We start from the raw sequence: 114,223 nt of genomic DNA, 5'->3' as shown, positions 1-114,223 counted from the left end.
CAACACGTTCAACTAAAACTAATATGCTGTTTCATCCTGTCTCCAACTGTATATATATATATATATATATATATATATATATATATATATATATATATATATATATATATATATATATATATATATATTTGAATTAAATTGAATTTATTGTGTCATAAAACAGTCCATAGTATACCAGCAAGTTATAACACAGGGTTGTCAGAAAACAAAAACCAAAAACACAGCACTATTCTTAAAAAGAATGAAAGAAAAAAATAGAAACATACCAGATGATAACAGCGTTATATTAAATGTAGTTACATGAGGAATTCATACACTAGATATGTTATACAAATTTAAAACTGAAATTTTTTTAAATTTTTAAATTAAAAAAAAGAATGATTGAATAATGAGTCTAATCCAGTTACTTTAACTTTATATTTTTGCTGGTCAAGACACCTTCATTAAAAATATCGTTAAGTGATCCATGATTATTATAATTATTTTTATTATTATTGGGTGAATGTTTATGGAAAAAGACTCAACTGATATTCTAAGAAATATTTGATAGAGGTTTCGATAATTTGTTTGAATAAGAATAATGACATAATATAAAACACCCAATTATTAACCATTGTGCTATATTAAAAATATTTTTGGCAGAATTTTACAGTTGTATAGACTTTCTCATTTAGTTATTTCTTTGAAGTTCCGCATGTTTTGATAGTTCAGAAAACCACGACTTGCTATCTCTTTTAAGATCATGTGGAGCGCCAAATTCTACGATTTTCCCTTGAGAGAGAACCAACACCCTGAAAATAAATTCATATATAATTAAAAGTTTAAAATATAAATGGAGTATATCAATATGTTTTAAAAGCCGAGTAGACTGGCTTAAGCCTTCCGTATTTTCTTAACCCTTTTTAAACAGAGAACTTAGTGGTTTCGGGTTTTGGAATCATATGTTTTTTGCCCAACTTTACCTCCAACAGACGGTAAAAACTGAATATTTTCAAAAAGAAAAGCGGCAGTTAGTTTAAATATTATATTTTAATTGTCAAAATGCAAGATTCAACTGTAAAATGAATTTCTAACAATTAAATAGTCAGATATTAAAACAAAATAACCCGTTGATTTTGGTTTGTAATTGTAATTGATATTGGCCTACGATTCACGGAGGAGGTCTGTGAAATGATTTCACTTGGAAATATCATGTAACCTCTATAGCCGAACAACCACCCATTTTGTATTTTATTATTTATTATTTTGGCCTTTAATTAGTGAAAACAATTCTTAAACGAGTTTGATTTCCAAACTTTGTCGATGTCTTTTGCAGTTCATGTGATTAATATGTTTGAATGGGTTATTTTCCAGATAATGGAGCCACAGTCTAAAATCTTAAAATTTCCTGTCTCAAAAAATGCGGCTAAACTGTAGTTTTTGTAAATACAGTATATCCTTTCTCAAACCACCAGAGGATCTTCGCCCTGGTATCAGTATTGCCAGCACCAGAAACATTGGATTGGGCGGTGCTTTGCTGGAGCCGCTTGACCACTGCGTGCATTCCTCGAATCAATATCAGCATATAGGTGCTAGGTGACTTAGTCGAAGGGTAGCACCTTGGGTAGTAGCAAAGCTAAATATTTTATTATTATTAGTTAGGAAGTTGGTTTGGCGATATGATAATTTTAATTTCATCTTATTGGCGGACAAATAACTCGTTGTTATGAAACATTATTTGGCTAATTGGGGAGCCTTGCTCCTTATCCCCGTTCACTCTCAGGAGATGCTGTGAAATCCCTTTTGTCTTGGTTTTAAGTATATTCAAAGAATATATCAATTGCGTGTATTTTTACCTGTCGTAGTCCATGATAGTGTTTATTCTATGCGCAATGGTGATTATTGTGCAAGATTGAAATTGGTCCCGAATTGTGGCTTGAATGAGATCGTCCGTTTCCATGTCCACAGAAGCCGTCGCTTCATCCATCACCAAAATCTTCGTCTTTCTGATAAGCGCTCTTGCCAAACAGACCAGTTGGCGCTGACCAACGCTAAACAAAAAATCTTTCCTTATTATTAATTTATATTTCGTTGTTTCCAATAAAGCTAAAACAATCAATCCCGCAAGTAATAACTATTTCATGGCGTTATCCACCAAGTGACAAATTAATTCATTACATGAGAGACAGAAGAGTGTTTTCTTTATTTTATTAATATAAATTTTAAAACAACTGTGTATCACCATGGACCATAGACGACTTAAGGCAAAGCTACACCAACTAAATTCAAATTATATTTTTATAATTCTATTAAAAGTAGGATAAAATAAGTATATGAGTGTTGGGTAAAAACTCTGCATTTAATATAAAATAGTTCGAATAAAGTAAAGTATTTTAAATCACATAATATTTACTTTTGTAAATTAATAATAATTGGGATGTTAATATTAAGTTCGCAAACACCAACTTTGCATATTCTGTACATTGTGGTTTCGAGGACGAAACAAAGAATAAAAAGAATTAAATAGAAAAATATTACACAAATTAGATCCAAAAACAAAAATTAATTTGGTTCATAGGTGAAACTATTAAGTTCTTTTAGCCTTGCCCAACCTGTTAAAATGTGAAAGGAAAACCACGTGTGATCGCTACTCTACGCACATTTTTGACACGAGTAGTTCTCTGAAGGAAAAATGTACACGCGACGAAACTAACATAATCACCGTATTTTACAGAAATACCTATTCACGAGTGAACGACGTCAATAAGTCACGTGAGTCCCTTTTTTCATTCCACACCGCCTTTATACACTCTTCTACGAAGTCGGCCATTTCATTACAGGCCTAAATTAAAATAGTACAGACAAGGGCGCCTGCACGTGCACTTCAGCTCTAGACGTCGCGTGCACTTGACCGCGTGAAGCGGCCTTGCATGCACTATTTAAATCAGACCTGTAATAAAATAGCAGCTCTCACAAATAAGGATATAAAAGAGTGTATAGTTTCGCCTATTGATCCAGGTTCAGGCACTTTTAAAGAAAAATGAATTTTAAAAGGCGAAACATCCGGTAAACTTTAGTTAGCATGTCGCGCAGGTCTGCCGGGTACCTAATTGAAACGTTTGCCTTGAAAAATTTTATAAGCGTTAAAAGATTACTATCAAATAGTATGGGGCTAAAGATGAAGATATTAAAAATGTTTGCCACGCGGAATATTAGCAAATAAATAAATCTGCTCAAAAATATTTCTGGTAAAAACTGGTGAAACTTCACTGTATGAGTAACTTCTAACACCGTAATATCCTTTTTTTAATAGGACTCCAAAAATCGTTTCGAAATAGGTATTAACACAGTTTAAAAATTATAATAAAATCGGACCTTAAATTCTGTCCACCTTCCGCCATTTCGTGATTTAAGCCATTTTTGTACGTCTTCACGAGAGTTTTTAAATGAGCTAATTCTAGAGCTGTCCAGAGCTCGTCGTCACTGTTTAAGTTGAAAGGGTCCAAGTTGAATCTCAGGGTTCCGGAGTAGAGAACAGGATCCTGAGGAATTATGGTTATTCTGGATCTCAGATCGTGTAGACCCAGTTTGCTGATGTCTTGTCCGTCGATTATGATTTCTCCGTTTGCTGGCTCAATCATCCGAAACAGAGCCAATGCCAAAGAAGATTTTCCAGCGCCTGTTCTTCCTACCACACCAACCTATTTAGTTAAAATAGAAATTGCTTGACTATCTTGAAAATGCTTACAATCTTTGCAATTTTCATAACAAAGGCCACAACAAAGTAAAAAACAAATGTGAAATGATATAACAAAATCAACCATTTATATTTCAATATTATTTTGGGTTAACTATTATTTTATATTTTTAATTGTGTTTAGTTATTATTTATCAACAACTTAAAAAAGGGAACCAAGACAATTATTTTTTAATGTGCTTAGAAGGTTGACGGAAATTGCAAAGTTTTTCTTTCAATAAAAATTAATTCCAAAATTTCCAGCTTTTAGTGGTTTTGTAGACCCTGAATCTTAATTTTTAATAATATTTTTAAAACTTAAAAATTTCTTACTTTTTCCATTGGATTTACAACGAAAGATATGTTATTTAAAACCAGGTCCAATCCTTCCCGGTAGCGAGTTGAATAATTCCGAAATATAATTTGACCTCTCTCGGGCCATTGCTTCGGTAGATGCGCTTCTGGTCTATTCCAATCTGCCTGTTTGGGAGGAAAACTTTCATGAAATGATAAAAGCATTAATACACTTGGTGACGCTTGTGCACATGGCTAATTGTTTGTAGAGTACTAAACTTATGGTTTTCTAACATAAACACTTTTCCTTAAAAATCACGCGCATTTCAAACTTTACTGATGAATCATTTAAATGTGCCATTTATTTTATTTACTAGTACGACATTTTTTCTAGACGTTTCAATTGTTTTAAATAGAACTAAACATTCAAGTAAACCAATTCGAAATAGAATACCCTTATTAGTTTTCGTATGAAATATCAAAAGAAATGGAGTGCTCATTCCTTAAGTATTTTGTCCACTCTTCAAGAGTTCGGTTACCTTATCCAAAGATGAACACTTTGTACCTTTTTTAAATTTAGAGACAAAGTATGCGGATTAATTATACAGCATTGTGCTTTATTCGGATAAGAGTCAATTACAATTCCAAATAATATAGGGAAAATTCTGGATTAAAATGTATCTAGTCTGTATTAATTTAATACAATTAAAATAAATGTACGCAATTGCTATATTAAATCAGTTGGCAAATTAAGTTAAATAACAATTACATACCCTAGTCTTAATTTAGAATCATTACAGACCATAGTCTTCATTCGGTATTGTTGTCCGTTCTATTCATTATCTAGCACCATTTCAAGCACGAGACATCTCATTGAACTTGTTCTCGGGCTCTAGACATGCCGTATAATTTTGATAGGGACGCTGAATAATAATGAGCCTAGCAAAGGGCCATTCAAATCGTTCCGGACCCTTGCCATCATCTAATTCTGTTATCATCAAATCATCTTATTGCTCTGGACAACATCTAAATGGGAACGTCGCGGGTGTCTAAGCCATCGTGAAGTCTACTTTCTGATACTTGTTCGTCACAACATGGACACTGTATCTCTAACAGTGTCCATGGTCACAAGGTAATCAAAATTTTTTAAGCCCATCAAAAGAACGAATCGTTCGATTTTTTCACGGTACGGGCAGTAATAAAGGTTTGCCTTGAAGTAAAGTCTCTTTTCTGGAAAGTGAATTAATTTGAAATTAATAAGATTGAATGTTTTAATGAAACACAACCTCCTTAATTTATATAGTACACGTGTTTTTTCAAAAACATTAGACGACAGAGGCTAATTCATTTAATGATTAACTTCGACTCTCGTAACTTAAACTTTTTCACATTTGAAAAATATTTTAGCCGCATAGCTTAATTTACCGCTATGTTCAGACACTACTTAATTTGGAGATATTTGTTCAGAGTGGTGGATTTTTATTCGAACATTTTTAAAATATAAATAATCGAGCTAAATTTGTATATTGAAATATGTACACTCTGTTCAAAAAGTCTTTGCCCGTGGGAGATTTCGAACATTTTCGCCCGTAATTTCTTGTAAAGTTGCATCAAGTCGAAGCGGACATCGGTAATAGATTAATAAAATGTTTCGCTACAAATTGGCCAAAATCATTTTCTGGATAGACTTATAATTTGGCCTATTTTGGCCTAAAAGAGGGGGTGTCAACTTTTTTATTTTTGATCTCAGGTCATTTTAAACCCCATTTTCGTGTTCTCCGGGGTTGATTTATATTTAGAAAGTGTTAAAATTATTCAAATCGACACATTGGTTCAAAAGATATTCACCAAAAACGTTTTCACAGAAATTGAGAAATATCTAAACATCTCACCAAGCCATTTAAAATAATAATTGTTGTCGGGTTTGGTCGCCATCTATAGTTCCTAGAAGTAATCGTTTTTGTTTAATTCTAAATATGTAACAAATTGAAGGTTAACATAAATATTTTCATGTGCTCATTTGAAAAACGAACAGGGGCGACGCCAGATAATATTTATGTTAACCTTCAATTTGTTACATATTTAGAATTAAACAAAAACGATTACTCCAAGGAACTATAGATGGAGACAAAACCCGTTAACATTTATTATTTTAAATGGCTTGGTGAGATGTTTAGATATTTCTCAATTTCTGTGAAAACTTTTTTGGTGAATATCTTTTGAACCAATGCGTCGATTTGAATAATTTTAACACTTTCTAAATATAAATCAACCCCAGAGAACACGAAAATGGGGTTTAAAATGACCTGAGATCAAAAATAAAAAGGTTGACACCCCCTCTTTTAGGCCAAAATAGGCCAAATTATAAGTCTATCCAGAAAATGATTTTGGCCAATTTGTAGCGAAACATTTTATTAATCTATTACCGATGTCCGCTTCGACTTGATGCAACTATACAAGAAATGACGTTCGAAAATGTTCGAAATCTCCCACGGGCAAAGACTTTTTGAACAGAGTGTACATAAACAGCTAATGGTACAAAAATAACATAGCATCAAATAAACTTTAAATAATTCACTCACGAAGAGATTCATATAACATTCGTTTAAGTAAAGAAACACAAAATAACTTAAAAGCCTTGGACAAGAATGAAAATTGGGTCGATATAAATTTAGCTCACTTCAGGATTTAGATTGAAGTATTCAAATATCCTCTCCAGACTCACGAAAGAAGCCTCAATAGCTGATCCGTTGTATAATATCATCCACACAATAGGTGCCATCTGCAAAGGTTGGAAAATTGATCGATGAACGATTACAATAGAAACACTGGGAGCTCTACATTAATAGTGATTAGAAACTTAAATTACAGGATGATCGATATCAAACTCAAGATAAACGCACAATGGCGCAGAAAAAACAGATAATTAAATTCGTGATATTTAATAAGAAACGTAATATTTAATATTTATAATTCATTATAATTGTGGTATTTTGAATAGCACTTTTAATTTTTTAAAGAAATTGAATAGTGCAAGTATAAATCTATTTAGTACATCTATTTCAGAATTGCTAACCGAAAAATTTATCAAACAGCTACAAAACCTTTGTGAGAAAAAGTTTGTTAACTATATAATGACAAGTCGGCCCAATCAAAATATTAGTTCCACATAAGCAAAATGTATTGGCCCCCAAGGGGTGCAATGGACATCGCTATCGAGAAAATGTTTTACATCATGAATGAAAAAATCATTTACACATGTGGTGTCAAAAGGGTAGCGCGATCGAGACACAGTTTAATTACCCATAAATGAATAAAATCTTGCGCAAAATATTATATTTTTGCAAACTATGATATCTGAGGTAAATAGAATTGAAATTATCAATACCTGATACAATTTTGCAAAAATCTTGCGCAGATTAGTATCTGATTTGCAAACTATTGGCTATTTCTGAAAATATCAAAACTTGCGTAAAGTTTGCAAAAAGAGTTTGCACGCGAAAATTAGTATCGGCCTTTTAACCCTATGCATCGTTGATATTTGTCCCCTCCATGGTCGCTGAGCATTGGACGGCAAAAAAATGTTTGCAATATTGTCGGCAGGGACGATAGTTTTCGTACTTCTGGCAACGCTGCCTTCTTTAGGGGTTTCCAACGGAGATAAGAAGAGAACCAAAGACCAGAGGGAGTTACAAAACTAATAAACAATCTATCTGTGGCCGTGAGAGTTAGCTTTTCGTCTCGCCCGCGGAGGGGTTGAAGTCCAGCTTAAGCTAAAACTATATTCATCTCTAAAGCCGGTGCGGCTTAAGTATACCATTACGACTACATTTTGGTCAAAGCAATAGTGCCACTCAATATATAAATATATTTTGATTTGGAATTAAAAACTGACGTATTTTGAATAAATGGCTTAAAATAAATTGTATTATGCAGAAAATGAGTGTTATCCCGGCAAGACGAAGGTAGAACTAAACTAGGCAACCTGCAAACCAAATATCTACAAACGTGAATCTGCATGATGCAAAACCCAAACTCGAGCGGGCAAATCAATGGCTGCCCTGTGTTTCTCTTCCATATAGTCTGAGGCTGGCGAATTAGTTAGCACTTTCGCCTCGCAGAAAGATTAGCCGGCTTCGATCCCAGCTTGTGGCACTGGATGAAAAGCTTGAAACAACTCCTTGCAAGATCTCTCCTTACTGGTTTAAGGGGTTTTCCCCGGAGTACTTCGGTTTCCCCTTTCCATAAAAACTTGTAGAGGTTAGTTAGTGTAGAGAGGGAGCTCGCATGGCATGAAGGTCCTGACACCATCCTCCTACACATTGTAACCCGGCCCCCTGTTTAAGGCATTGAAAGTCGCTAGATGACCGGGGCCTAAGGTGGTGCTTTGGGTATTAGCCTAGCTGTTTATTATGTTATTATAGTTTTATAAGGAAAAATTAATTTAGGTTGGTGCTTATTTTATTTGGGAAATCTTACTATTTAAATTTGTTTCAATGTAGAGAAACAAAGCTGTTGTAAATCAGATAAATTTATATAAAAGATGACCGGGGCCTAGGAAGCTGCTTTGGAGGAGGGGTTTTACAATCACCGTGTCTGTCGGTCTGTCTGTCTAGGCTTCGAACGCGCACGCATTTTTGGGACAAAGTGTAATCACTGCGTACGCAGTTTCTTGAAATCAACGCGTTCGCAGATTCAGCTCTCTTTTTGTCATTGGGTGTAGTATTATTTTCGTTTGCGAATTTCGATTGTACGTGATGAATTTACGACTTATGGGACGGACTGAGTGCTGAGGGCTACGGTTATCGCCTCAACGTCCAAATAGCAGGGTTGCCACCAAATGTTCACGGTTTACGTCTCTTAACCAATTTGCCCTTGTATCAGGCGGGTTTCGAACTCGAGTCCACCTGCGTAACAGGCGGGTTATCTAATACAGAACCACCGGTGCTCACTACCGTACTCAGTTATTAAGTTATTTAACTGTAACGAACGTGAATGTTACGCAACGCGTTATTATTAAATATTTTGAATATTTAAATTTGCGATAGTATCGAGCGGGTTCCGATCGCGAGCCCTTCCGTACGATAGGAGAGCGTTCAACCGCAGAACCATCGACACTTATTATGCTTCATTGAAAATTTAAAATTAAGTTAAAACGAAAGCGTATATAAATTTCACTTTTTTGTAGGATCCGTTTTTGGTTTTAGATCAAGCTTTTGTTTTGTTAAAAAAAATTTAATTATTCGGGAATGAAACCGGGAGCATGGTTTTAGGACTTTTATATTCTGCCGCTGAGTCATTGATCCCTGTTACGCTGTATAATAAATCTGTGATTTATTAATCAATGACGTTTACGTAACTCTTATTTCATCAGTTGGCAAATTTTTGGCGGATACGGAATTTTGTTTAATATAATAAGTCGCTTAATTCCAGGCAAAGGAAGGGTCTTATGGTACTTTTGTTGAGATATTTTTATCTTTTATTTTTCTAATTGTATTTACTTCTTCCGCGAAATTGTTCATTTTTGAAGGAACGTTTGAGTCGTTTGTTTTTTATCTATCACATTTTTAAGCGTATTTACTTCTTTCGCGAAATTGGTCATTTTCGGTGGAACCTTTAAATTGTATGGGTCGTGTTCTGTAGCTTATCCGGTTTGATTATAAATACCTCGAAAGTTCGAAATTTAGTTTACGGGTTTTCTTATAGACTTAAAATGTGTTATATATGCGGTGGCGTTGGTTAGACGTTCATTGATATTTTCAGTCAAGTGGTGTTTTTGTGCTTTGTTAATGGTAAGGTGTGTTTCGCTTCTTAATGCTATTACATTTTATATTGGTGTTAGTGTAGTGATTGACTTTTGCTTGATTTCCAAATATCTGTATTAATTTGTTGCCTGATTGCGTTATTATATTTTTCTATTGCTTATTTTTACTATTCGTAGTTTTGCCCTGAAGCCTGATCGATTATGTATTTTTCTATTTGTTATTTTGCCTCTAAAGTTTGATCGATTGGGGTTTTTTTTTAATATTTTAATTTATTGATTGTGTTGAGCATTTGGGTGTTGAAATTCTCCTTCTTCTTGAGAAATGGTTTAAAGTGGGTTTGTATTCGCCACCGAAAACTACAGCTGCGCCACCTAGTCACACTGCCTAGAACTATATTTGGGTGATACGGGTAATGGCGTTATGCGAAAATGCGCGTTTTATAACATCAATTAAAACATTTTACTAACGATTTTAGCATATTTTTAAAGCGTGTTCGAATGTTTTGTATTAACAAAGGTGTATATACGACATTTATTTATTAATTTTGAACTGTCAATAGGTATTGAATTCGTAAATATAAGTATAAATATTCGAGTTTAATAACACTATGAGTAGGCCTTGGAGAATTCATACACGGGATCAGTTTGAAAGTTTTAAAGGTATGTAGGAAATTTATTATTATCTTCACATTAGAACAAGCCCAGATTGTTCTAATTTCATAGACTAGTAGCTTCAGCATTTTGTATAATGTATAATGTATTTTAAATAATTTTATTTGGTATATGAAGCATTTTTTAAGTATATTGGAGAGTAGTCTACTCTTGATCCATAGAATAAGGTGTGCGGATGCTTAAAACAAAAGTTAAAATTTTAAGTTGGTGATGGAAAACACAGCATTGAAAGTGTCCATTGTTCATGAAATAGTGGGTAAATATATTTTTTATTAAAACCCAATTCTTTAATGTAACCTGTTTTACTTATTATTCTAGAAATTCAGGCTTTTGCAAACATGCAGTAAATTGCTGGTCTATTTTATATATAAAGATACTGAGAGCTATCCCAACTTTCTGACTTTAGAAGTGGGGTAAAATGAAGGAAAAGAACTAACTGTGCCTTCGGTATTGTACGGTAATAAAATGGTTAGAGTTGCGAGGGTTAAATTTGGCTGGCTCAAAAAGGTTTATGTACTCTTATTTGGTCACTTAGTTAGTCTCAAAAATGTATTTCTAGCTTTTAGTCGGGATGAAATATTTGTGGAGAGTCCATTTGTAGCGAAGATAATATCAATTGAAGAGGCAGTGCCACAAAATAACTAAGTTGGAAAGGAAGGAATCTACTGGCTAACGACTGTAGAGGCTACTATGGAAAAATTCAGCTAGGCCTTTTCATTTTTTTGTCTATTCTCTCAAGGACTATTTTTAATTGATATTAAGAGAGACTGACAATATTTGAAGAAAAACGTTGTCCAAATGTATAATTTTTATTTTAGATTTTAGTTAAAGAAAAGTTAAAATTAAATTTACACTTCTAGTCAAGGAAAGTTTTATTTTTAATATGTTAAAATAGTTCCTATTTTAAATTTTGGCCAATTAGATAACAAATGAACTGAACTATTTATGTTATGAATTTTCTACTCAAAGCCATGTTAACTAAAAAGGCAAAAACAAATGTATTATAGAATTAATTCAAAGTTAAAAGCAATTAAATTCATTGAAGAAACCACTTAATTAGAAATTACAATAGAAGTGAATAAAATGTTAAGATATGCAAATAAGTATTAAAAATAAAAACCATTTGAATTTACAGTATTATTTTTAATCATATTGGGATCTGCGGCAATAGCTCGAAATGTTATTAATCAACTCGAAAACTCATACCGAACCATCAGGGTGGCAAAGATAGGAAAATTGGGGTCCAATACCAAATAGAAAAATATGCCCTTTTAACGCATAATTTTGTGGGCCTCAATGTAATATTTTCCAGCGATAATGACAATCGAACGGCTTGACCTAAAATTAATTTAATTCATTAGCATTTCCTTATTTTGCAGTATATAATAAAACAGATCACCTTTAAAACGATTGACAAAATGTAGGGTCCTCTCTTTTTATTTAGTTACATTGGATTTGTAATAAGTCTACATGGTAAATTATTGCTCGGAATGGCACTGCATTTCATGCGTCTCTTGAATTATCTTCATCTAAATGACAGTTATTATGATATATATTTAATAATATTAACTTTAAAATCAGTAATAACCAGTAAAATTTGTGTCTCACCATTTCTTTCTAAAAAGTCTTTATCTTTAAAATGGGCGCTGCAAATCTGTGCCCACTAACTAATCTTCCCTGATTTTATATTAGTTAACCACACATTAAAAAGATTTTTGCATTTCGGAAAATTGTGAAACGATAACTCCAACGTTCTATTCTCACCATTTACTCGAATTGTAATATTTTTAAAGGCAGTATTACTACAAAAAGGCAATTTATGCCACCTCTGCGCCTACAATCCGCCATATTAATCGTTTGTTTTGATCAACAAAGTACGCAGACAAACCAAGCTGCAGGGGTAGCGACTGTGGCGCCGCCTATACCCGTTTCGCTAGCGAATTGTAATTATCTTGAACAGTCCATTTTTCTCAAAAACTATTTCAATTAGAATTTTGAAATTTTCAGGGAAAGTGTAGTCGAAAGTGAATACGTTAATTGCGAAATTTCAGAAAAATCATTTTTCACGGTTTGGAAAAAATTATTTTTCACCGGTTGAAATTTCTAACTAAATCTGTGAGGCGAAATTGGGTTTTTAAGGAACATCGCTGAGATATAATTAATATAGTTTAACTATTAGAACAAAATTGTCAATAAATTTAGAATGGTTTAATTTTTAATTAATCTTTACACTATCACTGTTGTAATTAATAATTGTTTAAATAAGTATTTGGGTAGAATTTAAGTCAATATGAAAACCTGGTCTAAAGAAGAATAAACTATTTTCTTTTGTGTTTTCTATATTACCACCCTCACAAATAGTTTTGGCAATCTCGAACCAAATAAATTTTTGATGTAGCGGCAACGGTAATAAAGTATCGTAAATGTATCGTGGGAGTCTTGGTGAAATATATAAACTTTAAATTCAATTTATAAATTTTAGGCCCGTTTTCTTTATTTTTTATAAAAAAAATGAATCGCCCTTATAACAGTTTTGAATAAGCGTAGTTATAGTGTTGTGAGCCGACGCGTGAGGAATGAACTAAATCCCCTCCGAGGAGAGATGATATTACAGGCTTGACCGACTTGTTACTTTTGTTTTTAACTAACTCGCAAAATATAAAATACTTTAAATGACCTAGTTCTAATGCAAAAATATGGGGAATTTTCTAGATCATTTCGTTATCTCTAAATTTGTTCAATTCACCCCAAAATTTCTGATGAATTGTGTTTTCATACATTGAAACCAAATGAAAGGGTATGACATCAATATTTAACAAATAATTAAATAAGGACCACTTTAATAAATATAATCTAGTTTTGGACTTGTTTTAACATATTGATTGACTTCAAATATCGGACTTTGTCGTGTACACGCAGTATCCACTGAACCCGTAGTACAAATTACCTTAGAAACCTCAAAAACCTAACCTAGATTTTTACTACTCCCCATTACACCTTGCTGTTACTTAATTAAAACCACTATTGTACTTTTGCCGAACAATGCGTGTAGCAACTTAAAAGCGATTACTTGGGGAACACTGCTCCAAAAATATATGGTAATTTACAAAATGTTTAAGTATCCAGAAAATGTCAGAAAATTTTGGCCTTGTCAGAAATATTTATATAAAGTTCCAACATCCTTTCCTCTTTTGCAAAAATATAACTTTTGAAAATATTGCTTGGATAAATATAATTTTTTTCATATTTCTTAATTAACTATTTTTATTACTCAAGTTTTGTTCATATCTGTAATTGGTATGTCTGAACTAAACATTTTTGCGCGTAGGTGTTAAAGGTTCGACTATGTATTACGTTCAGATGAAGTCACAAAATGATTTTCATGTACTAAGGCATTTTCTATGTGGTCATGTTCATAAATGTGTTTAATACTTTTCAATTTAATAAGTGAAAAAAAAATAAAGGTGCCAGGTGAAAAATGAACTGGAATCATATTACTGATGTGATAATTAAATTACACAAACCGTGTTCAAGTTGTTAAGAATATATCCAACTATTCCAGGTGAGAGGAAATCTTTTGACAGTATTGCCCAGAGATAAGCAATGAGTAACAGCACAATTAGTAACAAATTTACGCGGAAGGACATCCATCTGGAAATAAAGTTATTGTAGTTTCGGAGCCGATATTAAACCGATTAATCATTATCTCTAAAACGAATGTCGGATACTTTTGGTAGTGTAGACGAAGATTTATGGAGAACGATTTTCTGTCCTACAAAAGTGGTGGCTTATCATATAGACTATTTTGGCCCTATTAATACGTTTGGTTTGAAAGATGAATTAATTAAAAAAAGCGATATTGCAAAATATAGGCCAACGGTAAAGATAAACTAAGGTTTATTAGGGAAAGTAACGAAACATCCAATTAATTTAATTGGAAATATGGATAGTTCGGACTTTTGCAATCATTAAACATTAACGGATTTTAATGCGAAATATATTTGAGGAATTAAAAAAACTAGTGATTCATTATTATTATAGCGAGGAAAAAGTTATTTGAAAGATCACATGTACGTCCACGCAATATCCTGGTACCGGATTTCAAAAACCATGACATTAAACTAATATCAACCTGGATATATTGTCTTGAAAACCATTTCCTAAATGTTTTCCTGTAGGTGTAAGTGTAGAACAATAGATATCAATATTAGCGGTATTGTTACAACAGAAATTGAATAACTAGAACTATTAATGAGCATGAGTGACTTCGCTGTGCATTACGCAAAACACGAAATTCATTTAAATAACACACTTAACTCTACTGTTGTCCGAATTTCAGTGCCAAAAAAATATTAAAAATATTCAATGCACCAAGATCATTTATAATAAAAAAACAGTAAAGAGGCTTAAACTTAAATATAATTGATATAAGTAAAAAAACATATTGTAAACTACACGCGATAACACTTGGTTTAATTAAATATATTAAAGTTTCTAACCTCGTACTCATTATCCATGAATAATATTTCGCTTCGTTATCCTCAATGAGTGAAAATGCTTTCTCGGTGAATATGTCGGTAGCTTTCAGAGATCTAATGACGCTGGCACCGGCCAAAGTATCAGAAAAATGAGTGAACAGAGGAGACTTTGAGTTGACGTAAAGGTTCTTCAACTGTTGATGAGCTTTCGTATAATACATCTAAAAATATTTAGTTTCTTCGAAGTTTAGTTTTACCATAAACTATATTTTAAAATAAGAATGCTTTGATAAGTTTCAGATGAAACACGGGTAATTTGTCTAAGCAAAATTCTTATTGATATTCTTTATATTTCTACAATGTATCAAGAATAAAATAATTATTAGCTAGGCTTAAACTCAAGGCAACACCTTAGTCCCAAGTCATCTAGCGACTTTAACTGCCTTTATTCCAGGTGGCCGGGAGTGTGGTGGAAACACATAAAATTTTAACGCACAGCTTAGCCTTGTGTTTCGTTTTTGATAATTTTGCTTTTTGAAATGTATCGACGATAGCACTTTATACGTTATGATTTTCAACATAGAAAAGCATGAAACTAGCCATTTTTGATTCAGGCTTTCAATACTTAAACTTGTAAAACATTTTCTTCTCGAAGTCCTATGGCTCCGAGTATTTCGTAAAAGTTATCATAACTTTAAATTTGTTATTGTTTAGCTTCTTTTGCCCCCTTTTAATTATAATCTTTTCTACCTTTTCGCGTAATTCAATTTTGATTTCATTTACCGCCTGAAAACCAAAATCAAGTAACTTGAACTTTTTTATGGCTTTAACATATAATTAAATTTCCAAAGAATTCAGATATCGGTTATCACAAATATTCAGAAAAATATAAATTTTCTATAATACAAGTGTCTAAACTATCCCATACTCTTTTAAAAATTTAAGAAAATATTTCTCAACATAACCGCAAAAACTTTTAAACGGTTTTAGTTCAAGTATAAAATGTTCTTATTCGCGTCACACCAGTTATTTTAATGATTTACTTAAATGTAAGTTTAGCACGTGGTTTTCAAATTCCGAAGAATCTCGTGATTGCAGCGCGTGCTCTCTACCTTCAAAAGCTACAGCTAAGTGACGTAGACCTAACATTGTCACATGATCTCCCGAATTGTATAAAAACACATTTTTTTAAAATTTGACGTTTGTATGACTGCAGTTCCTTGAAGAATTTTAAACTATACGGTATCATAATAAAATTAAATCTTTGGTTAGTAAACTGAAGGATAAATGACCTTTGGAGGTGGTCCAAAAAAGAAATTGACTCGTTTAACGCTTTAAATATTTCCAGAGGAGGCCCATCACGCTGGTTTAGAAAAACAAGTTTATTTTACACATGCAAGGTGTTTCAAAAGGTTATGCAATTTTTTTTAGGAATTGAGGGGGGTGAGTTGAGAAGTATGCCTATTTTTTCCCCATTTTCCTACGACGAGTTAAAAGAGCGCCAGAGAGTTTCAAAGTGGGGCCTACTAGCCCCTGGAAGTAGGCTTAAACCAAAGTAAACCAAGCAGCAGGGACTGTTTAAGTTAACTTGTTTTCGCTGGTTACCTCGATTTGTTTAGAGAGTCCTTTTTTACCTATCACATGAACCCCAACCTTAATGTTCGCATAACCCTGCTGCTTGGTATTTACTATTATGCAACTAGTACGGGTCCTACTGTTCGTGTAATCTTCATTGCAAACAACTACTCTTCTACGGAATGAAGGTCAAATGTTTTGAACTTATGAGAAATTAAATTGGTTCTTACTTTAATAAATATGAAAGGCACCAGACAAAGTACAATCGCCAACGCAAAGAACGGAATTTCAGCCATAACAGCTATTAATAAAGATACTGTCTGAAATACAAATGCGATACTCATCAGCAAACTAAAGTTCATTCCTTGATCGGCTTCCTGGGTGTCAGATGTAAAGCGATTGAGGATACGTCCAACTGGAGTGGTGTCGAAGAAGGCTAACGGTGATCGAAGAACTGACTCTAGTAGATTTTGATTCATTTTAACCGCGGCTTTTAACATTAAAATCAGTAAAACGATTCCTGATACTAAGGTCATACTAATATGCCCCAGATTAATTGCACCAAATATTGAGAGTCTCTTAATTTTGGACATGGTGGCATTGCTGTGATCCACATATGAAGACTGACTATCTGCAGTCCAAAGCACCAACCAGTAATTGGAAACCACAGATAAAGCATAAGTGCCAGAAAAACATAAGAAAATGGCCAAACAGCTCTTTAAACCAATTAGTTTGGAATATTGCCATGCCGCTGAAACAAATCCCTGAAAAACAAAGGGACAAATAGTTTATAACTGAAAACGTTGATATTTTTATGATTTTAAACGTAGGACACATTTGATATCTGTAAGATTCAAAGCCAAACTACTGTTGCACAGTTGCAAAATTTATTAACAACGCTACGGACGTTCAAAGCCTTGTTAATAACGATTTAACTTGCAACGGCGGTCTCACTTGTTTCTAATTTATGTTTATACAAAATCTTCGGCAAAATTATATTTATGGATATATTGAATTTTCTAAAAACATAATATATTTTTAATGGTTGTTAAACATTAATAATAATACAAAATGCGAGTATAGGAAAGGTTGAAGTATCTTGCGAGATTCAAAAACAAATGAATGAAATTTTGAAAGATCACTTAGTTTTTGCTAGGTGGATTTCCAAAGCAACTAACTTGGTACCTAAAACATCAATCATTTTCATTAAAAAAATGTGCAAACGCTAGTTTCAATGCGTTATTTACAACCCTAATACAATAAAATATATTCTTGCGCAATGTCGAACCTCATTTCATACAACTCATGTGTAGGATACGATACATTTTATTATGGAAATCGATGATCGTATCATTGATAGTTTAATTAATATTAGTAATTGATCATTTTTAACATATTTTTGAGTGAAATGGAACATTTCTTATAATCATGAACTTAGAAGTACTGCCAGAAAGACATTCACACCGTTTCAAGTCCATTGTTGATCCTGTGTTTCTAATTTATGTATCAGCCAAAAAACGTTTATTGGAATTACTTTAACCCCATTACCATACTCGCTAATAGAAATAAAAAACGTCCACATCTTTTCCTGCTTCTTTCGAGCATGAAAATATTTCTTTCAACTTGAAGTGTAGCAATGAATTTCGAATTTAGCGTGAATGCAGAGAGGAATCTGAAAATATTGGTTCAAAACCAATCCACAAAGAAAACAAGATCTTTTATCTTCGCAGAAATAAAAGATTGACGAATTGATCTGTACAATAAGAAGTCTTTAAAAAAATTGTTTCAAAAGAGGCTTAACGATTGTCTCCATGAAAAATGTCTAACAACTAACAGGATTGATTCGTCTGCATTAGACAAGGCATTTTTCCTCAAATATGTTTCAAGATAATATAAATGAAGCAGAGAAATAGACGATAGGTGAATAATGTTTACAAAATACTTACCCTACATTGAATATTTTTTTCCTCTGAAATTATCTTTTTTCCAACGATTTCATAACTATTTTTTTCAAAAATTTCTTCCCTGAATTTGCAAACAATTTATTTTAAATCAGATTAGTATAAAATAAATATAAATCCATTAAAATTATATGTCATAACGGACATCAGCGAGTTGCGGTTTACGGATCAATTGTCCTCTTTCTCACCCTACCATTTACCAATTGTTTTTATAGTTTCTTAGTAACAATGGCGACTTATAACCCAGTGTATGTGCACAAAAATTATCGATTTAGCGCTGTAAGAAAAACTAAGCAATTATCTGCAAATTGATTTACAAAGTTAGGATTGTGAGACCACAAAAATTAGGTATAGTTTTAACAGTATATGTTTTAAAATGTTTTATACTTTTAACTACAAATATATCGGTTATTTAATTTCTAGGATTTGTTTCTTGGTCTAACCGAATTATTTAAGCAAGATAAATTCAGTTTCAACATATTTAAATATAAAAAATCATTAACATTTCATTCGTTAGTGTTAATCTAATTAATTTAAAAAAAATTAGCTTTGGTTAGGACTGATCAGCTACCAATCAAATTATATCAAGTTTATATGCTTTATCTAGTTATATTTTAATTTGTAAGAAGTAAAAATCTTCTTACTCACTATCATTAAAGTGCTTTAACGAGGTTAAACACTTAACTGGAGTTTTTTTGCCAAAATGTAGTATTTCATATTCATTGATATAGGGAATGGGCGTTTTTTATCATCTTAGCTTTGTTCAGTGTTTGTAACGGCAAAAAAGCAAATAAATACTTAAAAAATAAATACTTGAAAAATAAATACTTGAAAAATGTAGCAGAACGCCTTCTTTAAAGGAAGTGGCTGGAAATCTTTGAATATAACCGTATTTTTTTTAATCACAGTAAAGAACATTGAAATTACCTTTTTGAAGTATATTTCGTTATGACTGCTTTCGATTTTTCTTTCTGAGCCATCCCTTTGTTGTTAATTCCTTCTTTGTTTAACTCGTTTAAGAGATCTTTGAAGGGGCCCTCTTTCTCCAGCAATTCTTCGTATGTCCCTTTGCCTTCAATTTTACCATTATCCATCACGTAAACAACATCGAAATGCGGAAGAAGAGACAAATTGTGGGTTACAATTATTCTCGTCTGAAACAAGTTTTAAAATTTAGGTATTCCATGTGTGTTAAGATCTAGTATTACAATTTTTCCGTCAGGTATATCCAGAATCAAAACTATTTCAATGCGTGAACGGTATCCGCAAAGCAAGCCTAAACGTAGCATAAAAAACTTACTTTATTTTTAAGCAGTCCATTAGGGCCAATCACCCTCTCGAATAAATGGTTCGCGGTGTGAGTGTCTACCGCGCCCAAAGGATCGTCCAACAAGTAGATATCTCGATCCAAGTAAACGGCTCTGGCTAAGCTCACTCGTTGCTTTTGCCCCCCACTGAGGTTGATTCCCTGCAGAAATATTTGAAGAGTAACAATATTTTAAAGTAATTTCTATAGAGATAAGCTATAAGGATTTGAACGTGGTTATTTTACAGATATTAACAAACTGCACATTCTTTAGATTAATGATATTCTGCCGAAAATCTTAGAACAGCTAATTTTATAATTGATTTTGATAAGCTACAAATTTTGCATTCAAATTGACAGAATATTTCCAAAGTCATACAAAATTCATATTTAATTTATTCAGCGATAAATTTGAAATGATTAGGCCGTCGCTGTGAATTAAAAGGTTCCTTTTAAAAGGTTCCTTTTAATGTTCATCTTAATAGATTCCTTTTTGTTTCAAAGATATTTATTTATACAAATAGGAATTTCATTTTAAACCCCCTCCTCCAAATTCACACCCTATAATGATTCAAATTCGCACATTTCATCTACCATATTAGGGAAAAATTTATTGATAACAGTGGTGTTAACGCCATATATTAAAATGGAGCACAAAAATATAATATATACAAATTCAAAGGCGGTGGTCAAAAATCATATTACACAGAAACAGTCAGATATAATTGAACGTTATTTCAACTTTGCAAAAAATTTTATTTCGGAATTTTCTCCTGTTCACTTTAGAGAATTCAGGGATCTCAACAACTAACTTAGAGCATTTTGTATTTTAGAAATTAATCCATAAATGTATAAAATTTGCTTAAACATAAATTAATCAAAATTAACCTTTTTAATGACAGAATATTTTAAATAAACTCTAAAATCTAAACCTTTATGATAGGGATTCTTTTATACCTCAAATTTTTCCAAAATATTTTAAGTCGTTATGCATAATAAATGAAGTTCTTATTTCTTATCACAATATTATGTACGGCATAAGAAAATCTTTATTATTTCACTATATTAATATTTTTGTTGTTAAATTACAACGCTCAATGCAATGTTGAAAAGGATTGTAAATAAACCCAAATGGTATTAAATTACTTTTTCGCCAATTTCTGTTTCGTCGAAAGCTGGAAGAATGTCAATGTCTTCTTTTAAAGCGCACGCCTCAAGAATTGTCTCGTACTTTTCTCTGTCCATTTCGCGGTGAAACAAAATGTTGTTCTTCAAAGATGCATTCTGAATCCAAGCTTGTTGAGGACAATAAGCCACAGTTCCCTTCGGTGAATAAATTTGAACCAGTAAATATACAATGGAAAGTAAAACCCAGTATAATCATAAATTTCCTTAATTTTAAAGCATTATGTACTGAAATTGAAAAAAATAGGTTGACAGGGAACTCTACGTGATGAGTTAAAACTGAATTAAAAGGTCCTATGGATTTGACATTTAACTGTTTCCGTTCGGGAGCTCCACGCAAAGTGGTTGAAATTATACAGCTCAATAACTAATCCTTAATTTGATTTTACTCGAGTTCGACTATATTTCATATTGCCAAGATTTAAATGGTTAAAGAGACATCAGGCATTGCTTTGCACGCAAAGACGACTAAATGTGCAAAACATAGCTACTGTACATGTAATATCATAACTATTATTATGTTATTAACTCGATGGTTGTGTTAATTACGGGTTTGCCACAGGTTTGTTGAAAGGATGCGTTTTAATCGACCAGGTTCATTTCATTAAGGATACAATGAATCACAACCGAAACCACATCTGTGGCCGATTATGGCAGAACCCCCACGCTACCACCAGTCTTATTATTAACAAAGCTTTTCCGTCAACGTTTTGGCAGTCTCGACGGAATCATACAATTCAGAACTCTTAAGCCGGTTGAAGGTGTGGAATTACCAAAAGAGAGTAGATTTTATTTTGACAAAATACGAAGGACCAACCGTTAAATTAAATAATTCTGAATAAAATCTAATGAGTTTGTTTGCCACGGTGCGACATTCAGTTTGGGAATGACCATGAAGTAAAAAAGGATCGAATTTCTTATCTTACGTTCACTCTGATCTCTCCGCGGCATTTTTCCGTTTCACCAAGAACAGACGACAACAGAGAGGATTTCCCAGATCCGACTTTTCCCACAACAGCAGCCAAAATTCCTCTTTCAAATTCCAGACTTATTCCTTGGACAACGGGCTCGTACGAAGAATCCCAAGTGAAATATCCGCCAATAAATTCGATTGCTTCAAAAGAAAACCGTAAATAGCGCATAAACAATTCATTTAAATGCAAGCATATTTCGGAATTTCACTTATTTTTGTATAAACCGTGAAAAATTAAATCTCTGTGGGATAAACAGAGTAAATTAGACGATAAATTCATAGGATTTTTTTTTTTGGTTTAGGCATATTTTCGTAAAGGACCATTTTATCATTTAGTTTCTTCTACTGAATCGCATCCTGAAGCAGTCTTTGTTTTGGATGAAGAAATCGATACTTTGGAGTTGGGCTTTCCTACCCTATTTTTGGAAAGTCACTCGCATAGGCAAACCAGGACCTAACGATATCCATTCCCGACTAATAAAAGAAAGTCTAGCCACACTTACTGCCCCCCTTCTAGATCTCAACAACCAATACTTTTTGCAGTGAATTATGACCAACATTTGGAAAACGGCCAATTTCGCCGTTTAATTATGTTTTTTTTTTACCAAAACAACCAAATAACCACGTTAGGTTTGACCAAGAACAAAATGGTGTTATGATTTTTGCTTTATTAACCACTTTCTGATTTAAAATTATTGTTTATTTTCAATAGAGCAATCTCTTTGCTCTTTCCAATATTATTAGAATTTATTTACATGTACGACTTTAATTACTTTAATCAACTAATTGACTAATTTAAACAAACCTCACATCCCAATCTGTAATTTTTGGCGTTTGTAAGATTTTATCACGTGGTAATAACATTTGTAACATTACATATTATCTCATTATTTTCTGTAACCACGACCGAATCTTTGGATAGAAAAGCAATTATTATTGGAAAAATAACAATTATTTTACCAGTGCTCTTTCTATGTTTTGAATGGCCAGTTTGAACGTATGATTTTATTTCACTGCCGTTCAGAATTCCGTTAATCCGTTTAAATGAAACCCTTAACTAAAAAGGAAAACAAATTAATATTTTAAACATAATAAAAAAAGTACTCTGAAATGAGGATTACCATTGATAGATCATTTATAAAATTTGGCAAAAGGAAAGAATTTGCAGCGATTACCCCTAAAATTTGCAAAGTTGTAAACGCAATTGAAGGTGACAAGACATTATCATCATCCAACAAAACGAACATCGTGAAAGATAGAAACGCTCCCTACAAAATAGGTTGTTTATAATTAGACGAAAATGTAATCTAGTAAATAGTTAAATCGTTTTCCCTTAATGTTACTTAGCTACCTCTATAAACATTTATTATTGACGTTTTAGCTTAAACATTCGATTGAAATTAAACTATAATACAAAATAAAAGCCTATACGGGGTTTTGTCTTAACACAAGCATGCTGTTTCAAATATTGATCGAAAAAACCAAAATTAACTTTTTCAACAAGGAACAAAGCTCACAAAATAAAATAATGTTGGTAATTCTTGGGGTTACGAATTTATAAACCGATGAAATCATTAGTTTTTGATAATACGGATTTATAGTACATTAAAAACTAACGTTAAGTTTTTATGTTTTTCAAATATTGTGTTATAATCTTAACTTAAATCGATATCGTTTTTTATACCTTATACATGTTTTCATTTAAGGATATATTTATTAATCTTATCGATATTAAGTGTTTGTTCCAGGTGGTTTAATTAATACCTATTTCGATGCCTCCATAGCTAAATGGTATTAAACTTTCACGGTCTATAATTTCTGGAATTGTGGCTAGACTCGAACACTTCTGAGTTATATTACATCTGGTAAAAAACCTTAAGCTTAAAATTCGCAATTTCCTCCGCATTAAAACAAAAAGGTGTCGTCCGCCCAATAGCTTCCTCTTAATGTTTTAGCCCATGAACGCAAGAAATCAAATTATGGGCAAGTTCTATACGAAACTGTCCATAAATGTTGTTGCTTGCATATCACGCTACTGGACATCAAATATGCTGGACCATGTGCGGTTGGTTTTTTAAATAATTCATATTTCCAATTTAATATCTCATATTTCAAATTTAATATCTCAATCTCATATTTCATATCTCATATTTCATGTCAAATTTCATATTTCATATGTCACATTTAATGGCAAATTTCATATGTCATATTGTATATAACAAATGTGCAAATTTGTAAGATCAAGTAAAAAGGTCCAATACGTTTTTCTTACTTTTTTAGAAAGCTTTTGACATACTTATATGTATGAAACAACAACATCAACTCATTGGTTTTTTAGATTTGAGCCAAAGCCGTTCTCGAAAGCGTGTAATTAATTGGATATGGGCTATAAAATCGTAGACGAAAAATGCTATTTTTAACTTTTTTCTCCAGTTAAATCATCGAAATGCGTCGTAAAAGTGTCTTTTAACAAGACGGCCCAGGCCGTAATATAAGTTCCACATCAGTGTATTCGAGTGGGCAAACCCATACACCCTTAGTAGACACAGGTAGGAAAACTAATACAAAAGCTGTTGAGGCTACGAGATTTCTTAACGTTTGATATATAAATTACCATCCTAAGTTAAAGAGTGGATGCCGCCCACCATCAGGAGACCCGGGTGGGAAAACTGATCTAAAAGCTGTTGAGCCCATGTGATTTCCTATTGTTTGATATATAATTTACCCTCCTATGTTAAAGAGTGGGCACCGCCAACCCTCAGGATACGCAGGTAGGCAAACCAATACAAAAGCTGTTGATGCCATGTGATTTCCTATCGTTAGAATAATAAAATACCATCCTAAGTTGAAGGGTTGAAACTTGGTCGCCACCCACTCTCAGGAGACCCGGGTGGGCAAAGCAATACAAAAGCTGTTGAGGCCATGTGATTTCCTATCGTTATATAGACGGAAAGTATCAAAGGTGAAATAGGTAAGCAAAGCACGACGAACATAATTCTTTTAAATTATTGAAATTAGTGGAAATATGATATAAAGAAATTTTTAAACTGGGAGTAAAATGGGTTTATTTTCGGAAATTTATATCAAACATTTGGGTAGTTTAGGCACAAAAAGTCATTTAAATTCGCAAATTCACAAAAAAATACCCATGAATTTATTAACTTGTTTTTTCGATCACTCTCCCTTTAATTGGGTTGGTCGGAGGGGGCGGAAATTAACGGCACCGCGTTCGCATCAAAGAGTTCTATCGAATGAGAGCAACTGTTTTTTCCGGTCACTCTCCATTTAAGGGGGTTGGTCGGAGGGGGCGGAAATTGACGAAACTGCGTGCGCGTCAAAGAGTTCTATTGAATGAGACCAACTGTTTTTTCCGGTCACTCTCCCTTTAAGGGGGTTGGTCGGAGGGGGCGGAAATTAACGGCACTGCGTGCGCGTCAAAGAGTTCTATCGAATGAGACCAACTGTTTTTCCGGTCACTCTCCCTTTAAGGGGGTTGGTCGGAGGGGGCGGAAATTAACGGCACTGCATGCGCGTCAAAGAGTTCTATCGAATGAGACCAACTGTTTTTTCCGGTCACTCTCCCTTTAAGGGGGTTGGTCGGAGGGGGTAGAAATGAACGGCACTGCATGCGCGTCAAAGAGTTCTATCGAATGAGACCGACTGTTTTTCCAGTCACTCTCCCTTTAAGGGGGTTGGTCGGAGGGGGCGGAAATTAACGGAACTGCGTGCGCGTCAAAGAGTTCTATCGAATGAGACCAACTGTTTTTTTTTCGGTCACTCTCCCTTTAAGGGGGTTGGTCGGAGGGGGCGGAAATTAACGGCACTGCATGCGCGTCAAAGAGTTCTATCGAATGAGACCAACTGTTTTTTCCGGTCACTCTCCCTTTAAGGGGGTTGGTCGGAGGGGGTAGAAATGAACGGCACTGCGTGCGCGTCAAAGAGTTCTATCGAATGAGACCAACTGTTTTTCCGGTCACTCTCCCTTTAAGGGGGTTGGTCGGAGGGGGCGGAAATTAACGGCACTGCATGCGCGTCAAAGAGTTCTATCGAATGAGACCAACTGTTTTTTCCGGTCACTCTCCCTTTAAGGGGGTTGGTCGGAGGGGGTAGAAATGAACGGCACTGCATGCGCGTCAAAGAGTTCTATCGAATGAGACCGACTGTTTTTCCAGTCACTCTCCCTTTAAGGGGGTTGGTCGGAGGGGGCGGAAATTAACGGAACTGCGTGCGCGTCAAAGAGTTCTATCGAATGAGACCAACTGTTTTTTTTTCGGTCACTCTCCCTTTAAGGGGGTTGGTCGGAGGGGGCGGAAATTAACGGCACTGCATGCGCGTCAAAGAGTTCTATCGAATGAGACCAACTGTTTTTTCCGGTCACTCTCCCTTTAAGGGGGTTGGTCGGAGGGGGTAGAAATGAACGGCACTGCATGCGCGTCAAAGAGTTCTATCGAATGAGACCGACTGTTTTTCCAGTCACTCTCCCTTTAAGGGGGTTGGTCGGAGGGGGCGGAAATTAACGGAACTGCGTGCGCGTCAAAGAGTTCTATCGAATGAGACCAACTGTTTTTTTTTCGGTCACTCTCCCTTTAAGGAAGTTGGTCGGAGGGGGCGGAAATTAACGGCACTGCCTGCGCGTCAATGAGTTCTTTCGAATGAGACCAACTTGTTTTTTTCGGTCACTCTCCCTTTAAGGGGGTTGGTCGAAGGGGGCGGAAATTAACGGCACTGCCTGCGCGTCAATGAGTTCTTTCGAATGAGACCAACTTGTTTTTTTCGGTCACTCTCCATTTAAGGGGGTTGTCGAAGGGGGCGGAAATTAACGGCATTGCGCGTTCTATCGTTTGATATAACAAGTTCGCAAGCCAAAATATACCTCTCCTCGGAAGAATTGTCCCTAGTGGTATTAATTTCTCGAGATGACCCTTTAAGATATCTCCGCAAATCAGAGTTATTTGTTAAAAATGTTATCCCAGTTCTATCCCACCCGGTATAAAATTTTAATTATAATTAAAATAATTGAGACGATACGACCAATTTTAATTTATTCAAAATATTATAAATTAAGTAGTTAGAACAGTGAGTTAGACGTACTATAACAATGCACAAATGAATTAAACCCTTTTTACAGTACAAGTTTATCAGTTGAATATAATATGAAGCTAATTTTAATGAAAGAAATATCTACAGAGGGTATTTGTATTTTTCTTGCTTACGAAATTCTATAGCCACACCTTTAACGCTCATTTTATTTCAACACTTGCCCTTGATGAAGATACCTTAGAATAGCTATTTTCGACATCTGTTAGTGGACGACTTGTAGACTTCCAGTTGACGTTGTGACACATACCGCATGAAAAAGACCAATGCCGTCCAATTTCCATTATCATATATTGGCTGGCAAACCCAGGAAACCAATGACTGTATTAGGAATCGTAGATATCCAAATATCCACACCAAATATATTTACAAGAAGCAAAAACCTTACCATTAACAAAGCACAAAGAGCCACTGGACTAAACGCAAGCTCGAATATCAATCAAAAGGGACGGTAGTCCCTATGCAAGGTCTGGGTATAGAGTAGAGCACCTACCCGAGCACTTGCTATATTATCTCGAGTCAGAATAAAGCCGATTTTACCCCCTCGTATCTCAAAAACTATAGGTCGTATCAAAACAAGTGATGAATCGTTTGAAAGGTTACAAGAACGCGACAAAAATATACGAATTCCATCGAACAGGGTTGAGGCGACTTTTCGTCGTAATGGGGTAAAGTAAGGCTTAATTTTTCTTCTTCTTCTTCTACTTCCATCTTCTCCTCGCAGACCACTCTACAGCAAACACTACTGAACCGATTTAAATGCAATTTCGTATACAGTTTCACATTAAGCTCCCATTGTGTCATCACAAAGGAGAAGTTCGTATCTTGAGCTACGGCGACAAATGTACATTTTTGCGAGTCGATAACGAAACCATGGAGTAATAAATACATAAGAAGTACTAAATCGGAGCGACCAGCGATTTAAAAAAATTAATGCAAAAGGTTTGAGGGTTGATTCTAGGTGAAAACGTGGCGCTGTGTTCGAAATAATAGTCTTAAAGGTTAAAATGCCCACTAAGACGGATATACTTGAAAACTATGTATGCAACATATTTAAAGGTGGATTGAAGGAAAAAAGGGGCGCTGCGTTCGACAACAATAGTCTTGCGAGTTTCAGGGTGGTGGTTGTCCGCCATAGGGCTTGTCGATAAATAATTCCAGTTTATGACTTTTATGGGAATAACATTACAGAAATAGATTAAACATTCGAATGCAACTTTTTTATAGGTTGTTTCTAAGTGAAAGAGGTGCAGTGAGTTCAAAGTGTCTCGCCAGTGTCAGGGTGGGCAGTAGTGATGCAACGGATAACCGGAACCGGAACCGGAACCGAAACCGAGAAGAACCGAGTAACTTCTAGGAACCGGAACCGAAACCGGAACCGATAATATAAAAATTTGATAACCGTATCCGGAACCGGAACCGATATTTATAAAAAAAATGATAACCGACACCGGAACTGGAACCGGAACCAAATTTTCCATAACTTTATTTACCAACATTTAGCGCATGTTGAAATTTATTAATTAAACTTCCTAATTTACTATTAGTTCTTCATATAAGCTCATCTTTATCATATCTCGGATAACTCTATGTGATAACTCGACGTATTCTCAATTGAAAATGGGCTCGTCCTCCAAATGTTTGCGTTAAAAACTGGCATAATCCGGAAATCCGCAATAGTTTGTTTTTTATTTTCGTTTTTCGGGCACTATCATTGTATCAAATAATATTAATGTAAATAGTTTCTTTTGTTTCGAGCGTTATCGTATCTTTTGTATCGCGTATCAGGGCCCAATAAGTGTACAGCTTTTTTATCCTAAATTAAAACATTATTATTATCTATAAACCCGAATTCCAACTTAGGCCTAACGTTTACAGCGTTAAAAATATTTCCTTATTACAGGCACCAAGCGACCACACATGACAAAGACAATACAAAACGGAATCTGTTAGTTAATGTTAATTCTCCTTGGCGAGTGCTGAACAGGTTTCATTGAAAGGCCTATTGCGACAACTTAACTAGCCAAATCGCTCCGCGTCTCTAAAAACGAGAAAGTTCCGAGAATAGCTTGAAGAGAACGGCGTAGCACGGTTGGTAATGGCGTCAGTTTATGGAGATTACGCGGCTAGCAGCTATCTGGGTTCGAATCTCGGTAGCGCCAATAATATAAATTATATTAATAAATTATTTTTCGCAGCTCCATCTACCGTGTCATTGCTTTCCACGCCAAACAAACAACAAAGAACACTTAACGACATTCCGTCTATAGCAATAGTCCCACTTCGATATACAGGGTGTAGCGGATAAGAGTACCGAAAATTTTTATATGCATTCTATGGGTCTCAATGAGTAAAAAATGTCTAATAATAATGGGTCCTAAAGTGCTTCGTTTCAGAGATGTGGGCTCCCAAAAGAGCGGACACAGCCTTAAATCTGGCAAACAATATTCTTCCTTGAACCACATTGTTTTCATTAAACTATCAATTGTTTTTTTATCCGTGAGGCAAGAAACTTTAATAACAAGTGGCAAAAGTTCATTAATGTCCTTTTAGAATTAAAATGAGTTTGAAGACAGAAAGTTTCGGTATTCTTATCCGTAACACCCTGCATATATCTCGATGTGGAACTAAAAAGTGAAGATTCATTGCATAATCAATGGCAAACTTTGAATTTTGGTGAAATTGTTTAACGGCTTGATAAATTGCTATAGAATTGCAAATGAACAGTTTGATTGAATTTAATTTGAGCGGAGATTTTGATAATGCATGTCTTGATGTAAAAAGTATTTATACCAATTGTTATGAAATAATAGTATTGTATTGATGTTAATCTCCATAAAATGTACATGTTATAATTAACCTTAGGTTAGAAAATATTGATCTTAGAACGCAATCAGTTTTTTTGTATTATCAAAATCTGAATTAACAAAGGATTTGGAAGCGCCATTGAGATTTAGTTCTGGGCTAAAATGTGTTATATTGACCCTGGTTATTATCAGAAAGAAATATGCCAATCTTGTTAACGGTATTAGTTATGTTAAGGAAATGTGGAATCGCGTGGAATTAATGGCTTGCCACAACCCTCCTACTCATCGTAACCCTGCCACCTTATTTAAATGCGATAACAGTCAATAGGTGTCTTGAGCCTAAGATGCTTCTTAAGGTATAAGCCTAGTTGATAATTGTTATCGTTAGGTCAAAATCTACTTACCAAGTAGGGAGTTATAGGAATAACGCGTAGACTTATAGCTTCTAAAATAGCTGCTTTTTTCATGAGAACCACTTCTTGATTCCTGAGTTCATGAACTTTCGCCTGAAACGATTTCTCCCAAGCGTACATCTTTAAAACACGAGCTCCGTTCAAAATTTCGCTCATCAGTTTTATTCGTTTGTCTTTGCAATTTATAACATGGCGCTAAATAAGGAAATAACAACGAATATTATTATCTTTATTTGTAATGTTCTTTTCTTAGCCATTCTAATAATTTTTATATTAGATATATGCTTATTTTGGGCCTTAATAACAGCTTATTTGTTCTCACTTCTCTCACAATAGCTCACTTATAGTTTTAATTCGTCTAACGAAGGTATAACAGTTCATAATACATAAAATAATTGTAAACATTTGGCCAATAAAACAAGTTAATTGGTAAACTTAGGAAGATTAACAGCAATTTCAATCGCTGATCTGAGATTTGTAGTGAAATACGAAGCACATTTGATTACCTGGTATTCTATGGAAGTATTCGCGAGAAGTTGAAGGAATGGCACAGATAAAATGACACTCATGATGCCAACTAACGCTGAGACTCCCAATAACGTCCACAGAAGATAGGTTGCGATTACAATTGTAACGGGAAAACAGATTATTAGATGGTAAGAAGCAGCCACAAAAGCAAATCGTACTGAGTCGACTGCCATGCAGTTAAGTATGGTACCACTGGCAAAATGACTGCGACTTTTATGAGAGAGTCGAAGACACTATAAACGAAAAATTATAATAAAATTTTAATTGCGCTCCATTTTATTTAAATTAAATTGAATAATACCAACGGTATTTAAATTATCCCAAAATCTGTTGATTACTTTCGTAGGCGTAGAGGCTTTATAAGTCATGTGATACTATTTTCCGATTTATAAAAATTTGCGTTGTTTAACATAGCATTCTAATAAAATTTAAACTTTTAAGTTTTATGCGGGAAATACTCTCCGCCGCCTAGTCGCCAAGTTGGGTTGCTCACTCATTATGCCTTCACTTGGCCCTCTTTTTCGCCCCGTGCAGTTGGGTTTTGGCACGCGCGGTGGGGCCGAAGCCGCAGCCCACGCTGCTTGGCGCTATGTCAACCACGCCCACACAGATGCCAAAATATTACTTAAAATAGATTTTCGCAACGCTTTTAACACTGTTCGTCGAGATCGCCTCCCCAAATGCATCTACAATGAGCTCCCAATACTTTATCCCTTTTTTACACCAATGTTATCGTTTTTCGACCCACCTAAACTTTGGCGAGTCCTTAATTTCGTCGGAAGTAGGTGTTCAGCAAGGGGATCCTCTAGGCCCCGCTCTTTTTTGCTTAATCGTTCAAAAAGTAGCTTTACAGATGAAATCCGAATTTAATGTTTGGTATCTTGATGATTCATCGCTGGGAGGCAATCCTGAGTTAGTACTGAATGACTTGGTTCTCCTGAAAGAGCTTTCCCTTGGCGTCGGTCTCGAGCTTAATCCATCGAAATGTGAGCTATTAATCCTCAATGCTGGCGGGGTCGAAGCGTCTCACTTCACGTCCATGTTTGAATCGGCGGCCCCTGGAATCTAAATTGTTGATCGCTCCAATTTTATTCTTTTGGGCTCTCCCCTCTCACAAGAAGCCATCTCGAAGTCCATGGAAACTAAATGCCAGTCTGTGTCCACCATGTCCGCGAACCTTCAGCACGTCTCGGCCCACCACGGCTTTTTCTTATTGAAAAACTCGTTGGCCATACCTAAGCTGCTTTTCCTCCTCCGCAGTGCTCCTGTTTGGCTCTTTAAAGACGGCCTGCGCTCTTTCGATAACACGCTCCGTTCGGCCCTTCAAAACGTTACCAATACTTTGATGGACGAGGGTCCCTGGGAGCAGGCCTCGCTCCCGGTAGCTCAAGGCGGTCTGGGAATCCGCCACGCTTCTAAACTTGCCTTGCCGGCTTACCTGTCATCTTGTCACAGTGTGATAGATTTGGTTAATGACATTCTCCCAAGCCACATTAAGACTTTGCCCAATGGGTTGGCTCTCGATGCCCTCGCTGAGTGGGAACTCACTTCAGCTTCAACCCCGCCTTCTCCGGATAAGCGGTGCCATCAACGCGAATGGGAAGGTCCAATTACCGCAAATACCTCGATTTTTTTGCTCGGTGACGCGTCTACTGACCGCGATAAGGCCCGCTTGCTTTCAGCCTCCTCAAAGGAATCGGGTGCTTGGTTGAACACTCTTCCGTCGCCATCTTTGGGCACTCATTTAGATGATGATTCTTTTAGAATCGCGGTCGGCCTTCGGTTGGGAGCCGAAATCTGCGTGCCTCATACGTGTATTTGCGGGAGTCATGTTGATTCCTTCGGCACCCACGGTTTAAGCTGTAAACGCAGTGCGGGTCGCTTGTCGCGTCATGGTGCCGTGAACGACATCTTGAAACGCGCCCTCGTATCGGCCGGAGTTCCCTCCGATCTCGAGCCGCGCGGCCTCTCTCGCGATGACGGTAAACGCCCGGACGGGATGACTAAGGTTCCATGGTCGGGTGGCAAATCGTTGGTGTGGGACTTCACCTGTACAAACCCGCTAGCGCCTTCTTATTTGGCCAATTCCTCTACAGCCCCTCTCTGGGCCGCCACCCAGGCTGAGAAGAGGAAAATGGCCAAATATTCGGGCCTCGAACACCGCTACCAATTCAAGGCCGTGGCTATCGAAACGCTGGGCACCTTCGGTCGCGACGCCTTGGCTCTCATCCACGCCATAGGGCGTAAAATTCGAGATGCCACATCCGAACCACGCTCCGTGGAATACCTCGTCCAACGTATTGCGATGGCCGTGCAACGGGGTAACGCTGCTTCCATTTTGAGCACGTTTCCTCCGGGAGCTTCGTTGGCGATCTATATAGATAATCTATTTTAATGTCATTTTCTTTTTTGCTAAATATTGTAAAACGGATAAATAAAGTACATTTTACTATAGCGAAAAAAGTTTTATGTTGCATAGTGTAATTGACTTAAGTCATTGTTGAAACAAATTAATATCGTTAATTGATTAGTAAGAGCTAAAACAACATAGCATTGTCTTAACAATAAATTTGATTTTTCATGTTACAAAAATGTCTCGATTTTTTCAGCACAAAAATGGTTTCAAAGATTTTTTAATCTGTAGGGTCTCATGCCACTTAATCAGGTCCGACGCATCTCCTGTTATGTTGACTGATGTGGTTTATTAAATTTAAAATAACTGAAATACTTTCTTCACACTGAAATCAATAAATAAACAAATGTTGAGTTTCATTGGTTAGCCGAAGAAAATTCAAACTGGGTGATAATGAAGTTCGAACTGATTATCGTTTCATTTTGTTACCTTCATAATTTTTTCCAATAAGAAATTGCTCAAGTTGAGAGGTAAGAAATTAGGGATAGTGATTACATCTACCCCGGGACATACACTAAAGTAGTGGATGGAATGGTATTCAATATTAAAAAAATTGATATTCTCTGGGCTTGGTTTGCAATTGGATATTCATAAAGATCGAATCTTAACCGTAAAATTTCGCCATTTCTATGGAGATAAAGCAAAGTTTTCGCATAAGAATCAACATGGTTTTTTTAATTTCTGATAGGTTTTCTTAGTGTCATGGAATTAAACTTCCTTTGATTTAATGCTTATGTCACTTGTGCCGTAGATATCCAATTTCATCTTGGTTTATATAATCTGCTAGATATTCTCAACAATTAACGTTGTGTTTAGACCAATATTTGGTAACATATAAAATAGCTTCATCTTTAAATCGATGTTTTAGCAAATTTCCAGAACCCGGTCTGTGAAAGCAAGACAGTTGAGATCCTCCATTTAGGCGCGTATCTGGGAAGTGCCTCTTTCTTTTCTGCCTCCCCCATTTGCTCCAGTGAATCGATGCTCTTGGCTGCAAGTTGTAGGTTGCGCTTACCTTTTTATATAAACAACTGACAGTTGAAGATCGTAATGCGGATGCTAATGTAAGAGCAAATTTAGTTCTATGATCGGAGATTATATTTCTAATAAAAGATGTAACAGTAAGAAGAATGACGAAGAGTATCCCATGCCACATTGGCGAATCAGATGAGGCGAATTCAATGAGCCACCTAGAACGTAAAACCGTCCTATTACTTTCTTAACATTTGCTATTAAAATATTTTGCATCAAAGCGTTGACGCCACCCATTTAAAAAAATACGACAACAAGCAAAATTGTATCATGTTAAGCAGAAAATTTATCTTGCACCTAGTTACGGCGAAGAAAACCATTTGCATAATCTCGATATTCATAATCAATTGTAGTTTTAATATTATTTTATTCCATTACGTTTTTTGAAATTATTTGTATATAACAATTGAATACCGAAATCAGTGGAAGATAAAATATTCCACATAAAATATCGGTCAACCTTTTTGCTCAGCGTCTGGAAATTATAACAGTAATGTAGGATAACGGTAGGCTTATGGAGCTTTGCAGCATAATAACAGCAAATATAATCACTTCTACTCTCACCTACGAGTCTCACAATATTGAACAGTAATGGTTGCGCGCAAGTGTTTACTTCGTAAATTCATTATTTTACTTTATTGAAAACTCTTTTCAATCTAAAATGTTTTATTAAGAGATTCTTAAATCGTGGCTCTTTCGCTCCGTTTGCAACCTCTTCGGTTTTCTTCTGACCCTTGTAGATATCACGTTCTTCAATTTCTACAAATTGGCTTAGAAATAAAATAAGATAATCTTTAAGTATTCAAAACCAAATTTGCAGTGTTTAAAAGAACTGTATTACCGTTTTTACCTCTCCGAGGGGACAAAGTCCCCTAGGAGGGGTTATACAACCACCGTGTCTGTCTGTGGGTCTGTAGGTCTGTGGGTCTGTCTGTCAGGCCTGCGAACGCGTTCGCATTTTCGGTGCAAAGTGTAATCACTGCGTACGCAGTTTCTCGGGATCTCTGCGTTCGCAGTTTCTCGAAGGGTTGGCAAACCCACCGTGTGACGGTGAGCGTTAACGGATTCATTTGCGGTTTGGTTTGGATGGTGTTTTTTCGCTTACCGTCGTGACGGTCTGGTGTTTTACGTTTTTGTAATGTTTATGCGTAGGTTGTGAGTGTTGAATTTGTTGAGTTTGTGTTCTGATGGTTGTGCATGTTGAGTCTGTTGTGTTTATATGGGCGTTTTCTCTCCAACTTCTTCTTAATGACTTTGGGACGGACCGAGTGCTGAGTGTAATGCTACCTCTCAACGTCCAATGGCAGGGTTTCCACCAGTGGTACACGGTATTCGTCTTAGTATCAATTTGCGATCGCATCGGGCGGGATTTGAACCCGAGACCTCCTGCTTGACAGGCGGACGTTCTACCACAGAACCACCGACACTTGTTACGCCTTATTGAAAATTAGACCTTCAGCTTTATCGGAAGCGTATTTAATAGAGTACGAAATTTAGGTTTAATTGAAATAGAATTGAAATTGAAATTATTGCATCGAAGAAATTCTAATATAGCGTTTCTCTATTGATTAAAAACAAATGCGCCACCCAAGTTTCGAACCCAGACCATTCGGCTTGGCAGTCGAGCGCTCTACCACAGAACCACCGATAGCTCCTTTGTTTCACTGAAATTAAGACACGCATCGTAAGCATAATAGGTAATAAAGTCTTTTTTTATTAATGAATTTATGAAGGCCTAATCTGGTTTTTTTAAAGGTTAAATCTTGTTTTAGCGCAGTCAGCCGAGATAAGAGGGTTAAAGGGTAGACCCTGTGGGTGGTCCACTTTGTTAGTTTTTTTGTTATTTATTTACGGGTATTATTAACGACCTATATATAGTTGTGTTAATTCAAAGGAGATTTGTTGCTCCTAGATTGTACTAACTAAAAATCCAACTTTCAGTTCAAAACAATTTATAATGAAATTGATTGTTACATGGTGATTGAATATTTATCGAACTACTATTATGTATGGGCTTTTGACATTCGAATATATACCCAGATTTTGAATAAAATCTAAAGCAATTAAAGTAACATTATAAATTGCATTGAAATGGTGCAACCTACAGGGTGGAAAAGATGAGACGAACACTTAATTCAACTTTAAATCTAAAATTGTGTATCTTAAAACTGCTGGCGGAATAAATCGGTATAAGAAAAATACAGACTTATGAAACTGGATTGAAAATTAGAAATAAGCGAGACGCTTTTTGACACTAGTAGTTCTTAAGTATTATCTAATTGGATAATGGTAAATAAGTGATAACACGAAAGTTGCATTAAAGGGACTACGCTTTAATGTGACCAAATTTTTGCGGCTCGGAAAGAAGGCTTTTGGTAAAAAACAACCTTCGGTGAGAGGAAACATCAGCTTAAATGCACTGTTCAAAACGACTTTATTTTTCTTTGCGTAGAGTTTGAAGCATTTGAGAAATTATTCTGGCAACATTGGTTCGAATTATGTCCTTCAAGTCATCTAAATGGATCAGTTCCGTTTCGTAAACCACGCCCTTCACATAGCCCCGTAAATTTAATCGAGTAAGGTAAGATCAGGAGACTTTGGCAGCTACGGGATTGGTCGGCTTCTACCGATACAGCACGTATTATATTGGTGGTTGAGTCGTTCACAAACATTGACAACTAGTCCCTGCTGTCTGTCGTTTGCACGTTCGTGAAATAATATAGCGGAAGGTGTCATTCTCTTTAGAAAACTCAGCTGAATCCGACTTTCAATAGTGGAAGTTCGTGAGACGCGTCTGAGGGGCGCTAGCCCACCTAAACGGTTAATTTTTTTAATTTTTAAATTAATTCATTTAAAGTCAAATTATTTTTAATGTGGCGATATTCGACAATTGGCTATACACTGTAAGTAAGAATAGAGACAAATTCGGTAGCCCTTAGTGGATTAAGTCCATCCCACCCACCCGAAAAGGAAATCTTGAATATATATTTTTTAAATACGGCTTATGAAGTATCAGATGAATGCTAATAACCTTCAGTGTCTGGTGACATTGTTTTTGAAAAAACAATTGGTACGCGCAATTTATTATTGAAGGAATATCCGCAGTTCGCTATAATAATTGGATGCACATAGTCGCTAAAGTGGATGTTTCGGTGTTTTCATAAATATGTCTAGTGTGCTAAAATAAGAAAACTGAAAACTAAGAAAATAATTGTGCAAAATCTCGAAGATCAATTGATAAGGAAAGTTTCTGAGTTCATCGCGGAGTTTGCGGTACTTAAAGAAGAAAAATGTCAAACAATTCTATGAATCTTAAATTATTTAAATGATCCTATCATCTCTCTTGCTACAAAAGGTTTACTCATAAATCTGATTAGCAAAGAGTTGTAAAACACTTTTAGAAATCCGTCGAAGATCAATCGTTTTTCAAAAGTGTCGTTCTAAAACCTTCGAACTCAGTCGCCAGTGCTTCATCAACTTTTACTAGAAGGAAAACTTTGAAGTACCTAAACACTAGAAACACGTGTTTTTTCTGGGACGAAATGGGTTTGAAAAATATCCCTTACATGCAATGTCATTTGATCCAAGTGGCGCGTCTCTGAAACAAGTAGTTTATTTGTGCATAAATGACATTGGCGGGTTCATCTTAGCGAATGTATCAGTGAATTTATTAACCTGATCGAAGAATGTCTCGTAGAGGAGAACGATAGTTGAGCTGAATAATGCTTATTTAAATATATGCATTTTGAATGGTTTGGACTCAAGTAAAGACGGCCTACTGTCTCGAAGGAAACTTAAATATTTCTTGAAAGAAGAGATTATAGGTATCGAATTTTCACAACCAAAAAAAACACCTGAATCAGTACTCGTTTCTTTAAAAACCACGAAAAATTTGGCATTTCTAAATAAGCTACACCATTTAAAAATGTCAGTGAAAATGAAAAGCTTTTCAAAGACCAATCAACGAAATACCCTACGTTTAGTATTCCTAAACAATACATAAATATGGTATTATCGTTTCCGACATATATTCGAGCCGTCCGTAGTGACGATTGGGAGCTTCGTTTCGAGTCTGTGGAAGATTTCACGAAGTATTTCTTTCCTCTAGACTTTAGAAATTACTCCTCATTGTGCGCTTGCATTTGGCTGAAATGAGGGCGCTTAAAGATGAAGACCCTGAGACGTGGGTTCTATTAAAGGCGGGAGATTTTTCACCAAACACAAATTTAACACCTTTCTGTAGTCAATAGGTGGGAACGAAGGCCTTGAACAAGAAAGTCGAAAGCTGAAGGTTCTTGACGGATTAGTTGGAATAACCCTTCGACCAAAGACTCTAACAAAAAAAATTTCACTTCACCCCAATTGGCGAAATAAGCAGAAAAAACCAAACTAATAGCGGTAACAAGCGTAAACACTAGTCAAAAAAATTTTAAACATCACGAAGATAAATCATCTCTTTCGTCCCACAAATTATAAATGTTTCGAAACTCATTTCTACGTTAAACACTTTTACAAATCCGTTTAAATACGAAGGAACAGACCTGATAAATTAAGTGCCTAAATCAGTAGCGCCAACGCTAGTAGAAAAAGATATCTGCGAAATGTACGAAAACTTTGTGGAAGAACGAATAGTTGAAAGTAAAGTAAACCTTTGGGATCCCCTTCACAATGTTAATCTTACATTGTTTAGTAAAAGTGCAAAAAAAGTGAAAGTTAAAACCAAAATTGGCAATTTAGAGTTGAAAGAAGATCGGAATGTTTTCGCGCGTCTTATGTAGATCTCAGCCAGACATGGATTTATATGACGTAATTAGAAATTACGAACTTACTGTCATACCGAGGGCTTTATTCAGTGCTAATGAATCACCAAATCACAGCGACTATAAAGCGAAACCTCTTCATCTACTTGTTGCACTATATCGAAGATTCTACCCGATCAGTAGCGCGACATGGCATTGATGTAGCTATATTTGATGGGATGGCTGAGGTACAGCCTAAAAATATAAATAACTTGAATACGTGCTCGGAACTAGCGAAATACTTCTGCGGTAAGTTATTTTCCAAATAAGTTCATGTTAAATCGAAAACTCCCTTAAAAACGCTACACGGCTTGGAAGGCAAAAAGGAAATTCGGCTATAATTTACAAAAAGTTACTCTCACATATTAACACAAAAGATAAGTAATTTTATGATAAAGGAAGCTTATCGAAGAAAATAAAGTTCGTGGTATCGTTCAGAGAAGAAGCTAGGGTGAGCCATTTTGATAGTTCTGAATTAGCGAGCATTCACGAAGAGGCAGACACTTAAATAATTATCTACTCTGTGCACGCTTCCCAAAGAGGAGCAACCAAATAATCAATTTTTTTCACCCGACACGGTTGTTCTAATCTTGGCAATCCGAAGATACCTTCAGCTACCGGCGCACTCTACATTCGTAAGAACTGGGTCGAAAACTTTGTGTAAAGAAAAAGAAATATTTTTGACGCTCTTGGACCGCTGAAGGCCCCCGCTTTGCCTGGTTTACACGCTATATCTGTTACCGACGTAACTGGTTGGTTTTCAGGTAAAGGTTAAACTACCTTTTGGAATAACTTTGTAGTCTCCGTAAACTCGAAGGCAATAAAAAAATATCCAGTCTTGGAGAACTTCACTGGTGGCTGTTTTCGAAGAAGAATTCTCCATCCATTGGAGCGCTTACGCAAGCTATTCGAACACTTCCAGAACACGGAGTGGTATAAAAACCACCTTCGCTACCCAAATTTGCCGCCAGCCACAGATTACGGGTCGAACTTGGAAAACTATTAGAGTTTCTAAACACCAATGTTAACAGCAAAGCCTACACTACACTAAACTGACGAAGTAGTAAGGAGTCATAATACATTAATTAAAATAACAAACGTTTATTAATTAAAACATATTAAGAGTGAATACAGTGCAAGATGGTTTGACAGAATATAATGTGACACTATAAACGCTGTTGAGCGGATATATATATATATTAGGTTAAAAAATAGTAAACAAGATTAGCAATAATTAAAAAGAATATCTTATTTACATTTAACATTTTAACCTGTTAAAAAATACGAAACGGGGAAAAGCCGATAACGTTTCTTATCTTCAACAAAAACAGTGTTTTTGAACCCGTACTTTGCGATTTGCCCTATGCTTCGGAGGAAGTAGTGCAGTTCGTGAAATGTAATTGTAGCTGGGGACGGTGTAGACCTCTTGCAAGTGTGCTTCTCCATTGCACAGAAATGTGTTTGTGCGGAGCTGACGAAAAAAACATTGATAACGCTTCTGTTGAAAATGAGAATGTGGCGAGTGATATCAGTGATGTAAGTGATGACGATATATTGCTAAAGAGTTAGAAGTAAGCCATTCAACTATTCTTACCAAGTTACATCGGCACCAATACCACCCTTACCACGTCCATCTCTGTTTGTTTATCAGCTTTAATAACACACGAGTTTCTTAAGATAGATCTTTATTCAAGAGCTGCTACAAACTATCTGCGTGCACGTCGAATCTGTCTCCCTCTTATCAGTTCGTACGTATCAACGGCCAACATGGCTTTTTATTAAATAGGCCTAATTGAGCACTACCCCAACAATCTCCATCGAGCATTAAACGATAAAGATTTCCTTAGACCGCGAGACTCTTGTCGTAACATACGCTATCATTTTGAAAACTATTACTTTTTTTAAGCCAGGTCCTTTTTTCTGACGAGGCTCCATTTCAAAGGGTTGGTACTGAAAACCGACATAACTAAAATACTTGTCCCAGTTCAATTCCTATTGGTAAAGACGTAATTACCATCCAATTAACCTGAACTTTCTGCATGACGCCTTTACTGACGCGATATAATAATTAACATTGGTAGTGGTTAAATATTGGTTTCCATCTACTTTGATGGAGGGATCGTTTTTCTTAAGATGACGTATGTTACGACAGAAGTCTTGCGGTCTAAGGAAATCTTTATCGTTTAATGCTTGACGGAGTTGGAATTGGTAGGGGTCTTAATGGTTCCGATGTAAATTGGTCAAAATAGTCGAATGGCTTACTTCCAACTCTTCTGCAACCGATCTATCGCTAGAGTGAGGATTGTTGGGAAAACGAAAATACACTTCCTCAGCTTCGTTCCCGACGATACGACCAATCAAACGTTCACAGACCTGTGCAACGAATGTATCCCCAGAAAGTAGGTTGGCTCTTTTGCCAGTACTTCAAAATAGTTGCCTTCTGTCTGGGAACCGTTTGGCATAAAGAGCTGCCACTTGTAGTTAACGTTCGTTAATGGCTTAACCACCAATATCCTTAGTGCTGGATCGGTAGTGGTCAACCAATTCCGTAGCTGCCAAGGTCTTCTGATCTTACCACACTCGATTTTTCCTACAGGGTAACGAGACGGAACTGATTCTTTGTGATTAATTGAATGCTTCAAACTGCACACCAGGAAATGGAAAGTTGTCTTGGACAGTGCCGACACGAAGATGGTAAACACATCAAGCATTTACGCTGATGTTTCCTCTAACCTAAGGTTGATTATTTAAATAAGGTCTACGTTCCGAGCCGCACAAATTTTGTTACATTTAAGCGTTGTCCCTTTATTGAAACTTTCGTCTTAACGCTTATTTCTCATTATCCAATTAGATGATACTTAATTACCATTTGTGAAATCAAAGGGCTTCTTGCTTTTTTCAAATATAACATTTGTTTCGTATACCGTTTTATTCCATCGCCAGTTTTGAGATACACAATTTTGAGATTTTTAGTCAGATTTTTTCCACTCTGTATAATGATAGTTAGATAATAAAATGGCATTCATTTTAATAAAACAAAAACCTACTTGATAATTAATGGTAAGATCAAAGAAAGAATGTCAGCGCCCATTTGTACCAAAGCGGAAAATATCAACGATGGCCAAAACGCCTTCAATAGAGCGCTTTCTATATTGAAAATTGATCTGTCATTTTTTAATTCTTCTCTTTCATCCGCACTGTTAATATAAAAAACATAATCAGTCAAGCGTTGCTATTCCATGTAAGCTTCTACTCTATTAAGCACGCTGAGACTTGGAAGCAGTTGCTGGTGTTGGGGAACTACTGCTTAGCTGTGGTAGGGAAAGCCCCAAACCTTCTACGCTGTTTCAATTCTCCTGTCCAGCTGTGAAGAAGGCCTCGTTGCTGTTGCAATTGCAGGTTTTAAAATATATTATTACGTTTCAATGTATAGGGTGCGAGCTCCTAATTCAGGACACTTTTTGTAAAACGTTTTTGGAAATAAATATTCAACATAAACGTAAAGAAAAACTCTTCATTGAGAAGTAAACGAAATTTCAAACAGCTCACATGAAAATTGAATTTATTAGAAGAGGAACAATAAGGAGGCGTACTTTCCTTCATTCAAAATGAACATATGGTTTTGGGAATGAGCTTTAGTTAAAATTTTATTCAGTTAACAAGTAAACTGGTATGCGGATACGAAAAAATAAATAATTTACTTTTAAAATAACATTTAAGGCGCCTATTATTGGTACAAATTTTCATCAATCTAATGGAAGTAGAAAAAACGGTATGCTGAGCCCAATTCGGGACGCCCTCTATCGCCGTTGCCTTTCGGTTGATGAATACCTAAAATTTTATATCACTGAAAAATTATTTATTATTATTTTTATTATTATTTATTTAAAATTAATATAGGGTAATAATCATTTTTTACCATCTTGACCACTCTCAACCCAAACTGACCATTTTGGACCATGTTTATCACTACTATCGCAAACTGACCATTTTTGACCATCTTAGCCACTCCCAACCCAAACTGAACATTGTGGACCTTATTGACCACTCCTACCCAAAATTTACCATTTTTGACCACTCATGCCCCTACTTGACCATTATGGACCTTCTTGAGCACTCCAACCCCAAATTGACCATTTTTGACCATCTTGACCACTCCTATCGCAAAATGATCATTTTTGACTATATTGACCACTCCCGGTTCAAACTGGCCAATTTTGTTCATTTGAACCAATTTTCACTTTGAAATACCGTTTTTACCTATGTTTCAAAATTTCATGATTTTGCAGAGGGGGGACCCTATGATGCCCATGAAATTACCGTAAGAAATTCCATAAGGAATATCTTAATTAGATCCGCTGTGTCCCGAATTAGGATCCTTTGTCCCGAATTGGGAACCACCCGCCCCGAATTAGGCTCCTTTGTCCCGAATTGGGAACCCCTACATGAGTTGTTAATTAAGCTCTCATTTTAAATTGTAATGTTTTTAAATAATTTAAACATTATTACACCAAGAAACATTTATCGTCAATCCTCAAAGTGTTAATTTACCAAAAACATCACGTGTTTAAATGAAAAAGGCCTTATTGTAAAAAGTGTCCTGAATTAGGAGCTCCCACCCTATTTTCATTTAACTGTGACCAGTTACCTTAAGGGAGAACTGTCACCAAAACCAAAATTTACGAGGTTTTTTAACAGAAAGATACAAAATATATTAATAATTATGTACCTGAAATTTTATACTTATTGGAAAAGTATTTAAAAATTTACGCTACTTTTTCCGCAACCTACGTCAAACGGCTTAAAAAATTTCAGAAATCGCGGTTGAACATACGTGCAGCGCCAAAACAATGAAGCGGCAAAAATTTGAGAAAGGGCGGCGTGTAAGGCATATTAAAAACACGATTAACTACAATCTACCAATATAACCGAAAAACGGTGAAACCGGGGAAAAAATATTTCGTTTACGATATGGCGCTGCAGGTAGGTTCAGCCAAGCGGTTCTGAGATTATCGAGTCGGGGGGATAAAACACGAAATTTGGTTGCATATAATAAATCAAATACTCGAAATATTAACATGAAATTTTTTGTATAACCATTTTCGGACGTCCTCTATCCATTTAAATGGTTTTTAACCACTTTTAGGGTGGTGACAGTTCTCCTTTAATATTAAACGCGTTATCATAATTAAGTTTTTCTATGTTCCTTAGAAATAGCAGCCAGAAGTTCTGCAATTGATTTATTTCCATTTAAGTGCGTCACAATAATCTGATTGCAACAGTGGTTAGATCAGACGAGACATAAACCCAGGAATAGGCATGGCGTCCAGCGAACGAAATACTTTTTTGCTATTCTTATACTTTTTTCATTTGGAATTTCAATTGGATGGGTAAATTATATTTAACCGTGTTAAGCTAGATTTAGTATACCCAGGGTTAATTTTTAATATGCTATTATAACTGTTTAGTTTCAAGTATTAATATTAACTAAATTCACGAATTTTATGGCCTTCATATGCATGCAAAAGCTGAACGCCTAAATTTATTGAATTTCCCAACAATTTCGGCCAAAGAAGTTGAAACAAGTATCAGTATCCTTTATGGGAGACAAACGCGTTCAATAAAAGTGCGTTTGTAAAAAGGCTTTATGTCAATGCTGAACATAAATCGCAACCAGATATTTCTGTCTAAGCAACACGCGAGAACGTCAATATTAACTTTTAGTCTGTAATAGGTATAGTTTCAAGAAAAAATGTGCTAGAGAAATAAAGAGAATTTTCGTCTCGAGAAATTGTAACATATTGTAAACTTCTGCTTAATGATTAGACAAGAAAAATTGAAGTTACGAACGTCACAAAATTAGATTTTTGTTAATCTTATAGAAAATTCTATTATCAATGCAAACCGTTACTGCAATACGATTAGTAGTCCAGTCGTAATCGTCCAAAAAGTATTAATCGCAGATGTGCATAAATATAAAGCATAAACAAGGAACACTTTTCCGCAGAAACATATTGGAAAATGACATTAGTTGCTCTTACTTTTTTGTTTCTTTGGAAATTAGCGAATTATTGGACAGATATTTCTCCAGTTGAAAATTTGTGTTCTTAACTTTTAGATTTCGTGGCAATTTGGGTATGTCGGAGCTTTGAATTTCTCCTCTATATCCGATGTTTATTAACCTAAATGGAAAATGATAATTTACTAATCAAAGGTTTCCCAAAGGGCAATAACTCTTTTTATTTCAAAAATGAAAATTTCGATTGATATGCGATAAAAACGTATTTCATGAATTTTGCCGAATTAATTATTTTATATGACATTTTATACAACAATTTGGAATCCAACACTAGCGATGAATTTAAAATTTGGCCCTGCTTATAATATCAGGTTTTCTTGCTTTTCGGAATGTATAGAACTTTATTTAAATTATCACTACCAGTGGTCATCTCAAGCTTCTAAGAGTAGGCTTAAGCCGGCTGTTAGTACAAGAAATCCTACTTTTTTGTTAATAATCAGCTAGGCTTATACCCAAGGCACTACCTTAGGCCTAAGTCATCAAGCGTTTTTAAAGCCATTAATCTAGGTGGCCGGGTTACAATGCGTAGGAGGGTGGTGGCAAGCCCTTCATGCCTTTTGGTCTCTGCTATAACTAAAAAACGGTACACGTACTTGTTCATCCATGAAAAAGACAACTGTGACATGAATGAAGCGTTCTCTTTGGCAGATTCCGTCTGTTCCAAATAAATGAACCATTTTTATGACAGTGCTTAATACAAATCATTAAAAATAGAAACAAAAGACCATTTTGTTACACAGAATAAAATCCGAAAATAGTGTTATCACGAAGGTTTGCTCGAACCAACTGTTTACCCAATAAAATAAAAGGCGTTCCTTATGGAAACTTATGCGTATCCGAAGTTTACGAAATTACTTTGACCGCTATATGGATCGAATTTCTAAAAGGATTCTCTGTTGCGATTTTGGACTCTGGAGGATTGGCCTACATCGGACGGCTTGTTTTAAGCATTCTGCTCAACTAAAAATTATTAATTGTAGGCAGAAAGTAAAATCAACACTAATCTGCTTTGAAGACGATAGACAAACAAATAACAATAGAGATAACTACATCTTCCATTTTGCATAATATATGTTTTCGTACAAGGGGTTTGAAACCAACTGCAGAGGCACGATGTGACTTTGTTCAGAAATGAAACAGAAGCTAGAATCACAGAGAAAATTTAAATGTACTCATCTTTACACAGCTTAAATGAGAGGCAACCTTATTTCAAAAAATGATATTTGAATTTTTCTACTAAAGATTTACCAAACGTATTTTTCGTACACCAACTAGTCTTAACTAAAAAAAAATATTCCATTTATATAAATGGGATGTGATGTGTATCTTATTACCGTAAGTAAACATTTAATTTTCTATGACGTTACTGTTAACGCTTACATAATTAAGACAAATGCCTAATAGGACACCAAATTGAATTCTGACCAGGGCCCACAAGGTCCAAAAGACAGCTCGTTGAGATTTACAATCAGAGAAACGCCACAATTTTAATTCGTTTTTAAAGTAAAACGATGGCAGGAATTGGTAAATGGAACCCAACATAATATAAATCTATAACGAAGATTATTATAACGTACCTCATGAGGAATAAAGTCGGTGTTTGGTGGTTTTTCGTATTGAGGTTTTGCATCTAACAATGCAGACAGAAAAAGTAGCAACGCCACTGAAGAAAATTCAGCAATAAATAATGAAAATGTAATAACATTTTCTATATGCCCCTAAAAATGAACAAAATTCAATATTAGTTAAGGGTGTATAATACTTAAAATATTTAAATATCTTTTAATCAAACAAAAGAAATTTAATTACAGTAATATTTCTGCTCGCTCTTTTAAGTAAGTTAAAAATATTTAAAACCCCTATTTTTGGGTAATATTATTAGATTTAGCAATATTTAATGATTGATGAAATATATCCAAATTAAAAAGTATAAAAGGGCTGTTTTAGTATTTCTGAGTTAGGTTAAAATAATATCAGTAAAAATATTCAACTAAGCTTAAACTTGAGGACACACAACAGTTGAGAGACGAAAATGTATCGTTAAATAACGAGAAAATGGCGGGGGAGTTCCTTCGAGCTAATGTGGTGGATCAAGGTGTAAACAATATCGAAACCGATATCCCGCTGAAAATAATAATACTATGAATTCACTTAAAAATAAAGATTTTTGGCACTACTAATCTAACATTTACTCGAAACTGCGTATTTTGTGCAACAAATGGGAATGGCCAACTCCTGAATTGAAAAGTGCCTCTTAGATTCTGATACACAGGTTAGAATTCCTGTAGAATTATTATAACATATTAAAAAACAAAAAGAAGAATGAAAAAAGAACGATCTTTTCGATTTGATATATTTGAAATGTCACTTTTGGAGCAATTGCAGTTTAGTTCCTATTGTTTCAAAATGTAATGTAGGTTTAACAATTCAAATTTTATAAATAAATGAAGAACAGTTTGAAGTATCTTCTTCTCTATTGCTGTAGTATCAATGTGATTGTCAACACCTGCTTTACAGAGTTTGACCAATTAGTTTTACCACCCTAACCGCCAGTGGTGTCCGCTCATTTTAAGTGACTGAACCAACCCAAGTCCTCTTTTAGACCTAATAATGCCTTGAGCTTTCTTCTTCACTACACTTTTGAAGTCGGACTATTTGGTTCTTGGTTGACGACCAGTTCTTATCGCACCAATTCCGACTGCCGAAACTTGCAAAGGAATTTCGTCCGAAGCTTTCGTTAAGTCTTCGTAGCTATTATATTTTTTCTCTATCCCTTTTCCTGTTAAATAACCCCAATCTGCTAGTCCTCCTACAAGAGATCAAGAGCTTCTTTTTCTCTACCACTGAATTGCCTATGCCTTTGCTCACATTTTTGCCCAGCTTTTTTTTTATTTTTCACCATTGTTAATAAATCAATGTAAAAATCTATAACTATAAGTCTTAAAGTTTGTCCTTTTATTTATTTATTAAATTGTATGTCATGTTCCTAAAAACTCGAGAACGGTTAGCTCTAGAGCTTTGAAATTTAAACTAAATGTCCTGGGCCTGATTTCCAACTAAACGCGCCTAATTCCAAATACCTGACATGGTTATAAATCTAATTAAGTTGTATTATTTTACTCATTTTATTTTACTCGACTTTGGACTTTCGCCTCTTTGCTTCCCTTATCTAATAGTATAATAATCAGATAGGGTATTAGCCTAGCTGATTATTATTAACTTCCTTCTACGAATTTCACACTAACCCGTTAAAACAGATTAAAGGTCGGGACGGGCGCAAGGAACTCAAGAGAGGAAAACAAACCAGGCGACGTTTTAGTAATAGATAATAGAAGCAAAGGGGTGGAAGTCGAGGCAAACAAGGCGGCCCAGGCCGTAATATTAGTTCCACATCGGTTTTTTCGGGTGGGCAAACCCATACACCCTTGGTAGACACAGATAGGCAAACTAATACAAAAGCTGCTGAGGCTACGTGATTTCTTATCATTTGATACATAAATTGCCATCCTAAGTTAAAGAGTGGATGCCGCCCACCATCAGTGGAGTGGCGGAGTGGTTAGCACTTTGGCCTCGCAGCAAGAGGAGCCGGGTTCGATCCCAGCTTGTGGCACTGGGTGAAAACTCGGAACAACTCCATCTGCGTTGAGTTTGCAAGTTCTTTCCCCACTGGTTTAAGGGGTTTTCACCTAAGCTCTTCGGTTTCCCCTTCCATAAAAAGTTGTTGAGGTTAACGGTAATAGTTAGTGTAGGGAGCTGTTGGCTCGCGTGACATGGAGGGCTTGCCACCAACCTCCTACGCATTGTAACCCGGCCACCTGAATTAAAGGCTTCAAAAGTCCCTTGATGACTTAGGCCTAAGGTGGTGCTTTGGGTATTAGCCTAGCTCATAATTATTATTATTATTATTTATCAGGAGACTTGGGTGGGCAAACTAATATAAAAGCTGTTTATATTTGTGATTTCCTATTGTTTGATATATAATTTACCTTCCTATGTTAAAGAGTGGGCACCGCCCACCCTCAGGATACGTGGGTGGGCAAACCAATACAAAAGCTGTTGATGCCATGTGATTTCCTATCGTAAGATATATAAAATACCATCCTAAGTTGAAGGGTTGAAACTTGGGCGCCACCCACTCTCAGGAGACCCGGGTGGGCAAAGCAATACAAAAGCTGTTGAGGCCATGTGATTTCCTATCGTTTGATAGACGGAAAGTATCAAAGGTGAAATTGGTAAGCAAAACACGACAAACATAATTCTTTTAAATTATTGAAATAAGTAGAAATATGATTTAAAGAAATTCTTAAACCGGGATTCAAATGTGTTTATTTTAGGGAATTTATATCAAACATTTGGGTAGTTTAGGCACCAACATTCATGTAAATTCGCAAATTCATAAAAAAATACCGATTAATGTAATTTTGCAGAACAGAAATTAATACAATATGTCATTCTCGAATTTTATATTATCTCGGTGATTAAAAACTCACGTCGCGACAACTCACGTCGCCAACGTTACCAACGTCGCCGTCAAAGGCCGGACGACTCAGGTCGTCGTGAACGGAATGACGATGGTAAAATGAAATTAATGTTGGGAATTATAAATTTTTTATATAAATAAGAACACTTTGAAGACACGACAAAACAATTGTTTTAATTTTTTATGTTAGTAACTAAACCTAAATAAGAAAAGTGAAACAGAATTTAAAAGTAAATCAATTACAAATATCACGCCCAAAATAGAAAAAGGGTGGCTATTGCGCCCCCTGTTTACTTGACATAGCAGAAACATTGCACCCCCTGTTTACCTGACAGAGCTGAACTTTGCACACAGTTTAGAGGTATAGAAGTAATATAGGTGTAGAAATTTTTTAAAAATAGATGCGGAAGGGTATCGTTCGGCGCGAAAAATGAGACTTGACCCTAGGAGGAAAGAAGGTGTCCAACCTGTGGAAACTATGATGACGAGATTCACGCGTCAAAAGGTCGCCTTTCGTTGGCTCCACGTGTTTGCGGGGGGTCAGAGGTTTTTTGTCCACTTTTAGTTTCGTTTTGGAGGAAACATCCAGGGATAAAACTCTGCCCTTGACAATGGCTATAAGTGGGGCAAATGTGCTTTAGACTGGGTCACAAAAAGGAAACACTTTAATTAGCACCATACTAGCGACGGATTTGTTTTATAGGAAATAGTAAATCAGTTGAAGACGCGTCAGTGTGATGATTTCATCGCAATTTTTAGGGTGTATTACAATTTTCGTGGCGTACGATATCGTACCATTCGGTCACTCTCCCTTTAAAGAGGTTGGTCGGAGGGCGTGGAAATTAACGGCACCGCGTGCGCTACAAAGAGTTCTATTGAATGATACCAACTTTTTTCCAGTCACTCTCCTTTTAAGGGGGTTGGTCGGAGGGGGCGGAAAAAGAGAGACCAACTGCGTCAAAGAGTTCTATCGAAAAAATCAACTTGTTTTTTTCGGTTACTCTCCCTTTCAGGGGGCTGGTCGGAGGGGGCGGAAATTAAAGGAACTGCGTGCGCGTCCAAGAGTTCTATCGAAAGAGACCAACTTGTTTTTTTCGGTCACTCTCCCTTTAAGGGGGCTGGTCGGAGGTGGCGGAAATTAACGGCACGCGTGAGGGGGCTGAAAAAAGATTTTTATCGAATGAGACCAACCCGGCCACCCTTAGGAGACCCGGGTTTAATTCAAACTTCCCGCCAAACTAACTGCTTGATGAAATATTCAAACAAAAAAACGCGCTGAAACTTTCAGACAAGAGCGACATCTCTTGACCAACTATACAAACTATAAAAGTGTTCAAGGCTAAAAGTTCAAGCTATACGAGATTTACCAAGAACTTTTTAAGGGCGCCACCATTGCGATACGTTATATTGTTGATGGTGGCGCTATCTATGACCAACTGAGATAACTATTATCGTACGTCCGCTTCTGATTTGTCTACGTTTACATTGTAGCTTAGAACAGGTTATTTTTTTAAATATTTAAAAACTTGAAAACCTAATCACTCATTAAAATGAATTATAGAAATACAGGTAGATACTGTGCGGTAATTAACTGTGTAAGTACAGATAAAAATTTGAGGATTTGTAAAACCTCAGAGAAAGCCGAGATTGCCAAGGCTTACCATTAGCTAAAAAATAATTTCCCTGCCTTGTTCCTTATGGTTTCCACTTTTTCCCTCGGGAAGAAGCCGAAAAACTTAAATAGATTCGCGCACTACAAAGAATGGATTATTATCCAAAGAGAAGATCTTCGGTAATTAATGACATGTTCTAGCTTTTGTAACGCTTACTAATTTTCTTAACTTCTAGGTATGTTCCTTAAATTTTGTGGAAGGACGGCCTACCAAAAACTACCCTTATCCTAGCCAACATCTTGGTCATCATTACCATGTATCACCTGGCAGGCGTATTTTGAAAAGAAAAGCCATAGCTCTGACTGATTTTCAGCTAGATACCGAACTAAATGATATCAGCCCTAGCCTTCATCCAAATAGAGAAGAGCGTATCGAAGACAGAATAAGCAGCGAAGTTGGAAAAAGCTTTAATACAGGTCAGCTAAGTTGGAACCAGCTTTAATACAGGAACCGAAGTTGAAATAATAATCAGCTAGGCTAATACCCAAGGCACCACCTTAGGCCTAAGTCATCAAGCGACTTTTGAAGCCATTAATTCAGGTGGCCGGGTAACAATGCGTAGGAGGGTGGTGGCAAGCCCTGCATGCCACGAGATCGAGCCAACAGCTCCCTACACTAGCCAGCTTTAATACGTGCAGCGAAGTTGGAACCAGCTTTAATACAAGCAGCGAAGTTGGAACCAGCTTTAATACAAGCAGTGAAGTTGGGACCAATTGCATTACAAGCAGCGATGTTGGGACCACCTTTCTAGAGAAAATGAGCAATATTGAATCCAACTTCAACTCTAATAAAGGTGAAGAAACCGTAGCTTAAAATTCAGTAGAAATTCTATGTGAATGTAAGAAAAAGGGCAAAAGTGTAACTATTGGAACGCAGTGGGAAAATCCTATTATGGTAGGTCACGGCTACTTTTTAGTTGGTCCCAGAAAACCTGAAATTGAGAAGTTTAGTACCCAGATAGACATGCATGACTATGAAGACCGTCTCACTACCAAAGATTGCAAGTTTTTCACTGGTTTAGATTTGGTACATTTTACTTTGTTAGTAAATATTTTATCAAATCTAAATTTAAAACCTCCGTGTGCTCTGAAGATAACTGATCAAATCCTTCTGGTTTTAATGAAACTGAGACTGAACCTGTTGTTTCAAGATTTGGGCCGAAGATTCCATATTTCTGGTTCATTGGCTGGGAGGATTTTTAAATTTTGGTTAAAAATTATGTATGAGCATCTTAAGGACATTGTATGCTGGTTACCCAGGGAAAGTATTCGAAGTACTCTACCCAGTGCGTTCAAAATTATTTACCCCAGAACTACTTGGATTATTGACTGTTCGGAAGTATTCGTACAAAGGCCAAGAAATTTAGAGCTAGAGCTGTGACGTAAAGCAATTATAATAGTCATAATACGCTGAAATTTACTACGGTCATAGCATCTTCAGGCTTTATTATGCAAGTGTCCAGATGTTACGGAGGTCGTGCCAGTGATAATTTTATCACCAGAGATTCTAGAATTTTTAGTTCGCTGCGTCCTGGTGATGAGGTAATTATAAACTTAAAACTATAAAAATATCACATGTTACTAATATTCTAACTTAAAATATGCAACAATTAGCAACGAGCCACGTCTCAAAACGTCAACGTTTTAAAAAAAAATGTATTACCTAATCACAGATATCTTCTTCGCTAATTTTTGCATATTTTAAATTATAATTAAGCTACCGTGATACGGTCATAATGGATTTATTTGAACTAATATCCTACTGATAAAATAGGTGATGGGTGAGCGTGGTTTCACCATATCTGAAGACTTAGATTTTATAAACGTAAAGTTAAACATTCCAGCATTTAGAAGAAGAAGAGGTACAAGGAGAATTGCAACAGTCAGAATTGAAGTTGATATAGTAATGGGTAAACTTAAGTGTTTCGGTATTTTAAAATCAGTTTAACCATTGCATTTCTACAAAAAAATAGATAAAATTGTTACAGTTTGTGCTGCCTTATGCAATTTACATCCATCTATCAGCAACAAACCAGAAGCTTATTATCTAAATTTTATTATTGAAAAATAAATTTGTACATTTAAAATTGTAAAAGTGGCTTTTACTTTTTACCACTGATGTAGCTTAAAAAAATTATCACTTACGTAACTTTGAAATTTTATCACTCAAGTAGCTTTCACAACATAAATTAAATTTTTTAAGTATTTAGGAACTTTTTCAAACTATGCAAATGCAATTTACCTTTGGTAAATGAATTAACTGAATACGGTAGCATATGGGTCGTGTAAACACTTCACATTTTTTTAATTGTTCTGACATAAAGTCCTCGTTATAGTTGACCATCGATCTCGCATTTCCAGTCATTGTGAAAACAAAACAAGTTGGCAAGCCAAAATATACCTCTCCTCGGAAGAATTGTCCCTAGTGGTATTAATTTCTCAAGATAACCCTTAAAGATATATCTCCGCAATTTAGAGTTATTTGTTAAAAATGTTATCCCAGTTCTATCCCGCCCGGTATAAAATTTAATTATAATTAGAATAATTGAGACGAAACGACCAATTTTAATTTATTCAGAACATCATAAGTTAAGTAGTTAGAACAGTGAGTTAGACGTACTATAACAATGTACGATTGAATTACACCCTTTTTACAGTACAAGTTTGTCAGTTGAATATAATACACAGCAAATTTTAATGAAATAAATAGCTACAGAAGGTATTATAAGGACCGTTCGCTTTTTGGTTTTTAATTTTAACGGAATCGGGCCGATTTTAACTAAACGATAGTTTATCGAAATTTTGTTCAAAGAATATTCCCTAAGGCCGCGCGATAAATTTACGAGAATAATTTCCCATCGCCGTTATATCGAAAATTTAATTGATTCGGGATGGCCAGAACTGTAATGTTGTGGGCGAGTGATTAGAAAATAAAATGGCAACCAGAATTATGCAAAATTATAAATGTTTATTTTTATTCAGAACAGTCTATGTAACGTTCTAGATTTAACTTTCATCAATAACCCAACAATATATATCCCTCCTACGTAATTGTGCAGGACTGGTACTCAAGTGTCCAAGACTAGATTTGTCTTAGTTCATCGTGATTGAAAAATAAACCAAAACACACTTACACTTACGTAAATATCATAACTTATACTGAGTAATTTTAACTAAATTCAAACTAACTTACTATAAACTCTTGTCTTAATTAACAGCTGAGAGTTGTTCGCTACTAATATCTTCCAATCTACTTAATTAGCCTCACAGGTTGAGTTGATAATTTCAAGGGTATAATTAGGTTATTCCAATTCAAAAAAAACAATCAATTTTATCTTACAGCTGACTTGAGTAAGTTCACAATTACTTTAACACTTTCAGTCTTAAACACGCACTGTTCATACACTTAAGTCCACTTGCTCACGTTCCAAACGCGAAACACAATTTAACTCTTTTCTTGACCTAAGACCGAACATACTAATTAAAACCGCAAAGTTACCTCATAACTTTTGACCGACACCAGGACCCCGACCTGTAGTAGTTCGTCTGACCGCCAAGAACTAAGAAAGACGTATCTTCCATAATGACGGCAACGGCTTTATTTACGTTTATTTGATGTTTTTTAGTCCCGTCAAGATTTGACTAAAGTTCGAAAAATTGAAGAGATTATATTTTTTACCCGGTTTGATTGATAGTTCTCCAAACGGTGGCGCTATGTTATTACTTTTATATAGTTTCCGCGGGAGTTTTGAATAATTATCCTTTTTCTAACCCGCCTTATCATAATGGTTTCTTTACTTTTCATATTTTTAAAGGAAGTCAATGGCTCGGCGGTAAACACTCTGCATTGCAACGATGCGACCCGAGTTCAATTCCTGAACACGATCAAATAAAGTAAAATGCTCAGATATTTAATTAAATATAATATTAATATAATTTTTAAATATAATATTAATATAATTTTTAAATATAATATTAATATAATTTTTAAATATAATATTAATATAATTTATAAATATTTAATTAAATAAAGGATTAATATAATTTATTAATATTTAATTAAATATAAAATTAATATAATTTATAAATATTTCATTAAATATAAGATTAATATAATTTATAAATATTTCATTAAATATAAGATTAAAATAATTTATAAATATTTCATTAAATATAAGATTAATATAATTTATAAATATTTAAAATGATGTAGAATAAATTATAGTACCTAACGTTATAACTTTGTAAATGACATTCGCCAAAGCTGTTTTTTTAGAAAAACACCGTAACTTAACAAGCGTTGGTGGCTGAGTGGTTAGAATAAATCTCTTGCACAAGGCAGACCCGGGTTCGATTCCCGGCCGGCGCTAATAAATCGCAAATTGATACTAAGACGATTACCGTGTACAATTGGTGGAAACCCTGCCATTGGACGTTGAGAGGTTGCATTACACTCAGCACTCGGTACGTCCCAAAGTCATTAAGAAGAAGTTGGAGATAAAACACCCGTACAAACACAACAGACTCAACATCCACAACCATCATAACACAGACACACCACAAACTCAACACTCACAAGCGTCATAACACGAACTCAACATTCACAACCTACGCATAAACATTACAAAAACGTAATACACCAAACCGTCACGACGGTGAGCGAAAAAGCACCATCCAAAGCAAACCGCAAATGAATCCGTTAACGCTCACCGTCACGCGGTGGTTTTGCCAACCCTTCGATAAACTGCGAACGCAGAGATTTCGAGAAACTGCGTACGCAATGATTAACCTTTGCACGGAAAATGCGAACGCGTTCGCAGGGCAGTCACACAGACAGACAGACAGGCACGGTGATTGTATAACCCCTCCTAGGGGACTTTGTCCCCTCGGAGAGGTAAAAATGGCATGCAGTTCTTTTCGTACAATAAAGTTGAATTTGGACTTGTAGGTAGTAACCATTTTACCTGTGGGATGTAGAATATATTCTTCATTTGGATTCTTTCTCACATCATACTTGTGACTCTTAATTAGTGTTTCTAAATCATTATTCAATGGGCATTTTATTTCAATTAGTTCATCAGAACCTATGTAACCATCGGGACTAGCTGATAACCATGGATCATCCGTCGATATAACAGAATCGGCAAGAGCAATATGAACCCCATACATATCTTCATACACGTTTCTAGCGATAGGTTCTAAAGCCGTACCATGCCTGGTCGCTTTGTTACCTTGAAATTTGGAAAAAACATGATTTTTCATAAAATTTTCTGGTGAGGTGCTACTACGCTTGGGAATATTTTTAGCGGGCGATGCGGTAAAATGCACAATTCGACAGTCTTTCAAAAAGGAAATTATCACCTTGTCCTTGAGACATTGTTTCCATCTCCAAAATATTCATTTTTTCTTTGTCCATTTCAACAAAGCCTTTAAAGAAGTTCTTACAAGGTAGAATTTATGGGTCTATCACAGTCAGCGCTATGATTTTCATGAATAAGATCTTGTTTCGCTACATTTCCACCATTAAAATTTTCATTTAAAACTGTCGTTACGGGGGGATGGTAGAGTTATTTTCACATTTAAGGTATCACTGATAATAGAGCCTGTAGTAAACACTAATGGCGCTTAAATGGAATTTTCAAATTTTAAGCGTAGTCTTTCATGGGTTTCATTATACGTTGGTATTTTTGATGGTGGAATTATGTCTTTTATATAATTTTCGTCTTTGAAGAACGGAATATCGGTAAACTTCTCTGGCTCAATCTTTCTTTTTGTTGTATTGTTCCATTTTTTCACCAATCTAGTGCCAGCTGGACCTTTCTTTTCTTCGCTTTTCCAAAATTCAATTTTAAATAATAGGGCCCCAACGTGGTTACAAACTTTCGATAATCCAGCTGTACAGGAACAATAACCATAAACCACCTCTCCTTCATTTGTACTAACAAATAGAGCTCGATGATCTACGTCTGAAAGTGTCTGGGAACGAGCTACTTCTCCCCGGCAAGCCACCAAATCATCATCTAATTTTGCTATAAAAAGTGTTCCAACCCAACCACTTTCAAAATAGTTCCCTGCTTCCATGCTTTTTCTTGCATTGGCTTCTTGTTGATCACAGGCCTTGGAGTTTATCAAATACGTCTTCATGTTTTGTTTAGTTATATTAGGCCACTTTAAAGGGTCATTTTCCCACTCGCCATCAGCTAGTGAAGTTGGATTTCAAAAAGACTATTTACCTGAAAACAATTAATTCGAATTTAAAAAGAATATTTCTCCTATGTGGCCTGTAGCTAAGGCCCGAAAGGAATATGATAAGCCTTGGCGAAGGATTACCAAAATATTTAAATAATGTTATTTATATAATATTTACAAAAACAATGAACTTACCACAAGTTATTATTTCGTTTTCCATTTACAAATCTAAAAGTTTACAACCCTATGTTCTATTAAATAAAAAATGCTTTTTTCAAAGCAGTTGGAAGCTTAATTTAAGGGGTAGTTCGGATCTATGAAGGGACAGATATTTGAAATGTTTTAGATTAAAGAGTTATTTTTTGGAATTATTTTAAAAAGCAAAGTATATTTCTAAAATAATTTCCATAAATTTTCCCTCACCTTTTATATATTTTAAAACCATTTCCTTAAATTTGAGCCTTGAAATTGTAACAGTAAACTGAGAAAATTTTAAATTGTAAAGGAGTACACGTGTTTAGTTCAGAATTATGTATATTCTAATGGAAATATTTAAAATGAATTTTAAAATCGGCCGCCATGGATAGAAAATAAGGCTGTGGGATAAAAAATTCGAAAGAGAAGACATACTACGAACTGAGTTATTTTGCTTGATAAGGCACCATATTTTCAATGCTATAGACGCAGTGCTTCCATATTCGGGGAATTTTTCCTTTTTCCAGAATTTTTCTACCTTTAAAAACGCTGAAAGGGAATAATGCAATTTAAAAGGGAAAACGGGAAAAGCGATGGAAATTTAATAAAGGGTATCCAAAGCAACTTTTGAGGATATGTTTTTGCAAAATAAATAAAACCTTAAATTTTCAATAATTTTAAGAATTAATCTTAATATCTATATAAATTAGTATTAAGAGCGAGGGATAAAAAATGGGAATTACTAGGTCGAAAACGCGAAAATGAAATTATCGCAAGAGGAAAATTTTAGATATCAAATGTTGAAGCCCTGTATAGACGTCTGCTATGCTGTCGTAATTGGATTCTACAGTTTTGTGTTTCCAACTAAACGACTACTCGCAAAATATTATAACCTTAATTAATATGCTGTTTTATATGTAAAATTTTAAATTTTGTTAAAATACATAAGAAATTAAACGGTTAAAGGAGTTTGCAACTTTCTATGTAAGCTAATTCTCATAATGAAATTATAAAACAGACATGTACTAACAACGTAAATTCTATCTATCCAAGTCTGCACTTATTATTTTAAACTTCTGGTTTAAAGTAGAACTATGCAACAGTATCTAAATTTGGCATACATCACGAAAAACTGAAGATCCAAGTCAAGTAGTAGTAAAAAAAATTGACAATAGAGTTAAAATTTCTTTCTAGAAAGGCCTGATGAAATGTGTGCAGTTACACTGCAGTAGCCTGTTTGAATTGTTAAAGGGACTTTCAAGAAAGACTTAGTCATATTGAAATAAGTCATTCAGTCGTAACTTTGGGTTTACAATGTACGGCATGTTAACTTTATTAACTTTTTGAATAAATTGATAGCAAATCTATTTTATTGATGACTTCTTTACTAGTTTTGTTTCTATAATGAGTTTCAGCAATTTAAATGCTGTAATTTTACACGTATTCTGGAAAAAGGAAAAATTCCCCGAATATGGAAGCACTGCGTCTATAGCGTTGAAAATATGGTGCCTTATCAAGCAAAATAACTCAGTTCGTAGTATGTCTTCTCTTTCGAATTTTTTATCCCACAGCCTTATTTTCTATCCATGGCGGCCGATTTTAAAATTCATTTTAAATATTTCCATTAGAATATACATAATTCTGAACTAAACACGTGTACTCCTTTACAATTTAAAATTTTCTCAGTTTACTGTTACAGTTTCAAGGCTCAAATTTAAGGAAATGGTTTTAAAATATATAAAAGGTGAGGGAAAATTTATGGAAATTATTTTAGAAATATATTTTGCTTTTTAAAATAATTCCAAAAAATAGCTCTTTAATCTAAAACATTTCAAATATCTGTGCCTTCATAGATCCGAACTACCCCTTAATACAACCTTCCATCTGCTTTGATAAAAGCATTTTTTATTTAATAGCTGTCCCTTTGCTCTGCATCACAGGGCAAATTTTGACTAAAATTTATAATTGAAAATAAAATCCATAAGTTAGAAAATAAATAGGTTTTATTTTTAAAAATATTTTGTACAGACATTTTAATATTATTGAATGTAATTTAATATATTGAATATTATTTTAAATATTTTACTTAACATTGGGAAATAAAGATGATAATTGGTTATTACATTGGGAAATAAAGATGATAATTGGTTATTACATTGGGAAATAAAGATGATAATTGGTTATGTCAAATTGAGTTTTAATTTGAAATTAAGACTTAGATAACAAGATAATAGGTGTATAACTGGTTCTAGTAAGCAAGTGAAATATGCTAATTTTAGTAAAACTTTCAACCAAAAACAGACCTTTGATGAGATAGTGTTTATGGGTAGCATAGCATGATTTGTGAAGAGGTTCTAATCGTTTACTTTTATCTCAATCATGTATCAAGAGTTTTCCAACTCTGCCGAGCTTTCAAATAAAAATCCAACCATGTGTAATTTATATTATAATAGAATGGGGTACACAGACATTGTAAATGAAAATAGCCACAAAGGCAATTAATATGAATATATATTATATTAAAAATCTTAAAAAAAAATTCTAACGCGCTTAGTGTAAGTAAGCACATTTATCAACAATACTTGAATGGGGGGCTCCAGTCCTGTTCTGGCTGTACTACCTTACAACGGTATGGCTCGTACACCACTGATCCTCAAATAACAATAATTTATCTTTAAGCTTTTGAATAATTAAGACGCCTTTACATAGAGGATTAAGTTTGAATGCCCAAAACGTTTATTGTTATGAAAAATTATTCAAATATTTACCATACTTCATTACTGTAATTAAAATTCGCAAAATTATTTTCACACAATTAGCTGGGTAAAAAAAAATATGTAAGAGATAAAACAAAATTAACTTCAAACTAAATTTCACTTCCCACAAAATTATATATATAATATATGGTCGGGTTCTACAGGTTAATTTTCCCTACGAAGCAAAGGCTTAACGGTTAAATGTTAACTACTATTAAATTACAATTAAATGCATTACGAAAATGATAATTGTTACTTAAAAAATACTTAATTACGTATAAATAATGATATTTAAATAAAGTTCCCATACGAAATGGTTTATTATTTCTTGAGTCAAGTGCGAAAATCAACGTTAACTCGAAGACGGACAAAATTTTATTTTTGAATTTTTCCGGGAAACTGGCTACGAGCTGATCAGTTGGCCTTCCATGTCAAAAATTGTACACTAACTCATAACAGTACGAAGCTTCTTATCTACAGTCGATTAACTTTCGTTAAATAACGGGATTCGAATACGTTTCTCTCCGTATGAGTATCTCTGTACTGTACACCAACGCTGTTACATTAATATTAATTGTAGTACTGGCAGACAATAATTGTTGACAGTAAGAATAATCCCGCTAGGCATCCACAATACTGAATCTTGGGCATGAAAATCGCTTACCGGCCATTCTTAATACTTTTAATTAAAAAAATATGTTCATGTAATTTTTTGCTGAAGTTCAAATCTCTACGGGCGAAAAGCGTTAAAAGTTCAAATTCACCTGCTAATATAACGTATTGCAATGGCTACCGGAAAGGTCGATGACGTCACCCAAAAAGTAGGCGGTGACCTGGGAAATACCGTATATATCTGAGGAGGACGGTGTTACTTGAATAAGGCGTCGGTTTTGGAGACTACGCGGTCAGAAATCTCGGTTCGAATCCCGGTGACGTCAAAATTAAAATAAGAAATTATTTTTCGCAGCACCATCTACCGTGCCGTCGCTTTCCACGACAAACAAACAAATAAACAAACATACAACACTTAACGACATTCCGTCCATAGCAATAGTGTCACTTCGAATATATATTCGATGTGAAATTTAAAATTGACACTCAGATAAGGGAAGGAAAGGGGTGTGAGCCGGGAAAAAAATTGAAAGCCGAGACCAGCCGGAAAAAATAGAAAAGGGGTGCAAAGAGGCGAAGTCCAAAGTCGAGTAAAATAATAAATTGAATTATATTAATAACCATGTCAGGTATTTGGAAATAGGCGTGTTTAGTTGGATATCAGGCCCTGAACATTGAGTTATAATTTCAAAGCTCTAAAGCTAACCGTTCTCAAGTTTTTAAGAACATGACATACAAATAAATAAATAAATAAAAGGACAAACTTTAAGACTTACAGTTTTTTATGCGATTGTAACGTGTGGGACAATTTAGTCCTCTCGTCCATTTGATTAATCAGGGCGAGGTATGTGTAACGGGATACGTGGGGACCGGGTGGGGACACCCGTGCCGGAAGTATTCCGACCACCCGTTGGTGAATTGGTGGTCTTCCTCAAACGGCCATCCACAAACCCTTCCTCCCAGACGCTTGGGGTTACAGGAGTACGCCACTACTCCCAGCTAAGACTTGTAGTTATAGATATAATTACTTGTTTCGCTCTAAAAATCAACTTGACATTCAACCACCAGAGGGCATTCTAGGTCGTTACGATCACTGGTTGAATGTCAAGTTGGGTAATCTTGAAAATATTTTTTTGAACTAAGCGCAGCAGTTTGACTTAGAATTCGGCTTCGAATATTTTTATTCGATAGTTTCATTAAACCAAGGGCGTTTTTCTTAGAAAACAAAGGGTGGGGTATCCATTATCATTTAATATTTAAATAACTACTAAATTAATTTACTTTGGAATGTTACTAGAAGTTTTAATTAAGCGATATGGAAGAAAAAACCGTTTTTCGATACATTACAAAGTTATTTTAATTTTTGAGCCTGTGGCCTTTGACCTCTCATATGTTGAGTTTGGGGAAATAGTTTTTGAATTAAATGGCGAACACAAAATGGCAGTGAAAGTCGGCACTGCAGACTATAAAACTTTGGGGACCATAGCCACTTTCGATTGTGAAATATTTAGGTATGGCATATTTTTTTTGCAACTTTATCGCAAAAATACATTGAAGCCACACTAAAAACATTGGCACTGCGATTGCCCAGCAATGACTGCTCAGACGCTAAATTCACATAAGACTATCCTTCTCAAAAACGTACTCTGAATTATATTTGTAATTGACAATATAGCTGTAAAATTAATAATAACGAAACTATTGGCAATAAACCATTTTTGCCGGTCATTTTTCCGCCTTAAAATAATTCTTTACACCCCAATGATGGGGACTTTTGACAAAACGTTTATAGGGACTAAATAAAGAAGTGTGCAAAAATTCATCCCGGGGGCATTTTTTCCGAAGTTTTGTCGCTGTTTTTAATTTTCTTGTATTTTTTGTTTATTCAAAAATTCCGTTGCAGTTACATGTATTCGTGGAATTTATCAAAAGTTTAAACCCATTGTTGGAAAAATGTGAATTATTAAAGTTCCTTTTTCTCTTAAAAATTTTACAAACTTGAAATAGCTCTGGTGCTGTAATAAATGAATGGTTTTAACAGCTGGTTAACCAAATATTTAATTTGTTTTATTAATATTCACGAATTATAACTGTGTACATATGAGCCAGATAATATTTTGCTTGTTTTTCTGCAAAAACGATCTAATGTTGCTACGGCTATAACAATGTTGCTATGATCATAATGAAAATGTTGCGTTTTGTCAATAATAAGAAAGAAGCCATACCTCATTTAACGTTGAGGAAATGATTGATCTGATTGAAATTATTCCGGTCAATGTTGAGAGGCACCAATATACAATTAGAAGTCCTGAGCGTCGAATGCCGCGCGCACGCCCAGATAACATCAGAGAAAATGCTAAGCCCTAAAACAAAAAGAAAGTATAAGTGTCAAATAATTCGAGTTAATTAAAAGATATATTTCAACTGAAAAAATTACTGAACACATTCAAGAATTTTTCTGACCTCAAACACCGTTTGTAAGAACTTGAGGGTAAAAGGCAAACATGGAAACAAGTCCGCTACAGAAAGACTCTTTTACTTAAAATTTTAAAGGTCAAAGGTAATTATATTTCACCCGGTGAAAACCGACTAGCAAACGATTATTTCAAATTATTTCAAATAGAAATAAATATGGCAAAATATTACAGTTTTAATTACGACACCAAGAGTTTGATCAAAATTTTGTTTAGATAGAAAAAACAAATTCATGCATTGTAACTGGATGGACTACAACACATTTTGAAATATATCACTTGGTATTCCAATTTCAAATAACTATTAATTATTTTCTGTAAAATGCCAGGAACTTATAAATGGGTAATTAAAAAAAAATATTTCGACGAGTTTTTATCCTGCTCCAATGAACCATGGTTTTTTTATTTAATCATAATTTCATTGAATCGTACTTAAAATTTTGCTTACTCAGAACAAGAAAATAATAACTTACTTCTGTCAAAAGTTTGATTAACGAAGGAAGACTATGAATCAGGAAAGGTTGTTTCTGGTAAACGCCGTAGGCTATTTTCAGCACATTCATGACTAAAAGTGCAACATTTGCAATCTATATTTAATTAAAAACATGAAGTTACGAGAATCCCAAAAAGATATTGAGGAAAAACGTTCAACGATTCTTTATCAATTATAAATGTATTGCTAATTTGTCATGAATAAACTTCTTACCCACCTAATGAGAGCTAAGTGGTATTTTTCGCCTAAAAGCATTTCGGCTACGGTACTACGTATAATCTCAAATAAAGTTAGTTTAGGGAGTTTTTGGCTCGCGTGGCGCGAAGGGCTGGCCACCACCCTCCTACGCATTGTAACCCGGCCACCTGAATTAATGACTTTAAAAGTCGCTTGACGACTTAGGCCTAAGGTGGTGCCTTGGGTATTAGCCTAGCTGATTATTATTATTTATTATTATTATTAATAAAAGAAGTTGGTCTTTTTGACGTTTACTAACTAGCGGTTCAGGTGAATGGTGGCACTAATAGAACAACCACATCGTATGGAGCTGTGTGTCATCCAGAGTTGGGCACTTTCGCTTCACGGACTGCCTTTGAAGAAGCAATTTACCTTCACTAGACTTTTTTCGCGAAGTAATCGAATTCCTACAAAAAAGTCGAGTAGCCTTCACAAGTTGAAAGTTTTAAAACAATAAAACGTATCTAGTTTATTCGTTCGAACATTTCAAAGTTAAAAATATCATCCCTCAAAAAAATAAAATTGTGAATCAAACATTTTCCTGAACACCATTCGGTTTTATAGATGGTAGTAAAAAATGTTTCATACTAATTTTTTGCCGAAATGGTCTGAAATATCTTCAATCGTTAAAAAATTACGCAAAGGTGCTTCGAAAACCGTCGAACGAAGAAATTTTTAGTGAATGAGTTATGTGAAAGCTTTGAAGTATAAAGCTTTACTTCTTTCTATAGCAACATTCATTCTTCAAACTAAAATTCGAACTATCATTATACTTATTTGATTCTAGCGACATCGCAATAGTGTGAAAAATGTATGCAAGTATTAACGTGATTAAAATTCGTGAGGCCATAAATAATTTTTTTTAAACTATTTACACATGTTTTAAGCGCAAAAACTATAAGGTTCAAAACTAAAGATCCAGGAACTTGCTTAAAGACGAGTGCCTGAGAGGATTGTAGAAGGGAAAGTCTAACTTCTAAGGACCCTTTTGAAGCTCAAGCCGAAGACCCTGGATGTCAATTAAAGCGCCACTGCCTGGTGCGGCAATTTTTTTAACGTTACCATATTTAAAGATACTATGAGTCTGTTGGTGGACATATTTTTATAAATAAATATAATTTGTTACTTATTGTCATTATATTTGGCGTGGTATATAAATAAATACAGTTTCAAATAGCACAACCAGGTAATTTTTTCAGTCTTGTAACGTTTAAATTTTCAATAGAATCGAAATAAATTCACGAAACTTCCTAAAAATCTCGATATTTTTCGTCGTTAAGGTTTTAATGAGACATTATAGGACTTGATGGAAAACGTAATAAACATGGTTCGTTTACAATTGACCCCATATGATTTTATCGTATTAGATGGGTGACATTTTTGAGCCGCTGGAGTGACAAATCTGATAGTCCTCGGGTTTCATTGACATTTCTGATGTACACATTAATTAAGAATAACCCGTACTGTCACGCCAGCTTTATTATTTTAATGCATTGAACACGATAGCTATAGGTTTCTCGTTACTTGCTCTACATTGATACTGATATTTTGTAAATTCAAATAAGCTTATCCATTATCGCAGGCAGTTGCGGAACTAATGTCCTTAGCCCACCCCTGAAACTGGTTTTGTGGACCATTGTGATTTCTTGAAATCTATTGAACGGCCGCTTATGGTTCAGTGGGACCGTTGCTGACATCATTGAGCCGATGCTTACTAAAGTGCTGACAGCTGCCATGTTTATGTTAATTGGAATACAATGAAAATTAGTTCAGTGCATTGTTAACTGGCAGTTTCAAAGACAACAAACAATTATGAGCCGTTTTTAGTGTTTAGCCACATAAATGATTTATGTTGTGATTGGTGAGACAAACCATCGTTAAATAACAAGCATCAAGTGAAAACGGAAGCATTTTACTTATGCATTATGCTACTTATGGTTTCATCTCGGGTTTATTAATAACTTTCGTAAATTAGCTAAAGCGAATAGATAAACACTTTCGATTACAGAAAAGTAACTGGCACAAGATTTATAGTTAACAACAGAAGTCGAGTATAGGCAGTGGCGTAATCCAAGGGGGGAGGGAGGGGGACATGCATGGTTGTATCAACAAATATTTTACTAAACTTTTCCTTTCAATTGTGTTCCCCCTCCATAGCCAAATTCTGGCTACGCCTCCACCAGTAGGTAACTTACACCCTGATTAATTAATTCTTCTATTTGACCTAAGATTCTAGGGTGGATGAAATCAGTGGCGTAGCCAGGGGAGGGCACAGAGGGCACGTGCCTCACCGAAACCTATGGTTCTATATACAATTTTTTTTATGTTTTGTTTTACTTATTTCAATGTGCGCCCCTCCCGAAACCAAATCCTGGCTACGCCCCTGGAATAAATCGATTCTCTAGCAATAACCTTTGGTTAATTTATGTATTAATTTGGATTTGGTTTTTAAATGTTCGGTTATCGACACTACCAGGAGCCATCGAATGGCACCTATTTTGTCAGCTGGGCATTTAAGCCTCAGGAAACACCAAAGCGCTATTCAAAACACTACACAAACCCGAGTCACTAGTGGCGAATGACGATTCTGACGAAGCAAACAAAATTTAAATTTTAAAATTAACTTGACGTTTGTAAATTCGCGACCGAAATAGTTTTAGATAGCGCTGCGGTGCTAAAGTTTTCTAGCCACTTCTTGTGTGTAGCGTCTTCTAGAATCGAAAATTCACAAATCCGGGAGTAGATGGTGTTTTGCGCGTATTGTAATAATAAAGACAGTAACTCCAAAGGGAAATGTCGTCCGATGTGTCGTCCGCAGTTAGCCTTCCCGCGAACTGTGACTGTGACGTCCAGATTCCGTTGATCAACAAAATAACCGGCTCTATGGATTGCTTATTCTACAAACGTGACGTAAAAACCGGAAGTGGACAAAATCGTTCTGTTACGAAGGTGCATTCAACGGTTCAACCGTTGCTGTTACTGAACGCGGCCACTGTAGAGTGGAAGAAACCATTTTGGGAGGGGTGATTACATACTATCTTTTTTTTAAATTGTATTCTTATTATTGTATTATTATATTATTTTGTTCATGAGGGTGACAAGAAAGAAGAAAAGATATTAATTTTTATAATAAATAAAGGGTGCATTACCTTTAAGGCTTTCTTTGTTTTAAAGCGGAAATTTTGTATTTGATAGAATAATTTGATAAACAAATTAATTTGGATCCAATTTTTAAACGTCGCCCTATTTGGTCAAATTATTTAGTGATTTTCAAAATTCGATCCGACAGATTGTTCCCAAAAACCGACGTATTTGGTATTTACCAAATTCCTAAAAAAAGCGCTATTCGCACAAACTTAAGCGTGGCTCGAGAGTACAGAGGAACATTTTGGACGGGGCATCAAGGGGTTGTTGAGGCCATGGGCCAATAAATGATAAATACAGGACATGACTTTTCTCCCAAAACGCGGACACTAGCTCTAACACCCAAAGTATCGCCATCTGGTGGAAAGAAAAAGCGTAATAGCCGAACTACGTCATATCAGGGGCTTATTTTTAAAGACCACCTGAGAAGAAATTCCGGGGGGGGGGCGAAGAATTTTCGGCGCGCAGGGAAAAAATTTAACGGTTTTATTGTTCCTATTAAACGCGCGCGTGGGGTTATAGGCTAAAGAAATAGGCCATTAAATGATAGAAAATAATTGAAGTAAGTACTAATTTTACTTAAATATAAATTGTTGTTCATATAAAGCTATATTGAATACCCTTTTTTAGAATGTTTCGCCAATACACTTTTGAAACTCTTGAAAAAAGGTATCAAAATTCACGTTCTTAACTGTAAAGCCAGGTTTAAACTTTGATAACCAGGTAACCCACTCTTTACATTGGACGGGATTTAGGCTTAGGAAAAGCATATGCGGTTTATGTAAGTAGCGATTATCACTATTACATTTCCGGAAAATGCAGTGCTTTTTTTTAACCATTTTCGTTTAAAGCGCGAACAAGTCATTGAAATTATTAAATAAACTAAGTCAAAACACGCTCCCGCCAAATTCAGTTTACTTTCGTCGTTTTTTTTCAAATGTCTAATTTTTAGATATTAGCGTGCAAAAATCCGATTTATCTAACCATGTTCATTGGAAGAATATAAAACAGTTTCGCGTAGTAAAGACGAAGTTTCGTTCACTGAGTTATAGTTTTCTTCGCGCAAGGAAGGTTTCCGTGCTTTCGAAAGGTAGAGTCCTATTCTTCTTTCAGAATAAGAAGGTTTCATATGGCGGAATTGGAAACTTCACTGGCCGAAGGAAATATTCGAATAAAAAAATAATCGTAAAATGCCCACCTCTGGTGTCATCCGCAGTGAAGTACATCAATATCCAAACGTTAAAAATTCGTGTTGCATTGAATTGATTTCTGCTGGGTAAGCCATATATTCAAGTAACGGACCAATGTCATGGTCCATTCGATTGATTTACAAATGATTGACATGGGGTCCGTTTGTTCGACGTATATTTCATCGACACTGTGGTTTCATTGTATCTACATGTTCTTTAATGAGGACCATTTAATTGACCAAAATGACAGCATTTTTTTAAGGGGGATAAAGTCAGAGGAGTTAGGTTTTCGGATGTGAGTGTCTTGTGTATAAAATTAATAGTTTTATCCAATTAAGGTTTATTTTGAAATAGGGGCTGCTCGATATCGGTTTGTCGGCAATCTGATTATGTTAGGTTGGATAAGATGAGGTTAGACTTTTGTTTGAGTGGAGTTCGGTTTATTTTACGACTTCAATCTCGTTTTTAGTTAATTAAAATACGAACATTTCGATCATGTGAAAAGTGCTTTTCGGTTGTTGATCAAATATTGTTGTATATTTCACGTAAAACATGGCGACAGCGCTATCGATACAATTAATTTAATGCTGTTGCAATAGCCTGTGTTCGACAATTTCCATGAAAAATAAAATGGCCGTTTTCGATGCATTGCGTCGTGCTTTAGATAAGCCTTGGCGTTTTTTTATTACAATACAAATTAGGACGACGTTAATGTATGAATTTGGCCGACGTGATATAAGCGCTTCCTATTCCCGTAATGTTAAGATTTCGTACGGTAATTGGAAGAGAAGTTCAGGATCCCTATACGCGATGTCACTAGTGGTAACGTTTCATAGTATTGAGCGTCTGGAAATTGTTTCCAATCATTTGAAGATGTTGAATTATATTGTTTATAAATTAATTTCAATATAAAATTTCATTGTAATTATAAGTAAGTACAGCAAAGTTTATTAGTTTTTAATATTTCAATATTGAATGTAATTGTTTTTCATTAATTCAAGAAATTTATGGAGAACCACCTATAAGACCAAGGTCTATAGACCAGACGTAGATTAGGTAAAATAAATATTTCAATTCGTTGGGAAATAAATATGCAATATAAATATAAAATGTATAAATATTAGAAAAAAAACGTTTCAGAACAAGTATTTTTTCTTGGTATTTTTAACAGATTTCAGTCTAATCTTTTTTTTAATTTTAATGTAGTATCGTAGTCTTTATCTTGGTTTTATAGGGCACTTTGTATGAAAACCCATTAAAGAAATTTATCCTGTTTCAAAGAGTTTCAGAATAATCAAACCAGAGTCTTTATCAATTAACCGCTTCATGAATCATTGCAATTCCGTATAACGTTTGTCACGTAAGAGAGCAAATTAAAACTTTTCTCAAAAACGTGATTTATTTCTGTTATAAATTTTGAAAAAATAATTCGTTGGTACAATTACATTACCAAAAACAGTCGTCCGCTGTTTTTTTGGCCTTCAAAGTAATTAAGCACGTTCGTAGGGTCAATAATTGATTTCTACGATTTGATTTGACTAAGACAAAAACACTTGATGGTTTAAAACGCGCTTGTGGATTAGATATCCTTATATATAACTATATTTTGTATTTATTAATTTCCATTAATTTTTACATTAACGTAAAAAATAGTTGGCACAGCTGAATATTTTGTTAGCCTGTTTTTAGTTTTAAGTCTCATAATACATTCATTGGTGAAATAGAGTAAATGTTTAGGAGAAAAGTTAATTTAGGTCTTAAGAATTCTTACCGATCATTATCCTTTAGAAACTTGAAAAAACGAAAATGAGAGTTTTGTTTTTATTGGCGGAACAATTTCTGACTGAACAAAACGATCCAGGCTTATTTAATAATTTCACAAATTAAATAAATGGTCCAAATATAAAAAAGAAACTGGTTTTTGCATCGTCCTCCACCAGTGTTAAAAAGCTAGCTATTAGCTAGCAATATCGCTGGCGCCATCTCTTATCCTGATTCTATGGGCATTTTCCCGCCAGAAAAATAATTATGGCTTTTTGAAAGAGAGCCGTTTCTCTATACTATACACTCTCTGCTATAAACATTTAAATACTAAAAGGATGGGTCTAATGCTATCTTCCAAAGAAGTGAAATAGCTGAAATAATCTTATTTTATAGAAATTTATATGAACTACTTCCAGAAAGATTTCAGAATGTTTGCAGCTTAAGTTTATAATTTAATAAATTCATGATTTAAATATTTAATAATGGTTTGTATTTACCTACATTAAAACTGAATACTTTCAGGAAATAGTTTTTTTTTTTGGTTTACAACTTTATAGTTCTGAAGAAGTAGCATATATTAAAGGAAAAAGCTCAGCTTCGCAGAGGAAAAAGGATATATAGGTAACCATGTATATTTCACTGCGGCCAAGACATTTGAGGTAATAATTGGTGAGATCCCAGAGGGAACATTCTGGATCCATATATTTTTGTACCATCAGTATCTTTTACAAATAATTATTAAAAGTTTCAATAAATGTACCACATTAATGTGTAAAAATGTTACTATTGGTATTACAATTTTCCTTTTCAGCCTTTATATAGTTGTATTTGGTTTTTTATATTACAATTTTTATTGCCATGGGTATTTGAATTGACCTTTTCTGGATTTCTTAGTATTTGAATAACCTTGTTTCATTGGGTTATTATTACATATTTTTTATTTCTTAATTCTGCTTTAACAATTTTTATTTCTGCGGGTATTATGATCGACTTTTTCTTGATTCCTAAATATTTGAAATAACTTGTTGCTTGGTTGGGTTATTAATTATTATTATATATTTTTCTATTTTTTTTTCTTGTTCCGTTTATCGAAAGTGTTGATAATGTGATGGAGAATTCATGTCTATGATTTTTTATATGCATTGATTATTACCGGTTTCGATGGGTTGTCTTGGTGACCCGAAGCAGTTTTTATTAGAACTTCCACTTTTAGTTTTTGTTTTCGCTTTAACTTTGTTTTCCGTATAATTTTGATTTGTTTAAGACCTATAATACCATGGGTTAGTTTTCGTCTGTAAAATAGTTTCTCGCACGTATAAAATTGACGTTTCGTGAACGTTCTAGTAATTGTTAATTTTGTATTTTATCATTTTCGTTGCTTTGTTAATTTAATAATGTTTTTGGTGCAAATTTTTTTGTTTTTGTTTTATTGATATTTGAAATATGTATAAGGCAATTACATTTTTAATATTTATGTTAATTATAACAAAAAATATTCTACCAGTCGGCGTAAGACCGGGATTACGTTTTTAAGACGATGCTCTGAATATGGCGGTGTATCGTTCAGTGCCGTGTCCAGTAGTTAATACGCCCAAGGACAAGCTCTTCGGAGGAGAGTTATATTTTGGATTGTGAACTGTTTTTTTTATTAAATTCAACGATCCTATCACCATTGTTTTATTTATTATAACAAATGGCTAATCATAATTACCACTGATCGTCGAAGGTGTTGTGGAAAGATATGGGTATAAGCTTGGAAGACTGTATTAACTTATTCTCCTAAACCATTTTATTTAAGAAAGTAATACAGTCTCAATTGGTTGCATTTTATATTTTTTTAGGGCCTTTTTTAATATTTTGAGGGGACCTTGGTCAATTTGTTTGATGAGGGGTTGGTAATTTCGAACTATGGCCCCAACCAAAAAGGGCTTAACGACGCCACTGGAATTCACCTTCAAACAATGTGAGCTTTCATGGCTGCAGGCGTCATTACAAGTACAATATAAGTAAGATTGCTGAAAATGTAGGAAACCTCTAGGAAAAAACATCTTATCTACTGAAATAACCTTAATATATTGAAAGCTTGATGCATTAAACAAAATTTGGCAGTCTTTTTCATGGAAAAGTTGATCAGTTAGAATCAGTACCAATCTTTTTTTTAGATTCGCGGTAAACTTAAAAACGAAAATATTTTATCTCGGTACCCTAAATAATTATCGCATTTTCTCTGGCAGATTTGGTTCAAATTTCCAAGATACTTTAGCGAGCCCTTTTCACTACTCTCAAATAAAATTAAATATTAAGATGTTAATTTCTAAATATAAATCAATACCTTGTAAAGCAGTTCCACCACACTTAAGACAAACGCACCACTTACCATTTTAGTAATATTGAGAAATGTCCATGGAATATGAGTTCGTTTCGATCGCCTGAACGTTTGAATTTCCGGGAGAAGGAAAATCCACAGAAAAGCGCAAGGAACCCAAACCAGAACGGTGCGTTGGAAACATGGCGTGAAGTCCGGATTGGAAGTATACCAAGTCAAATTTGAATCCTGAAAAAATTAATTCAAGTTACTTCTCCGTCCAGTTCAAACTAGATGAAGCCGTATTTAAAATAACAAACTGTTATGGTGATAAAGTTGAATAAAAAACTACAGATTCAATAATTAATCAGCATTTACCAAATACACATTATTTTAAGCTTTAAGCGCGTTTCAATTTTAAACAAGCATTGGCTTTAAGGAACTGATTAAATGGTTTTGGGCATTACAAAAATTTCGTAGGCAGCAAAGGGAGTACCATACAAATTCCTTTATGTTACTTATGCTAGTACCAATATAGGTAATTTCCTTTAAAAGAATGTTTCTCCGTCAGTCCATAAAATATTTTTCATAATTATTTATTAAATAGTTATGAAATAATAATTTGAATAAGAAGATTTTTCAACGCAAAATTGAAAAATATATATTAATTACTACTAATATAATACATGTTTCGTAATTAAACTTTTATTCGCTGTGTTAACGAGCCACTATTTAAATCAAATGCTTAAACTTGATGGCAGTGGCGTGATGTGTTTAATAATAATCAGCTAGGCTTATACCCAAGGCACCACCTTAGGCGTAAGTCATCAAGCGACTTTTGAAGCCATTAACTCCGGTGGCCGGGTTACAATGCGTAGGAGGGTGGTGGCAAGCCCTGCATGCCAAGAGATCGAGCCAACAGCTCCCTAAAATGCCTTTGTCTATGTTCTCGGTTCATTGCAGAAGTAAAATTTTTATAGTACATAAATTTATTTGCATTAAAAACGTTATGTACTTATGACCCTTCGGTTGGGTAAAGAATGAGATACATTACTATTTGATATTTTTCCCAAAGTTTATGTTATTAGAAGAATGGTATTAGGTTAACAGAAAATGTGTTGGCACTACCCTATTCGCAGCGTCATTGCCGGTAGAAACAAGGCCTTTCGGCCTTTTCTTGTGAAAATGTTTCCCGCACTCTTAAAATGGTTTCGTTAAAAATTACCCAAATTGGGTAAATGTTTGCCCAAATTCTGGGTGAGTATTGCATAAATCCAGGAACTTCGGTCAACTAAAAACAACCCGGAAAGGTTAATTTCAATTTATTGGAAATATAGTATACGTGGTCTGATACTATTCTCACCTCACATAAAGGTGGACATGTCTTAGACGAAAAAGGATAACTTAAAAATGAGAGTTTACGAAAAATATTCTTGGAATGTTATTAAGTGATGATAACTGGTTTATTTATCCCTTTACGAATAGGTGGTTCATTAGCAATACGGTAAACCTCTATGTTGTACGAGCTATTTAATTGTTAGAACATTCTACCAGATCTGATACTACTAAATTAACCAAAATAGTCTTAAGTTAGAACAAGTTGGCAAGCCAAAATATACCTCTTCTCGGTATTAATTTCTCGAGATGACCCTTAAAGATAGATCTCCGCAATTCAGAGTTATTTACTAAAAACGTAATCCCGGTTCAATCCCGCCCGGTATAAAATTTTAATAATAATTAAAATAATTGAGACGAAACAACCGAGTTTAATTTATTCAGAATATTATAAATTAAGTAGTTACAACAATGAGTTAGACGTACTAAAACAATGCACAATGAAATTGAACCCTATCTACAGTACGAGTTTATCAGTTAAATATAATACGAAGCCAATTTTAATGAAAGAAATATCTACAGAGGGTATTTGTATTTTTCTCGCTTACGAAATACTTGCCGCATCTTTAACGCTCATTTTATTTCAACACTCGCCCTTGATGAAGATACCGTAGAATAGCTATATTCGACATCTTTTAATGGACGACTCGTAGACTTCCAGTTTACGTTGTGACACATACCGCATGAAAAGGACCAATACCATTCAATTTCCAATATCATATAATGACTCGCACACCCAGGAAATCAATGACTGCATTAGGAATCGTAGATATCCAAATATCCACACCAATAGAAAATGTATTAAAAAGAAGCGAAAACCTTACCATTAACAAAGCACAGAAAGCCACTTGACTAGACGACAGCTCGTATATCAACAAACGACTATATCTAAGTCGATAAGAAAACCCGTAAATAAATTTCAAAAACTAACTAAGTGGACCACCCACGGGTTCTACCCTTTAACCATCTTATCTCTGCTGACTGCGCTAAAACAAGATTTGACCTATATAAAATAAAATAAATTTACTCGACAACGAATTTTTCTCGTGCACAAGTTATAATAAACTTTTAAAGCTTGTGAACGAGAAAAATTCGTTGTCGAGTAAATTTATTTTATTTTATATACATTTTGCGTAAGTTACTTGCTAACTCTTAATAAATAAGATTTGACCTTTAAAATTCCTGCGTAAAAAATGTAGACTTTAAAAACTATTAATATACTCTTCCGCTAAGCTGAGTTTGTAATTTTCAATGAAGCGTAACGTGTATCGGTGGTTTTGTGGTAGAACACTCGCCTGTCATATAGGAGGGCTTGGGTTCAAATCCCGCCCGATACTATCGCCAATTGATATTAAGATGTATACCGTGAACATTTGGTGGAAACCCTGCCATTTGGACGTTGAGAGATTTACCTTAACCCTCAGCACTCAGTCCACCCCAAAGTCAAAACACCAATACATACAAAACGTAAAGACAACAAACTCATCACCCACAACCGCCATTACACAAACTAAACATTCCCACACTACACATAAACACAAACTCAACATTCCCACACTACACATAAACATTACAATAACAAACTTTCCAATCTGTTAATATTAACTTGTAAAGGTCAAAATACCACCAATTTCACTCATGCTATATATCCATAACTTCAAGAAAAAACCCAAAAATGGCTTAAATAATAGTGAAGGCTCAATTCTCTGACTGGCTAAAATAAGTGGGGTGGCGGAGTGGTTCGCACTTTCGCCTCGCAGCAAGAGGAGCCGGTCTCGATTCCAGCTTGTGGCACGTACTGGGTGAATACTCGGAACAACTCCTTCTGCGTTGAGTTTGCAAGTTCTCACCCCACTGGTTTTCCCCCGAGTTCTTCGGTTTCCCTTTCCAAAAGAACTTGTTGAGGTTAACGGTAATAGTTAGTGTAGGGAGCTGTTGGCTCGCGTGGCATGCAGGGCTTGGCACCACCCTCTTACGCATTGTAACCCGGCCACCTGAATTAATAAAAATCGCTTGATGACTTAGGCCTAAGTTGGTGCCTTGTGTATTAGCCTAGCTGATTTTTATTATTAAAGTTGAACTTTTTACCAGAAATCTGTTATATATTGAATCGTAAAGGTCAAAATTCCACCAATTCCACCCATCCTATCCATAACTTCAAGAAAAAAAAATGGCTTAAAAAATAGTGAAGGTTCATTATATATATATAGGAACTACATCCTCTGATTAATTAATTCCCTGAAAATATTTATCACCAACACGAAAGAATTTCTGCCTCCTTTCTCGCTGATACCGCACGATAAAAAAGGTTGGGTTAAATTATCTGGGTATAATTTATTTTTACCCAATTTGAGTTAATTGTAATGGATTTTGGGTTGTTCTAAAACGTCTGGGTTATTGTGAAAGGGTTGTGTGTTTGGGTTATTTGCCGGATTTGTCTTATTGCCCAACTTGGGTAAAATGTACCCAAAAACTGGTAAAACTCCATTATGTCGGCTGCTAAACGTTCTGATTGTTTGAATGTTGAGTTTTTATTGGTTCAATTAACGTTTACGCGCCAAATAGTCGAAACTTAAACTTTCCTGGCAAATGTCAGGAACTTTTAATGTTACAGGAACGGTTTAGTTTTAGTTTTAAATTTCACAAAACAACCATTGAATTAAATGGTAACCAGTATGAACTTAGTTATTTTAAAACATTGCATTATGTTCTAAGCTAAATTTGATGCATTTCCTATACGTAATAAGTGTTTAGGCCTTGTTTGTTTATTGTGTGAACATGTTTTTTACTTCCAAACATCGGTAAAGTTTTACTCACGTCTATTTGTTTAAAAATATAAGATTATATGAATACAAATGTTAACTGGTTGGAAGTTCTTGAAATTAGTGACAGGAATTGCAATTAAATCAAGGCAATAACTATGTTGTAATATCACCAGTGTCATTATTGTGTTCAGTTTACAGTCAATAAATTACTCAACGAGTTTCGTGCTATAAGCATTTACTTGAAAAATGCCTTTGAAACTCGGAATTGGCAAACCAAGGAGAGTAACGTCTGATTTTTTCACATTTCGTGCATTTGGCAAGCTAAAAATTGGAGGGAAAGGCAAAACTAATATACCAGATTAACAAATTTCTGACTTTCATAAAGTTCCACTACTCTCCCATTGGAATTCATAAAAAGTTATTTTAGCATACCTAACTTGTCACTTTTTCAAGTCGTATTTTGTCAGTGAAAAAGATGTCTATTTTTTTCGCGTCAACGCTATTTGTACGTTTTCGGTAACGCTCTACAATTTTCTCATTGACAATTTTCTTATAGCACCTAGCGGTTAAAATTTACATTTTCCAAAAACGTGAAAATATTTTTCGATGTAGATGCAATTTTGGTAGAAAGTGTCCCCCGGCACGTATGTACAGTACAAATTTCAGCTTTCTAGAAAACAAATTTTTTAAAAAAATCACTTTTTCGAGCAAAAAAAACACCCTGTATAACAGTTTTCTGGAAAAAATTCAACTTATTTTAACAAATCAGAAATATAGCTAATTTTAAAAACAATTTGGTTTTTTTCTTGAAGTTATGGATAGGATGAGAGGAATTGGTGGAATTTTGACCCTTACAGGTTAATGTATAACAAATTTCTGAAAAAAATTTCAACTTCCCAGGTAGCAATGACAACGTTTCAGTTTCGTTGATTTTTGTTTTTGTTTTGTTTATATAACGTTTTAAGGTTATTTCTTAACTTAATATCAATGTTGATATTAGGTGAATACTTTCAACTCTTTTCAACGTTATATTTCATAAGAGTTATAGACGTTAAAATAACGTTTCAATTTACAAATATTTTAATAGTTATATTTAGAAAAATACGATTCTTTTTCAAAACAGTTATCTAATTTTCGGAAGTTATCATAAAAATTAACATTCCTTTTCTTTATAATTTTCGATTTTAAAAATAACAAGACGTACGACGGTCGGAATACACACAATCCTTCTAATGTATTAAGTTTGTTTGAGCTATTCACAGCAACCTGCAACGCCGGTATCGCAACCAAAATATATCCACGGTCACACATATAAACATATTTACACTTATTTGTTACTTCTAGTCATACTTGGAAAGCATCGAAAATTTCTTCGATCAGTGTCACTTTTATTTTTTACTTCTGATCACACTTATTTGTTACTACTAGTCAGCCGTTGAGTGTCACACTTATTTCTTCTAGTACCTTATTAGTTACTTCTGATCACTCTTATTTTTTCTAGTAACTTATTAGTTACTTCTGATCACATTTATTAGTTACTTTTGATCACACTTATTTGTTACTTCTGGTCATACGCCGAAGACTAGGTCGATCAGTGTCATACTTAATTAGTACTTCTGCTCATACGTTGAAAGTGCGGCCCACTCTGAACGGCCTTGAAAAACGCCAGAGGGAAACGGGCGCGTACACCTCTATAAACACGCGGATTTACAATGTTGGAAATTGCGGGGGTCCGTATACGCTGCCCAAAAAACCTTACTTAGAATTAAATTTAAGGAACGTATTTGCAATTCTAGGTTAAGTGTAAACCACAGCTATTCAAAAATATAACTTTCATGAAAATCGGACTTAAATTAAGGAACGTTATGTCGACTTTCAGGCGGAAATATAAAACCACGAACATTGGGGTCCGGTAAATAACCCCGAAAACTATACTTAAATTTAATATTTACTGATATAACCGAAGTTGTATTTCAAGTGAATCCTAACCTATCCAATAATATTTTTTTTAACGTTATCGGACTTAATTTTAAAGAAAATATCTACCACATAAAGGAAATCACCGAAAATAGTAAATTGGGCAAATGCCCAACTTCTCGGGCTCCGATTTGAAAACTTTATGAAAGGCTATCGATGGCGATGTCTGTACATTCGAACGAGATATCATTGACTCTTCTAGCCCTAACCGTTGAAGAGGTATGCGTGACACGGCGGCATCGGCGGCATCTGCAACGGCTACACTGTACGTTACGTGAGACTAATACAAACAAATCCTTAGGATTGTGTGTAAAAACCGTTGTTCGTACTACGCTATTAAAAAAAAACAATAAAAAGCGAATATATATAATACATATACATATAAAATGTATTTATTTCAACGGACGTTGGCCACGTTGAGGAGAGAGTTAGGCCTTGGTTCATATCCAAAGCTTATCGGATCGCAAATAAAGTTATTATAGGGTAAATCCATGTCAAATCACCCGATGGCTCCCACGGCACCAGTTTCGATTTCGTTTAAACTTTAACCACTTATATTAGAGACCTTTGAGCAGGAAAGCCAAATTTTTAGCTCTGAAATCGAAGTATTTTTGAAGATACGATTTTTTTAAATAACCTTGCAAGTGGTCGAGTGTTTTGACAAGTACAATTTTGTCATTTTTGAGCATTGATATCTAAAGATCGGTTAAAATCACGTAGGTGTTATTTTTTATAACGATTTAACTGGTGGTAAGGATAACTATGTAATCATTACGAGGTTCGAAAATAGTGTCGTTAATTTTATAAAAATCGGCGAATGTGCCATAAAAAATCGCATTACAGGTAAACAGACCAACTTCGTCGGTCTTTAAGACATCGAAAGAATTTTTTTTTAATTCATTAATCGATCTATATAGGATGAAATTAAGCCGGGGGATACAAAAAAGGAATCAGAATTACTCGCGGAACTATACATTTGGAGTTATAGGGGTTCAAATTTAACGTTTTTCTCAAAATCGGGAAATCATGGTAGTGAATAGTCGCGTTTTTGGCAAAGTTGGACACTGAAACACAAAATAATGTAGATTTCTTTAGTGGCTGCGAAACAAGGTATCATTGAAATTTATAATACAGAGATGTTATATAGAGGCATACTTATGAGTAATTATGTAACATATGTGCATACTCACCGTGCAGTAACATTTTGCTAGTAATTCCAAAATTAATAAAATAATAACATTTCAATTTTTATATCTCATGAAGTAAATAAAATTAAAAACCGAAGGAAAAATAAATTAAAGTATGAAAACTTCTAAAATCTAAAATTGCTAGGAAGGGGGGGGGGGTACCGTAATTTGGTTTTAACTTCCCTAAACCTTAATTGCCCAAGAAAATGATTAACCAGATAATGTATTATGTCGATATACGTCGATAGAGGCCAAAATTTAGCTATTTTGGGGATCCGCGAAAAACTTACTTCCAAGTTTCAAATTTCCAAATTTTTAAACCTTTTATTTAAAAAAAACGGTGTGTTTAGGATTTCATTAACTTTAAAATAAGTCATCGATCACATTTTTATCTCTCTTAGAACTGAAGTTATAGCTATTAATTCTTTGGGTGCAACGGATTTTCGGAGTTAGTTTTATCCATAACTACACCTGCCCAGAAAATTTAATCAAATTCGGTGACTTTTGTTGTATGGGCCTGGTTAATTTGACGTGGAGTGCTAAGTTTTAAGCTTTAAAAATCGGGTTCGTTTTGCCCTTAACGTTTGACCTTGAACAACTTGGAAACACAAGATGAAAATTTCATATGTTATATAAGGAACTCGGTACTTTCAGATGGTATCTACATTATTTTGTGTTTCAGTGTCCGACTTTGCCAAAAACGCGACTATTCACTACCATGATTTCCCGATTTTGAGAAAAACGTTAGATTTGAACCCCTATAACTCCAAAAGTATAGTTCCGCGAGTAATTCTGGTTCCTTTTTTGTATTCCCCGGCTTAATTTCATCCTATATAGATCGATTAATGAATATAAAAAAAATTCTTTCGATGTCTTAAAGACCGACGAAGTTGGTCTGTTTACCTGTAATGCGATTTTTATGGCACATTCGCCGATTTTTATAAAATTAACGACACTATTTTCGAACCTCGTAATGATTACATGGTTATCCTTACCACCAGTTAAATCGTTATAAAAAATAACACCTACGTGATTTTAACCGATCTTTAGATATCAATGCTCAAAAATGACAAAATTGTACTTGTCAAAACACTCGACTACTTGCAAGGTTATTTAAAAAAATCGTATCTTCAAAAATACTTCGATTTCAGAGCTAAAAATTTGGCTTTCCTGCTCAAAAGGTCTATAATATAAGTGGTTAAAGTTTAAACGAAATCGAAAATGGTGCCGTGGGAACGTTTCTTGAAATTGGTGATTTGACATGGATTTACCCTATATGTTATGAACAGTATATAAATGACTTAATTTATTAGTAATAACAGTGGTTAAGCATTAATAATTAGATAATGAGTGATTCGCGTTCTAAATTGAAACGTAACTCACAGGTCGCTGCATTTTATTTTAGCCGAGTCTTTCTCCGGATAAAACGTTGCCTTACTAGTTTTCTGACGTTATCGTTATTGTTCCTATTAGCTTAAGCTCTTGGTCTGTGATTTTCCTTCCAGATACAAAGTATATAGAAACATTGGTCGGAGATATGCGCTCAAAAAGGGCTTAAAACCGTGCTTCAGACGGTAATTACGGAAAGCTAGGGTGCTTTTCACATCATAATTTGCAGCATAAAGTATTAATGCAAATATTAACTTTATTCAAAGGATATCTAAAATATTTAAATTAATATATGGTTAAACTCATATCATCAATACCAACTTTGTGTGATCAGCTACATCTTAAACTATTGCGTTGGCTGAGACTAACCTAGTCTAGAATATCATTTTAATAGACCAAGCGTGCGAAAATTTAGGAGAACCGCAATTTTTTAAGGCGGAGATAGGTAGATGGCCATTTTTGAAATCCATATAACTCAAGATCTCCCAATTCGGCAATCTTATAATGAACCGTTTAACTTTCTTATTATACCGTAGTGTTTCAAAAATATTTGGTTTCTATTAGTTTATATATTTCAACGGTAGTTGTTGTCTGTTCTATTTAACTTATTCCGCTCTTGTTCAATTTACCGTTAAATATTACCTTCAATATTGGAACTAATTAAGGAGGCTAGGATCTGAGACATTTAAAATAAAACCTAAAGACAAAATGACATGCATTATACTGAAATTAGTAAAATTAATAAAATAGAAACACGTTCATAATGCGCATTAGGAACGTGTTTCTATTTTATTCAATGAGCGTAAGGTGTTTCGAAGCAAAATATGACTGAAATGAGTGAAATACGAATAAAATAGTCTTAGGAAAGCTTTCGGAACTTACCCAGAATACGGTTTCGCACAGACCATAGAAACCATTATCTTCCTCCATTGCAAGAAACTGGGTTCAAATCCTTTCAGACATTTGTACACTATATATTAGTGAGCCAGTTTCTTAAATATAAAGATAAATATTAGAGAGAGAGCTAGAAAAGACCTCTTTTCGAATTATCTATTTTGATAAGTGTAAGATGATATAGTGAGATTTTTACGTTTACACAATTACTTCCCCAATGTACATGTATCTCCCTATTTTTTTAATAAAATTGAGACTCAAGCATTTTTAATGTTATAAATAACTCTGAAGATTCGGTAATATCTTTAACATTTTATGAAAGAAACAGAGAACGTTAAATAGTGTCTTTGATTTCTTATTAAATAAAGCTCAGGACCATTTAATCCCGAAGGTCACCTTTGCATGAAGGAACAAATATATTACAGGCAGACATACGTTATAATTTATGTTTATTATATTTATTTCAAGAAACCAACGAAACAATAAAAACCAAGTAGTTTTTACTTACTGTAAAACCGATAAGAGGTGTTTTTCACTTCTAAAACTTCACTGTACGCGTAGATGAGAACTGCTAGAGTGTCGTTTATCTTTTTCCAAGCCATGTGGAGCTTCATGATCGGTAACACTTGTGACATAAACCTAACTGTGACCAATGGCAGAAGTATGTAGTAGTAATACTTCAAGCTGTAACGCATTTAGTACAAGGCAGACATAATGTAAAGGTAACCAATGTGGATTTGTTTTTCCAATGATTCACTCTTATCGCTCATTGCTGGCAATATTGAGTGGATGATAAAATTTCAAAATAATATTTTATTTCGTCAGTTATTAGTCGTAGCGTGACTTGTTAGGACGTAGCGAAGTGTCTAAAAGTATTGATGTGAGAAAATCACCGGAAGCAGAATTTTCTATTACGTTTTAGAGTTGTCACAGAAGCTTGACCTTTCTTCTTAGGGTTTCACTCTTTTTAACAAAGTGATAAATTGTTATATCTTTGCCGTCAAGATCTTATTTATAATGTGATAGATATTGTATTATTTAAGTTATGCTAAATTGCCACGAAGGGGATAAGATGAAATAAAATTTCGGCCGTTTAGGTTTGATGCGTTTCTTTTGTGCTTTACGGTACTCTAAAATTTTTAAATTATATACTCCAATAAGACCAATCGTGTTTTTTTTCTAATTGAGATATTGATTCAAGTTTGAAATCTGAGACTGTACCGATTTTTTACCTACTCTTCCAAATTGTGGTTTAAAACTACTTTATTTCGGTGTATTATAAATAATATTTGACGACCATAAAACAACAAATGAACAGGATAAAGGTTTTAAGGCTTAACGAAAAAAAAATATTATTCTGTAATGTAAAACAAAAGATAATAATTTATTGATTAATTCAACCAGCGTTCAGCCTCCGAGAGTTCGACGGATATGGGTAAATATGACTAAATATACATATATTGGGTAATTACGAGTAAATATACATATATTGGGTAATTACGAGTAAATATACATATATTGGGTAATTACGAGTAAATATACATATATTGGATAATTACGAGTAAATCTACATATATTGGGTAATTACGAGTAAATATACATATATTGGATAATTACGAGTAATTCTACATATATTGGATAATTACGAGTAATTATACATATATTGGATAATTACGAGTAATTATACATATATTGGATAATTACGAGTAATTATACATATATTGGGTAATTACGAGTAAATATACATATATCGGGTAATTACGAGTAATTATACATATATTGGGAAATTACGAGTAATTATACATATATTGGGTAATTACGAGTAATTATACATATATTGGGTAATTACGAGTAAATATACATATATTGGGTAATTACGAGTAAATATACATATATCGGGTAATTACGAGTAATTATACATATATTGGGAAATTACGAGTAATTATACATATATTGGGTAATTACGAGTAAATATACATATATTGGGTAATTACGAGTAAATATACATATATTGGGTAATTACGAGTAATTCTACATATATTGGATAATTACGAGTAATTATACATATATTGGGTAATTACGAGTAAATATACATATATTGGGTAATTACGAGTAAATATACATATATTGGTAATTACGAGTAATTATACATATCTTGGTAATTACGAGTAATTATACATATCTTGGGTAATTACGAGTAAATATACATATATTGGATAATTACGAGTAATTATACATATATTGGGTAATTACGAGTAAATATACCTAAATTTACTCGTAATTACCCAATGTATGTATATTTAGTCATATTTACCCAAATTGACGTATATTGGTCCAAATGTTCTAGTTGATGAAATTTTTAATATTTTGATTTTACCATGTTAATTTCCATAGAGAAAATAAGTTTTTAAGTTGTCAAAAACATTTTTGGTTGCCATGGCAAAACGAAAGCCCATTCTTGTCCACACTTTTAGGCATTTTCAAGTTACATGAAGGTCTATTTACCACCCGAGTTTGAACAAAATCGGAGATAACCACCTCGGGTAGTCTCCTTGTAAGTAAAGCAAGGGTGACTTTCTTGTTTAGAGCGATTTTGTTACTAGATGACGACTTGGTTAATTCTAGAGCTAATAGGTTCGCTTTTATTGAGAGACAGGCTTTTATACTACCTAAACAGTATAATTGGTTTTGTTAGTAAACTAAATCGAAGTCGTCTCGAGAGTTATTTTCGAACTTTGATTTTAAAATTTGATATGCAATAAGAACCCCATCAATTTGAACATTAAACCAACAATGCGACAGCGACGACATTATTACCCTTATTGTTATTCCTCGTGTCATTATCATTTCGTCATTTAACAAGGGGTTTCTTAATAAGATATCTTGATTTTGAAAATACGACTAAAGTAATTCAGATTATTTAACATACATAAAAGCCAACATGTTTTAGACCTTAGCATTTCAAACTTTGATTTCCGATACTTCGAAAAATGGATTGTATTTGAAAATTATAACTGTAATAAGAAACCTTAAAATTTAACGATTTTACCAAGTGATGATTTAGAAAGGCGCATCGGGTTATACCCTCGCATGCTTACGTGTTCGCTATCTACTGCAAAATAGGAAAAAAAAAAAATTAAAAGAAGCAAGTGTATTTCTCTCATAATCAACTTTCTCAGAATAAAATAGTAACTTCAGTTACTTTAATCATGTACATTTACAGCACTATTGTTTGTGATATTTTATCATTCAGAGATTGAAAAACTGACTTTTCAAGCACAAGTCTACACTTCATGCAATAAGAAGGCTTAATAACATTTTAAATTCCTTCCACGATTAAAAACGAGCTAACAGGGCCCCCAGAGCGAAATCATAGTTTGAGACTGAAACAGTTGCAAGTAGATGCGTTTTAAAACAACAGATAAGCTTGAAGAAACTAATCGACGTACATGTACGTGATATTTTCGTGAAATGAAATTTAATTAGGAAACACAAGTAGTTAAATATTATCTTAGAAAATCAAATTGTAGTCAGAAAATAATGAAAATAGCCCCTTTTTTATACAAATACATATTGTGTTTTGAAATCTAAATCTGGAAGCCAATAATTCAGTGTGAGGGCTATTTAAAGTCGGCTAATGGGCAGCATACCGAACCACAAATAAATGATTTATGGTTTTAGTGTTGAACACGTTTAAACTTTTTTAAGTCGGTATTTGTTTGTCGACTTTAAAATGACTTAACGATCATTCCCTGACCCTAAAACGACTTCATGTGCTTCAAGGGAAGTGTTTCGATCACAAATTTAGCGTCATTTATTTTTAAATCGAGCTTCAGCTGCGGCCGGATCTATACAACATACATAAAAAACGTGTATTTAAATGATTGCAGTATTTTTTATATTATTAATAAAATAACTTATAACTCATAGATGATGATAATAATTGAGGGAAAATTTCGCGCATGGTCCTTCGTCAGCTAAACTCTTTACCGAGCAGTTTTCATGCAGTAGCATTCCTTTTCTAAATATTTCAAATTGTAAATATATTTTGAAACGGAAATTAAGATTTTCAATTTTACCTTTTTAATAAAGAGAAGATGGAAATAACAGTATATCGGAATGGTCGGAGTAAAAATAGATTTTTTAAATATTTTCTTCATTAGGATTTAGATGAACTTAAAAGATTTGATAGATAACGTATTCTCAGAGTTGAACTTTTGTCTAACTTTTTTAATCTTCGGAATCGAATACGGCCATTCCATATGGTTTCAGCCAATCATGCCACCATGGGGCCTGCGATTTTTGTGAAATTTGGTAGACTTATTCCTTTCGTCAATTGAGAAACATTAACCGATTTTTATGGCAAAATTTTAAAAATGATTTTGTTACAGAATATTAATCTAGAGCCCTGAAATTTAGTTATGTTTTTTGGGAAATCTCTACCCCAAGATTAAAGTGTTAATAACTTTTTATTTTTTTAACATATCAACTTGAAATATTCCTTATTTATGAAGTGTCTAGTACGGAATCTGGATAAAGTCTCCAAAACAATTTACACATTTTAGTTGATTTTTAAATATTTAAAAAAATTAAATAAACATTTCGGGGGTTTGATTCTAATGGGTATTTCGTCATGTGGTGCAACTTTTAAATATTTATATTTTTCGTTACCGCTAGACCTAATCTTTCTAACGGTATAAATATCGTTTCGTATATTTGTTTTGTTTTCCACTGGCAGCCAGAAAAACAAAATCTGTGATATTGCTCGAAAAACGTTATTTTTATATTCTATAGAATGTATTGGATTTTTAATAAAAACTTCAAATTTGCCCATTTTTTAAATTTATAACAATTTTAATTTTATATAAATATGCAAAATTTTAATTTTGTAAATATTTGAAAAAACCGCGCATTAGATTTTAAAAATAATTTAATCTTGAACCATTGGGTATATTTCGTCTTGTGGTGCAACTTTTAAATATGGAAATGCCCAATAGGTATTCCCAGGAGGTTTGGGTTTAAGTTGGGTCGAGTAAAAAAAATCGTTCAGGGATGGACATCTGTTTGCTTTTAGATGAAGCGTCAAAGGCGATTCGCAATTTTGTTGAGACGGTCGTTTTTTACTATCCCTCGATGTGGCATATAGTAAACTTCGGTTTTTGCCGCGTGCTCTGGAACCCTTTCGAAGATACCTTGTTGTAAATAATCGTTGATGACTTCTGAGTATTGAGCGTAATACGTCAGATTTTTCTGAAATAGATGGATCAGGTATCGGAATCGGCTTACCGCGACATAATATATGGTCGCTTAATTCTTCACGGGCCCTTTTCCAAGGCAATTGGACTTCATATCTTCCATTCTCCTTTTGACGTATGAAATCTTCAAAGTTCCGTAATGCTTCTTCCTCCGCCCGATCCGTCTGAATGTCGTCGACGATTCCAAGGGCTTCTACGTCCCAAAAGGATTTTAGTTGTTGAGTGAGTTGGATCTCTTCGATGGTCTCCGCATGATTTGCCATTGCGATCGATTGTTGGGATATTACGATGTTCATGGAGGAAATCGCTGTAGGTCCGTGGACAGTCCAACCCAAAATGGTGTGTCCGGCGGTTAAGGAGTCCGTTGAGGAATGCTATTTCATTTGAAGCCTTCACTTGGCTTGTAATCTGATCGGCTAGGTGAAGGCCTCTGACTGTCACTTGTCTGTTAATTTCGTGACTGGGTACTTCAATAAGGGCGCTTCTGGTTTTCGGCGTTTCAAGAGCTTCAATGATAATCAGTTCTGAGAGATCGACGCTCTTCAAAGTTTGGTGAACTCGTCTTCTGCATTGAGGGACCACGTTTTCGCTTTCGGGTGGATTAATAGAAATGGTCTCGACTAGCGTTGTTAATTTTCCGGAAAAATAAAATGCGGAAAAATTTCCAGAAAATTTTCTGGAAAATTTTCCGAATTGCGGAAAATTTTCGGAAAAATACGGAAAATTTTCCAAAAAAAAGGCCTCGGTAATTATCCGACTTACAACACTAGTTTCGACACTGACTACTGGTAATTTGAGATGTTTCGATACGGATTATTTTATAATATACTTCCTCCGTCTAAGAGACAACGGACGACTTGCTCTTAATCATCGGATTCGGCGATGGCATAGGCGGTCTGGAGAAGAATCGTTGAATGTTCAACTTGATTTGACCCAGGGGCGACTGTTTGTACGTTAACCTCTTTCGATGTCGCCAATGGATTATCAGATATTGGGTACAAATGGTCTCATGATGGCGTTCTTGCCAGAACTGACCCTTGACTTTTGCTCGGCATTTCTTGGATAAGTGGCCTCTTCTGGTACAGGTAAAGCAACATCACATTTTCTATAAATTGAGTTTTCTTTCTTCGCAGTTTAATTCTTTGCACTCTTGGAATTCGTGACTTTTCGACGAACAGAATGCGCATTGGGTTTTTTTTTGTTTGAACTTCTTCGACTTGCGTATTCAGAGAGGAAGCTGACGAGTAATGCCTCGAATTTCTGTACTGATTTCTATCGTCTCGTCGTCCCCAAGAGCTTGACTTGAAACTATCTGACATGGAGGCTGACGGCTCGTGATCTCGACTGGTTAGGTGCAATGTTCTCTCTCGGATTTCAATTCCTCTTTGTAGAAACGTCAGCAGTCTGTCGATGTTCCACTCTGCATTTGATTTGGAACTGCGATTAAACTGTAGTACGATTTCTTCTGGAATTCGTTGCATGAGGATAGGACATAGCAGAGTACGTGTCGGATTCTACTCCTAATGAAGCTAGGTTCCTTATTTGTAGCTCGCAAGCGTCGTATAGCCTTCGTAGTCCATTGATGTCTTTGGCTTGTTTTACTGGTTGTAGATTAAGTAATTTATTCATGTGAGCGTTAATGACCAAATCTGTTCTCCCGAAACGCTTTTTCAGTATTTTCACCGCTTCTTGGTAATTTTCGTCGGAGAGAGACAATCCCGCAATGGCATTGAGGGCAACTCCTTTCAGGTAAGTTTTGAGATACGTGAACTTCTCCGTATTTTCTAGATCCGTGTCGTGTATGGCAGCTTTAAATTGTGACCAGAATCTTTGCCAGCCACTGGCGTCTCCATCGTATTTCTCGATAATTATTGTTGGGAGCTTTATGTTCATTCAATTGGATTGGTCGATTTCTTGTTTTTGACCGGAATTTCGTAGTGAGGTTCTATTGCTAGGTTTTCTATCTTCGGTGTCTTGAAGGCTGCGAATTCGTTGTTTAACTCGAGTTTTAGTGGATGTGATTTTCTCGGAATAATCCATATTGTTAGTAATTTCTTCTTCGTAGTCCTTCTCGACAGTTATTTCGGCTTCAATGAGTTCGTCAAAATCTTTCAGTAGTTTTTCTTTCAGTTTCAGTTGATCCAGCAGTCGTTCTAGTTCATGTTTATCGTCGGCTTCTATCTATTGGTCTATACTTGTGATTAGTTTTGTAACTGCAGTTCTAATTACCTTACGCTTTTTCTTGTATTTATCCAAGTCATTCATGTTTTTCGGTTGGTAGTTAATTCCTTTGCTCCCGGGTTTCGGCACTGATTTGAAATGTGGAATTCGAGGTTCAGAGCTTTCGATGGGCAAACTGATATTTTTCATTAATCATTAAATGTTAGCTAATTAAATATCAACAGTAATAAAGACGATGAATTTAAACTTAATTACAATATTTAATAAAATCACAGAAGAGGTTCCATTACATAATTGAACTAACGTTTTACATTGTCTTAAATACATGAGATAAAAAAAGTGAAATGCATTTTTTTTGCTGATAACTTGGCGTATCGTGAAAAGGTAAAACATATACAGGGTGTTACGGATGAGAGTACCGAAACTTTCTATATGCATTCTATGGGTCTCTATGAGTAAAAAATGTCTAATAAACATGTGTCCTAAAGTGCTTCGTTTCAGAGATATGGGCTCCCAAAAAACTACCCCAAAAAACCAGACACAGCCTTAAATCTGGCAAACAATATCCATCCTTGAACCAAATTGTTTTCATTAAACTATCAATTGTTTTTTATCCGTGAGGTGAGAAACTTAAATAAAAGTTCATTAATGTCCTTTTAGAAGTAAAATGAGTTTGAAGACAAAGCCATTTTAATTTAGTGATACAATTTTAATTATTAAATTTAAAGATACAAATGTCATAAACATTCTAAAGGAATGGTTTTCAAATTGTCTAATTCATTCTGTAGCTAATATGGCACATTGGTCTAGGAACGCTTATTGCACGGATGGGCTCAAGAAAAATGGGTTAGAAGCTTAAAGATTCAACCAGCAGTAGATTCCTAAAAGACTGGTGTCAGATCGACTGGCGTTTGAGGCTGTAGATAGATGGCTAAGAGAAATACAAGACATTAAATGAACGTCCTGGATACGTCCCGATTAAGCTGATATTTAACCATACTAAAAACTCTGGAACGTCTTTAGGATTAACGAACTCATCCTCGGGATGTTCACTAAAAACCCGACGGACGTCTTAGTACTTGTCCACGGGACGTACTTTGACTCTGAGAAAATTAGACATTTGCTCGTCTTTTAACCTCCGAGTAACGTCAATATCTCTATCTCCATCCGGTTTTCGGGACATCATACGGACCAATGCAATATACCGGTGTACGGTCCATAGGATGCCGGAGGGATGATGTTGGGTTTGCTGGGGCACTGACAAACGTCAATTCTACGAGGAAAGTCAGCCTCGTTGAAACTTGTACTTGTTGTAGGTGGTATGGGGGGAATTGGTGTTTATGTAGAATAAACTTAAAACCTAAAAGTGTAAATAATCCGTAATTCGTTTAGATTAATGATAACGCCAGCTAAACCTTATTTGGAAGTGATACGCAAAAACCAGTTACAAATAATTATTGTCTTTTAATAAATTGTAAAACATCACAATAACTTCTCAAAATGCCCACCTTGGGCTGCTATACAAAAATGACAACGCCGTACAAATGATTGACGAATCTTTTCGAAGATTTCAGGCTTATTCCGAATAGTCTCACATCCATCAATAATGCGTTGACGAAGGTCATTAATGTCAGGGACATCTGTTTTATAAACAAGGTCCTTCAGATATCCCCAAAGAAAAAAATCTCAAGGTTGCATCAAGGTGATCTCGCACTGCGCGGCTGAAATGTGGTGGTGCTCCATCGTGCAAGAACCACATTCGCACTCTAGTTCCCAACGGGACGTCCAATAGCTCTGGTAACGATTCCTGAAGAAAACGTAGGTATGAATCTCCATTTAACCTAGGCGGAAGAAAATATGGTCCAACTAGATAGTCTCCGACAATGCCACACCAAACTTTGAGGCTAAAGCGCTCTTGGTGAGTTGCGACTATAGTTCCATGTGGGTTATTTTGGCTCCATTTATGATTATTGTGCAAATTGACTATGCCGTTCCGGGAAAAATTGGCATCAAGGCTGTTAAGATAATACTCGCAAACTGTGGGTCATTCAGTACTCTGTCCACAAATCACTGACAGATGTTGGTACGTCTAGGATAGTCCGCAACTGAACGCGGCTCGCCTGTAGCCTCACGAAGACACCGACCTATGGCATGGGTCAGGGCTAAGCCATCTCCCCCGAAAGATCCAAGAGTTTCAATGGCAACAGCCCGAAACATGTAGCGGTTCTCCAAGCCGGAGTATTTGGCCTTCTTCCGGAATTCAGCCTGGGTAGCGGCCCAGAGAGGGGCTGAGGAGGAAGAGGCCAGATATGATGAAGCCAGGGGATCCGTACAAGTGAAATCCCATACTAGAGATTTCCCGCCAGACCAGGGAACCAAAGTCAACCCATCCGGGCGTTTTCCGTCGTCCCGCGATAGACCCGGAGGCTCAAGGACGGAAGGAACGCCGGCTGTGACGAAAGCTCGCCTGAAAATGTCGTTGACAGCGGCATGGCGAGAGAGACGACCCGAACTCTTCTTGCAGCTTAAACCATGCGCCCCGAACGAATCAACGGGGCTGCCACAATTACAAATGTGCGGGGCGCAAATGCGGGCGCCTAAACGAAGGCCGACGGCGATACGAAACGAATCGCCGTCCAAGAAAGTACCCAAGGCCGGCGATGGTAGAGCGTTGAGCCAACAGCCAGATTCTTTGAAGGATACGGAGAGGAGCCGGGCTTTATCTCTATCACTGTGAGCCGTACCAGCCAAGAAACACGATGATTTGGCAAAAAGAGGGCCTTCCCACACACGTTGATGGGACCACTGATCGGGAGAAGGTAATGGCGCTTCCGACAGGCGTTCCCATCGCTGAACACCGTCATGAAGTACCGTGTCACGCGTGGCGGATATGCAGTCCGGTAGGATAGCTTGAATGAGATAATAATAATAATAATAATAATAATAATAATAATAATAATAATAATAATAATAATAATAATAATAATCATAATCATAATCATAATAATAATAATTAATAATAATAATAATAATAATAATAATAATAATAATAATAATCAGCGTCACTGGTGGCGGAAGAAAGAAAGGCGGGAAGAGCGAGTTTGGAAGCGTGACGGACACCGAGGCCACCCTTAGACACGGGAAGAGATAATTGCTCCCAAGGAGCCTCGTCCAACAAAGTATTGGTAACGGCCTGAAACGCGAGCCGTAGGGTCTCATCGAATGCTTTTAAGCCGTCTACACATCTCCACACCGGGGCACTACGGAGCAGGTACGAGAGTTTGGGAATGGCCAAGGAGTTTTTCAAAAGGAAAAAGCCGTGATGGGCCGGAATTTCCTGAAGGATCTCCGACATGATTTTCAAAGCATCAGTTTTAGACGCGAAACAAGCGGAAATGGCTTCGTCGGAGAGTGGCACACCGACAAGCACATAATTGGGACGAGCTATAATTTTTATGCCAGGGTCGGCCGAGTCGAAAAGGGTCGTAAAATAGTCATCATCGAAAACGCCCGGATTTAAAATAAGGAGCTCGCACTTCGATGGGTTTAGCTCGAGGCCAATGTCCGCCGAAAGCTACTGAAGAAGTAGTAGGTCTGCCTTGACTACATCCGGGGCATCGCCCAAGGATGAATCATCGAGATACCAAATATTTAGGGTAGACTTCATCCGGAAAGCCACTTTTTGCACGACAAGGCAGAAAAGAGTGGGCCCAACAGGTCGCCTTGCTGAACACCGCGTTCCGAAGAAATTAAAGATTATCCATACGTAAGGAGCGACGGATCCTTATAGCACTGGCGCAAGAACGGATAGAGTTATAAACCGAGGTAGTTACCCTTTCTTCCACGTCAAGTGGAATGTTCTGCGCTCTCTCCCGAGCGGGTGAAGTTGCCCGCCTTCTCGAAGGCGCCGGTCTACAGCTTCAAAATTTCGCCTATTCGGTACCCTTCTTAGTGGGTAGTGTTCTTGATACAACCTCCGGGCCGCATCTCCTCTTCCTTCGGCTCGTTCGTACATCAAGTGCATATCCGCGTATTCAGCGTTAGAAAAATGTGCCATCAATATCGCAATTGTGGTTACAAAGTAAATAAGTTTCCCAAATAACCAGATAGTTTATACTGATTTATATGAAAAAAAGTTCAAAATACAAAGTTTAACCATTGTTGAGAGAGATACAAATAATATTTCGACTGGTTTTACCAAATAGACGAACGATTGAATCTTTGAACTTGTAACCCAATAAGCGTTCTTGGAGGTGCCATATTAACCACAGAACGAATTAGACATATTTAAAAGCATGCTTTTAGAAATCTTATGACATTTGTATCTTTAATTTTGATAATTAAAATCGTTCGTAACGACAAAATGTTTTTATTTTATTTGGAACCGTGTCAATAAAATTAAAATGGCTTTGTCTCATTTTACTTCTAAAAGGACATTAATGAACTTTTGCCACTTTTTATTAGAGATTCTCGCCTCACGGGTAAAAACAATTGATAGTTTAATGAAAACAATTTGGTTCAAGGAAGAATATTGTTTGCCAGATTTAAGGCTGTGTCCGGCTTTTTGGGGTAGTTTTTTGGGAGCCTATATCTCTGAAACGAAGCACTTTAGGACCCATGTTTATTAGACATTTTTTACTCATAGAGATCCATAGAATGCATATAGAAAGTTTCGGTACTCTTATCCGTAACACCCTGTATATAAGTTTTATTGAAACGCGGGTTTTTGGGAAAAATGGGTCGCAACTCTAAAGATCATTTGCAAAGTCTAATTTTAACAAGCAGGGCCATTTAGTATTATTAAAATTTGAGAAGAGCGCAAATTTACATTAGAAATGTTAGGTTTGGTTAATTTAAACCTGTTTTTATTATCGTTAAATATTAAATTTAAGCTCGAAAAATGAATCTGCTGCTTTACATTTAGAATTTTACTATTAAAAAAAAGGTTTTTGTTAAAAGTAAAATTATTTTTGTAATATTTGAAATCGATCTAGATTTTAATTAGTTGTATTACCCCATATTCCGGAGTGAAATAAATTATGAGAAGAGGTTTTTATGATATTGCATATTTACAAATATAGAAAAGACCCGCATATCTTTAATAGTTTTTTACAGATATAATTTACGTGATTGTTCCATTGGAGACTATTTCTATCGAACCAAGATTGAATCTTAGAGAGGCTTACATTAACCATATTGGATATAGTTTCTATACATTTACTTCCTATTAATAGGAAGGTATCGTCAGCGCAAAGATATAAGAGTCCTTTCTGAATCAAATTGTTAAAGGGATAGGAGAAATGTAGAGCCCTGCTGGACTTAACTAATTAGTTGAGAAAATGTATTACCTTCTCGTGTGTAGCATTGTCCATCGGAAAGTTAAATTTGGATCCATAGCCCGGCTTTGCCTCTTACACCTAATTGATATTAAACGCTCAAGTGTGACACAGTCGAACGCTTGGCGCAAGTCTAAGAATAGGCTACCCCTAAGCAAATATCGTCGATCTGTAAAGTGTCCAGGATTTTTTCATAAGTCCAAGCTAGAGCATTCTCAGTTCCTCGGTCTGATTGGAATCCAAATTGATAATCTAAGTTATATTTTTTAGCGAATGAGTTAAGTTTATTAAAAAATCCTTTATCATAAATTTCGGCAATAAATGAAGTAAAGAAATTGGTCTATAGTTTTTACCCGGGTAGCAAAATTTCGTTGATTAACGGTTGTAAAACGGTTACAAACTTGTTGGTAAAAAAACGTTATGAAATCGTCAACAATGTCCGGCAATAAAACGACAGATAAAACGGGTGAAAAAACGTTATGAACAACTTTATACTCACCAAATATCCACGATATTAATTTTAACGTCTTTAGAACGTCTCTATTAAAACGTTTTTGTAACGTGATACCAATTTAAACAAAAACGTTATGAATCCGTTGAAAATGTCTGGCAATAAAACGATGTTTAAAACGGTTGAAGAAACGTCACACTCACAGAATAACGACGATATTTTATTTTAACGGCTTTTAAACATTACTTGTATAACGTTTTAAATACAATAAAAAAACCATAAAATGAAATTTACAAAAACTTTTTTTTTAACTTTAAACAACAAAATATTTTTTTTGCTCAAGTTATTTCACTTAACCACAGCTGACCCTGTGGTAGATTTTAACATCAAATGCTAGTTAATAAAATCAAATGATTGCTTTTAACACTAGGCGTATTTTAAAGAAGGCACTTTTGTTTCAATTTACATCAGGTACATTGTGTCTATTTTTACATCAGGTACCTTGTCTCTTTTAACATTAGCTACTTATTTGTTTATTTAAGTATCAGATCCTTTTTATGAAGATTTTAATATCAGGTTACTTTTTATATAACTTTTAAAAGAGGTATTTTCTATTTAGTCGACAAAACTTCTTTCTAGGTTGAGGTCATGTGGTACTCGTTATCACAGCATGCACATTTTAACCATAACAAAACACTTTACCAAAATCAATCTTAGATAAATGGAATCGTTAGTCTAAATGCAGAAAAAACTAAACGATTAGCTAGTTGAGATCAAATTTTGAATTTCTTAAAAAAAATATATTTTTGCAGAACAAATATTCTCAAAACCAATTCTATTAAAACAAACTTTTATAAAAAAAATTACTTAGAAATTGTCCATTCACGTGGTGTTTCTAAACGTTTTTGTATGATTTAATAAAAATACTAAAAAAATTAGCGACAGTCTTGTACGCCTAATTAAATATTAAAAAAAAAACACATTACCAAAACAAGAATCTTGCAATAAGCCTGGTTTTATCTAGCCCATGTTTAATAAGAGCTTGAGAGCTTCAGCATTAGCTGTCTTTGCTGCATTTTCAGTAGGATCTGTTGGTTCTTTCGATTCAGTCAAAGATGATTCTGAAGTTACTGTAGAGCTCACGGGGGTACTAGAAAGCTGTTTTCGGCTCTTCAAACGAGTCTTGGAATATTTTAATCGCAGCTGCAATTACAAACTCATCCGCTTTGTTAAAGCACTCGTTTGACCGTACTGCAGCTTTAAACCAAAAAATTAACTTGCAAAAATATTTAATCTAAGAAATACAGTTAATTAAAATTACCAATAACAACATCTTTCAGAAGTAGGGTTATAAAACCCATTTTGTTATGACCAGCCCAGTTTAACTGACCAACCTCATTATCTAACCACTTCAAAGCTTTAAATATCACCTTAAAATATCAATTGGGAAAACTATACTTTTGAAAACTAGACTAGCCCCTTCTGTTTTGAAAGAAATTACTTGAATGTCACAAATCAAAAACATAAAATATGGGTTAATCCATTTAACTAATATTTTATAATAAATTTAACTGACCAACCTCATTATCTAACCCCTTCAAAGCTCTAAATTTCACCTTAAAATATCAATTGGGAAAACTGTACTTTTGAAAACTTGACTAACCCCTGCTGTTTTGAAAGAAATTACTTGAATGTCGCAAATCAAAAACATCAGATATGGGTCTATTCAACTCATATTTTATAATAAATTTAACCAATTATACCAAGAGGCTAGGTTTTTCTACAGAAGTCTTGGCCAGTAAAAAAATAGTGCAAAATATGTTAAAAATGGCTAATAGCTGCTAATAAAGAAATATCGCATTTAAAAAAGCTAAAAATCAGTATTTTTACAAGTTAAAAACTCGATATTTTAGTGCAGTAATGTTCTAATGTTACTTAGTTGTAACACAAAATTTTACAAAATACACATAAACTTGGTAGAAATAACCGTTTTTTAATAAGAGAAAACCGCGGTACTTCGGCAATATATGCCTTCAAGGCGGGTACAAGATTTAACACTAATATTCTTTCAAATATTAGTGTTAAATCTTGTACCCGCCTTGAAGGCATATATTGCCGAAGTACCGCGGTTTTCTCTTATTAAAAAACGGTTATTTCTACCAAGTTTATGTGTATTTTGTAAATGTTCGACCGTTGGTGGCTTCTCATGTTAAATTACACAAAATTTTAGCCCAATAATACCTTTATACTCTGGTAAAATTACAATTTTCATGAGTTTCTCAAGTAAAAAAAGTATTATAAATTATTTGCCACATTGGTCTAAAATCTCATTTTTCTTCAGTCCCTAAAAATTTACAATTTTCCATGTAATTTCCCCTTGGATCAAAATCATCAAACATGAAATAATATATTTTATTTGATATTTTGTAATAATTTTCACCAATTATCCTCATTATACAACCCCTTAGCAGACTTAAATTTCACTTCAAAATATCAATTGTAAACATTTTGCTCATGAAAATTAGACACTAGAATTAAGTAGCGGTTGATTTTCATAGTATAATACAAATAATTCTAAAATAGATAAGATTCTAAAATAGATAGAAAGATCTTCCACTCACCATTTTGTTTGCCAAATTTCTATGAAACCAAAAATTTTGCGTATTAAGCCTTTGCATATTAATTAGTGTTAATCCTATCCAGTGTTAAGAAATCTGGTCTACCACAGGAATTTATCCAACGCTGGCATTTTTCTAATTGAGTCTTTGGTTTGGAAAATGGAAAAAAGCATATGCCTTTCATATAATCTTTCCCAAATGATATACTATCATTTCGACAATCTATATAATAACACTCTTTTCTTTTAGGCATTTTTAAATTGTAAACCGACGTCGAAAATTTCACTAATATTTTAAGCCTTGCGCGAAAACTAACAAAATCTAACCAGCTGACTACTAAAGGAAACCACCTGACGAACTCGCGCATGCGCCACTACAAAAAAAGACATCCTCAGCCCAGCGCGCGCTCTCCCACTAAAAGAGAGAAAACCAGTAGTTTTTATAAAATGGCTCGACCTCTCCTTCTATACATCCTCCTAGCTCAAATAGTCTACTATAAAACGGCGCTGACGAAAGGAAAACGTATAGTCCTTCTGAGTTCAAAGACTATATTACTGCTACGTAAAAAGAAATTGCTTCTTTTAAAAAATAAAAAGGAAAGAGCTCAACGCAGATGGGGGACTCATCCTATATGGGAAAATCGGGAAAGAGAGGGCTATTTTCATACATTGGTAAACTTTCATTTATTTTTGCCTTGGTAATTATCACAAAAATTGTTAAATAATGACTAGGTATTTATTTTGTATTTAGTTGGCCAGGATGAGGAACACTGATCATGACTATTTCAATAATTTCACCAGAATGTCACCTTACAATTTTTATGAATTAGTTTGTATGATATATGATGATATAAAAAAATACCCACCTTCAGCTCATCGTTTAGCGATAACATTGAGGTTTTTCATTCAGTAAATTTTTTTTGTTGATTTTAAGATACAAATAGTTTTCAGGTTTACGGCCAGTGGTGACTCTGGAACCAGTACCGCATTTGGTTTCAGAGTTCATAAATCAACTGTGCATATGGTTTTAAAAGAAACGTGCGATGCCTCATGGAAGATACTTCAGCCAATTTATTGAAAAGTATATATTTATTATTTTATTAATTAATTTCATTTCCATACAATTAAGCCACATAGGCGTGCGCACGAAAAGGGCCAGGGTGGGCCATGGCCCTACCTGAAAACTGAAAGGGCGCAAAAAATCTGTGAAAAAAGGGTGCAAGCCTTAACATTGTTGCTGCCCAAAATTTCCTAATCCACCAAAATAAGATTCTTAACTAGAACAAGAGAAAATCGATGAAAAGATAAGAATGTAAAATACAAGTAGCAAAGTATTCGCATCGAAAAGAAATAAAAAGTGGCGCGTCGGTCGCTCCAAGATGGCGCGATCTAAAGGAAATAAACCAGACGACATAATAGTGTAGATTCAAGATTTCATACCTTTAGGTTTATTTCGTTCGTAGCAATCTACTATTAAATCAAATTAAGGTCGTTTTAACAGACCTTTTATCTTAAAAATTGTTACTTTGTATGGTTGTAATAACAACGGTACCATGGAAGGTATGCGGTTTCATCGTTTTCATTCAAAGCTATCAAAATTAGCTAAGGCTTGGGAATTTTCATTTCAAATGGGAAAGACACATAGTAAAACGATAGTTGTTTGATATTCGCATTTTAGAAAGGAACATTGCAAAGCTATTCCTAAAGCCATATAAAGGTAAGACAATGTTACGCTGGAGTATTTAATAAAAATGTAGTAGTTTTTTGAAATCTTGAAATTATCAACAGATCAGTTCAAGCAGTATCCACATTGTTTAAGACCTTATCCTTCCAAGAACCTGCCTATTCATAATTCATATGCATGACAGAAAATCAACCAAAGCATCATAAAACAGAACTAGTGTATACAATGAATGGTTAAATAGACTAACCACTCTGAATAATGCCAGGAGAAAAAGAGTATTAATGATGAGGAGAAAAGATTAGAGGAACATTTGCTTACGGATCATCTTGTAGAACCTCAACCTCGTGGAAAAAATCAAGCTGAATGCATTGAAAATGCTAATGTCATTCGTACTTTGGAAAAAGGAATTACAGTAAATACACATGAAGAACATAAATGTAAAGTAACTGCTAGCTGTGGCATATTGAAACCTCCAACTGTTGTGTGTTTGACTGGAATTCAATAATGAAATAGTTAGAGAAGAACTTCCAACTGAAGATTTGTCTACTGGGAGAGTGTTAAAATTAATTAGTCCACTTTTCATTAAGAAAGGCTTAAGAGCAAAAAACCTAAGACAAGGGCACAATTTTCCCGAGAAGCCTCTTTGCTTACATAAAAAGTTGCTAGTGCTAGGGTTCATGTCCAGTGTATAATTCATAAAAGCATACCCTGAGATTTATTACCATGTGCTGATAAAAATGTTCACTGTTACGAGCGGTATTTTCAGTAGTATATACCAAGGAGGATAGGAAGGGAGGCGAAGTAGGAGGGATGAAAGAGCCAGCATCCTTGTAAGAAGCTTAGCGCGCGCTCGGCGGGAAAATTTAGGAAAAATGGCGGCAAGATTGCGGCCGCTACGCTACGTGTTGCCGCAATTTTTCCTCCTTCTTCGCCTCCCTTCCGGTTGCGAAGTAGCTCGAGCGGCGTTTAAAGTTGGGAGAGCGCTGGGCTTACTTAGGTGGACCGACTGAAAAAATCTCCCTAAGTATTTTATTTTGAAATTAAAAGGTTTTTACTTTAGGAACTGGTTGTATCGCGATTTAATAAATTGAACTTAGTCTTAATGTTTTCTAAAGAAAAGTCAAGTTTGTTTTATTTTAGCGACTGAAAAATGGCCCTTTTGGTTTGAGGACCAAGTTGAGAGTGAGGCCGATTTCTCGACCCTCAAGTTTTACAAGAATGGTATTGCTACAACTTTCGAAATATGCAGTTGCGTACAACATTGAAAGGAGCGGAAATTTTTGGCGTACGGGGTTTTTTGGCACGACACAGAGAGAAAGCTACGAAACGAATATCGAGGCGATTAGAGCGCCTTGCTGACCACAACGACGCTATAGTTACAATGGAATATTTTTCTTTAGATTTTCTCTGTATCGTACCTCCTCCCGCCCGTCACCATTTTCGTCTTCTTACAATGGTGGTTTTTCCAAGTAAAAAAAAGGAGAGGATATTTTGGGTACTTTGAAACTCATTTCGAACATTTTTATATTACAATGGTTTAAAAACTTATTTTTCCACAATTACAAGATAATACACAAATTATTGAAAAAAAGTTCACAGATTTTACAAATTTTTTTAGGTTGTAAAATTTTAAGGGATTAATATTTTAATTTTATTACTTGGATTTTAATGTTTTGTTAAGGTTAATTAAATTTTATTCCGTTACAACAAATTTTCAAAACTTCCTATCCCCCTTGTATATACCATGGACCCAAGGCTGCTGGATGTAGTCGTTCTAGTGTCGCGCTATTGAGGATTTTCCGGTTTCTTAGAAAATAATAGACGTAACTTCTTGTAAGTTGTAATTTTTTTTTTACTTTAAAAACGATTTAGGCCTTTTTTTCGTCGAATCGTTCCACGTAAAACCAAATAGCATATATGCCTACGGGAACTAGAGATAAAACGACGCAAGCTGCATGCAGTAGAATTAGCGATGACTTAAATATATAAGCTTCAGTGTTTAAACAAGCGACTGGCCGGCCATTGATTTCGTTTTTTAAATTTTAAACTGGATTGTTGCGTTTTTAGTAGGACTGAGCTGTATGAGGAAACTGTAATCAAAACTGCGGCATTTTCGGTAGTAGCTAGGGCTGCAGACTGTAGTCGTTGTAGTGTAACGCAGTCGGGGAGTTTTCAGAGTTTTTTTTTAAATAAAAGACGTAATTTCTTGTAAGTTGTAATTAAATCAAGTTCTGGCCCCTCCTGAAAAATCCAGAAATGACGTCCCTGTCGTTAGTCCAATGGGATTTTTACCATTGCTGTAGTGTCGTTTAATCACTTTTTCTTCTTCGTGTATCCTGCTTTATCAGAAAAAGGTGCAAGCGAGTGCTTTCCCCGCCGAAACTCGAGCCGAAAGGCCCGAAACTGCTCGCGAATCAAAGATAATATAGAGAAGGATGCGAAATTACTACAGTTTCATGCTCCCCACCCGTAACGTTTTAATCCTACATGTTAAGAGAGAAGGGGCAATGAAGTGAGGGTCTGATCCTGGTAGATTTAATACTTAGTGCCCTCTCTCCACACTGGCGACGCCAAGGATTATCCTTGAAGCTAATTTTTTTTTCTAGATGGAAACAGCTAGCGGTAAACCAGGATGCGGCCACCATTTTTCAACCCACCCCGTCCACCCGTTGGGGGTGACTACTTTCACGAGCCAGGTAGTAGCAGAGATACTGATATATTGTCAGTATCTCTGGTAGTAGCTCGTCTCGCAATTTTGCATCCTACTCTATATTATCCTTGGCCGAACCCGAACCTTGGGCCGAACCGTCTTCGCATTGCTCCGCGTAGAAATAAATATGTTAAATCGAAAACGTAAATCGGGCAACGATTTAAAAAAAAGGAACGTCTAAAAAGGCTACAGGTAGAAAGCTAGTAATAAATCAAACACGAAAACTTGTATTAAAAATGATAAAATAAAAGGTTTGACGGTTTTTTTTAATATAGTAAAAATGTGATATCATGGTATTATGGAAATCAAATTTTAAAAAGTAGAACACGTTTTTGTTAAACCAACACGCGGCAATGTAATTTTGTAAACTATATTGGTTTTTAGTCTAGTTTAAAATAAAAAGTAATATTATTTCGTCACATACTCTACTATACTCTGATACCAAAAAATGTTGACAGAATAATAAGAGCTGCAGTGGTTTTACACAATTACTTTTTGACAAAGGAAAAAAAACAATCGATAAATGTGTATTGCCCTCCAGGTTTTGCGGATTTCACTGACAGCTTGGGTAATTATCATTATGTACCATCCCAGCAAACACAAACACGTCCTATGGACATCCGATAGACGTCACACTCGGATCTTGCCTTCGTCCGTAGGACATCCCAAAATCCGGGGTTGACGTCGGTTGGACGTTAAAGGACGTCCAAATGTCCGGTTTGTCTATAGCCGTAGTACGTCCCGGGGACGAGTTTTCGGACATCCAACGGCGATTACGGCGGTCGTCCCCTGGATGTCTTTCTATAAAACCTAGAGATGTCTTTAGGCCTTTAATTTGGTTCAATCATGGCTCAATAGGGATGAAACTAGGATGTTCATTGGATATCGTATTCTGAACAAATAATTTAAAAAGCCAAACTTGATATTAAAATTTTATTCAAAACATTAAAATACAAGATAATGGAAAAAATCCAGCAACAAGTGTACAATTTGATTGTAATAACATGAACTCTGCAAGTATTAGCAGTTAACATATAAATTACAAAACTTATATAGTTATTTAATTTTTATATAACAAAATAAATTTCGAACTAAACAATTAAAAAATTAAATAACCTTCCTTATACAAATGTAAAAAAAAACCAATAAAATTAATTTTTAAATCAGAAGCAAAATAAAACTAAGCCATTTAATACTATTCCTTAAAAAAATTAAGACTATCGGATGAAAAATGTACTCTAGAAATTACTGTTTCTCGAAGCTTAATTTTAATATTTATCCAAATCTTACTTTTGGAATTACAATTTAACTATATAAAATATCACAGTATAAAATAAAGCTTTAGGCGAACCGTTCAGTGAGAGTAATGAATAATAAACTTAAAAAGTTAAATTGAAACATGTACAGGTCCAAAATGAACTTTAAAAACAGCGAACCTTCCCTAACATTCGGAGAATTCAACGCAAATCTTACTTTTGGAATTCCAAATCCAATAAATAAAATATAACAAAATTAAATAAAGCTTTAGGCGAACCACTCAGTGAGAGTAATGAATAATAAACTTCAAAAGTTCAATTGAAACATGTACAGGTCCAAAATGAACTTTAAAAACAGCGAACCTTCCCTAACATTCGGAGAATTCAACGCAAATCTTACTTTTGGAATTCCAAATCCAATATATAAAATTTAACAAAATGAAATAAAGCTTTAGGCGAACCACTCAGTGAGAGTAATGAATAATAAACTTAAAAAGTTAAATTGAAACAAGTACAGGTCCAAAATGAATAGACTTTGATCAAACATATTTTCTTCGGGATTTTTTAACAATAGGTACTTTTGTTTTTTTTGTGTTTTGTTTTGTTTTTTTTTGGTTTGTTATTTGTCAAGGATTACAGTAATGCAAAAAGTTTTAACCGCAAGTTATTATTTAAAAAGATATGATCAATGTAAAATTGCTACTTGCTAACAATTTTTACAACGGAAAATACGACATAATTAGAGATTTCTGTATGTGTTGGATAAAGTAGGACTGATGACGAAAAATAAAAAGGCTCAAATGCAAAACAGTACTAACTTTTAAGGGTTGGGATTTTTTCCCGTATTTCAACGCATTTTAGCCTTTTTTAACCATACTATGTCATATTATATGTCTTCTGTGTGATGTTGACTTATACAACGTCGAATTTATTCTAAGTATTGGCGCCTGACGGTGCCGCGCACTCACTTCGCTCGAGCGCTGGGGGCGCGCGGCGCCTCCCCAACCCCATACTAAAAAAAGCTATGGGGCCTCTATAACGCAACCTAGAGGACAGTACCAAGCCTGACGCATCACGTATCGTCAACCCGATATTAATCCAACTAACCTAATAATATAAATAACCTAACCTATTATCCGCGCCAAAACCCCTAAAATGCATTGAAATACGGCGAAAATACCGAAAATAAAAAAGTAAGTTAGTATGTTTTGCATTTCCACATTTTATTTTTCGTCATCAGCCCCACGTTATCCACAACGCATTAAAATCTAGGAATTTAAAGAATCGTCCTAGGGAAAATTCACTGCAAAAGGCCAATGTTTAAAAATTCATATCTTTGTTAATATTCATTTCCGCCAAAAAAAATAATATTAAAATAATTCCCATCTTGCCCTCTATCCAAAAAAATATATAAAAAAAAATCAGGTGGGGGGCAGCTATTCTACACGTAACCCAAAATTGCTTTCTAGTAACAATTTTAAATTTATCATATCTTTCTAAATAATAAATTGCGGTTAAAACTTTTCGCATTACTGTAATCCTTGACTATTAATAAACAAAACCAAAAAAAGCCGTATTAAAGTAGAAAACACATTTTCGGTTTGCACACGTTTTAAAATTTTTGTAATATCTTGTCGTTAAATCTAATTCGTCCTCAGTCCTACCTCATCCAACACGTACAAAAATCTCGAAATATGTCATATTTTCCGAGGTAAAAATTGATGGCAAGTAACAATTTTAAATTTATCATATCTTTCTAAATAATAAATTGCGGTTAAAACTTTCTGCATTATTGTAATCCTTGTCAAATAATACATCTAAAAAAATAAACAAAACCCAAAAAAGCAAAAGTCCCTATTGTTAAAATCAAAGGTGGAACCTCTAAATTCTCAAGTTTCCGAATAAGCAGCGAATGCGGGACCGTATCGAAAGCCTTGCGTAGGTCCAGATAGACCAAGTCAACGAAATGTCCTAAATCAAGGCACGAAGTGACTTCCTCAAGGGTTGAGATGAGGTTCGTAAAACACGAACGTCTTAAGAGAAACACATGTTGGTCTCTCGAGAAGAAAGATCGGCTAGTAAGGAATGCCACCAAGGAATCTCGTACGCTGGTCTCCAGTTCCTTACACGGCAGACTTATACCCCTAAAAGTTTTTTGATCGCGGTAACATTAGCCCGCTTCCAAAAAGTGGAAGACGACCAGACGAAATAGAGTAATTGAAAATGGCTAATAGAGGGTAAGCTAAGATCGCAGATAAAGGACATCAGGCCCTGGGGATTTAAAAGTGGGCAGTCGCTTTAAATATCGTCGGACTGATACGATTGGCCACAGTCTAGGGGTATGATTACAAAATCAGAGGGCTCAGAACGGTCAAAATCAGCGAAAAAGTCACCCAGATATACCGCCTCCAAATCGGGCTCGCGGGTGAACACGGAGCTAAAGAAATCGTTAAGCGCTGTTACCACTTAAAGCGGATCGCGGATTAATACCCCCGCAGAGTTCTCCACCACCATCAGAGAGGGTTTGGGTTTAAGAGAACGGGAAACATGCGAGTAGAGCGCCTTGGGGTTGGTAGGGATTTCATCAATTAAACGGACTTCGTACCTATATTTCGCGGAACGAATGTGTTTAGTAAGTAAGTTACGCTTTTTCGCAAATGCGTGTCTGTTGTCAGTTGAAGGTGACGCTCTGAATACACGAAAGGCAGAACGCTTGTCTCGAATTAGGTGCTCGGTTTCCTTGGACCACCTGGGCTCCCTCAACAGACCCGAACGCTTAGTGGGTTTAATGGAGATCAATGGCACCGACACGCCCCTGGCTTCAGTAACGTAAAGGAGAAGGATATCAAGCATTTCGTCTAAGGTAGGGGCATCGATGACGGCTGACCAATCCTTCGAAAGCAGTGCAGCGCGAAATAGATCATAGTCCCCACGACTATAGGCATAGCGTGTAGACGGGGAAATGGGCACGGGAAGGGAACACTGGAGGTCGTAAGAGAAAGTGAGAACCTCATGATTGCATTTATCAAGGGAGGGAAGGTGGTAAAGGTCATTAACAGAATCCCAATCAAAAGTAAAAAAGAGGTCTAAAAGTGAAGGGATATTGTTCCCACGGCGGCGAGTGGCAGATAAAACATGTTGTGTTAGTTGAAAGGAAGACACAGTATCAATTAGCCTTTTTTCAACAGATCTAACCCTCTTACCTGTGGTACAAGAAGTCAAGTTTATCGCAGGTGCGTTAAAATCCCCCATAGTAAGCACACGGTCAGCTAACTTTCAGGCTTTCTCCATCATCCCCAATAAGATCTTCAAGAACTCAGGAGTCGCCGAAGGGCTATGATAGCAACATAACACAATTAATAATTTTTTATCAAGTTTAAGTTGGCAAGCCAAAATGTTTCGAGAAGTTAGGGAGCGATTAAGAGTAGCCACATGGTGCGATCGAAAATACAAAACACATCCCCCGCTTCTTGACCAATCACAATCGGAGCGAAAGGATTTATAAGCTGGAATTTGGAACAATTCAGAACATATGTCCTTATTTAACCAGGTCTCTGTTATGGCAATACAGTCAGGAACCAGTTCCCAGACCAAAGCACGCAGTACAAGGATTTTACTAATCAAAGACCCAGTATTTGTTGCCAAAAAGGTAAAAGCGCAAGGCGCACAGTGTCGAGGAGATCAGTTACTGTTGAGGAGAGGATATTGTCAAGATCATTAGTATGGGATGTCAGCGAGAGAGAGCGCACCGAGGTAGGCCGCGCCGAAGTCAGTGGCGAAAGTGCGGCGGGACCGAGTTTTTTGGCTGGAGATAATTTTGCGAATGTGGGCCGCCGTGCTGAAGCGGCTTGTAGACGCCATAAGCTGGATAAGGAAGCCCATATCCCGGAGGTGACCCTGTGGGCCGTGACGCGTTTCCCGAGGCTGCGAATTGCTCATACGCTAGAGAAACCACGACATTGTGGCGGATAGCGAGGGGAGTTTAGTCTTTGGCCAAACGATGGCTAAGTTCTTCGCAAGCGCGATGGTAGTTCGCCAACTGCTGTGACGTTTGGTCAATTCGAGCAGCCAGACGGTAAGCCGAATCCTCCGAACGTCGCTTTTTTATTAGACCGGGGGAGGACGTTTCCCCGCCATAAGTGGGAATGTGATAAGTAGCGGACGAAGGTGGGCACCAGTTCCCGAAGACGGAACCACCCCGAGCCTGTGATACGGAACGGTGGTCTGTACGCCACACGAAGAAAGAATTTCGTCGAGAATCCGATGTTCCTCCCCAGGATGCTCAGGCACAACAAAGAGGACAGCATTGAGCCGTCGGGATTCACGAGCCAGGGCTTCAGAGGTGACATAATCAGCGGGAGATGGAGCAAATTTATTGATTCGCCATTTGTTAAAATAGCCTTGTCCAGGCCGTCTATGCGGTGAAATTGAGCGGTAGAGGCTGTATGAAGCGTATTTTGGACGGATTTGAGGTTTTCAAAGGCCGTCTTACGATGGCCTTCAATCTGCTAAAGCTCGTCGGCAGCCAAGCGGATGTCCGCTCTGTAGGCCCTTTGCACCGCCTGGCAGACCCGCAGTTGGTTTCCAAATAAATAATTAATTAATTGATCAGATTTGGATAAGAATGATTAAATTGAAATTATAATGGTGAAATTGAGACCAAATAATTCAATCGAATACCAAATCAAATATTCGATTAATTCGTCAAATCGAAAAACGCCAGAAAAAGTTTACGAATATTCTTTTTTTCCTGGTCAAGTAGTCGAATATTCGAAAAGAAGGGAAAATATTGGTTATTTTCGAATAGTTTCAAACTGGTTACATAAATTATGATTTCTAATTCGAGTTTCAAGGCCGCCTCTATAGCCCTGATCAGCGAGGACAAAGACCTCGAATTATTTGATATTCGAAATACTTTTTGGTATTTGATCCCCAATGGTTAAAGGGGTTTTCCCCCGAGATCTTCAGCTTCCCATTTCCCTAAAAACTTGCTGAGGTTAACGGTAATAGTTAGTGTAGGAAGCTGTAGGCTAGCTCGCGTGGCATGAAGGGTTTGCCACCACCCTCCTATGCATTGTAACCCAGCCACCAATAAATAAGGCATTAAAAGTTGCAAGCAGACTTGGGTCTGTTGTGGTGCCTAGGGTATTAGTCTACCTAATTATTATTATTATTATTATTATTACTGGCTTGGATTTTTGACCTACAAATATTTGATCAAAAGTGCCTTGAAAAACATTTTTGTCATTCGATCAATTTGAACCCCCCCAAAATAATGGTATTTGCACACCTAATATGTACCCATTTTTGGGGTGGTTTTCTGGAAGCCATAAACTCCTTGTATTTTTTAAATACTTCATTTAAACCACCTAAATAATAGCTAAAGCTTTTAAACACCCTATATTATTAAGAATGGCCAGTAGGCCATTCTTATTTAAGGGGTCAGCGCGATTTCCTATGGCTAAAATTAATACAGCCAATCGCAGGAGAATCAATAGTCTGGTCGCTAAAAATTTTAAGACTTTATTTTAAGCGATTTTCATGCCCAAGATTCAATATTGTGGATCAACAATTATTGTCTGGCAGTACTACAATTAATTTTAACGTATCAGCGAGAAACGTATTATAATCCCGTCATTTAACGGAAGTTAGTCGACTGTAGATAAGAACCTTCGTACTGTAATGAGTTAGTGTATCATTTTTGACATGGAAGGCCAACTGATCAGCTCGAATCCAGTTTCCCGGAAAAATGCAAAAATCAAATATTTTGTCCGTCTTCGAGTTAACGTTGTTTTTCGCAATTTACTCAAGAAATAATAAACCATTTCTTATGGGAACTTTATTTAAATCTCATTATTTATACGTAATTAAGTATTTTTTAACTAAAAATTATCAATATCGTAATTAATTTAATTGCAGTGTAATAGTAATTATCATTTAATCGTTAAGCCTTGCTTCGTAGGGAAAATTAGCCCGTAGAACCAGAGATGGGCAAAAGTACGTTCGCTCTCCGCTCTCGGGCTCTCCCTCTAGTGCGAGAGCGCCAGATTGAAGAGTGACATTTTCGTTCCCCTCTTGCACTTACGATTGTAAGCTCTGTGCGAAGAGCGTATTTTCCCCTCTTTCGACGCTATCTCTCTTACGCGCTCTCGCTCTAGAGGAAGAGCGCCAGAAAAAAAGGGTGGCACTTTCGCTCCCCTCTCGCACTTGCTATTGTGGGCTCTACGCGAAGAGCGTATTTTCCCCTCTTTCGTCAAGTCGCCCTTCTAAAAGTGCGACGCTCTCGTCCCTCTCGATTCCGCTCTTTTCATTTCCGTGGCGCACTTCGAAAGGGCGCGAATTTCGAATTTCAATATTTTTTCCCCTTTAATGGATTCGAAATCAGAATTTCTATTTATTATAAACGTCCAAAAATTAATAATTGGGAAAATATTTAAATGTAGTTTATTTTTGTGTGATTAATTGTTCGAGTTTCAAGATATGAAGTCATACTTAACAACCTACGCTTCGTATTGTGGCGTGCCCAATTTGTGTTTTATTTTAAGCTGATTTATTTTTATTGTAAGAGAACTTCCTTACCTATTTAATGTAAGATTTTTTAAATGTAAGCTTATTGCAGAGTTTTCGTCCATGTATAGCAAGTAAGCCTATTTCAATGTTTCGCCCGAGATATTTTAATACTACGGTAAATATTTAAATTCATTATAACACTGGTCTCTCATTAATTAATATACTACTTTCCTGCCACACACCCACAAATACCCTGGTGGTAGGCCAACGTGTTCCGCGGTTGGCCTACCACCAGGGTATTTGTGTGGCAAAGTAAGTTTGAAAGTAAATTTTAAACCTAGGCCTTTAAGTTAATGAGCTTCATTGTATCGGTTATTTATTTCCGTAAAAGCAATACACTTATTATCCGTTATCACTTTTATCTATCAATGATATTCGTTCTTAACTACACTGGTAAAAGTGGTAAAAGTGACAAAAGTAAGAAAAGGCGTCAGTTTGATGACGTTCAAGACATTTAATGTCAAGAGCGTATTGAAAGGTGGCTTGGGTATAACAAAAATTATCAGAACCGTCGCCAGCGCGTTACAAATAATAAAGGGGGAACTCGGCATTTGGGATGAGTTTTTCTATATCCCGATATTTGCGGAATCTTTAGTACTGACGCCCATATATTTCATATGCTTATTTAAAATTTCCTCGTCGTAAGTTCTAAACGTAAGTTTATTTAAACTCATAAGGTTTCCTCGTAATAATTATCTTACGTAAGCTTATTTAAAATTAGCATTATTTAATGCGAAAACCACTGAAAAGGTTTTTCTTATATAAAATGAGTTCAATACATTATTAAAAGCTTAGTTTCACTTTGAATCTGGAAAAAAGTGTTCTATTCATCTCTGACGCACGGCGACCGTCCCGCTCTCGCCAATTATCGGCTTATCTCTCCCGCGCTCTTTCGCGTTAACTGCACTACAAAATTAACTTGTCGCAAAGGATAAAGCAATACGTGTCAAATAACATGATAACTTGATAACGTAGCCATATGCTGGGCAGGTTAAGATTTTCACTCCATATTTCGCAAGGAGTGAAATCGCAAAAAGAAAATGCGAGTCTAGAATGTAACATTGGGCGAGAATCTTATATTCTTAGTTCTAAAATAAAACATGAACCTATATATTTTATTATTGGAATTTTACTTATTTTCCTGTATTTCATATTCCTTTTTATATAAGATATTATATATATATATATTAAATTCATTATATGTTGATTTAGAAATTTTAAAGCTAAATTTAAATAATAAAACCCATATAAAGAAGATAATATTTACCTATTTATTTTTATTTATATACAACAAAGGTTAGACAGAATTGTGCATACATTTTATTCAGAATATAAAGGAAATTACTCAAGGTGTTCAAATTAAAGATAATTTTTTTTAATTTCGAACAATTAAATTTTAATTATATTTTAAAAGATACGCCTTTATACCAAACAATGGTTTCCAATAATCTTTGAACGAATTCGAATGTTTTATTTGCGTAGTAGTAGTTTTGGCCCTCAGACTGTAACTGTTTTCGTAATTTCCCAACGTGGTTGTTCCAGTCCAACACTGCTAAAAACCGTCTTAGAAAATACGCCTCTTTTCCATACCGAATTCTTTTATCGAGATAAATTAGACACGAATTATTATATGATTCAACGTAAAAAGTGTCACGTGCGTTCGTAAAGTCACTAGGATTTTTATATACCGTGCTTGATTTTATAAATTTTTCCAACATATCCGCGGCTCTTTTATCTTTTATGATTTTCACTTTGTGGACATAACCGCGCTCCTTACATTTAAAACCGGGGAAGCAGAGACTGATCGTTTTCGAAATGACGAACTACGTTCACAAGCCTCTCTTGCAGAAGCGGGGGGTTTGAATCACAGTTCGCCATGGCCCAGTATAAATGGTTCCGAATAGGTGCCCTCTTATCCGACAGTTAGCACCTGCATTTCCAATTTTTGAAAGCGCGGTAATCCTAAATACAGACTGATATTAGCGGAATAATTTTTTCCAACTTTTTCGGATGACGACGTAAGAATTTTATGATTTCGGTCGCATTGAATTACCATTTCAAGGACGTGCCCCTTATATTTGTGATTTGAAATTTTTAATGGGCGATTGCATATAGAAGAATGGTGTTGTACTAATTGAAAATCCGGTTCTTCTGACCAGGCAGAAACCCTCTAGGACCTCTCATAAATTCTTCGTACGCGACGTCATTTCAAGAACTGATTCTCTGGTGCAATTGGGAAGCGAAGGCCGTATAAAAATGGAAGCTTCAAGTTCTTGAGTTCTTGAGTTCGGTTTTTGCTCAACAAAGGGGTAAAAATCCCATCACGTCGAGACATGGAAGCATTACTCGTACAGCTCCATGAACGAGAAAAGCGCCTTCCGGAATTGCACGCGATTTGGAATGTCCTTCAAGTGTTCCGGAAAGGAATTCCACTCTTGGACGGAGGAGGGGAGAAACGAATGTTTCTGAACGACGAGACGGAAACCCGGGAGGACCATGGAGGCTACATGATTCCCTCGGGGGAGGCGATGCCAATCGGAAATGACCGTCGAAAGTGGAGCAAGGGCACCAGAAGCGCGATGCACGACACAGTTGACAATGACAAGCCTCTTCAGACGGCGGCACGCAGTAATGGTGTTCCACTTATAGTTATGAAGAACCTTCGTCATGGAGGTACTCCACGCGAAGCCAACACTGGCAGCGAAGCGGAGGGCTTGGCGCTGGATTTTTTCGACTGCGTTAGAAGCCACTGGTCACACCACTTGCTAATTGTATCTAGGTCAGATTGTAGAGTGTTACAGTCTTGCGACTTACATCTTAGAGACGACGTTGTCTCCAATGTCATTGATGTAGATGATGAAGAGTAGAGGTCCCAGGACCGAGCCCTGTGGGACCCCAGACGATGCTGGGAGCCAATCGGAAGTGGCACCGGGCAGAAAAACCCGAAACTCCCTATTTTCAAGGTAAGCAGAGAGCCAGTTTAGCGTACGACCCCGGACCCCATAAGAGTGGAGCTTGGCCTTGAGAAGCTCGTAGGGGACCGAATCAAATTCTTTGCGGAAGTCAAGGACAAGGGTGTATTTAAGGGGGGGGGGTTTGGGGGTTAAAATGCTGATGACTGGGGGGGGGGTGCCTAATAAAAATCAGTGAAACTTCCGTCAGCACCCCCCCTTGAAATTTTGCCTCAAAACCCCCCTGAAATAAAATTCTGGATACGCCCTTGGTCAAGGAAGATGATGTCGACACGGCCAGCCTGCTCAAGGCCAGAGGTCCAATCCTCGGCGCAGCAAAAAAGCTGGGTTTCGGTGCTGAAGCCACCCCTGAAGCCGTGCTGGAACGGATTCATCAGATTGTGCTGGATGAAATGCGTAGAAATAACAGACGCACAGACGTGCTCATCGACTTTCAGGACGAGGGACCGGAGAGCAATTGGGCGGTACTTAATAGGATCGGATTATCTCCACCCTTGGGTATTGGCGTGACGTTAGCCCGACTCCAATCTCACGGAATAGCACCAGAGTCATAAGACAGCTGGAAGATGGTCGCAAGCGGAGCTGCTAATGCATCGGCGCACTGGCGAAATACAATTGACTGGATGCCATCAGGGCCAGGGACTTTATGCGGTTTGACTTTGGTCAACAGCTGGTGTATTTCGCCAAAAGTGGAACTACGGCTACATCATACGTCGGAAAAGTTCACTGGAAGGTAGACGCCAGGAGATTGGCTTTGTCTACTGCAGTGGTGAACGTCGTTCCAGAGCTGGAGAGATCGGTAACTCCCGCTGACTTCGCCTTCTTGGAGACTAGCAGGTAGTACTTTTTCCTGTGGGTATATCCGACGCTACTTTGTCAATATGATGGGTGCGCGCAGCTCGGAGTGCAAATTTGACCATAGCACGATGCCGACTGAAGACTTGTACATTGGCAGCAGAAGGGTACTTCCGGGAGCAGTTGT

At 35.4% G+C, this 114,223-nt stretch overlaps 3 protein-coding genes across 5 annotated transcripts; all 3 read right to left on the bottom strand.

Annotated features, from left to right (window-relative positions):
• Positions 1-569: 569 nt before the first annotated feature.
• On the bottom strand, positions 570-30,982 carry LOC149962214 (ATP-binding cassette sub-family C member 1-like). Of its 3 annotated transcripts, XM_090179099.1 has the most exons (17): positions 30,747-30,956; positions 30,232-30,435; positions 23,045-23,191; positions 22,884-22,980; positions 21,877-22,064; positions 20,912-21,088; positions 19,760-19,927; positions 19,387-19,613; positions 18,445-18,523; positions 16,729-17,262; positions 14,945-15,144; positions 13,970-14,096; positions 6,690-6,791; positions 4,049-4,195; positions 3,355-3,680; positions 1,836-2,030; positions 570-791 (listed from the first exon to the last, which is right to left on the bottom strand). In XM_090179099.1, exons 1-17 carry the CDS (start codon positions 30,939-30,941, stop codon positions 671-673), a joined length of 3,234 nt encoding a protein of 1,077 aa, XP_090035225.1. In that variant the 5' UTR covers positions 30,942-30,956; the 3' UTR covers positions 570-670. The 3 variants fall into 3 exon arrangements, with proteins under 3 accessions (XP_090035225.1, XP_090035237.1, XP_090035231.1); XM_090179105.1 differs by lacking the exon at positions 570-791 and having other exon boundaries at positions 1,978-2,043; positions 30,747-30,982; XM_090179111.1 differs by lacking the exons at positions 13,970-14,096; positions 14,945-15,144 and having other exon boundaries at positions 572-791.
• Positions 30,983-33,924: 2,942 nt separating this feature from the next.
• Positions 33,925-82,291, bottom strand: LOC149962213 (ATP-binding cassette sub-family C member 3-like). Its single transcript, XM_090179123.1, has 9 exons — positions 82,198-82,291; positions 72,675-72,851; positions 63,943-64,056; positions 63,221-63,358; positions 46,669-46,809; positions 45,685-45,746; positions 45,054-45,194; positions 42,060-42,209; positions 33,925-34,371 (listed from the first exon to the last, which is right to left on the bottom strand). The coding sequence occupies exons 1-9, from the start codon at positions 82,243-82,245 to the stop codon at positions 33,975-33,977; spliced, it is 1,368 nt and encodes a 455-aa protein (XP_090035249.1). The 5' UTR covers positions 82,246-82,291; the 3' UTR covers positions 33,925-33,974.
• A 6,616-nt stretch (positions 82,292-88,907) lies between these two features.
• Positions 88,908-89,357, bottom strand: LOC149962212 (uncharacterized). Its single transcript, XM_090164432.1, has one exon. The coding sequence runs from the start codon at positions 89,355-89,357 to the stop codon at positions 88,908-88,910; it is 450 nt and encodes a 149-aa protein (XP_090020558.1).
• Between the last annotated feature and the right edge of the window lie 24,866 nt (positions 89,358-114,223).

This window comes from Leiobunum rupestre, chromosome 1 (assembly GCF_980474605.1).
Source record: "Leiobunum rupestre chromosome 1, qqLeiRupe1.1.hap1, whole genome shotgun sequence".
NCBI lineage: Eukaryota > Metazoa > Arthropoda > Arachnida > Opiliones > Sclerosomatidae > Leiobunum > Leiobunum rupestre.
The sequence above is the reverse complement of the archived record's forward strand: the minus strand, read 5'-3'. Positions and strand labels throughout refer to the sequence as shown.

Coding starts and splice junctions, on each gene's coding strand:
- LOC149962213 (XM_090179123.1), bottom strand. CDS start 82,245: ATGGAGGAAGATAATGGTTTCTATGGTCTGTGCGAAACCGTATTCTGG. Junction 46,810..63,220: donor TTTCCTCAACGTTAAATGAG/GTATGGCTTCTT, acceptor GTTCATTTTTAG/GGGCATATAGAAAATGTTAT. Junction 42,210..45,053: donor ATTTCCAAAGAAACAAAAAA/GTAAGAGCAACT, acceptor TTATATTAACAG/TGCGGATGAAAGAGAAGAAT.
- LOC149962214 (XM_090179099.1), bottom strand. CDS start 30,941: ATGGCAGTCGACTCAGTACGATTTGCTTTTGTGGCTGCTTCTTACCAT. Junction 19,614..19,759: donor ATGGACTGCTTAAAAATAAA/GTAAGTTTTTTA, acceptor AACTTGTTTCAG/ACGAGAATAATTGTAACCCA. Junction 6,792..13,969: donor TTCTTAACAACTTGAACACG/GTTTGTGTAATT, acceptor CAACCTTTGCAG/ATGGCACCTATTGTGTGGAT.
- LOC149962212 (XM_090164432.1), bottom strand. CDS start 89,357: ATGAACATAAAGCTCCCAACAATAATTATCGAGAAATACGATGGAGAC.